The sequence below is a fragment of the Arvicola amphibius genome, chromosome 1, assembly GCF_903992535.2.
Source record: "Arvicola amphibius chromosome 1, mArvAmp1.2, whole genome shotgun sequence".
NCBI lineage: Eukaryota > Metazoa > Chordata > Mammalia > Rodentia > Cricetidae > Arvicola > Arvicola amphibius.
In genome coordinates, this window is record NC_052047.1 from 67,033,250 (window position 1) to 67,155,145 (window position 121,896).

The window sequence follows — 121,896 nt, forward strand, 5'->3', positions numbered from 1 at the left end:
CCTCACGCTTATTATTCTCCTACCTCAGGCTCTACACTCAAGAATATGTATTTTCTTTTAAAAAGCAGAATGGAGCCAGGTGGTGGCACACACCTTTAATCCCAGCACTCAGGAGGCAGAGGCAGGCAGATCTCTGTGAGTTGTGTCCAGCCTGGTCTACAGGTGAGTTCCAAGACAAGCACCAAAGTTACACAGAGAAACCATGTCTCAACTCCCTGATCCCCCCAAAAAAGAAAGAAAAAGGTAGATTCTAAAATTTAAAAAATGTACCTAAAATCAGCTGAGGGATGAAATGAGAAATAAAAAGACAAAAACACTAAGCTGATTGCCCACAAGCCAAAGATCAGTCATATGACCACTCAATTAGAACGTACTACTTTGAGTTAATTTGAAATGTAGATGGGAAGAAGATCTCCAAGTCTGGGGCTTTGGGCATCAGCATCGAGCTGTCTATGGCCACATGGGAAGCAAGAGGTAGGCTTACTGCGCTCTTACTCACCGTTGAAGGACAAATTGATGGCCTCTAGGTAGTTCCCTTGTGCTGAGGTAGAATTGTCTCCTTGAGGAAAGCCCCCTAAAGCAAAAATACAAAACAAGAAAAAGCATTTCATGAAAAATGAACTCTTAAAAACTAACAGGAAGGTGCCAGGTGGTGGTGGTGGCACATGCCTTTAATCCCAGGACTCAGGAGGCAGAGGTGGGTAGATAGCTAAATTTCAGGCCTCTTGGTCTACAGAGCGAACTCTAGGACAGCCAGGCCTACACAAAGAAACCCTGTCTAGAGACATCCCCCCCACCAAGAAAACTCCAAAAAACAAAAACAAACCAGGAAGGCATCTGGCTCACACTGTTAGGGACATTGTAGGAGCTGGCAGCATATATATGGAACAACTGGCTCCAACTGACCAGAAGCAGAAACTATCTACAGCAACACAAGGGAATGGAGCATGAGCTGCTTCTCTGTCTCCAGCCTCCATTCCCCACAGCACCTCCGACACATGGATGCAGTACCTGCCTGTTCCAGTCGCACCAACACTGGATACTGGATGAAGAGTTTTTTAATGGTCACAAGGAGCGATGTCCACTCTTCCCTCCTCTCATTCTGAGCCACCACTCTGAAAGGAACATGATCATGAAAGAGAAATCGAGCACCTATTACATACATGCTATCCCATTCATTACAAAGTTTCAAGGAGGGAGGAAAACGTGGTTCATAGTAAGTAATAAGCAGGGGATAAAGGGATAAACATGTCTACAATTCAAGGACTTAGGACTAAGGTAGGTAGACCCACAAGTTCAAGGCTAGGCTGGGAACATGGTAAGGTTCAGAAAAGCTAGGGTCAAAACAGCAAGCTAGTGTGGTGTCACAAGACTTTGATTCCAGCACTCTTGAGGCAGAAGCAGAAGGATCTCTGGGAGTTATGGGCCAACCTGGTCTACAGAGGGGGTTCTAGGCCAGCCAAGGCCACAGAGAAAGACCCTGTCTCAGATGAACACAGATGGCTCGTCAGATAAAGGTATCGGCCACAGACCCTGACACACTGTTCATAGTAGGGACCCACAGGGCAGAAAGAGGGAACAGACACTCACAAGTTGTCCTCTCACCTCCACAAATAGTGTTCCCCTGAGTATATCATATGCCATAAATAAATAAGTAAATTAGGGCTAGAGAGATGGCTCAGTGGTCAAGAGCACTGGCTAATTTCCAAGAGGACCCAGGTTCAATTCTAAACACCCACACGGCATCTCACAGCTCTCTGTAACTCCAGTTCCAGGGGATTTGACACACACACACAGACAAAACGGTTTTACTGAAACACCTGCATGGTTATGCAATGGCCTTTAATAACAGAGAAACTGGAGGCTTTAGAAGAGCTGGTACAGGGGCAACTAGATGCTCAGCATATTGAAGAACCACCCATCCCTCGGAATTCTCCTGTATTTGTTGTTAAAAAGAAATCTAGAAAATGGAGAATGGTGACAGATCTAAGAGTTTTTAATAAGGTGATCCAGCCAATGGGCTCTCTACAGTCTCGCATTCCTCTGCCTTCCCTATTACCTAAAGGATGGTCTCCTATAGCTATTGGTTTAAAAGATTGTCTATTCACTGTACCTTTACAAGAAAAAGACAGAAAAAATTGCTTTCATACATGGTTGTGAGCCACCATGTGGTTACTGGAAATGAAACTCAGGACCTCTGGAAGAGCAGCCAATGCTCTTATTGCTGAGCCATCTTTCCAGTCCCCACCCACAGGAATTTTAATTAGAAGGATTATCTTAGAATGGATCTTTTTACCACATAAACTGAGTAAAAAGTGAAAAACTTATGTGGAAAAGGTTTCTGAGTTAATTCTAAAAGGAAAATTGAGACTTTGTCAATAAGCAGAAATAGACCCAGCAAAAATTATATTACCTTTAAATAATGATGAAATTGAAAAATTGTGAGAAGGTGAACCCTGGCAAAGAGCTTGTAACAAATTTTTGGGAGAGATTAATAACTACCTCATAAGCAAGATAATTCAACTGGATTCGTCTTCACATTGTACGGGGGAGCCCTTACATTGTTTTTTTACTTTTTTAAGCCAGTGGCTGGCTGCTTTGCTTTATGGATCTTCAGGTTGAACCCCAATTTCTCTCTCTGAATTTTATTAATTGTGCTTGAGACATTAGATACTATTATAGATGGTTGTGAACCATCATATGGGTGCTGGGAATCGAACTCAGGACTTCTGGAAAAGCAGTCAGTGCTCTTAACCACTAAGCCATCACTCCAGCCCCGAGCCCTTACATTCTATTCTGATGCAAATAACTCAAGGAAGGCAGGTTACAAATCAGAAAATTTAAGTAAAGTGGAAATTAAAGTAAAGCCCTTATGATTCTGTCCAAAAGTCAGAATTATATGCTTTCCTTACAGGACTAAGGGATTCTAAAGAACCCCTAGTTACCAACTCACAATATGCAGAAAGAGTTGTTTTACATAATGAAACAGATGACTTTATACCAGATGGTAAAGAATTGACTTTATTATTTATTCAGTTACAAGATACAACCAGGAAGAGGCATCATCCCATATACATAACACACATCTGACCCCATACGAGTCTGCCAGGCCCTCTGGCACAAGATAATGCAGAAATCAATTATTGATTGGAGGCTGAAGGCCTCAGAATTTCATTAAAAAGAATCATAGAAACTTTTCTATCACATGGCAACAAGTCAAGGAAATTATAGGAAATTTTCTACTTGTTCTTTATACAACCAAACTCCACTACCTGCAGGAAGTAACCCAAAGGGTGCCCAAAGGGATGAAATCTGGCAAACAGATGTATTTCATTTTGTAGAATTTGGAAATTCTGAAATATATACATCACACCACTGATAACTATTCAGATTTTCAATGGGCAACTGCTTGGAGTTCAAAAAAGGCTGACTCAGTAACCACCCATTTGCTAAAGGTTATGGCCATCGTTGGGTATACTTAAAGACATAAAGACAGACAATGCTCCAGCACATGTCTCTAAGAAAATAAAGGTTTTTTTGCTTATTATAATACAAAGCAAATTACAGGTATACGGTACAATACTACAGGCCAGCCAGTTACAGAAACAGCAAGAAAACTAAAGGATATGTTAAATAAACAGAAAGGGATGATAAAGGCTCCCAGAAATAGACTATATAATTCCTTATTACTTTGAATTTTCAAAATGTTAATGAGATAGGAACAACAGCAGCATAGAGACATTGAATAGCAGAAAAAACTTCAAAATTGAATCAGCCAATATACTTTAACGATGCAGTGACCTCAGAATGGAAACCAGGATATGTGTTACACTGGGGAAGGGGTTTTGCTTTTGTTTCCACAGGAGAAGAAAAGCTATGAATACCATCAAAATTGATAAAGATTCGATTTGAACAAGAGACACCTCTTAATGAGAAGAGGTGATAATTTATTAAGCACCAATGCCATTTAATCTAAATTAACCTATAAAACTAACTAATGCTTTTCATTTGATCAGATACAACTTGCCAAAAGAGAATCTCCCCAAAATTAGGTTTTGTTTCTGTCTTTTCAGGAGAATAAAGGTATCCAGCTTAAGAATCTGAAGGCCACTAGACAAATGAGACATCTGAAGGAAAAGACCAGTCTTCCAGAAAAAAAAGTCCCAAGAAAAAGAGTAAATTGGCCAATATTATATCACATTTCCAACAGGATAAAATTTCATAAATCTTCCCAAATGTTTGTTTCTCTTATTCTCTATAGACATAGAATGCAAATGGTCTTTTTGTAATTCCAGTCCAATTAAAGATTAAAGCTGGCTTTGGAGTTGTAGCGTGGTTCTCTTCTTCTCTAAACACAAGCATGCTAGCTAAAGTAAAATCCAAAATCTCTGTCTCATGTCAGAAGAGACACCTGATATGACACAAAAGAGAAACAAATATTTAAGGACTATTATATTTCTACCACTCTAATAATCCTTTGGTTTTTATATTGACTCTTTAACAGCTTCCCTTAAGGTTTAAGATTTATAAGCTTTATATATTTTTTCTTAAGCTTGTTCTAAGATATTAATGGTCATATAGAGTATTAACTAATTTAAAAAAAGTTTCATCTACCTTTCTGAACATAATTTCAGGTTTGAGTTTCTATCAGTTTTCTGCAATAAGTCATGAACACACCTAACAGCAACCTTTAAGGTCTCCAAAAGTAGGATGGGGCCCCACAACGACGATTCCTCCAGGACTATGATAACACCACCAAGCTGAAAAACACCACCTAAAGATTGGCTTTGGACTACAAACTGCTCAGAACAATTTTGAGATGGCTAGCTGAGATGATCTAGCCTAACTGACTACTCTAGCCAGGATTTCTTAAGACAAGCCCTACACTTCCTCATTACACAGAGACTGGACAACAAATACAGCTACCTCTCCTAGGACTTGACAATTAACCCAAATTTTTCTTTTCAGGATCCCCTAAAGGTAGGTCAGTTGTTGTAGGAGGCCGCTTGTTTGTTCCTGGGTGCTCAGCCCTGAAATAACTACACAGAAACTGTATTAATTAAAACACTGCTTGGCCTATTAGCTCTAGCTTCTGATTGGCTAGCTCTTACATCTTAATTTAACCCATTTCTATTAATCTGTGTATTGTTATGAGACTGTGGCTTACTGACAAGGTTCCATCCAGCATCTGTCTCTGGTGCAGCTACATGGCTTCTCCTTGACTCCACCTTCTTTCTCCCAGCATTCAGTCTAGTGTCCCGTCTCCCCCAACCCCCGCCTAACTCTGTTCTGCCCTCCTATGATCAAAGCAGTTTCTTTATTCATTAGCCAATAAAAGCAAAACATAGACAGAAGGACTTCCCATACCAGTTGGTGGTTCTTGGTTTTTCAACAGGTTTATGGATATTTGTCATTGTTTAAGGTGGTTGGTTACAAGTTGTTATTGGTTACGGTCAGGAGAAAAGCTGAACAAAGGAATTTAGATTCAGGGTTCTTGTTTTGAAAAGAAAAAAGTGGGATGTACATATGATAGGATAAAAGGGTAGATTATTGAACCTACTCTGATCAGAAAAAAGGGAGGATATAGATATAAAATAAAAAGATAGATCATTGAATCTACTTTGAAAAAGCAGCTACTAGTTTTGAATTGGATTAAATTGGATAAAACTTTTATATATTGTATACAAATTTTGTATATTGATACAAATTTGAGATTGATTTTGTTAGAACATACTGTACATATATTTCTACTCTTGTTCAAGTACCTATACAATTCACTTAAAAATGTAATGCAAATTTCTGGTCCTTAAAAAGTATTATTACCAACTGTTTAGGATAATAAGGAAATTCAGATTAGCAGGTAATCACCTATTATAATCAAACTTGTCACATTAAGTATGTTTTCAAGGTCAAACAAATATATATTTTAGATAGACAGATCATCTTCAAACACTTCAGAGATCTATAGAATATAGTATTTAAGATGTTTTAATAACATAGGTTCTTTTTTTTTTTTTTAATGACAATGAGACATGTCTGCTCCTGGCAACACCAATCTACTTCAGAGAAGATAACGGGCATCAAAGAAACTCCACATGGAATTTACTTTCTTTGTGGCAAAAAGAGTTGTGGGAACTCCTTGAGCCAAAAGCTTTCTAGATACCAGTCCATTCTTGGCATGGTCTGGGATACTATAAGCTCAGACGAAAAGCATGCACAGCCCTGTTTATGTTGGATTTATGTACATGTATATAGCTATTATACTTATTGTATACAGTTTTCTTATATTAGTTATAGCATGTTTTTATTTTAGACAAAAAAAGGGTATATAGTGGTATATTGTTTCTGTTTTAATAAATAAAGTTTCCCTGAAGATCAGTGCAAAGCAGTCACACTAGTCAGCCATAAAGGCCAGGCAGTGGTGGCACACACCTTTAATCCCAGCAGCCACACTAGTCAGTCATAGAGGCCAGGTAGGTTGGTGGTGCACACCTTTAATCCAAGCACTAGAGAGGAATATAAAATGGGAGGAGATGAATCTCACTCTCAGTCTCAATCTGAGGATTCTTGGAGGCAGAATCTCCCATTTTCGGTCTGAGGTAGACATAAGAGCCAGTGGCTGGCTGCTTAGCTTTTCTGATCTTCAGGATGAATCCCAATATCTGTCTCTGGGTTTTGCTTTGTTTTGGTTTTTTCTTTTTTTTCTTTTTCTTTTCTTTTCTTTTTTTTTTTTTTTTTTTTTTTTTGAGACAGGGTTTCTCTATAGTGGTGGAGATTGTCCTGGAACTAGCTCTTGTAGACCAGGCTGGCCTCGAACTCAGAGATCCACCTGCTTCTGCCTTCCAAGTGCTGGGATTAAAGGCATGTGCTACCATCACCCAGCTGTCTCTGGACTTTTATTATTCTCGTTACATGCTGTAAATTTTATTAAATGACATTATGGTTTTATATAAAATGATCTTATTATGCATAGGATTAAAATGTTATAAGAGGTATAATTTAAGCTAAAATCTAGTCAAAAGTAGAGAAAATATGGCAAGATATTACCTGCAAATTCAGACAGTGGACATCCAGGGTTTTTAGTTACCTACTCACTTAGTATTACCTAGAATACTAAAATACTTTACAATTAAAAAATAATAATAATTTGGATGTGATGGTTCACAACAACAACCCCAGCACCTTGTAGGCAGAAACAAGGAATGCTACAAGTTCAAAACTAGCATGGTCTATACAGTGAGTTCCAGACTAACCAAAGCTGAATAGCGAGACTCTGTTCAATACAGCAAAAACAAATAAAAATTCTAAATACAATGTGGTATCCTCTATCACAGAATTTTAAAAATACAAGAATAAAAAACTGATGAAATCTAAAAAAAAGTTTTTTAAGTTAAGAAGAAACAACCAATAAAGACACAGCAAAGCACCAAAACATACTTGTAAAAGTCCTCATAGAATCTCCCTTTGTGATCCTGTTGAATTGAAGCTCGGTTTATTTCAGGAAATTCATCTGAAATACAGAAAATTCAAATCATATTGAAAATTGAATTGTACAGTGTTGCTGGACTCCACTTTTGGGTTGAAGATCCATATCATCAAAATGTAAGCCAGGAGTGGTGGCACATGCCTTTAATCCCAGCACTTGGGAGGCAGAGGCAGGTGGATCTCTGTGTTTGAGGCCAGCCTGGTCTACACAAAGAGTTCCAGGATAGCCAGAGCTACATAATGAGATCCTGTCTCAAAAAAAAAAAAAAAAAAAAAAAAAAAGGAAGTAAGTAAATAAACAAGTAAACGAAGCTAATTGTATATCTGTTATGAGGGTTTCAGGTGATGTCACAATCCAGCTATCTTATATATATTAAGATGTATTATTATTTTCCATTTTACTTGGTATCCCCCTAGCAAAGATGGGAAAGACAAAAAGTATAAAAGCAAAGAAGATGAAAATTAATTGTTTGAGAAGAAGGTGAGGGACCCAACAGAAAATAATTGGAAGAAACTGGGTATAGTGGTGTGGACTGGGTATAGTGGCATGTACTGGTATAGTGGCGTGTACTGGCAGTCTGGCTATTCAGGAGCCTCAGGCAGGAGGTTTGTTTTAAAACAGAAGTTCATGGCCAGCCTGAAAAATATAACAATACCCTGTCTATTAAGAAATGAAAAATTTAGCTGTCTTAATGATGCATACCTCCCAGCACTTGGGAGGCACAGGTAGAAGATCTCTGTGAGCTTAAGGCTAGCCTGGTTACATAGTGAGTCCCAGAACAGCCAGAATATAAGTCCCTCAAGGGTGACAAAAACTAAACAAAACAGAAGAAATAACAAACAAATAAGTAAATACAAATAAAAATTAAAAAGTGTGATCAGAATATAGTGCATGAAAAGTCTACCAAAATTGTTTAAATTCTCAAAAAATATATATAATATATATGAGAAAAATTTACTCACCAATAGATTTTGCATCATAAAAAGTTCTGGAAAACAGGACCACAGTCACTTCATGACTACAGTTCTTCTCCTAGGCATGAACACAGAAAAAGGAGGTACAAGTTTATTCCATTTCCTTCACTGTGAAGCAACCCATGCACACTAATATCCGCAATTCTACGAGGCTCAGTGGCTGAGCACTGTGAAGGAGACAGAACACTTGCTGCCAAAAGATTTGTTCTTGCCAGGCTGTGGTCCTTTAATCCCAGCACTCAGAGGCAGAGACAGGCTCTCTGAGTTCGAGGCCAGCCTGATCTACAGAGCGAGTTCCAGGATAGGCTCCAAAGCTACAAAAAGAAACCCTATCTCAAAAAAACAAAAACAAATAAACAACAACAGCAAAAGACTTGTTCTCAATTCTGGCTCTTAAGCTTCCCACTGTGCAATTTCAGGTAGGTTACTTTAAGTTCTAAGGATGTGCAAAAATGCTTGGAAGCTACAAAAAGGGTCCTGTCACCCAATTCTTTATTTGACATAAACCTGACCAACTGAATGTTAGAGCTTGATTATATCCCTATCCATTATTAAACAATTAACTGCAAGTTTAAGGGAAAATAACAGTGCCTACAGCGGTGGTTTAAAGAACCAAAGATGTTCCTACACATCACAGGATGAGGCCCAGAAGCTTTGGAGAGAGGAAGGAATGCAAGCCAAAATCACAAATTACCCTTTGGATGCTGATGGGAGCTAGTAAGAATAAACATTTCCATGAAGTCTTGAGATCAAACTCCTGGGAACAGAGTAATTACTGGTGAACATGACACGTAGCTTGTTTACTGAGCCAACGAACTTGTTTCAGTTCCGGCCAGACTCAACCTCATCTCTCCCAACCATCCTAACACAATTCAGCACTTGGCATAAAAGAACACAACTTAATGTACCATATGCCAACTTTCATTTCTCCTTGGATATATTGCAAGTGGATAGAAATTCCTGAGTACAAGTCAAAGTGCAGGAAGTGCACTGCTGGGGAAAAGCAGACGACTGGACTTCACATGCCCCAAAGCTAGCATCCTTATCCAACTTTGATGGACAGAAAGTGTCACAGAGACACTTTTTACAGAGAGCAGAGTCTCTCAACTCCTGTGGGAAGGAGACATAGACTATCATCATCTCCACTTTGCAGAAAAAAATAAAAACAAGGCTATCCATAACCAAAAAGCTAATTGGAACAGACCCCTAATTTTAAACTAATTTTGTTTTACTCCAAACTCTGTGGCATTAAATACTGTATATGTCAGGAAGATGTTTTTATTGGCAGAAAGGTCAAGTGAGCTATAGCCCTAGCTTCCTAAGACTTTAATTGTAAAAAGTTCGATTTATCTTCTTTGTTTCACTTTGGTTTTTGTTTTGCTTTGTTTTTTGAGACAGGATTTCTTGGTATAACAGCTCTGGCTGTCCTGAAACTAGCTCTGTAGACCAGGCTGACCTCAAACTCAGAGATCCGCCTGCCTCTGCCTCCCGAGTGCTAGGATTAAAGACGTGCGCCACCACCACCCGGCCCAAATTCATTCTTTTGCATATAAATATTTAGTTGTCTCAAAATGCATAGAGTATTTTTCCCCTCAAAATGAACTTCATTATCCTTGTCTAAAAGCACCAGACCACAGATGTATGATTAATACATGAACTTTTAATTTAATTATATTGATCTATATGTCTATTCTAATGCCAGTATCACATTAGCACTATTTTGCTGTCTACAGTGAGAAATCAAATTCTTTATTCTTTTACAAGGTTGTTTATTCTAAATTTCTTATAATTACATAGAAACTTGAGGATCAGATTTTTATTTCTATAAAAAATGTGTAAAGGAATTTGGCACAGACACACTGTGTTTTGCAAACTGCTCTGTACATATTTTATTTTGGTCTTGTCACTTTGAGACTAGGTCTGGCTATGCAGCCCAGGGTGGGATTTTCAACTTCTGCCTCCCAAATCCTGATATTACAGGCATGTAATCTCATTGTCTCACTGTCCTTTTAACCCTATTAAGACCAGACATGATGGGCCTTGCCTGTAATTCCAACTATTTGGGAAGCTGAGGCAGAAGAATTTGTAGTTCCAATATAGCTTTACCAAGATCCCAATCAAAAACATCAGGAAATCAATCTATCTATCTATCTATCTATCTATCTATCTATCTATCTATCTATCTACCTACCTACCTACCTACCTACCTACCTACCTACCTATCTATCTATCTAGTGTGTATGAGTGTTTTGCCTGCGTGTATGCACATGTACCATACATGTGGGTCCTGAGAACCAAAGCCAGCTCCTATGCAAACACAAGAAGTGCTCCTAAGCACTAAGATAGCTCTCCAGCCACTGATTTGGTTTTTTTGTTTTTTTTTGGGGGGGGGGGGGTTTGCCTTTATTTTTATTTTTATAGGTATTGGTATTTTGTCAGTATGAATGTCTGTGCATCACATGTGTGCTGAGTCTTTGCCAAAACACTGTATCAGATTCCCCAGGACTGGAATCACAGACAGTTGTAGGCTATCCCCATAGGGGCTGAGACTCAAATGCAGGGCTTCCGGAAGAGCAGCCAGTACCTTTAAACACTTAGCCATGTCTCTAGCCTCCTACCCCCTTTTTTTTTAAGATTCTTTTTTTACTTCTATTTATATGTGGGTGCCTAGAGTAGCAAAGGAAGCATCCATAATACTGATCTCAGGAAAAAGTTTCCAGTCTTTCACCACTGAGTACGATCTGTAAAGTCAGCTCTGTGTTTCCATAAATACTGTTTATTATGTTGAGGTGATTAGCATAACTTAAATCTCACGTCCACATTTCAGCTAAAGTAGCTCAAGATAAGGCAAATTAATAGAAAAAACTGCATTTAGAAAACTCAACATTCAGCCAGGTGGTAGCACACGCCTTTAATTCCAGCAATTGGGAGGCAGAGGCAGGTGGATCTGTGTGAGATCAAGGCCAGCCTGGTCTACAGAGATAGTTCCAAGTCAGTTGGGGCTATTAAACAGAGAAACCCTGTCTCAAAAAACTAAAAATCTAAAAACAAACAAACAAAAAACAAACAAAAGAAAAAGAAAACTCACATTCAGGAGCTAAGGAGAAAACTCAGTTTGTAAAGTGTTTGCCACATAAGCATGAGGACCTGAATTCAATCTACATACAGTGGCACACGCATTTAATCCCAGCACTCAGTAGGTAGAAGACAGATAGATCTCTGTGAGTTCGAGGCCAGCCTGGTATACAGAGCAAATTCCAGGACATCAAGAGGTACACAGAGAAACCCCGTCTCAAGAAATAAAAATAAAGAAAAAATAAAGAAAAACTGAAAAATCAAAAATCTAATGAGTGCTATCTACCTAGATTATAATGTGGAAAAATACATACCTTCCACTTAGTAAACAGGTCAGCAAGGAAACCATTCACAGCTTTCTCAAAGTACAGATCCCCTGAAACAAACGGGGAGAAAAGGGTGAGGATGTCATATTTTTCCTATTCTTTTTTGGCTTGAACTCTCTCTTCTAAATACAGTGAAGGAATCAGACCAAATAGGAAACAATGGGATCGGCTATATAAATATATATATGCAAACATGTACTTATGTATATATTTACATAAATATGTAAAAATATATACTTATTTATTTATATATACTTATTTATTTATATCTATATTTATATATGTATATTTTCATATATATATAAAGATAGTAAAAGTAGAGTACAAAAACTAGAGTACAAATGTGGTGGCACACGCCTTTAATCCCAGCACTGGAGGCAGAGACAGGCAGACCTCTGTGAGTTCAAGGCCAGCCTGGTCCACAGAGCAAGTTCTAGCCAGCCAGGGTTACATATTGAGACCCAGTCTCAAAAAAAAGGGGGGGGGAGAAAAAGGACAAAGTGAAAAATAAATGAAGGAGGGGGCTGCTTGCATACACTAGACAAACTAGACAAAACTCTACCATTGGGTTACATCCTTAATTCTATCAAGTTAAATTTAATTATGGAGGTTCAGTGCTTCATTAGCACAGAAAGTACAGTCAAATCTCATAATTACAGAGTCTCAGCTTCAAGGTAAACTCCAAAATTTTAAAAAGGAAGATGACTGGTTAATATGGTCTGTATTTAAGATAAGAAAACACCCTAAACTCCAAGTATGATGACTTTTATAGTCATGCTTGCCAAACCTAACGACCTGTGTTTGATTCCCCAGACCCTCCACAGGAGGAAGAAAACTGATCCTGAAAGTTGTATGTATGCACGCACGCGTGCTCTCTCCCTCTCTCTCTCCAAGTAATGAAAATTCAACAACAAAAAGATTTAGTAAACCCTAGGCATTCACTGTAGTTCCTCCTAGTTGATGCACAGCAAGCACTAATTTGCAATAAAAATTTGAAGTGTACAAATCATGAAACTGGCAGGGTAGTCACAGCATCAGCACCTCACAGTAGTTTTAGCATTCTCTGCTCATTATGTCATAATTCAACGACAATGACGCTGAAGCAAACTTGTTTTTCTGTGACTGATAGAGAACTAAGTGAAAGGTACCAAGTTGAGGGTAGTTAGTACATGCCTGCACATAGGAGGCTGGGGCAGAAAGATTGTGAATTTGAAGACAGTCTGGATTATAGATCAAGATCTTATGAAAGCATAGAAAGTAGAAAAAGAAATTGGTGGTACCTAATCATACTAGAAGTTAAGCTCTGAGAATTCAGGATTTTCATTAATACTTTACGGCACTTCCTGGAATTCATCTTCTGCTTCTGCATCTGTCTCTCCAGATATCTACACAGTTTATATAAATAAAATAGAGGAACTAGTAAGATGGCTCAGTGGATAAAAGCATTTGTTACCCAGAATCCATGCATGAAATCAAGAAAGAACAGACCCTCTACAAAACTGTCCTCTGACCTTCATCTGGGAATGTGGGCATACATGAACACACAAAATATTAATAAAAGAAAAATGTCTAAAAATAAATAAAATAGCAAAGAACTGTGCACGGCAGTACATTCTTGAAATCACAGCACTTTGGAGGTAGAAGGAGAATCAGTTCAAGATCATCCTTGGCTAGAGGGTCTCACTATCTAGCTCTGACTGGAATTTGCTATGTAGACCAGGCTGGTCTTGAACTCACAGAAATCAACATGCCTCTGCCTCCTGAGTGCTGGGATTAAGCGTGCACCCCCACCCCTAAACTGTATCTCTGTTAGGTAAAGGGCTTGTTTAGCATACACTGACTCTGGGTTTGATCTCCACAACACACATAAACTGGGCAGAGACATGAACACCTTTAATCACAGCACTTGGGGGACACAAGTAGGAGAATGGGAAGTTCAAGGCCATCCTCACCTATATGAGACCTTTTCTCAAAAAACAAACAATAATGAAAAGAACAATGAAAAATGATAGTAAAAGAGAACTAAAGAGGTTTGTCAAGAAAGCAGGACACATCTTCAGAGAACATCAAATGCCTACTATAAAATGAACAGACTTGGGGGAAACCAAAAAATTCTCTCCAGTGGCAGTTACAATCAGTACTTAGGGAACAGTACCATAAATATCAAAATCCCACATTTCACAGCTCATCTGAATAAATATGTAAACCATAGCCGACGTAGAACGGAACACCACCTGTAACAAATAAAAACATAATTGCATTAAAAAGCAAATGATTTATATACAATTTCAGTTCTACAGAATGAATAGGGTGTCAAAGTCTGCCACAATAGTAATACACCCAACATATTTGTCTATATTTAGTTATTACTATTTAGAGAGAGAGAATGTGTGGTATGTATGTATGTACCCATGTATGTGAACACACGTGGAGGTCGGAGAACGACTTGCAGAGTCAGTTCTCCCCTCCCACTATGTGGGTCCCAGGAACTCAAACTCAGGTTATCAGGGTTGGTGGTAAGCACCTTTACTCACTAAGCCATCTCAGGAGCCCAACATACTTAATTATGCACTTAAAAATAGTGTACATGCCAGGATGTGGTGCACACCTTTAATCCCAGCACTTAAGAGGCAGAGGCAAGCGGATCTCCAAGTTTGAAGCCAGCCTGGTCTACAAAACAAGTTCCAGGACAACCAGAGCTGTTATTCAAAGAAACTCTGTCTTGAAAAACAAAAAACAAACAAACAAACAAAAAAGTGCACACATATTGAAAGCTTAAAAGCTAACATCTACAAGTCCTATAACCTATAACAGTAACCTGCATACAAAATATTCTAGTCAATAGTGGCACAATGTTATAGGAATAACCAACTACCCCGGGGAGGGGCTTTTTGTTTCATTTAAGGACCACTACATGAGATAGAACCCATACCTGACATCACTAAAGTGGCCAAGATCCTGCAATTAAATATGTCATGGGCCTATGGAAAAAACTATTATTATTCTACTAAAGGAACACAGGAATAAAATGACTCTTGATGATACACTGCTATATCCACAATTAACAAGCTCACCAATTCTCATCAGAGATGCTTCTTGCAATAGATAGGCATTAACAGAGACCTACAACTAGACAATGTGCAAAGAGTGAGAGACTTTGGAGTAGTCTTAAATGGGATGCCTTCATCAGCCCCTTACCTTAGAGCTCAGGACCTATTTGGAAGGAGTGGAAAAGATTATAAGAGCCAGAGGTGGTGGATGATTCCAAGGAAATCGTGTCTTTCAGATACAACAGCACCGATACACACATGAACTCACAGAGATTGTAGCAACACAGAAGACCTGTAAAAGGTCTGTATAGGCTCAAGCAAGCCAGGATCCCAGAACTGAAAGGTAAAAGTGGACACGGTCCCACCCCTAACCAAGAAGTTATTTGCAATTGATATCTACTGGCAAAGGGAAAATCAGTTTCCTCCAATGGAGTTTAACAGGTATATCAACCATATTCCAGGGAAGGCCCCATGTCCAGCAGTAGTGGACCATGAACCAACACAAAACAAATTCTATATTTTGTGTGGGTGCTTTTTGTTTAGTTTTGTTTGGGCTTTTTTTTTTGTCTTATTGGTTTTTTCATCATTTTGATTTTCATTTTTGTTTTTGAGAGAGAGAAAGAATATAAAGTTGGCAGATAGGGAGGTGAGATGGTTTGGAAAGACTTAAGGGAGGCAGAGAAACCTGATCAAAATATAGTATATAATCTGTCTTGAAGCAAAACAAAATACATTACACAAAAAAATTTAAAATAAATTATTTATTTTTACTTGCACTGCTGTTTTGTCTACATGTTTGTCTGTGTGAAGATGTCAGATCTTGGAGTTACATACAGTTGCTAGCTGCCATGTGGGTGCTGGGAATTGAACCCAGGTACCCTAGAAGAACAGTCAGGATGCTCTTAACCACTGGGCCATCTTTCCAGCCCCATTATACAAAGTTTTAACAAAAATAACAATAAACAGAGCAAACTCTGATATGGTGGCTCATGCCTGTAATCCTGTAACTCAGGAAAGTGAGGCAGGAATACAGTCAGTTCAAAAACAACATGGGCCAAATAGCAAAATCCTGTGTAAAAAAAAAAATCAAACAAAACATTTATTACTTGGAGCAAATATTGGGGTTGGGGTTTTTATTAAAAGAATTCTCTTAATTATGAAGTGGTACTCAGTACCTTTTTTTTCCTTTTGGTTTTTTGAGACAGGGTTTCTCTGTGTAGCAGTCCTAGCTGTCTTAGAACTCGCTGTGTAGACCAGACATCTGCCTGCCTCTGCATCCCTAGTGCTGGGATTAAAGGAGTGCGCCCGGCAAAGTGGTACTTCTAAGAGCAAGCTTTACCTATGCGTTCTTTCACTTAGCTGACAGAATGCCCAGTGATGAACTACCTGTCCAGTATTCAAGAAGCTCTGATATCCAATATTGGACAAGACTGAGTGCGGGGAGGGGGGGCATGTGTTTACAATCCCAGCACTTGGAATGCGGGGACAGGACCGTTGGGAATTAAAGGTGATCTTGGGTACATAGCCAGCATGGGCTACATGAAACCCTACTTCAAAAAACCAGAAAAAGGGGCTGGAGAAACGATGCAGTAGTTAAAGCACTTGCTGCTCTTGCAGATGACCCAGGTCGAGTTCTCAGCGCCCACAGTTGCTCACAACTGTCTTCAGCTCCAGTTCTAGGAGAGCCAATGACCTCTCTGGTCTCCATGGCATGTACATGGTACACACATATGTATGTGGCAGGCAAAACACTCATACACTCAGAAATATGGCATAAGGAAACGAAACCAAAAAGGTCACTTTTCAACCTTACCCTGGTCTCTTCACTGATGTAGCCACACATGACCTTCTCATTCTTGACCCAGAGCTCACCAGCCTGTGCTCTGAAAGGAGATACACATACAAGTTATTGTTCCCACTCTCTTCAGGTGACCCGCTCGCTCACTGCCTCCTGTGTCTGTCATCTAGGTTCACATGCACTCAAATGTCTGATCTGTTATATCTCTCCAAAGAGAGCTCCATGAGCAAGTTATCTACCATAAGCAGCTTTCGGTGTCCTGAACAACAGGAATCCACAGAAAACATACAGGTCTAGAAAACTGGGCCTGTAGAGCACGGAGACCCTCAGAAATAATACACAAAATTACCTGAGTACAGATTTTATAGTTTTGACCAATCCTCAAAAAACAAGTGTCAATAACAACTGGCTTTTTTTTTTTCTGGTTTTTGGTTTTTTTCAAGGCAAGGTTTCTTAATGTAGCCCTGGCTGGCCTGTAACTCGCTCTGTAGACCAGGGTGTCCTGGAACTCACAGAGCTCCACCTGCCTCTGACTCTCAAGTGCTGGGATTAAAGGCGTGTGTCACCACACCCAGCAGTTCCTTTCTTCTGCTTTCATGGTTCCCCTTCCTAGTTTTATGATTTACAAATACACACTGAAATAGTTTCTGTGACTGAGAGAAACACTGTATTTGTCCTAAATTTAGCTTGTTTTGCTTTACAAAAAGTTATCTGAGTTCATGCATTTCCTGAAAAATGTCATGATTTTAACTCATTATTTTGTTTGGTTGGTTTGGTTTTTAGAGACAGGGTTTCTTTGTGTAGCCTTGGCTGTACTAGAAGTCACTCTGTAGACCAGGCTGGCCTTATTCTCACAGAAATCCACCTGCTTTTGCCTCCTACCTGTTTCTGCCTCCCAAGTGCTGAGATTAACGGCATGTGCCACCATCACTTGCCGATTTTATTTTTAGTGGTTTCATTAAAATCCCATTAGGCATGTATGCTATTTTCCTTATCCATTCATCTGCTGATAGACATATAAAATGACTCTATTTCTTAGCTACTGACGACAGCAACAATACAATTGGATATGCAAGTATATATGCAGTAGGGATTAAGAGTCCTTCAGATAGCAGGGTGACTGGTGGCACATGCCTTTAATCCCAGCACTTGGGAGGCAGAGGCAAGCAGATATCTCTGAGTTCAAAGCAAGTCTGGTCTACAGAGCAAGTTCCAAAAGAGCTAGGGCTGTTACACAGAGAAACCCTCTTGTTGCTCTTACAGAGGACCATGTAGTGGTTCACAACAATCCATATCTCATTCCCAAAAATTTGCACCAATGTGGTACACATGCACAAATGCAGGGAAAGCACTCACACACACAAACTAAACTTAAAAAACAATTTAAAAATAGCCAACTAATTAAAATAAATAAAATAAATGGTATATCCATACAGCAGAATGTCATGGAATCATTACAATATTGCTTACAATAAGGTGTAAATACACAAGAACTATATATAGCCAGCATAGACTACATGGTGAGTTCCAAGCTAATCTAGGCTACTGTGACACTCTGTATCCAAAAAAATAAAAATAAGAAAAATTCAAAAGTGGGAATGTAGATTTGTGGCAGAGTACTTTCCCAGCATGTGTGCAGCCATTCCCACCACAAACCAAATAAGACAGTAAAAGAAATGACAGCAGTAGGCAGGGGGTGTTTCAGGGCTGGAGCTGTGGCTCAGTAGAGGGGGTACGTGACTGGCTAGTACACATGAAGCCCTGGGTTCCAACTCTAGTACTGGAAAAAAACATGGGGGAGAGATTTGAAAAGTCTCTTTTACTAAGATACAGAAACCATTTTAAATACGGTGATAGTGAAGCAGTCCAGGTAGAAGAGCAAGGCATGAGAATACTGTGCTGGTTGTTCTACACCTGTAAACAAGTATCCTAATCTAGAAAACCGAAGGTGTGATAACATGTTAATATAAAACAGTTCCACTTCTAAATTATGTAATTCGCACCTCGTGTTACAGTAGTAATTCTGAAAGCAGCCAGGTGTGGGGCCAGCGCCTGTCTCCTAGCACTGGAGAAGCCAGAGCAGAAGGCTGGGGGCTAAAAGCCAGTGCTGACAACACCATGAAACTGAGGCCAGCCAGCCTGGCTACATGAAACCAGGTCCCAAAATTACAAAAAGCAAACTCGCAGAACAATGCTAAAACTGCCATCACGCACTTTGTACTTCTTCACTCGTACCGTGCAGGCTAGCATGTGCATGCAGGCTAGCATGCGCAACACTTGTGCCCTTCACTGCAGAGACCTTCGGGCCTCAAGCATCCTATTCAGCTGACTTCCTGCAGTAAAGTCCACTTCTGTGTACCATTCAGTAAGCTGAGGATGCCACGATACTCACCTGATGCCAGCAAATTCCACTTTCTGAGTGATATAGGCACAGGTGCTCACCTAAGGGAAGGAGAAAACGAAAGGACTCAACCCATCGGGCCACAGAAAGTCACACACAAGAGCTCCTCTTGGCTTTAAAATCTCCTCCAACAGCAAAGTGCTGGGCATGGTGGTGCACACCCTTATCCCAGCACTCAGGAGGTCGAGACAGGTGGATCTCAGTGAGTTTGAGGCCAGCTTAGTTCCAGGACAGAACACAGAGAAACTTTGTCTCGGGGGGGGGGGGGGGAATACTAAAGAGTTTCCAGTACAGGGTTACAATTCTGATGGAGTGGGCATTTTAAATGGAAGAGGTTCATTAAAAATAAGTAAGTGGGTCTGATGGTACACATCTTTGATCCCAACCCTCAGAAGGCAGTTCCGGGGTAACATGGTTTACAAAGCGGGATGAGGAGTGGGGATGGGGTTGCAAGAGTGCTCAGCACTCGTTGCTTTTACAGAGGACCCAGCACTCATAGGGCAGCTCAGTCTCTAACTCCTGTTCTAGAGGATCCACTATGCTCTTCTGACTGGTGGAAGTACTAGGCTTGCACATAGCCATACACACAAAAATAAAAAAGAAAATAGAAAAGGACATAGTCAAATATGTACAGTAACTACTTGTGGATGCTAGAATCAGAAGGTATTTGAATGGCTCTAAATTCATATGACAAACAAGGACAATCCGCGCCATGGAAAAGACAATATGCTGGTTTTTAAAAGACCGTATCTTACCAAGCTCTTCTTTAGCCGCCACATATCCCCACGGCCAATGTACTGATCCTTAAAAGTCAATTCCACTAGGTCAAGAGTCACATCCTAAAAGAGGATAATCACAGTTTTGTATTCCTTTGTCACACTTTATAGTCAAAATATGATATCCACACACTGTGGAAAAAAAGTACAAAAAAAGAAAACCTTTGGACGATCACTCAACAGCAGAACCTCACAGAATTCTCTGCAGCAAAGGCAACTCAACCACGCCCTTGTACAGCATATACTATGGCAGCAGCCCATGAAAAGGAGCCCCCGGGGACTACTCGTGTGCCTCAGTCCTGTTGCGGCTGTCTGACAAAGGGTGTTATTGCTTTGCTGTGAGCTGCTTCACATTGGTGGGCTCCAGCAGGCCTCTGCTTCCAACTACAGCTGCATGCGGCCATGCTCTTTTGGTTTAGTCTTGGAGGATGCCATTGGTCTGTCCGCTTTATTCCACTACAGAGTGCACATCATACCCTATGGATAATTATTTTGTCTATCAAGCATCAATTAATAAAGAAAAAATGCAAACCTGGACGTGGTGCTGCACACTTTAATCCCAGCAGAGTGGAAGCAGAGGCAGGCAGATCTATCTCTGTGAGTTCGAGGCCAGTCTGGTCTACACTGTGAGTTCCAGGTCGGCTTGGGCTACATAGTGAGACCCCGACTCAAACAAACAAACAAAAGAAACAAACTCAAAGCCAGGTACAGTGCTGTATCTTACACTCCCAGGAAGCTGAGGGAGGAGTGCTGGCAGGCCTAGGCCAGCCTGGGCTATATAGTAAGTTCTATGTCAGCTGAGCTAAACAACAGACTCTGTCTAAAAAAAGAAAATAAACATGAGGGGCTGAAAAGATGGCTCAGAGGAAGAGCACTGACTGCTCTTCCAGAAGACCCAGGTTCAACTCCCAGTACCCACATGGTGACTCACAACTATCTATAACTCCAGCTTCAGCGGAATCCAACATCCTTTCCTGGCCTCTCTGGCCATCAGACATACATGCAAGCAAACACTCAAATAGATAATAAAGATAAACAAATGTTTTTAAAAAATAATAAAACAATTTAAAAAGGAAAAAGAATGAAAGAATGGACAGAATATATAATTAAATTGAAAATTATAAATACATCCTTTTATATGAACCAAGACAAGCTTTTTTTTTTCCCGAGACAGGGTTTCTCTGTAGTTTTAGAGAACTCTCTTTGTAGACCAGGCTGGTCTTGAACTCACAGAGATCCACCTGTCTCTGCCCCCAAGTGTTGGGATTAAAGGCAGGCACCACCACCACCCAGCAAGACAAGCTTTAAAAAGTAAGGACTTAAATGCAGCCTACATACCATTCATGTTTAAATGACCTAGATATGACTTAACAATATAGCACTACACTTAACAACCTCATTTCCATCAACACCTAACCTTTGAGGATAGGTGTTAATCACTATAAAAAGATCACTATAAAAAGTCCAAAACAAAAACTTACTTTGGGGTCTACAACATTCACATAGACATCTTGGTAAGGTCTTAGCCGGAATACTTGAGTCACAGTCTGGTCCACACTGATAGTTTCTAAAACAGAAAAAAAAAAAAAATGGTTCAGTTAACACATTTTGATCATTTGCTTTGGCCTCTGCCTTCCAGGACATTAAATTTTAAGCAGTTCTCTACAGGTGAAACAAGCCCAAGCATTAACACTTGATTTAGAGTAATGAAAAGCACCGGTATCAGGGCCCTTTGTAATTCCAGCATTTGGAGGCTGAGGCAGGAGAACTGAAAAGCCTGACTGGGCTACTTCAGCAGTTCTTGCGTCAAAAAAGAGCTGGAGCTGGCCGGGCGGTGGTGGCGCACGCCTTTAATCCCAGCACTCGGGAGGCAGAGGCAGGCGGATCTCTGTGAGTTCGAGACCAGCCTGGTCTACAAGAGCTAGTTCTAGGACAGGCTCTAAAGCCGCAGAGAAACCCTGTCTCGAAAAAAACCAAAAAAACAAAACAAAACAAAAAAAAGAGCTGGAGCTGGAGAGATGGCTCAGTGGCTAACAGAAGCTGTTGCTCTTGCAGTGGACCTGAGCGGGGTCCACTCCCAGCACCTACATGGTGGCTCACAACCAAATGTAACCCCAGTTTCAGGGGATCCAGCAGCAAAGAGCATGGTACACATACATGCATACAGGTAGAACATCCATACACAAAGTAAAATAAGTCAATCAAAAAATTAGAAGAGAAAGGTGTAACTTGGTGGTTGCAAACACGCTCAGCACACAAGTCCCTGAGTTTGCTAGTGGAGGGAAGAGGAAGAAAATGAGAGAAAAAGGAGGAGAAATGAGAAAAGACAGGAGAGAAGGAGACGAACATTTAAGATCTTGCACGTGGGGGACTGGGGAGGTAGCTGTCAATAAAGTGCTCGCTCCACGGGCACGAGAACCTGGATCCTGATCTTAAGCACACACGTAAGATCCGAGCATGGCGGCACACACCTGAACGTTAGCAATGGGTTCAGAAACAAGTGGATCCCTGGAATTGTGGCCAGTTAGCTTAGCCAAAACAGAGCACTTTGGGCTCATCAAAAGATTGTCTTGCCAACATGGTGGTGTGTGCCTGCAATCCCAGCACTTAGAAAGCAAAGGCAGATGGATCTCTGTGAATTCAAGGTCAGTCTCTTCTACATAGTGAGTTCCGTGTTAGCAAATGTCACAAGGTGAGACCCTGTCTCAAAAATAAACCAAACCTCTAAAGCTGCAGAGAAACCCTGTCTCGAAAAAAAAAAAAAAAATAAACCAAGCAGGGGGGCTGGAGAGATGGCTCAGAGGTTAAGAGCATTGCCTGCTCTTCCAAAGGTCCTGAGTTCAATTCCCAGCAACCACATGGTGGCTCACAACCATCTGTAATGGGGTCTGGTCCCCTCTTCTGGCGTGCAGGCATACACACAGACAGAATATTGTATACGTAATAAAATAATATTTAAAAAAAAATAAACCAAGCAAAAAGACCATTGTAAAAAAAATTGACATGGCGATAGAAGACACGTGACATCCACCTCTACCCTCTGTATAATCAGGCATGAGTAAGCACACGTGCATGTACACACACACACACACACACACACACACACACACACGAGAAAAATTTTAGTACTTGGGACACTGAGACATGAGAATTGTCCTGAACTGGAAACCAGCCTGGATTACACAGTGAGTTTAAGGTCAGGCAGGGCACAGGAAAAAATGAGAAGTAGTGTTTTTGATTCCAGCACTCTGGAGGCAGAGGGCAGAGGATCAGAAATTCAAAGTCATTCTCGCTACACAGCAAGTTCAGCCTGGACCATGAGACCTTATCACCAAAAGACAAAAACATTTAAAAATGAAAGTTTTTTTTTTTTTTTTTTTTTTTTTTTTTTTAAATCTGAGCCAGGTATGATGGTACATGTCTTTAATCCCAGCAGTTTGGAGGCAGACAAGTAGACCTCAGCCTGGTCTACATAATGAAATCAAATCAACCAGGGCTTCTGTCTCAAAAAAAACAAACAAAAAAGTATCTGGAGGCTGGGCTGGGAATGTAACTCAGCAGCACGGAACTTGTTTAGTACGCACGAGGCCCTGGGTGGGGGTGGGAGGAGCAACCTAAGAAAAGTTCAAATCCCAGTGGCAGAAGTAAGCTACTCCATAGATTCTCAAAACAATACAAGCAATTGCCACTGCTGTTGGTTGTTCCTCAATTGACCTTATTTCTGAAGGCACTGCTGGCCTGGGGCAATGAACAGAAACAAACCCAGCTGGAACGGAGCTGAAAGCTTTCTCCTGGCTGACTAGCCGTCATGGTGGTGGAAGGATCACCAACTGCCTTACTCAGCTACAGAGTCTATATGCAACAACACAAACAGCCAGGCAGGATGAGTCCAATGGAACAATAGTAAAAGTCTGTTATAGAGTCAATCTGACACAATACAGTAGGAGGGAATTCATTTCTGCTACTGTAAACCTTGGCAAAAACCTATGGTTGCAGTTTTACTAAATGAATACAATGTGCCTTTCAAACTGGCTTCTTCCAAGTTATAACCGGGCCTAATCCTGCTTAGCTTCTAAGATCTGAAGGGACTGAGAACATCTGCAGATAGATGTTCAGCCATAGATTAAACCATCAGCCACAGATTCAGATTGCTTTCTAAATTACTATATTTTTATTTTATTTATTATTATCTTGATTTTGGAGACAGAGTCTCACTATGTAGTCCTAAACTGTCTTAGAACCTTACTCTGCAGCACAGGCTGGTCTTAACTCACAAGGATCTACCTGCCTCCATTGGAATTAAAAGCATACAGTACTGAAACTGGCTGAATAACTATGTGTACACCTATAGATTCGTGTTGCTACTAGCTTTGACCAGAGAAGCTTCTTTCTGCATTGGCCAGCAATGACTGGAATTCATAACTGGTCAAAGTACTGAGAATAAATGATTGCTGCATGCCCAGCCACAAGGCTCAGGGAAGATGCAACACAGAAGAAGGAGCCAGAGAAGTGGGAAGAACAGTGTAGGATGCTAACTTCTGGATATGACATGACAATTTCACTGTATAACTCACAGTAGCTATGATTACCTACACAAGATCGGGCCTGTCAACACCCTGTCATGAAAGGAGGAGAGGCTCATGAGGCCCCAGCCATCTCTGCAGATTTAAACACAGTCAACGGTTGAAGAGGGAAGAAAACACATTTTTTCCCAGTGGAGTAGCCATGGGTAAGGTGCCTATGCTCCTGTACATAAATCCTCCCCATGCTCATGTAAACAACCCTAATAAAACTCACTGGGTCACACACAAAGTCCTGAAAGCAGGGGAGCTACGCTGGAAGAGGACAAGATTATCAGATGTGAGAGATTATCTAATGTGAGAGACAAGAAAGGGTACTAAGGAATGTATAATAGAAATACGTGTGTGTGTGTGTGTGTGTGTCTGTGTGTGTCTGTGTGTGTGCGCATAAAGACTCAGGAAGAAGAAAACTGCATGCTCTTTCTCAAGCGGAACCTAGCCAATAATATATGTATATAAGTAAACAAATATACACGTGGCTACAGTAAACCAGGAAGAGAATAAGAAAGGTTGAATATCGGGGGTGAGGAAGAACTGGATGCAGGTGACAAACAGTTACAAAAGAGGATAGGAAGTTACTTGTTTTTCTAAGTTTAATTTGGCCACAGATCTTTTTGTTTTGTTTTAGTGATGGTGAAGCGCATAAAATATATTTGGTAATAAATGTGAAAAATTTAATGTGACATTCCCAGCTTTCCTCCCAAATGCCTATTTTAACTGTACAGATTTTGGATCTAGTTAATTCTGGTGTGTGATCATTTTTATTTATTTGCAAGTGGTTTTGGTTTGTTTTTTTGGTTGGTTGGTTTGGTTTTATTGAGACAGGGTTTCTCTGTGTAACAGTCTCGTTGTCCTAGAAACCACTTTGTACACCATGATGGTCTTGAACTAACAGAGATCCACCTGCCTCTCTGCCTCCAGAGTACTGGGATTAAAGGCCTTTGACACCACACATGGCTTTTCTTTCTTTCTTTTTGAAACAGAGATTCAAGGCCAGCACCATCACATGTTTTATACAGTTCCAGAGATGGATGGAAGCCAGGGCTCAGTGTATATTGGGCAGGCTGACTAACTGAGCTACATCGCTTGGCCCCTCCCCTTTCTTGAGGTCCCTAAAGTGCAGGCACAGTAAGCAAACTTCTAGGAGGAAACGTTTAGGGAAAAGAGCCTATTTATCACCCCATGCCTATGTACAAGTAGGTACACATATGATTAAAGTCAGATGCATCATACAAGAAGACAGAAAGCTACCCAGACTCTTCCCTTGGACCCACAAAAGCAAGACCCGGTTAGTGCTTGCAGTCCCGTGCTTGCTCAGGCTTTTGCAACTGACTTATCTACTCTCTACCTTCACTTTCTCTTTGAATAAAATCCCTTGCTCCTTTTTGATTTGCATGTAACTCTCTGATTCTTTGAAAAAAGACAGGAAGAATCTAGAAACACATAGACCAGAGAACACTGGCAACACACTCATCCCAGAAAACACTTAAATATTACTTAGAAAATTCACCATCAATTTTTTTTAGAGTTAAATATAAAACGTCCCATGTTCAAATTACCTTTTCCTCTGGCTCTAAATGTAGTTTCTTCAATGCCTGCAACATGCTAACAAATGAGATTCTTTGGCAATTTTCATCTGACTCGGTGTCTGGACGAGATTAAAGCTTAGTCAGCTATAAAGGTAAATGAAGACAGCAAACATACCAACTATTGCTCCTGGGGCAGTGTCTGAACATGCAGTCACTGACCCCCAAAAGCTTGATTTGTCTTCTTTTTTGCTAGAGGAAACTCAAATCTGCTAGGCACTTATTCCCTGAGATTTCCAAGAGAAGTTTCAAAGGTTTTTCAGGCAGTAACCATAAAATCTCAAAGAGAGGTAATATTTACCTTTCTGTAAATCTTCCTTAAGAGACTTGACTTGCAGAAGCAGAGGACTGGAAAAGAAAGCAACAAAGATGAGCAAGACTACAGGAGGTAAAGCTTGCCCTGCCTGCGACCAAAATGTGAGCTAATAATGGAGTATATATTGTAAGTTGGCCCACGCCTTTAATCCCAGCACTTGGGAAGCAGAGGCAGGTGGATCTCTGTAAGTTCCAGGCCAAGTTGGTCTACAAGAGCTAGTTCGAAGATAGGCACCAAAGCTACAGAGAAACCTTGTCTCGAAAAAAAAAAAAAAAAACAAACAAACAAACAAAAAAATACATTGTAAACTTGTGCCACAACCAGAGAAAACTTCCTTAGAAACAAAGATACTAGTACACTTGACCTGAAAGGAAATGAACAAAGGAACAAAAGACTTTCCAGAGTTGTTACAGCAACCCTATAAACAAAAATGGGCCACTTTAAAAAAAAAAAAAAACTGTTGTTGGGACTGAAGACATGGCTCAGCCATTTAGTAGCACCAGTTGCTCTTCCAGAGGATTCATGTTTGGTTTCTGGCTCCCACTTCAAGTGGCTCCCAACTGTCTGTAACTGCAGACCCAGGGCTCTTCATCTGAGGGTACTTGCACTCATATGCACAGACATACATTTAATTCTTTTTAAAAATTGCTTTTCTTTTTTCTTTCTTACTTGTTTTTGTTTTTTTGTAGCTTTGGAGCTTGTCCTGGAACTCCCTCTGTAGACCAGGCTCATAGAGATCTGCCTACCTCTGCCTCCCAAGTACTGGGATTAAAGGTGTGGACCGCCACCACCACTCAGCTAAAATTTTATTTTTTCGAGACAGTTTCTCTCTGTAGCCCTGGCTATCCTGGAACTCACTCTGTAGACCAGGCTAGCCATAAACTCAAGAGATCCACTGGTTCCATCTCCCAACTGCTGGAATTAAAACGTGTACCACCACACCTAACCATAATTTTTTTAAAAAAAATCTTTAAAAAAATATTTTTTTAAATTTTTCTATGTATATGAGTGTTTTACCCTGCACATAGGTCTGTGCACCACATTCATGCCTGGTGCCCTAAAACGCCAGAAGAAGGTATTAGATGCCCTGGGACTACAATTACAGATGGTTGTGGCATGCCACATGCTAGAAATCAAACTCCGGTCCTCTAGAAGAACAGTCAGTGCTCTTAACCACTGAGCCACTTCTTCAGTCCTAGACATGAGCTTTTTTTGCTCATTTGTTTTCAAGAAAGGGTTTCTCTGTTTGACAGCCCTTCCTCTCTTCGAACTCAGAGATCTGCCTGCCTCCGCTTCTGAGTTCTGGGATTAAAAGTGTACGCCACCACACCAGGCACATGAACATTTTTGTTTTGCTCTGAGATAGGATCTTACAGTGTAGCCCTGACCAGACTGAAACAGTATTTGAAAACAACTGGGTGCCTAGTTCCCTTAATCCTTTAATTGCTCACCTGTATTCATCATTGGGGTGAGCAATCTCCACAATGTCTCCAAGCTTGATGTGAGGAAACACTTTAGGGTTCACGACTAACTCATCATCTGAAAGACAATTTCGTGACTTTAAAAGCAAATGGGCTTAGTAGTTGACCACAGGCTTAGCACGTATGAGGTGTGGGGATGAATCTCTACCACCTACCTCTAAAAAAATAAAAGCATCAGAGAAAAACACATGGCATCCCCATCATGTTGGTGTTACTACCTGAATCTCACATTTGAACTCTGGCACTATTTTTACTTTCTTGACTGACACAGGTGTCTTAGGGCAGCATCAAACTCATCCTATAAGGTAGTTTTGAACCTTTCACCTTCCTGTCTCAGTGGTCCCAGACTGCCGGGACCACAGGGCAGGCTATACTACACCCGATGTTTATTTTTATTTTTGTTGTTATATTGAGGTTCCATTTGGATTTTTGTTTTCTGCGTTGTTGAACCTTTTTTTTGGGGGGGGGGCGGGGTTAAGCGTGTGTGTGTAGGCCAGAGGACAACTTGCAAATGTTGGTTCATTCCCTTCACCATATGGGGCCCGGGGATTGAACTCAGGTCAGTAGGTTTGGCAGCAGGTGCCCTTACCCACTGAGCCATCTCACCAGCCCCCATTTGTCCTGTTTGTTTTCCTATTTTATAAGGTCCTAAGGATGTAACTTAACCTAACTCACGCATAGGTAAGCAAGTGGTCTGCCTTTTCTCTGAGCATCCATTTTGAATCTAGTTTTAGAACTAAAGGATTTGCATAGGGCTACAGATGTAACTCAAGAGATAAAGTACTTATCTAGCATGCTTGAGAGCCTGGGTTCCATCCTCAGTTCAGAAGAAAAAAATAAGTAGAAAAGTTTTTTGCAAAGGTATCTAGGGCCACGACAGTAAATGACTGAGCTGGACAGAGTTCAGAGGCCTGTCTCCAAGCACATGTTTCTTACTGTTTCTATGGAAAAAGCGGCCCATGGTTCAGGGAATTAAACCTCTGGCATATCACTTTACTCTCTAAAATACTTGTGAATCTGTCATACACATGATGGAAACAGCCTAGGTCCCGCTTATATTTATGTAATATGCAAAGAATTCCCTTAAAAACACCGTCTTAAACCCTCACAATAAATCTTTTGGAGCTAACAAGAGCAAGGAAAAACCTGGGAGATAAACTGGCTTATCTAAAGATATAGCCAGTAAAATCTCATTACTAGTAATGAGTTCCTTCTGTCTAAATTAGGCTCGCCACCTCTTATATGTTATAAAACTTGAGCCATATAGTCTAGACTTCAAGTGTTAGTTCATATGGGGGTTCAAAACAACCTTTAAACTATAGAGGTTAGGGTAAGGGCATAGCTCAATAGAGTAAATGGTTAGCACGAGACCTTGGTTGCAATCCCAATCCTCAGCACACATAAATAAATAAACCCACCCACCCCAAAATAAGGGTAGACTACAAGTGTACTTGACAAAATTTAGCCTAGTAAAGGACTGATTGGGTTGATCTCAGTTTTTATTTAGAATGTTCCATTGACAATTTTAGATCCAATCTCTGTGAAGTCCCTAAGACGAACTTCCATTGTCTATGCTCCCTGAGCACACGGTTTGTTTGGGGTTTTTGTATTTGTTTGTTTTTTCGAGACAGGGTTTCTCTGTAGCTTTGGTGCCTGTCCTGGAAGTAGCTCTTGTAAACCAGGCTGGCCTTGAACTCATAGAGATCTGCCTGCCTCTGCCTCCTGTGTGCTGGGATTTAAAGCACACACCACTACATCTAGATCCTTTCTCTTTCATCTGAAACAGTTTGACCTCAAACTTTAAGCAGTCCTCCTGTCTCAACCTTGGAAAGATCTGTGTCAAAGTCAAAAGTCACTACAGCTAGCTAATCATTTCATAAAGTTAAGAACTCCTTTGGGACAAGAGATTTTACCATATTCACAATCTTTATATTTGATAGGTATACTGGTTAGAATTTTATTTGTATTCCTAGGTATATCACCAAGCTACATCTGTCTTGTATACACACACCCAAAATAAAAATAAACCAGACCTATATACCTACACAGTACACAGTACAGTGTGTGTGTGTGTGTGTACGCTGTATTTATATCATATACACTGTATTCTTGTTATTTCCTCCGCTGAAGGAATCTCTGTTGTTTATTCAATAGCCATCTATTCTTCACAAATGTTTAGGCCAATTTCAGAAATAGTGTGTTGCAACCCCACACGAGATTGATATGACTAAATATGAAGATTGCAATAATTTGACAACTAAAGGTTTTTAAACATGCAAGTACCGAATTAACTCCAAATTAACACGTAATGAACCAGGGTGTGTGGCAGCTTCCACACACCATCACTCAAGTTAGCCGGCCAGCTAGTCCAGCCTAATCGGCAAGCCCCAGAGCCATCAGGAAACTGTCTCAAAAATGAAGGTAAAGACAAAGAAATATATAAAAATACAAGGTGCAGGCATGATGGACATGCCTTTAATTCCAGTAGTTAGTAGGCAAAGATATCTCTGTAAGAGAGGATAGGATCTCTGTAACTTCAAGGCCAGCCTGATGGGCACAGTAAACCAACCAGTCAAGGCTAAAGAGTGAGACCCTGTATCTGGAAGAAAAAAAAAAAGCTAACAGCTCCTGAGAAACAATACTAAAGGTTGGCACCTATATCTCATAAACGCACATACACATGTGCATAAATAAATATTAAATGAAATTTAAAGTAAAAAAGACTCACTGAGGATTGGGGAGCTGCTCCTTGGTAGAGTGCTTGCTAGCATGCACAACGTATGGGTTCTTTGCCCAGAATCACATAAAACCAGGTAGGAACACATGCCTGAGATCCCAGCATTTGGTTATAGAGGAAGAAAGTTCAGAAATTCAAGATTATCTTCCAGTATATACTGATTTCAAAGCCAATATGGGCTATAAAACTGTGTATGAAAAATAAAGCTACCTCATTATGTCAGCAATACTGATTTCTGAAGTAAATAGCATTAAAAAAAAAATTAGAAAGATCCAGGTGGTGGTGGTGCATGCCTTTAATTCCAGCACTCAAGAGGCAGCGGCAGGCAGATCTCTAAATTGGAGGCCAGCCTTGTCTAAGGAGTGAGTTTTAGGACAGCCAGGATTGTTACTAGAATAACCCTGTCCCTGGGGCTGGAGAGATGAGAGGTTAGTGGCACTGGCTGCTCTTTGGCTCTCAACCATCTGTAATAAGACCTGGTGCCTTCTTCTGGCATGCAGGCAGACATGCAAGCAGAACACTGTATACATAAAAAAATAAATAAAATCTAGAAAGAAAAAAAAAGCCCTGTTCTAAAAGTATCTATGAGGCCTTGGGTTAATTCCTGGCATTGCACAGGAGAGAGGAGGAAAAAACAAGGGGAAACTAAGTCAGGTGTGGTAGAGCATTTCCACCCAGATACACACAGGAGGATAATGGGTTCAAGGCCAGCCTGGGCTACAAGGCAAGTTCCAGATGAGCCTGGGATACCCAGACCAAGATTCAAAATAAAACCAAACAAAACCCGAATGTGAATGCTTTTCAGAGTTCTTGTCGACTCTGGTGCAACCAATTCTACTGTTATGGCTTCACTCATTTACCTGCCCACCTCAATTGTGATATTCGTAATTGTTAAGGCATTGTATTGTACTGGGCACATCATAACTTCGACCAATTTACACAATCCCCAAAGACCAATCAATACTAACCACTGCCCCCAAAGCCCTTCTTGTGGATGACAAGTTTGTAGACCTTTGTAGTTCTCATTTTGTCTTGTGGCTTCTTCAGCTGTTCCAATCTTGGAGCAGGGAAGTCATCTTGCCTTCCTGCCATTGAAACACAAACAAAACAGCCAAATGTCAGGCTTCCTAAAATTGCTCTTTAATTTTAGGCCTTGAAGATACTGGTTATTGTTCAGCCGAGAGACATGCCAACCCTTAAACTAAATCAGTCCTCCAATTACCAAGGGAGAAGAACAAACAGAAGTGTGCTTTAGGAATTAAAGTGAATTGGGGCTGAGATCCGGTCAATCCTCTGAAAAAATCCTCTCTCTGCAGCACACCTAGCAGACACTTGTAGGGACAGGGGCATTGCCTAGTTTCTGTCTGCATTAGGAACACCAGAATACTACAGGGATATTAGGTTAGTCCATCACATCTGTAGAAAAACGTCAAAACGGGGGACTGGCCCAAGGTCACTCAAACTCTTAAGCACTCCCGTGATTCACGTTTCACTAACAATGTCCTGGGGAAGAGAGCAGAGAGAAGGCTGGGGTTTCTTTGCCGAACCTCTTTATGTGTACCAACTCTCAGCGGACCGATTTCATCGTTGTGGTAGCAGAAGCTTGGGGAGGGAAAGACTTATCCAAGGTCACAAGGGGGCTGAGGGAAGAGTCGGGCCTCGAACCTGGCTCGGAGCCCCCTACTTCAAACCCCTCAAGTCTCAGCCCGGGGCGGGCGCTCGACTCGCCCCCAGTTCCACAGCCCCTCCCCTCCTCGGGCCCGGCCCGAGGCCAGATCCTCGCCAGAGATTCCGGACCTCCTCAGGATATCCCACCTGAGCCCCCACAGCTCACGCAGCTTCCGCACCAGAGCTCTAGGCGCCCGCCAGCCAACACCGCCGAGGAGCGCTCACCTGAGCCCGCGCCGCTCCGGAGGCTCCGCCCCGAGTTCCCGCCCCTTGCCGCTCCCCGCTCCGCCGGGCCTGGCCGCTCTAGCCCAGCCGCCGCCTCGTCTCGGTGTCCTCGCCACTTCCTCCTCCGGGGCTTGGGAGTGGGGGCGTGGCGTCGAGTCTGACTTCATTCTCTGAGCTCCTGCTGGAGTTTCCCGCCTCAAGCTACAGTATTGTCTGCTTTGCAAAGGGAATTTGAAAACAGAGCCAGGACCTTCGTTTCAGACAGTGATCTCATAATACGGGAAACTCATGAGAGTCGACTCCTGTCTCGCTGAGCTGTTTTTCCTTGTGCTTGACAGTGTAAATAACTCATCCTGGGTTCAGAGGGCTATTGAAAAGCACAAAAGTCTCAGGGAGAAGCTGAATGTGGTGATGCACCCTGGTAACTCAGGTACTCTGGAGACAGAGGACTGACAGTTCCCTGTAGTTCAAGGCCAGCTTGGGCTATGCAGCAAGAAAACGGGGCTGTGTATAATTTATGAGAGTTAACTGATTTATTGTAAACTGTTAAGTATGATTGAGAAATACAAGTTAATAGTCAATCATGCAAAGTACAAATGTCACATTTACAGAAACAAGCTTGGAGGAAGAGACCAATCTATATTTCTTATTATATAGTCTTCTGTTGTCAAAATTAAGCCTAATGCAAGTAACTCAAAACAAGTTTAAAGTAAACTTAGTTTGACTAATATAAAATAATACTCAAAATCAGATTTATAAAAAAGCTGGTTATAAAATATTAAATGCTTGAGTAAAATGGGTTAAGTTTACAATAGGCTTGATTGGCAGGAAGTCCCCATGCCCAAGTAGTTCCCTTGGATGGGGCACAGATAATCAACCAGAGTAAGTGGCATCTTAGCCTCATTGTGGAACAAGGATGCATGGGAAATAAGACCTGTCAGAAGCCAGCTGCTTCTGCCTCCAGCTGCATATGGCTATGCAGGCCTGGCCAAACCAGAAGAAAAAAAAAACTTTCTTATGCAAAGATTAATTACTCCCTATGTCTCAGACGACAGGGGGACGGTTTCTCTTGCCCACTGGAGGACCTCAGAGCCTCCACCCACATCCTAAATGTCCCAGACTTCAGAGAGGCAAATAGCAATTACATTCTGCCCTTAATGTCTCCCAAATGGACATGTGAGGACACTGTGGAGAGGGGAACCTTGTGACACTGGCTTGAGACCTGCACGTTGGTTTAGTTGGCCATGCCCTCCACCCTGGCATTCTTCTTCCTCTTCATAAAGCTGATTCCAGGGTGCCCACCCTAACCACCCATGTCCTCTCACTACAGGAAGATGCCAGATCTCTGTCATCAAGCTCACAGCTTTGCAAAGTTATTAGACAGAACAAGCCATGTCTTTGACAGTTGGTTTTATATCTGTAGAGTCAACAAATGATTCTATCTGGTGACTTCCCACACCTGAAGGAGATTATCTCTGACCTGGGCTGGCCTGTGGTGCTTCAGGACAATGGAATAGAACGTTCCAGGGCCAGTGCCTGTAAGGAGTATACAGGCTTTGGAACTCATTTACTATGATTATCTTGCTTTACAAATTATATCTCTAAACCAATCTATTTTTAAATAAAATGTTAAGAAATTTCTTCTACCAGACAGTGGTGGCACACATCTTTAATCCCAGCACTTGGGAGGCAGAGGCAGGTAGACTTCTGTGAGTTCAAGACCAGCCTGGTCAGGCTGGAGAGATGGCTCAGAGGTTAAGAGCATTGCCTGCTCTTCCCAAAGGTCCTGACAATTCCCAGCAACCACATGGTGGCTCACAACCATCTGTAATGAGGCCTGCAGGAAGAATAGTGTATACATAATAAAAAAATAAATAAATATTTTTTAAAAAAAGACCAGCGTGGTCTACAGAGTGAGATCCAGTACAGACAGGACTAAACAACACAACAAAACCCCGTCCCAAAAACCAAACAACTGGGTGGTGGTGATGCACAGCTTTAATCGCAGCACTTGGGAGGCAGAGGCAGGCAGATCTCCGTGATTTTGAGGCCCACTTGGTCTACAAAGCGAGTTTCAGGACAGCCAGAACTGTTACACAAAAAAAACCCTGTCTCAAAAAAAAAAAAAAAAAAGGAAAACAGGAAAGAAAGAAAGATGCTTCTGCTTAGCACAAGACACAGGGACAAGATGAAAATTCCTTTTGGTTCCCTTTCACTCTGGTTCCTTCCCTTGATCACATCAGCCCTCCTTATTATACTCATGTGTAATGTATTACCCTGTCTTTTACATGTTTTACTGAATTTCACCCTATACCCAAGCGAAATGTTCCATGTAAGCTCTCCCGGTGACTTTCACCCTACAACAGCTCCATTTGTTCCAGACATAGCTACAAAAAGACCTTTCACACGACGTGGAGAAACTGGCTGAGAAGGAACTTCATCCTTTCATCCCGCTCCAATTATTATTCTTTACATTAGTCCTTTTTGACGCTCTGTAGTTCCCTGCTACTGCTGCTAGTTCATTTGGCACAGGAGTCCTGGCATGGGACCAATCCCTGTCACCCCGAATCAAGTCCACTCCCACTTAGTCTCACTGACCCACTCTGTCTCCCTTGCCTTGGCTCTTTCTCCCTCCTCAACCTTCCTTCCAGGGAAATCTCTCACTTTTACTCGGTAACCAAATCAAACTGTTTACAGCCCTATAACAATTCAGTTTCAAAAGTCTCATTAAGAATACAGGACGACAATCGTCGCATAATCCATCACAGCTGATCAAGTTAAACTCTCCTGCTAAGTGACAGGAGGACTGACCCTTCAATGCACCTATAAGTAACCCCCTCCAACAACAGGCTCCATCACAGACGATCAAGTAGAACTCTTCTCCTGCTAAGTGACAAGGGGACCCCCTCCCCCACTTCAGTGTGCCCATAACTACCCTCTCTGACAAAGACCCTCTTCAGCAAACAGCTCCTCTTTCTCTATAGCCTAGAGCTTTGAACGATAGTTTCCTGCTGAAAGACTACACCTCCCAGGGGCCATTGCGACAAGGGAACTACGGAACTGAGAAACAACAGGAGTGAATTTATAATAGGTGAGGTAGTCATTTATGGCCCTTTAAAAGTCGTAGCCTTCTTCCTGGGGTATCCTCTCATCTGTCTACATCAACTGGGCCGTTTTATTATTTTATTCTTTTATAGTATGAGGCGTTCTCTCATCCTCCCTCATAGCGTGGGACTTATGGCTCGTCCCTTCACGTGGGTGAGATTGTATTCCCCTAGCAATGAGTCCTCCAATAAACACGATCCTGCCTAGACAGACTTGCCTCTCTCTGCCTTTCCGTCTCCTTTAAGCCACCATTAGATATCTACCAGTGTGTGTGTGTGTGTGTGTGTGTGTGTGTGTGTGTGTGTGTGTGTGTGTGTTATTATAAACTTAAGACGATGGAATAGCTCTTGCTTGGAAGTGTCCACTCTGCAAGTCTCTACAAACTCAAACCCTAAAACATTCCTAGGTTTCTACGATCCTTTGGATGTTGATAGTCAATTCTGAGGATTGAACCCAGGGACTTCGGCATGCAAGGCCAGCGTTTGTCCCACAGAACTGGGGACTGAAAACTAAATCAGCAAATGCTAATCAAATACCATTGAAACTATTCCAATAATTACTGATAATAACTATAATGATTTTTATGCTAATTTAAATTATTTTTTATTGTTTTTATTGAGCTATACATTTTTCTCCGCTCCCCTTCCTTCCTGCCCCCCTCTGCTTCTACCCTCTCCCATGACCCCCATGCTCCCAATTTACTCAGGAGATCTTATCTTTTTTTAATATTTATTTATTTATTTATTTATTATGTATACAATATTCTCTGTATGTATGTCTGCAGGCCAGAAGAGGGCACCAGACCTCATTACAGATGGTTGTGAGCCAACATGTGGTTGTCAGGAATTGAACTCAGGACCTTTGGAAGAGCAGGCAATGCTCTTAACCACTGAGCCATCTCTCCAGCCGGAGATCTTATCTTTTTATCCTTCCTATGCAGATGCATGTATGTCTCTATTACGGTCCTCTTTGTTGTCTAGGTTGTCTGAGGTTGTGGACTGTAGGTTGGTTTTTTGTTTGTTTTATTTTTAGATTTATGTCTAGAAGCCACTTTTAAGTGAGTACATATTATATTTGTCTTTCTGTGTCTGGGTTACCTCACTCAATATAGTTTTTCCTAGATCCATTTATTTGCATTCAAATGTCCCTCAACCGAAGAATGGATAAAGAAAATGTGGTACATTTACACAGTGGAGTACTACACAGCAGTTAAAATTTTAATTTTAAAAAAGCTACCCACCAGGGAAGATATTACGTGGGTTGCTGAGCACCCTGACTTTCATCACAGGGACCCAAGAGATGCGGCGGCATGCATCTGTAATCTCAACTTGACTACTAATTGAGAACCACCCCCAAGCACAAAAATAAATAAATAAAACCCTTAAGGGCTTGCTAGCCTGAAGAACTCCATGCAGCAGAAACTGAAAGAGAGATCTTCCTTCACAAATGAAACGCACTCTGGCATGCATGCCAGTAATGTATGATTGATGAGGTTGTTCCCACACTAAGCACATCTAAATAAATAGCTACTGTGACTTCACAGACTTCTTTCTAAACTCCCCGTGGTATCACAACTAGACAGTAGACCCTAGTGACCTCACAGGTGAACAGTGAAAAGCTGAGGAGAAACTCAAAAGGGATGAAGTCCAACCTCATCCAGACCGATTTGGTACATTAAACCCAGGGCTGGCCCAAGCCCCTATTTACTGGGACATCCCTCTCTTTAAGGAAAAAGAATTAGCTGAGTTATGATCCCACTCTGTAGCCAGACTCATGGCAATGTTCCTGCCTCAGCTTCCCTCCAGCTTCTGTCTGGGATTGTAGGAACGAGTCACCATGCCCAGTGCACTTGCCTCTTGCTTCCTTCCATTCTTTTTTCTTTCTTTCTCTTATGGCTAGTGCCAAGGATGGGAGCCAGGGCCTCACACATCTGGCCAAAGCTGTCTATCTGCCGGCAACCTCAGCCCGGTCTCTGCTCTGTGCCACTCTCCAACCTCCTGCTTCATTCTGTTAACATTTTCTAACCAGAGCAAGTGTCTCAGGTCACCACGCTGCATGTGCCTTCGCACCATGGTGACTACTGATCAAAACAGCATCTTGGCCTCCAGTTCATTACAGCACTTTTTTTTAAGGTCTTTTTTCCAGTTTTAACACAAACTATAGATTTCCAATGTTTTTCAGAAAAATGTATAATTTTTCTTTTAAGCAAAAGCACTGTAAAAACAGTAGAGGACTTGGGAGTGGGCTTCTTATAGCACAATAAGTAAAGGTTCCCATGGCGGTATATACCGAATATCCCATCTCTGGAAGAGTTTGAGGCCAGTCTGACCTACATAGTCGGAGATTGGAAAAAAGGAAAAAGGAAAGGTGTTAGGAGAAGAGAAAAGCCAGGTGATGTGGTGGTGACAGTGGGATACATCTTTAATCCCAGCAATCGGGAGGCAGAGGCAGGCAAATGTCTGAGTTCGAGGCCAGCCTGGTTTACAGTGAGAGTTCCAGGACTGCCAAGGCTACAACAGTGAAACCCTCAAGAAACCAAAAACAGTCCAGCAGTGGTGGCACATGCTTTTAATCCCAGCAATTGGGAGTCAGAGGCAGGTGGATCTCTGTGAGTTCGAGGCCAGCCTGGTCTACAAGAGCTAGTTCCAGGACAGGCTCCAAAGCTACAGAGAAACCCTGTCTCAAAACAACAACAAACAACAACAACAAAACCCCAAAACAACACTTGATAGTTAATAGAGTTTAAGAGGTCACGTTAAAAGTAGAAGTTTGTAAGATAATAATACTTCCATGTGATTTAGGAGAGTGCAGAAAGCAGGCATGGTTGAGCCTATTATTCTACTATCCAAAAGGCTGAGACAGGAAGAGTTTGAAGCCAGCCTGATCCACAGAGCAAGTTTCAGACTAGAAAGTAAGATCCTGTCTCAAAAGAATTAAAAGTAAAACTAACCAAATAAGTACAATAAAAACAGAGCCTGAAACTAGAAGGGAGACCTTGACTCAAAACCACATGACGTTAATGAGGGATTGCTTATGGTTTCAGAGGGTAAGTCCTGGATTGTCATGGCAGGAAGAAGAGCAGCAGGCTGACAAGCATGGTGCTGGAGAAGTAGCTGAGAGGTCCTCAAGCCTGAGGGAGAGTGGGAGAGATGGGGGGTAGGGGGAAAAGAGAGAGAGAGCGTGCTGTGGAGCTAGTACAAGTTAATTGCAATGGTTTGGGCTTTTGAAACCTCAAAGTCAAGCCAACCCTCAAGGACACACCTCTTCAATAAGATCACATCTTTTTATATAATTTATTTAATTTTATTGTATGTGTATTGGTGTGAAGCTTTCAGATCCCCTGGAACTGGAGTTACAGACACTTGTGAGCTGCCATGTGGGTGCTGAGAATTGAACCTGGGTCCTCTGGAGGAGAAGCCAGTACTTTTAACCACTGAGCCATCAATCCAGCCCAAGATCACATCTTCTTAAAGCAGATGCAGAGATGCAGATGCAGAGTGGTTAGTTGTGGAATTAACCACTGAACAGAGCTTCTGGAGTCCTGCCGAAGAGATGGAGGAGCAACAACATGAGCAACAGGGTCAAGACCATGACATGGAAACCCACATAAAAGGCTGACCTGAACTAGTGGGAGCTCACTGACTCTGGACTGACAACCTACATAAGACCGACCTAGACCCCCTGAAAGCAGGTGACAATGAGTGGCTTGGGCAGTTTGTGGACCCTCTGGCAGTGGGACTGGGAGCCATTCCTAATGAATGAGCTGGCTTTTTGGAGCCCATCAGCCTACACAAGACAGGGAGGACCTTGGTCCTGCCTCAAAGTAGTAGTAATGTGACAGAATTCGTTGACTCTCCTTACCCTCTCTGAGGAGAAGATGGGTAGTGGGGTAAAGGGAAGTGAGGGGAGCAGGAGAGGAAGGAGAGGGAACTGGGATTAGTCTTTAAAAATTAATTATTTAAAAAAAAAGCTACAGAGAAACCCTGTCTCGAAAAAAAATTAATTAACTAGTTAACAAAATAAAATAAAAAAGATCACATCTTCTAATCCTTCCTTAACAGTTTAACTAACTTCAGAATGAATATTCAAATGTATGAACCTATAGGGTCATTCTCATTTCAACCACCACAGCCAGCTTCTACTACATAGAGTCTTTGTCAAAAGCAAAATAAATAAACAAACAATAATTAAAAGAAATATTTCATGATGAGAAAATATCATATTTAAAAACAAAGGTAGAATGAGTAATGGGATTGATTATGCAAAACCATACTGGATCTTGAGATAAAAGGAAAGGCCGGTAATGTTGAGTTTTACAGACTCTATTGTAACGTTGTGCAATTGCCTTTGAACATACTTAATAAGGATATTGTGAAATTTTAAAATTTTTACGCAGAATAGTAGTAGAGCACACCTTTAATCCAACACTGGGGAGGAGGCAGGTGGGTTTGAAGCCAACCTGGTCTACAGAGGAGTTCCAGGACAGCCAAGGCTACACAGAGAAACCATGTTTTGAAACAGACCCTCGCAGTTCAATTTACTTTAAGAAAATTTTTATTTTGTTATTTTTTATTTACATGTATGTGTGTTTTTATCTCTATATATGGGGGGGTCCCCACAGAGTCCAGAAATGGTCAAAGGTCATCAGATTCTCTGCATCTGGAGTTATAAGGTGTTGTAAGCTGCCACATTTAGGTTCGGCTAACCAAACTGTCCTGTAGACAGAAGTTTCTGTCCTACCCAGTCCCACAGCTGTTTCACAAAGAAACACACAGAGGCTTATATTAATTATAAAGTGTTTAGTCTATTAGCTCTTACAACTTAAATTAAACCATAATTTATGTTTAGCTATGTGATTTGGTACATTTTCTCGGTGAGTCATTCTCATCTTACTTCTGTGTCTGGCTTTGATTGCATCTCTACCTTCCTCTTCCCAGAATTCTCCTAATCTGGTCACCCTGCCTGTAATTCCTGCCTGGCTACTGGCCAATCAGCATTTTATTAAACTAATATGAGTGACAAATCTTCCCAGTGTGTAAGAGCATTATCCCTCAGCATTTCCCCTTCTTTCTTTTCAAAAGAAGAACTCTGAATCTAATCTCTTTTGTTTAGCTTTTTTCCTGACTATTATCCATAACAACTTGTAACTAACATTCTAAACAAAAACAAACTCTATAATCCATTTTTGGGGAATGTGGACATAGTTTTCTAGGCTACTTCCTGCTGATTGGGAGTGCTTATAATCTTATGGGGACCCAAAGAAAATTTAGGATTATGGTTAAATCATGACTGGAGTGTTCCATGAAGCTTGATCATCTCAACCAGCAGCCTTGAAGCTGCTCTGGGTACAGAACTCAGAAGAAACTGCAACAGAGGTGCTCTGAAACGTTGAGTCATCTGGGCCATCCATTCCCATTGGAGATTTTTCAGGGGGTCTTCCTCGACCAAACTTTATTTTTCTTGATCAAAAATAAATCCAAAAGGTCTCATTTCTTGTGGAAACAAAAGCAAAACTTCTTCTCCAAAATAACATATCTTTTGACTTAAATTTTGAAGTCAAGGCATTTTCAAAATATATAGGTTGGATTAATCCAGCAGCATTTATAATCAAATATCTTTTACCAGCTGTTGTTCCTTCCTCTGCAGTCAAACAATTGAAAGACAATACAGAAACACACAGTATCTAGACTGTCTGTATATTTTCCATCTTTACGTGGCTTCTTTAAACTCTATTTCTATTTTATTTTTAATTTTTCTTTTGAGACAGGGTTTCTCTGTGTATCTTAGACTGTCCTGGAACTCACTCTGTAGACCAGGCTGGCGTCAAACTCACTGAGATCTGCCTTCCTTTGCCTCCCAAATGCTGGGGTTAAAGGCCTATGCCACACTACTCTATTTCTTTTTTCTAAGGACTTTCTCTATCCTTTTTTCTCTCCTACGTGTATGTATATTTTTAAACACACTGTAAAGCATTTAGAGGGTTTTTTTTTTGTCTGAATTTGCCTTTACTGTATATCTCTGTCTTTTTCTGACTGCATGAGTCTTTAATCCGGTAAGCAATCTGGCTAGGATTAGAACTGCATCTTTGACGGCTAGTTTTGCTCCATTCCTTGACCTCCCTAGAGTCTAGCTTGATGACAGAGGCACTGCCAGGAGTTTCTAGGTTCATGCTGCCACCAAGAAGCATGCCACTGGTTGCTCATAAACACCATTTAAGTCTTTGGTGGCAGAGTTTCTTTCTTTCTTTTATTTTTTGGTTTTTTGAGACAGCTTTCTCTGTATCTTTGGAGCCTGTAGCTCCTGTAGACCAGGCTAGCCTCGAACTCACAGAGATCTGGCTCCTCTGCCTCCAAAGTGCTGGGATTAAAAGCGTGCACCACCACCACCCAGCTAAGTCTTTGGTGGCAGAGTTTCTTTCTTTCTTTCTTTTTTTAAAAGATTTATTTATTTGTTATATACAGCATGTTTTCCTGCACACCAGAAGAGGGCATCATATCTCATTACAGATGGTTATGAGCCACCATGTGGTTGTGGGGAATTGAACTCAGGACCTTTGGAAGAGCAGGCAATGCTCTTAACCTCTGAGCCATCTCTCCAGTCCCGGTGGCAGAGTTTCTTAAAAGAGTAGCATGGTTTTGCTGCTAATGCTGAGTCAGAAAGCCTTTCTTATAGCAAACAGAGCCCACCCAAGAAAATGTTGCTACCAAGAAGCTGCACTTAACTGTGCTCTTTTATGTCTAGAATCTCTTCTCAAGCTCTCTCAGGTTTTATGTGTATGTAATTGCTGAACATTGGGTGCCATTTCTAGATGGAAGTGTCTGTCCCACCAAGTCTTACAGCCGTTCAGTCCCAAAGAAACACACAGAGGCTTATATTAATTAGAAACTGTTTGGCCTATTATCTTAGGCTTATTATATTATATTATATTATATTATATTATTATATTATTATATTATATTAAGCTTACAACTTAAATTAACCCATAATTCTTATCTATGTTTAGCCACATGAGAAAAGGTATCTTTTCTCAGTGAGGCATTCTCATCTTGCTTCCTTTGCGTCTGGATGGTAACTGACTGTGCCTTTCCTTTTCCCAGAATTCTCCTAGGCTGGTTGTCCCACCTCTGCTTCCTGCCTATCTATTGGCCAATCAGTGTTTTATTAAACTAATAAGAGTGACAAATCTTTCCAGGCTACAAAAACATTATCCTGTAGCACTGTCCTCTGCAAGAGCACCAATCTTAACTGCTTAGTCATTTCTCCAGCCCCTTAAAAATGTTCCGAAGTGGATTTTTAGCTAATTAATCCTTTTTTGTTTGTTTGTTTTTGGGGCTTTTTTCCCCTCAGGCAGAGTTTCTCTGTGTAACGGTCCTGTCTATTCTGGAATTCCATTTGTAGACCAGGCTGGCCTGGAACCCACAAAGATCTGCCTGCCTCTGCTCTGACTCCTGGAGTGTTGGTATTAATTAAAGGCACAGGCAAGCACTGTCTGACTAGTTAATTAATCTTTACCTCAGTATATATTAGAAAATCAGTAGCTTACATGCAAACTTTATACATATATGAGCTGCATATGATTTCATTCAGCCCAAAGATAGTAGGGTTGACATATGAATTTGTGTATTTTCAAGCCTAATGCTGAGAAAAACCACTATCTCTGGCAAAATGCGTACTCACTGACTCAAAGCTATTTTTTAAAATTATTTTTTAATTATGTGCTTTTGTGTATGGGATGTTTGAGTTGTGTATGGAGGCCAGAAGCAGGGGCTCCTGCTTGAACTGAACTTGACTTACATGCTATTGGGAGTCTCCAAGCGAGGTTGCTAGGAACTGACCTGAAATCTACTAGGAAAGCAGAAATTGTCCTGTTTGAACACTGAATTTTTATCCAGCCTCTCACAGATCTCTTTTGTTTGTTCTTTGAGTTAGTCTCACTCTGTAGCTCTGACTGTTCTGGAGCTCACTTTGTGGACCAGGCAGGTGTGGAACTCATAGAGATAGACGCTCCTCCCTCTCCTGCAGTTAAAGGAGTGCACAGCCAAGCCTAGGCTCCCTCCATATAGCCTATTCAGAGAAAAGCTAATTACAATTTTCCCCAAAGCCTGCCAGGCTGATGAACTTTAGAAACTAACTATAAGTGTCTAATTCTAAATCATGTCTGTGATTTGGGGCAAACTTGATTATTCTATGCACATATTTAATCCTTACAACCCTTTTTTTCCAATTCTAATCTCTGCTGGATACTTCTTTAGGTGCTATGATACAGTGCTGAAGAAGACAGGAGAAGATGGGAAGGGATAGGCAACAAGGAAGAGATGAAATGCGGTACTTTCAATGCTTAAGTGGCAAAGAAATAAAAAGGACGTGTAACCAACTACTTTCCTGGGATATCATTTAGTTTTAGTAGCCAGTGTGATTAGAAGAGAATGGCGTGACCTAAACCACTGACTGAAGTAGTTATTAAAAGGTCTCATGATCTGCCAGGATGGTGGCAGTTGTCCATGGCACGGAAATGGATCTGACCATAGCATTGGTAACAGTTGGAGACAGGAACAGGGCCAAAGAGTGTCTTTTTCTTTCTTTTTCTTTTCTTTTTTCTTTTTTTTTTTTTTTTTTGGTTTCTCTTTAGCTTCGAAGCCTGTCCTGGAAACGCGCTCTGTAGACCAGGCCAGAGATCCTCCTGCTTCTGCCTTTCAAGGGCTGGGATTAAATGCCTGTGTAACACCTGCCAGGCTGTGTGTGTTTCTCTTTAAGAGCCAGTGCGATGGGGGCGGGCCTGAGTGTGTCGTGGGCTAGCAGGGGGCGGAGGTATGGGCTGGGAAGAGCGGCCCTCCCGAGTGCGCGCGCGCCGTGCGGGGGCGGGATTAAGATCCGTCCGCATGGCTGGCTGTGGCCCCGGATGAGGAAGTGCGGTGGGGAGGGGGGGCTGTAGGAGCGGTGGAGGCCGGAGCGCCCTCGGGCCTCGGCTCCAGAAGATCTGGTAGAGTTGGCGTCGGCGGGGACAGCGGGGACCGAGGCAGCCGAGGCCAAGGTGGCAGCATGAGCACGGGCCGCGGAGCAGGCCACAGGGTAAGAGGCCCAGGCGGCCCCACAACGCCATGGGGGTCCTCCCTCGGCCGGTGCTGACTAAGGGGGTCCTGGCCCCCAGCCTCTCGGGGCGCTGAAGGGCACCAAAGCTGCGTTGTTAGTGACAGAAACACCCACAGACATCGAGGAGATCAGGCAGCACGTCACTGGGAGAAAACAGCTTCTCGGAGTCCTGGCTCCAGGGGAAAGAGGCTCCTTTTCAACTTCCATCTGCAGGGGACCCCCCCAACTTCTCTTCTTGGAGAGGATGGCGCCCCTCTTCTGCATACGCCTTTCCTCGGGTCAGGTCTGTTTGTCCGCGAAGGGAGACCCGTTTATGGTGGTAAAGGGAATTCTTTATTCTAAGGATTTAAGGGATTATCCCTAAACGACCCCCACTTTTGGCAGCGTCTTCCAAGTGAAGTAGATTCTCAACTTCCCCAAAAGGTGACAGAGGTATCCTTCTCTTTTTTGCAAAAAAAGGAAAAAACAAAGCAAAACAAAAGATTTGTTTTCTCTCCATTTTTCACCTTCTCCAGATAAAGAGAGGAAGGCCCAGAATTTATGTTATTGCAAGTCCGCCTCTCTCGCCTTCCCCCTGTCACGTCCAGCAAGGGAGCTTTGCTTTTTGTGTTTTTATTAGGTCTTCTAGTGCTTCTCTTCCTCTTTTGGAGTGTGATATTTGCAAGTTTGTGTCTCCCACTTACCATCTTGACCTTGACTCTTGGCCTGGCAGTGGCAGCCCCCCTCTAACCTGGTACTTTTTTTCTCTCTCTAAATTGGCATGAGGTGCCCAGTGAACTTTTGGTCAGTTGTAATATTGGTTGGTGAAGAAAGCAAAGTCATGCTCAAAGAAGCAGGTGTTTGCATGACTCTATCCTCCATACGTTTCACCCACTCTTTCCACCGAAAAGGCTTTTCCCACAATCCTGTGATAAAGGATCTCTCTTTTCCTTTTAGATCCTACTGTACTCGACTCCCTAAGTTAAGAAAGAGAGCCTTAGTGAAAATCAGAAGGAAAAAAAAAGATTAAATTTTGTTGTTTTTCAAAACAGGGTTTTTCTGTGTAACAGCCCTGACTGTCTTCAAACTCTTTGTAGACCAGGCTGGCCTCAGACTCAGAAGATCCACCTGTCTCTGCCTCCTGAGTTCTGGGATTTAAATGTGTGACTAATATTTGGAAACAGATCATTATTGTTTGAGATCAAGTCTCAGTATAGCCCAGTGTGTACCCTAGACTGACCTTCAACCCCTGACCCTTGATAGTTCTTCTGTCTCACTCTCCAGAATGCTGCTGTTTGAGATATGTTCCATCATGTGCCTCATTTTGTTTTGAGACAGGGTCTCATGTAGCTCAGACTGGCCCCATTTGCTATATAGCCAAGCTTCTGACTCTCCTGTCTCCGTCTCTCCACTAAAATTCTTAAGAGGGAGGGAAGCTTGATGTCACAAGGCAGACTTTGTTGTCCACCAAATCTTTCTAGGTCTGCTTTCCTACTCCCTTCACTTGCTTTTGTGACAGAAAAAAAAAAAAAAAAGCTTCCTTTTCTCTACATATCCTTTGCAGCCTCTGGTGATCCTAAGGGAAATAAGACTGGCCTTTCCCAGTATGGGAATGGTTTCTTTCCCCATTCCCTTGGATAAGTCTATGAAAACTTTTCCTACGTGGTCTCATCAGTAGACATAAGGACATTTTCAGTTTTATGCCCTCTGTTGAAAGATGGATCCCCTCCCCGCCCATGTTAGTTAAAAGGGAAAGGGCAGAAGTGCCTGAGGCCTCTGAGGCTCCCTGCACTGTTCATGTTTCAGTTTGTGTTGAGAGCTTGTGTAGTGGTTCATTGTTAGAGACAGGGTCTTGCTGTGGAGCTCTAGCTGGCCTCACTCACCATTTATCCAAGTCTGTCCTTGAACTCTCAGCCCTCCTCTTGCCTCAGCCTCTTGCTAGGTGTGTGGCCTCAGGTGTGAGCCATTAAAGTTTCTTCTTTTTCTGTTCCTCAAGAAGAGGCCTCTTCTCCAAATTCTCTCATGGAAGAACTGACTACGGGTGTCTGAATGTCCCTTACAGAGGGACTGGCTACAGGATCTGAATCTTTGGAAAAGGTGAAAAGGGTACTAGGAACTTCTGAGGGCCTGATCATTCTTGAATTGTTCCTTGCCACAAGCATGACAATGCCCAGTGTTCCTTACTTCCATCCTTCTTTCCTTTATTTTTTTTTCTGAGACAGTTTTCTCTGTATAGCCCTGGAATTCCCTCTGTAGACCAGGCTGGCCTCAAACTCACAGAGATCTGTCTGCCTCTGCTTCTCCCAAGTGCTGGGATTAAAGGTGTGCGCCACCACGCCCAACTATGTGCCCACTGTTCTTAATAGCTTCTTTTACATTTGAACTAAAGAGAAGGGATTATTGGGGCACATAGTTTTCTGTTCTGCTTTCTTTGAATAATTTGTTTGATTTTTTTTTCCTCCTGTGTTTTTGCTTTGTTGCTGTCAAGTTTTACATCCAAAACTATTATTTGGGAAAAGTTGAATTAATCGATCAGAAATGTTGTCACTGTAGGATTTTTGGCATTGCAAAATATCCTAATGAGACAGTTTTGATTTTGCCATCTTTTTTTGTGTGTGTTGGGGAGTAGGGCACAAACTTCCAGATTACCTGAAGGCACACTGAAGAAAAGCTTTCTGTCTTTTTTGGTACGGAAAGTGTTCTTAAATTGCCTTAAATGCCCATGAGTACCTACTGAAGTCATTAGTTTGAGCCCTGTTCTCCTGTTGATATCTGTTGTAGTGTGTGTGCTGAAACAAAAGAGAAGTTTTCCTTTTCATAGTGGGCTTTTCTTGTGATTATTTTGGCATGTTCATTTGCATGGAAAAAACAAGTCCAGGAAAGCTCATTCACAATGAAGATGTTCCAGGCTGTGCAGCTAGTGAGTACAGTCTCTTGCCTGGAGAGATTGAACTATTCCCTCCAGAGCTTTGCGTTTGAAACAGATAAGAGGTCAATTATTATAATATCTTTTCCCCATCTTCTTTTTGTTTTGTTTTTCGAGACAGTGTTTTTCTTTGTAACCTTGGCTGTGCTGGAACTCACTGTAGACCAGGCTGGCCTCAAACTCAGAGATTCACCAGCCTCTGCCTCTCAAGTGCTAGAATTAAAGGCGTGTGCCTGACCTCTTTCTCCCTTCCTTCCTTCCTTCCTTCCTTCCTTCCTTCCTTATTCCTTTAACAAACTTGTGTTGTTTTTTGTTTGAGACAGGGTCTCCTAGTATAGTCTACTGTGTAGCCCTGGCTGACCTGGAATTTGTGTTTTCCTGGTATTGGGGTAGTAGGTTTGTGTTAGGAACTTCATCTTTTATTGGAAATATTTTACTTTATACTTTGTACAAACATTAGTCACCTTACAAATACTAAGATAAATCTGTTCCCTAAGAAACCTAATACTTATTTGTACAGATGGCGAGGGCCATTTTTTTTAGGATTTATTTATTTGTTTGTTTGTTTATTTATTTATTTTTGTTTTTCGAGACAGGGTTTCTCTGTAGCTTTGGAGCCCGTTCTGGAACTAGCTCTTGTAGACCAGGCTGCCCTCGAACTCACAGAGATCTGCCTGCCTCTGCCTCCCGAGTGCTGGTATTAAAGGCGTGCGCCACCACCACCCGGCTAAGATTTATTTTTAAATTTCATTTTAATCTATCTATCTATCTATCTATCTATCTATCTATCTATCTATCTATCTATCTAATTTTTCAAGGCAACATTTCTTTGTATAGTTTTGACTGTCTTGGAACTCACTCTGTTGACCAGTTTGGCCTCGAACTCACAGAGATCCACCTGCCTCTGCCTCCCAAATACTGGGATTAATGGTGTGTGCTACCATCTCCCAGCTTTAAATTTATGTATGTGAGTGTTTTGCTTGAATAAGTATATATCTGTGTACCAAGTGTGTGCTTGGTACCTGCAGAGACCAGAAGAGGGCATCACATTCCCAGAGCCAGAATTATAGACAGTTGTGAGCTGACATGTGGGTGTTGGGAATCAAACCAGGTCCTCTGGAAGAGCAACAAGTACTCTTAATCATTAAGCCATCTGTCCAGCCCAGTAACAGTCATTCTTAAGTTAATAGGTTAATTCTCACTTAAGCCTTAAACTAGATAATGACCTGGTATCCTTCCCCAATAGCTAGGTTAAAAAGATGTTGTGTGCTTGAGTGTTTTACCTGCAATGTCCACAGGCACCAGAAGAGAACGTTAGATACCCGTAACTAGAGTTAGCAGAAGGTAGCTGCTATGTAGGTACTGAGAACCAAACCTGGGTCCTTTGCAAGATCAGACAATGCTCTGAACCATCTTTCCAGCCTTTAGAACTTTTTCTTTTACTTGCTTATTTATCTGTCTGTCTGTCTGTTTATAATGGAGACCATGTCTCACTGTGTACCCCTGTAGCTTGTAACTCTCTGTGTAGACCACATTAGCCTCAAACTCATCCATTTTGTCTCTGCTTCTCTATATTGTGCTGGTTCCCTTGGAAGGTGGTTGTGAACTGAACTCAGGTTCTCTGTGAGAATAGCAAGTGCCCTTAACCACTGAGCCGTCAGCTCTCCAGTCCCAAAACAATTGTATTATCCCAGAAAGAAACTGCTCATTCCCTGTCACTTTGTGATGGCAGCACTCTTATCCCTAAGCAGCTACTAATACTTCATAGATTTTCCTATGCATGATTTTCATATAAATAGAGTCTCACAATTCCTGGTTTTTCTGACAGGTTTCTTACATTTTTAGCATAGCTTTTTCAAAGTCTGTCAATTTTTTTTTTTTCGAGACAGGGTTTGTCCTTAGCTTTGGCGCCTGTCCTGGAACTAGCTCCTGTAGACCAGGCTGGCCACAAATTCACAAAGATCCACCTGCCTCTGCCTCCCGATTGCTGGGATTAAAGGCGTGTACCACCACCGCCTGGCAAGTCTGTCCATTTTGTAATCTCCTGGTACTTTGTTCCCTTTTCTGACTTAATAGTCCCTTGTATAACTAGGTAATATTTTGTTTATCTATTTATCAGTGGTCATTTGTATTTTTTTCTGTTTGTTGTCCACTGTGAATGTTTGTATCCAGGTTTTTGTTGACATGTTTGCTATGATATACCTAAGAGTGGGCTTTTTGAATCAAGTAGTAAGTAACTATGATCAAAGGAAGTTTGTTGGGGGTTTTTGTTTGTTTTTGTGTTATTGTTGCATTTTTTTTCTCAGTGCTAGGGATTGGACACCCCCATTTTTTATTATTTATTTGTGTTTGTGTGTATATGTGTATATGCATGTGTACCCTCAGAGGCCAGAAAAGGAATTGATCCCCTGGAGCTGAGTTAGAGGAGGCTCTGATGTGCTCGACATGGTAGCTGGGAACCTAACTGTGGCCCTGTGGAGGAGCAGTGCTCAGTCTGAACTGTGGAGTCATGTTTTCATCCTTCCACCCAGGACCTTCCGTGTTAGGCAAGCACTTCACTGAGCTGCAGCCCCAGCCCAAGGAGACAGAACTGGGTTTCCTCAGCAGAGAGGCTTCAAGGAAAAGTGAAGTCATCGAGGAAATGAAACACTAGGAAGAGAGTTATGGATTAGTGTTTGAGAACACCCATATCTCCCTGGTAGGCAGGGGAGAACGAGGTCTTGCACACAAGGTGGCAGAGACCTAAGGAGTCTGTGTGCATCCGTAAACTTGGTTTTCTTTAGATGGAAAGTGCCTGTGGTTCCCAGGTTGACCACAAACTCACAGTCCTGCTTGCTCAGGTGATGCAATTGCAGGTGTGTTCCTTCCCACAGGGAGATGAGATACACTTGCTTTTTTTTATATTTGTGTATGTGTATGTATGATGTGTATGAATGTGGGCCTGTGTTCACCACAGTGGGTGTGGTGTAGAGGCCAGAGGACAACTTTTGGGTGGATGGGTCTCTCCTTCACTTTGTGAGTTTCAGGGATTGCATTCAGGTCAGCAGGCTTGAAAGGCAAGCAGGTTAACTGCTGAGCCATCTTGGTGACCCATCCTTACAGTATTTTTTCCTGTACTTACCTAGTTTGTGTGCAGTGTGATAACTAGGAAGAGGAATCCAAACAAAGTTCAAATTGAGTATTTTCTACTTCTTTTTGGCACCAGATAGCAACTCCAGTTTATTTTTGCTAACTCCCACATATACAAATGACCTAAAATCTGAAGTGCCTTCAGAAATGTCCAGTAGCTAGACAAGAAAGATTCTGACTCTAAAAGTGATAAATTAGTCTCAATACTGCTTTTTTTTAAGACATACTTTTTATTTTTAGTTGTTTATTATTTATTTATTTTATTTGGTTTTTCGAGGAAGGGTTTCTCTGTAGATTTAGAGCCTGTCCTGGAACTAGCTTTTGTAGATCAGACTGGCCTTGAACTCACAGAGATCTGCCTGCCTCTGCCTTCCGGGTGCTGGGATTAAAGGCGTGCGCCACCACCACCTGGCTTAGTTGTTGATATTTTTATTTTATATGTGTGTGTTGAGTATTTACATGTACCATCTATATGCAAGTGACTCTAGAGGCTGGAAGATAGTGTCAGATCCCTTGGAACTAGGTTTATATGTGGTTGTGAGGCACCACATGGGTCCTGGGAACTGAACACAGGTCCTCTGCAAGAGCAGCAAGTGCTCTTAACTGCTGAGCCATTGTTCTAACCCCACAGCACTGTTTCTAAATGGAAAATCTATGGTTTTTATTACATGACAGTGGATCTCTCCTGGGTAATTTGGGGCTTTTTTTTTCCTTGTATGTTTTTTGAAACCAGTTTTCCCTGAGTGTGTCTCAGGCTGGTCTTGAATCCTAAATTCTCCTAGCTTCAGCCTCCTAAGTGCTAGGATTACTACAGTGCTATTCATTTTTTTTTTTTTTAAAGTTAATGTCTATGCGTGTGTGGCCCTGAATTAGTTCATGAGCACCACAGGCATTCAGGTGCCCTCAGAGGCCAGAGGGTGTTAGATCCCCTGCAGCTAGAGTTACAGATGGTTGTATGCTCCCTGATATAGGTGCTGAAATCCCTGTCCTTTGCAAGAGCAGCAAGTGCTTATCACCAGAGCCATCTCTCCAGCCCTCAGTTTAGGCAGTTCTGTTTTTTGGGGGGTTTTGTTTGTTTTTTTTGTTGTTTTTTTTTGTTGTTGTTGTTGTTTGGTTTTTTGAGACAGGATTTCTCTGGAGCTTTGGAGCCTGTCCTGGAACTAGCTCTTGTAGACCAGATTGGCCTCGAACTCATAGAGATCTGCATACCTCTGCCTCCCGAGTGCTGGGATTAAAGGCATGTGCCACCTCCGCCTGGCGGCAATTTATTTATTTATTTACTTTTGAGACAGGGTTTCACTATACGGCTCTAACTGACCTAGAACTTGCTGTGCACACCTGGATGTTCTCAAACTCACAAAGTTCTGTCTTCCTCTAACTCCCAAGTGTTGGTATTAAAGGTGTGTGCTACCTCTCCCATCCAAAAGCAGATATTCCCTACATTTTGTTTACTTAAGTGTTTAATTTTTTTTTTGGGGGGGAGGGGGTTTCGAGACAGGGTTTCTCTGTAGCTTTGGAGCCTTTCCTGGAACTAGCTTTTGTAGACCAGGTTGGCCTCGAACACACAGAGATCTGCCTGCCTCTGCCTCCCAAGTGCTGGGATTAAAGGCGTGCGCCACCACCACCCGGCATTAAGTGCTTAATTTTTATATGTTTTACCTCTTCTGTCTTATACCACATATGTGCAATGTCCTTGGAATCCAGAAGAGGGTGTTGGGTCTCCTGGTACTGGTATTCCAGATGATAGTAAACAACCCTGTGAGTGGTGGGAACTGAACCCAGGACCCCTGGAAGAGGCAGCTCGAGCTCTGAACCACTGAGCCATAGCTCTAATTCCTGGCCCAAGAATTTTAGAAAACCTTTTTTGTTGTTGTTGTTCTGTTTATTTTTTTTTTTTACAGAGGGTTTCTCTGTGTAGCTCTGACTGTCCTGGAACTCCCTTTGTAGACCAGAGTGGCCTTGAACTCACAAAAATCCTCCTGTCTCTGCCCCAGGAGTACTGGGATTAAAGTCATGTGACACCATCACCCAGTCAGAAAACCTTTTTAACTCTTTGTTTAAAAATTTTTAGTTTAAACCATACCTTTAAACCCAGCATTCAAGATCAAGAGGCTTACGTGGGATCTCTAGCTTTGGGTCAGCCTATTCAGCTAGGTAACTGTTTGCTCTCTATAGTTCCTACTCTTTAAATTGGGGACAATTTCTTAAGCTATTTCTCTTTTGTTTAGGTTAGAAGCATCAAGAATTAACATAGAGGAAGTAGGAGAAATGGCTCAGTCATTAAGAGCACTGGCTGCTCTTCCAGAGGACCCAGGTTCAATTCTCAGCCTCTGCATGGCAGCTAACAACTGTCTGTAACATCAGCTCCAGGGGATCTGATGCTGTCATGCAGATATACATGCAGGCAAAACACCAATGCATATGAAATAAAAAGAAATAAATCAGCTGAGCAGTGGTGGCGCACGCCTTTAATCCCAGCACTTGGGAGGCAGAGGCAGGTGGATCTCAATGAGTTTGAGGTCAGCCTGGTCTACAAAGGGAGTTCCAGGACAGCCAAGGATACACAGAGAAACCCTATCTAAAAAACAAAAACAAAACAAAACAAAAAACCCAAAAACAACAACAACAAAAGAATTAGCTAATCCCAGCACTTGAGAGGTAGAGGCAAGCAGACTTCTGTGAATTCGAGGCCAGCCTGCTCTATAGAATGAGTTCCAGGACAGCCAAGGCAATACAGAGAAACCCTGTCTCAATAAACCAAAAAAGAACAAGAGGAAGAGGAAGAAGAAGAAGAAGAAGAACAAGAAGAAGAAAAAGAAGAAGAAAAAGAAGAAGAAAGAATTAGCATGTAACGACACAGTGTGCGTTCTCTGTGCTCTCCCCATCTTCCTCCATCTCCCTCCCCCTTATCTTCCTCTATCTTCCTTCCCATGCTCTCCCCATCTTCCTCTGTCCCACCCCTCTCTCTGCTCTCCCCATCTTCCTCTGTCCCACCCCTTTTCTCTGCTCTCCACATCTTCTATTCCCACCCCTTTTCTCTGCTCTCCCCATCTTCTATTCCCACCCCTTTTCTCTGCTCTCCCCATCTTCTATTCCCACCTTCTTTCTGTGCTTTCCCTATCTTCCTCCATCCCAGCCCCCACATTGAATTTAAGGCTTCATGCATGCTAGGCAAGTGCTCTACCACTGAGCTATATTTTCATCCCTCTTGTACTGCAAAATACTTAGGTGAAATATTTCAGCAAATAGCCTGTTTCTAGAATTCAGTACAAGAAATTAAACCACCAACACAGTGAGAGTCCTCCTCTTCTTTTGTAGTATATCATATTAGGCTTGTCATTTTCCACCTCCTCGGGTGTGGTGTTAAGATCTATAACAAGAAGGTGATACTGGCTCAGTTTAGCTCACAGGGTTGTTCTGTGAATTAAATGGGTGGTTGCTATAAAAACTCTTGGAAAAACTCAAGCAGCTGAATAAAAATCAAAAAGGATTCTGCTAAAGGAGTTGTGTTAGTTAGGATCTTGTGCTTGTCTGGGTAGATTTCAAGTATGTAAAGGAATGGAATTGCATTTTCCAGTATCTGTCTTCAAAGAAGAAAGGTAAATATATTAAAACTTTCAATATCCTTCAGCATATTCATTCACCAAAAATTTATTGATAGTAGGACCTGAATTTGATCCCTGGAACCTACATAAAAATGCCAGATGTCACCTGGGTGGTGGTATCTCATGCCTTTAATTGCAACACTGTAGAGACAGAGATGTACCGAGCCTTTCTCTGTCCTACCAGCCAGCTCCCAAATAACAACATGGAGACTTATTAATTGTGAAAGCTTGGCCTTAGTTTAGGTTTGTTTTTAACTAGCTCTCATTACTTAAATTAGCCCATTTCTAATTATCTATGTTCTGTCTCAATGTTCTGTTACTTACTGCCCATCTTACTTTCTCCATGTCTCATGTCTCTCAAATGCCTAGATTCCTCCTTTCTCTCTGCCTGGAAGTCCCATTTATACCTCCTGCCTATCTATTGGCTGTTTATTTTTTTATTACACCAATCATAGCAATATACTTTTACACAGTGTACAAATATCCCACAACACAGAAGCAGGTGGACCTCTGAGTTTGAAGCAAGCCTGGTTTATAGAATGAGTTCTAGAACAGCCAGGACTACACAGTGAAACCCTGTCTCAAAATAAGTAAGGGGGGGGAAAAGCCAGGCATCATTCCTGAACAGGACAGGGAGAGATAAAGATTGATAGCCTACTGGCTATCAATCTAGCCTCATTGGCGAGCTCTGGGCCAGTGAGAGACTGTCTCAAAGGAGGTGGATAGTATTCCTGAGAATGACATTGAAAATTGTCCTGTACACATACCTGTACACACACCAACACATACGTGTAAATAAACAAATCCCTAAAACCTTCCTGAGGAATGGCTATATGTCAAGTGCTACTCTGGGATATATCAGTGAACAAGGTGTGTAAGGTTCATGCCTTGAAATCAGCTAGAGAAGCACCTTTATTTTCTAGTTGGTGTCAGGACTGGTTTTAGAAGCACATTCATATCTTACTGTGTTTGCTCAATTTTTTTTTTCTGAATTAAAAAAATTCTTTGAGCCAGGCAGTGGTGGTGCATGCCTTTAATCCCAGCATTCAAAAGGCAGAGGCAGGTAAATCTATGTGAAATTGAGGCCAGAAAAGAGCGAGTTTCAGGACAGGCTCCAAAGCTACACAGAGAAACCCAGTCTTGAAAAACCAAAGGGGGGAAAAGTCTTCTTTGAAAGAATTATCTATTTATTTTTTTTGAGAAAGGGTCTCTCTGTTGAGCCCTGTCTGGCATGCAACTCACTCTGTAGACCAGGCTGTCCTCAAACTCACAGAGCGAGCCTGTCTCTGCCTCCTGAGTAGTGGGATTCAAGGCATGTGCCACCAGACCTGGCTGTTACTTAGTATGTGTATTTGTGTATTTATATGTCTGTGCAGATGAACATAGCTTCCTAAAGATGCTGGAGGGGTCCAACTGCCTTAGAGCTTGAGGTACTGATAGTTTTGAACTGTTCAGCCTGGATGCAGACTCACGTGGGAACCAAATCCATGTCATCTGCAGGAACAGTATACACTTTTAACCACTTAGCCATTTTGCTAGCCCACCTTCCCCCACCCATATTCTTGAGATGGCTCAATGTTAGCCCAGGATAGCCTCGAACTCACTCTGTAGTTGAGGCTGTTCTTGCACTCTGTCAATCCTATCTCAGCCTCCTGGATAATAGGATCACAAGTGTGAGCCCCAGCACCCAGTGGTAATGGTTAGTTTTGGTGGCGTTGGGGCTGAACTCAAGCTTTATATACCCTGAATATGTGCGCTACCACTAAGCTACATTATGTGCTTCTCATTAAACAGAATATTCACAGAGCAGTATTTCAGTTAAGGTCAATGACCTACTGAAGATTAAGAGGTGTGTTTTCTACCAATTCATTGGACATTTTGGTATCCAAGAATGCTGGCATTTGAAGTTGAATTTGTTTAAACTTTTCTTGTTTTTCTTTTTTAGATTTATTTATTTATTACGTATACAACATTCCTTCCATGTATGTTTGTATGCCAGAAGAGGGCACCAGATCTCATTACAGATGGTTGTGAGCCACCATGTGGTTGCTGGGAATTGAACTCAGGACCTCTGGAAGAGCAGTCAGTGCACTTAACCTCTGAGCCATCTCTCCAGCTCTTGTTTTGTTTTTTTTTGAGACAGGATTTCTCTGTGTAACAGTTCTGGCTGTCCCAGAACTCACTTTGTAGACCAAGTCTATCTGCCTGCCTCTGTCTCCTGAGTGCTGGGATTTGCCTGGCTATTTTCCACATTAACCTTTGTGAACTGACACAGTTCTTTTACCTGTCAAGGTTTTAAACTTGTATCCCTTCCTTTGGTTTGTGTCAGGGTAAGCCATTGATGTAAAAGACTTGACTCCGTAATCTCCGACGCCCTAATGCTGTCATCTGGAGTAGAGACTCAGCCAATTCTACTTGATTCCTCCATGCCTGCTGTGGTACAGGAATTATACTCTGAACTCTCAGTAAGTGTCTCCAAAGAGCTTCATGCTGAGAAGCAGCCAAGTATGATCCCCGTTGTAAAACCTGGAGCCTCAAGCGCTCATGTAAGTCAGAGTAGGGCATCACCCCTGGAGCTACAGAGGACTCATGCAGAAGGCTGTTGTGAAGAAACCTTTGAGACCTTGGATTATGGGGGCAAGACTGGGTGGTGCGGACTAGTGGACCCTACAGCAAGAGGGCCTATAACTTTTGAGCTCTTGGATAGGGAAGGGAGAACCAAGAGCATGGAGCCAAAGGTCTTCAGAGAGCAAGGAGACCAGGCCGAATTTTTCAGAGACCCCTGTGAGGGAGCAAAGGAAGAGCCATGCCAACATTCCACAGCTACTAAAGAAAAGGTCTGCCCCAGTCAGGTAAGCAAGAGTCTGGATGCAGAGAGGTTGAGTGTGGGTGACAACACTGTAGAGCAGTGCTGCTCATGAGAAGTTACAGGTGCTGACAGGTAGCCTTCGACCCAGCCTTCAAACAGTTTAAAAAAATAGGGATTTTTTTTGTTGTTTTTTGAGACAGGGTTTTTCTGCCCAGTCACCACTGCCCAGCGATTTTTGGTATTTTTTTGATGTAAGTCACTGCTGTGCTCTCACTATTGTATGAATTATTGAATCTCTAAAAAAGTGCATTTCTTTTTTTAAAATTTATTTTGGTTTATTTGCATTGGTGTTTTTCTTGCATGTATGTCTATGTGAGGGTGTCAGATCTTGGAGTTGCAGACAGTTGTTAGCTGCTTGTGGGTGCTGGAAATTGAGCCTGGTTTCTCTGGGAGAATAGTCATTACTCTTAACTGCTGAGCCGTCTCTCCGGCTCCTCAAAATAATGTATTTGTACCCCTGATGTTAGATAATTATGTGTCAGGGCTGGGGAGATGCTTCATTGGTAAAGCCTCTCCCATGCAAAGTTCAGGTCTCCAACACTCACCTAAAAGAGCCAAGTATACAGTAGCAGAGAGGGCAGCTCCTTGGAGTGCGTTAGCTAGCCAGCAGAGCTAAATCTGTGAGCTCTAGGTTCAGCAAAAGCAAGGTTTACAGGGCAGTGATGGCAGCACACACCTTCAGTCCCAGCACAGGGGAGGCAGAAGCAGGTGAATCTTTGTGAGTTCATGGTCTACAGAGTGAGTTCTAAAACAGGTGGGGCTACACAGAGAAACCTGTCTCAAAAAGACCAAAATAAACGTTGCCTAGCTGTGGTGGCACATGTCTATTATCCCAGGAGGCAGAGGCAGATGGATCTCTTGAGTTCAAAGCTAGTCCATTTTACATAGTGAGTTCCATGATACCAAATGTCACAAAGTGAGATCCTGTCTCAAAAATAAAACAAACAAAAAGACCATTGCAAAAAAATTAAGAGATAGAAGACACCTGACATAAACCTCTAGCTTCTATACATGCAGGCATGGGTAAGCACACATACATATACACACACTACACCAACACAACACATGCACAGACAGAGAAAGATTTTATTATTTGGGACATTGTGATACGAGGATTGTCCCAAGTTGGAAACTAGCCTGGATTACACAGTGAGTTTAAGGTCAGGCTGGGCACAGGAAAAAAAAAAGAGGAGTAAGTTGTATATATAGTAAGTAAGTTGTAGATGGAAGTTTTTGTTCTGCCTGGTCCCAGAGCTGTTATACCCAAAGAAACACACAGAAATTTACATTAATTATAAACTGTTTAGCCTATTAGCTCAGGATTATTATTAACTAGCTCTTATAACTTAAATTATTCTTGTCTGTGTTTAGCCATGTGGTTTGGTACCCTTTTTCAGTGAGGCATTCTCATCTTGCTTCCTCTGTATCTGGTGATCACGTCTCTGCCTTTTCCCAGAATACTAGTCTGGTTGCCCTGTCTACACTTCCGGTCTGGCTATTGGCCAATCAGTGTGTTATTAAACTAATAAGAGTGACAAATCTTTCCAGTGTACAAGGGCATTATCCCACAACAGTGCCTTTGATTCCAGCACACTCGAGGTGGAGGATGGAGGATCAGAAATTCAAACTCATTGAGATTCGCCTGCCTCTGTCTCAGCCTCTCAAGTGCCGAGATTAAAGGTGTTCACCACGCCATCACTGCTTAGCTGTTTTTGTTTTAGTTTTTGAGACAAGGTTTCTCTGTATCCCTGACTGTCCTGGAACTCAACTCTGGAGTCCAGACTGTCCTCAAATTCAGAGATCTGTCGGCCTCGGCCTCCTCAGTGCTGAACCAGTTGTTTTTTTGTTTTGTTTTGTTTGTTTTTTTTTTTTTTTAATTTTAGCTTGTTTGGTTTTGTTTTTGTGACAAGGTAGCTCAGACTGCCTTTTAAATACAAGATAATCCTCCTGCCTCTACTTCCTGAGTATCAGGACTAGAAGAGTGCAGTACCATGCCTGTACTTCTTATGTAACTATAGTTCTAGGGGCTCCTGTGCTGTCCTCTGGACTCTTTGGGTACCAGACATGGCATGCATGCACTCACACACACACTTTTTGAGCTAGAGTCTTACTATGTAGCCTTACCTGACTGGCTTTGAAATAATTCTTAGCTGAAGTTGTAGATACTTGCAAATTAATTCATTTGGGGGAAGTAGAATTCTCATGTCGTTCAGTACATGGGAACGGTCCGAGTTATTGATTTAAATGTCCCTTGTCTTAGCTTACTACTGCAGTGAAGAGACACCATGATTAAGGCAATTTTATTTTTTTAATTTAATTTTTTTTTTTTTTTTTTTGAGACAGGGTTTCTCTGTAGCTTTGGAGCCTGTCCTGGAACTAGCTCTTGTAGACCAGGCTGCCTTGAACTCACAGAGATCCGCCTGCCTCTGCCTCCTGAGTGCTGGGATTAAAGGCGTGCGCCACTACCATTCAGAAATCCAAGAAACCTTAAAAGAAAGTGTTTAGTTGGGGTCTTGGTTACAGTTTCATAGGGTGAGTCTGGGCATTTTGGCAGGTAGCATGGCAGCAGCCAGGCAGGCAGGCCTAGTACTTGAGCAGTAGCTGAGAGCTTACATCTGATCCACAAGCATGGGGCAGAGGGATAACTGGGAATTATGTGGGCTTTTGAAACCTCAAAACCTATCCCTTAGGGGCATTCCTCCTCCACAAGACCACACCTCCTAATCCTTCCCAGATATTTCTGCCAACTAAGGAACAAGCAATTGCTGGGGGCCAGTCTCATTCAAATCACCACACTGTTCATATATTTATCAATTTATGTACTTCTGTATGTCTCAGCTTCTTGGTTTGTCTCTTTGTTGAGGCAAATTCCTTTTTGTAGCCCAGGCTGGTCCTTTAACTCCTCATGTAGCCAAGGTTGACTGTGTCCATCATTCCAAAAGAAATACTTCAAGAAAACAGACTTAACAGTTTTAGGCTGGAAGTTCAGTTCAGTGGCTGAGCCCTTGACTGGCTAGCATGCAGGAGGTGCAGTTGCATCCCCTAGTGTTGCAAAATCAAACACAAAACACCTACAGTTTGAGCAGGTCACTTAGTATTAGCTTAATGGTCTCAGTGGTAGAGTATGTAGCCCTCCTGGGTTTGGTCTTCAGCACAACAGTAAACAAAACATAGAATTGGGATCTATAGAATTGCTGCTAAGAGCTGGGCAGTGATGGCACACACCTTTCATCCCAGGACTTGGGAAGCAGAGGCAGGCAGATCTCAGTGAGTTTGAGGCTAGCCTGGTCTACAGAGTGAGTTCCATGGCAGCCAAGGCTGATACACAGAGAAACCCTGTCTTGAAAAAAAAAAAAAGTATTGCTGCCAAGAAAAGACACTTCATCTAATCGTCTGATTGACAGAACTGTCTTATCTGGATCCAGAAGAATTATGCTCTGTTTTGCTGGTGAGGCTACACTAGGGTTGTACACTTTCCTCCATGTCATGTGCACTAATGCTCTCATGGACAAGAATTCACGTGAGTGGCAGAACCTGAAAACATACTGTTGGAAGCTAGGTTGTTGTGTGTATAACTTAAGAAACTTATGAAAGAAAAGTCAGGATTATTTTGGTTTTGTTTTTGGTTTTTTTCCCCTAAATCTCTTAGGAGATTTGAGAAGAGCCTTCAAGCATTTGGATGGCTATCCAACAGAAGTGAACCTGCTGGGCACAGTTAGACTCATTGGACGGCATGGGGTAGCAGTAGTTGCTAAGAATTCTCAGGTCATGGCAGTCTGAACACTGCAGCGCTCTGAGACAAAGAAACATGCTGTTTACACAGCATTCAGGCTTATGGAACCAGACATCCTCAAAGTAATAACCCTTTTTAAAGATAATTTATTCAATCTTATGTGCATTGGTGTGAAGGTGCCATATCAGATCCCCTGAAACTGGAGTTACAGACAGGTGCGAGCTGCCATGTGGCTGCTGGGAATTGAATCCCTGTCTTCTCAAAGAGCAGCTTTAACTCTTAACCACTAAGCCATCTCTCCGCCCCCGTACTAACCCTTAATAGACTGGCAGACTACCACATAGTTGAAAGCTGTAGCTAGGCTTGGTGGTAGTCCGATTATTTGAGAGGATGAGGGAGGAAAATTGCTATCTGTTAAAGAACAGCCTGGACTACATAGTGAATATCATGTCAGATAGAGCTATATAGTAAGACCCTAACTTGAAAAAAGCAAAAACAAACGAGATAAATTAAGAGAACATACTTTCAATATATAATTTATAAATACCTTGCCTTGTACAAAGAGGATTCTTTGTTTTGTTTTTTGAAACAGGGTCTCTATGTAGTAGTGCATATTCTGGAGCTTGCTCTGTAGACCAGGCTGGCCTTCAACTCACAGAAATCATTCTGCCTCTGCCTCCCAAGTGCTGGGATTAAAGGTGTGAGCCACCATACGTAGAGAATTTTTTTAACTGAATTAAGAACAAAACTCAGCCTGTCAGTGGTGGTGCACATCTTTAATTCCAGCACTCTGGAGGCAGAAGCATGTGAATCTCTGTGTGTTCGAGACCAGCCTGGTCTACAAGAGCTAGTTCAGGACATCTAGGATTGTTACACAGAAAAACCCTGTCTCGAAAAACAAACCAACTTGGACTTGTAGTGCATACCTTTAATTCTAGCATTCCTCTCAAAAGTTAACAATTTAAATACTTCAGTAGCCAGATAAATCTTTGAATCCTTAGACGATACATACATCACCCTGAGTTCAGTTTCCCAGGCATGATGATCCATGTCTGTAATCCCAACATTATAGAGGGAGAGAAATAATGATCCAGGAGCTCAAGAGGAGCTTCAGGTACACAGCAAGACCAGGCCAGCCTGGGCTAGATGACACCTGGTGTCAGAAGAAACACGAGAACGTAAATTAGAAACACCTGAGTGTGAACTAACAAAAAATAATTCTCTGTTGCTTTAGAGTTGTGTCAGAAGGTATAAAATCTTGAACTAGTAATTTTGTTTCTTTGTTGAGGAATACTTCATTTTTGGAAAAGAATTTTTTAAAAAATTATTGTTTTGAGATTATAATCTAACTACATGTTTTTCTTCCCTTTCCTACATCTTCATTCTTCTATATACCCTCTCTTCTCTCCTGAAGCAGAACACATCAGAACGTATCAGATGGGGAGATGTGACTCAAATAATCTGGCCCAGCCTCTCAAAGGCTGTTGGCTGAAGGAGGTTCCCCATCACTCTCCTTCAAATTTATGATGCTTACTTTTTATATTGTTACTGCGTGCATATATGTAAATACATTTATGTTCCTAAATATAGCCTGCTAAGTCTGTATAGTGTTACTTGTATGTGTGTTTTCAGGGCTGACACTGGACAACCGGTTGGTGTGCTCTTCCCTGAGGATGACCGCCTTTCCTGCTCCCAGCTTTTCTCAGTGCCTTGTCTCGGTGCAGTAGATGAGGGAAAGCCCATGAGACCTAAATAAGCCATTACACAGATTTTTTTAAAAATTTATGTGTATGAATATTTTGCCTGTGTGTATGTATGTGCACGATGTGTGTGCCAGGTGCCTGTGGAGGGCAGAAGAGGGCTTCACATCCTGAAACTGGAGCTACTGATAGTTGTGAACCACCATTTGGGTGCTGGGAGCTGAACCCAGGTCCTCTGCAAGAGCAACAAATGCTCTTGACCACTGAACTATCTGTCCAGTACCATGATCTTTCTTTTTCTTTTCTTGCTTGTAATTTTTGCCTTTTTTCACTTATTTGGAGTTTTTTGAGGTATGGTTTGTGTAGCCTTGCCTGTTCTGGAACTCTCTCTACAGACCAGGCTGGCCTCAACGCAAAGGTTTACCTGTCTCTACCTCACAAGTGCTGATATTAGAGACATGTGCCCCGCTGCCCAGCATATAAAAGGATTTCTTGTTGGAAATAAATTTTCAGTGACTTAAAAGTGGAAACTCTAGGCAGCAGGAGAAGTATCTCCGTCCATATATGCTTGCTTACTATGTAAGCATGAGGACCTGAGTTTGATCCCCAACACTCATAAGAAGCCAAAGCTGATGGCACACTTGTAATTTGGAGGGTCTCTGGGGCTCTCACTGACCAGCCTAACCAATCCTTATCACTGAGAGACTGCCCCAAAAAAGGTGAGGGCTGGTTGAGATGACTCTGAAGGTAAAGTGTTTAGTGTACAAGCCAGAAGACCTGAGTTTGATACCCAGAACCCATAGAAAGATGAGAACCAACTCCACAAAATTGTCCCCCGACCTTCAGGTGTGCACAGAGGCACATGCCCTCCCTACCATCACACACACAATAATAATAAAGGAAAGAAAGAAAATTGAGGTGGATGGCTTGTGAGGAACACCATCAAAGACCAACATCTGGCCTCAACCTGTGCGCATACAAACCCATAAGTGCGTACATACACAATGGAGAAATGTTTTTTATAAAGGTGGAGGGGCAGAATTGATGTTGATAGGCTGTTCTTAGGTCTGCAGGGCACTGTTGTCCCTAGTTTGCTGTGGCTCTGATCTCATGCAGCAGAGCAGTATGTAAAGCATGTTGCTGAGGTGTGAAAGCTTTCTGTGACTTCACAATCGGTGCCTCACTTAAAGCTGCAGTTTTTCTGAATTGAGATACAGAGGAAAACTGTAAAAGTTCCTCTCTCCCTATCCATCTGGTGATAAATCTTTTCTTTCATTAGAGTGTTGGCACTTAAAATCAGGGCCAGTTAGGCACTGTACCAACCAGCTGCGTCTCCAGCACTATTTGTCTTTCCCAGAAAAAGTCTCAACTCAGTAGCCCAGAGGCTGGACTCTTAACATCTGCGCTTCTTCCGCCTCAGCCTCTACAGAGCTGAGATTACAAATATGGGCCACCAGAGCCACATCCAGGAGTATTCTTGCTTGCTTTCTTTATTCCTTCCTTCTTTCCTTCCTTCCTCTATCCTTCTTTCTTTTAGCTTTCCTTTTATTTTTATTGAGCTGTATATTATTCTCTGTTCCCCTCCCTTCCTCTCTCCTCCCCTTCTGCCCTCTCCCATGATCCCCACGCTCCCAATTTACTCAGGCAATCTTTAACTTTACTTTTTCAAGACAGTGTTTCTTCGTGTAGACCAGGCCAGCCTCGAACTCAGAGATTTGCCTGCCTCTGCATCCTGAGTGCTGGGATTAAAGGCATGCGTCACAGTGCATATCATATGCTTTGTTATCTTTGAGTCTGGGTTTGATTTGCAGCACCCATGTGGTCACAACCATCTGTAACTGCAGTTCCAGGGGAATCTGACACCCTCTTCTGACCTCTGCAGGTACCAGGCACACATGTATTGTACATTTGTTCAAGCAAAGCATTCATACACATAAAATAAATTAAAAACATGAACAAAAACTGGGGACTGAAGAGTTGTCTCAGTGGTTCTAACCACTCTTAGTACTGGCTGTTCTTTAGAGGTCCCTAGTTCAATTTCCAGCACCCACAGGTAGCTTGTAACTTGTTTTTTCAATTCTGGGAGATCCGATGCCTTCTCTGGCCTCCAAGGGCACTGCATGCAGGCCAATAGGCAAAGCACTCATGTATAAAAAGAAAATACATTTTAAATCAAAAGTCTTTTTAAATTTTAAAGTAATTTGATTTACATAAAATGAAAAGGTAGAACAAAATTTGAAGCCTCAATTTATTTGGTTGAGATTTTTTTTTTTTTTTTTGACCAGGTTTGACAGTATCGTCTTGCTGGCCTAGAACTTGCTATGTAGACCATACTGGCTTTGAATTTAGAGGTTTCTGTGCCTCTGCAGAGCTGGCATTAACCTCCCAGTTTGTTTGTTTTTCAAGACAGGGTTTCTCTGTAGCTTTGGTGCCTGTCCTGGAACTAGCTCTTGTAGACCAGGCTGGCCTGCCTCTGCCTCCTGAGTGCTGGGATTAAAGGCCTGCGCCACCACTGCTCAATCTTAACCAGTTTATTTGCCAGTGTCTTATAGCTGCAGTTCCTGAGATCCGGCTGGCTCCTCTTCCTCCTGTCCTTGTTCTCTCCAGCCCCCTCATTAAAGTTAACTTTTCAGAGCTGCTGTGTGAGCTGCATACCTGAGCAAAGGAGCACAGAGAACCCTTGGAAGGAGGAAAGGGGCACTGGCCTTCCCTCTGCCACCCATGCTTCTGTCCTGGACCTGCTTAAGCTGGCACTGCACCAAGTGCGCCTGTACCCTCATTTTATTTCTTATTCTCAGAAGGCACTCAGGAGCTGATGCATAACTGCGGTCCCACCACTCAAGAGGCTGAGGCAGGAGGATTATAGCTGTTTGAGTCTGACCCAGGTTAAATGGTGACCCCCTACCTCCAAAATCTAAAACAAACAAAAAAAGCAAGCATTAATAAGCTTTTGTTTGCATCTGTTTCAAGTTCAAATTCTAGAGAAGTAATACATTTTACTTATTAACCTGAATTTGAGCTTTCCTTCCTATCTCAATGCCTGTGACTGTTGGCAGTTTTCCTGGAGTCACATTGAGCTCTGAAGTAATAACTGATGTCTGTGAACTCAGGTACTTGTGCATCATCCATTGACTGTTGGACTTTCTTGTTGCAGGATGTCCTCCTGATGCAATCCAACAAAGAACCTGTATGTGCAGAGTTCCCTGGAGATCTGTTAAAGAAAAAAGGTATGATACTTCTTTTTGTTTGTTTGTTTGTTTTTTGAGACAAGGTCTTTTTATGTAGTCCTGGCTGGCCTGGGACTCATAGATATCCACCTGCCTCTGCCTCCAGAATGCTTGGATTAAAGGCATGCACCATCACACCTGTGAAGATTTTTTTTTTTATACGATTCACTTACTATTTATGTGTGTGTTAGCTTAAGGAAGTGTATAACACTTGTGTAGAAGCCATTGGAGGCCAAAAGAGGCTGTCAAGTCCACTGGAACTAGGGCCACACGTGGGTACTGGATACTCAATCGGGGACTGTTGCAAGAACAGTAAGCACTCTTAATAGCTGAGTGATGTTTCCAGCCCCCAAATTGGAGTTTATTAAGAAAAGGTTTAGTTGTCTTCTTTTGGGTGATATACTCTTAATGGGTTATCTGGGTATCATTTTTACCAGGTTGGGTTTTCTTTTGTTGTTGTGTCCAGGTTGGGAGAGGGTGAGTGGAGAAAGAAATAGAAGACAAGAGTAAGGATAGGAACTGGTCTGCACGCCCCTCTGAGGAGTGCTGGGAGACTGCGGCCCTGTGCTGACACAGGCCTGCTGAGGACGCGTGGAGGCTTGTGCTCTTTCTTCCATTCTAATCTTGTGGTTCTGCGATGAGGTGGGACCTGACATCTGACACGCAGAATATGTGGGTGACCTCTGGGGTCTGCAGCTAGGGCAAGCTCAGCCTCTGGGCCTATAATTTTCTGGTCTTTTCACAGTAGAAACTTGGACTCAGTTGGTCTGCAGGCACAGCTTCTTTTTTAGGACAGGGTTTCTGTTGTAGCCCGAGCTGTCCTAGAACTTGCTCTGTAGATTAGGCTGTCCTCAAACTCACAGAGCTCTGTGCACCTAGGCATGTCTTCATTTCAGGACTTTTTGTTCACATTTTCCCCACCTCCAGCCCTGCCCATCTTTTGTGAGGGTCTCACTTGGTAGTCGTGACTGTCCAGGAACTCTTCGTGTAGACCTCTCCAGACCCAAGTAAGACCCGATTTCCCAAGATTTCCATAGCCTCTGAGAACCTGCCCTTGGTTGGGCTAGTGTTCCAACATAGAAACCTGCTGGGGACATTTCAGACAAATCATAACAGTAGGGAGACTGATGCGAAGTATCTTTGGAGGGGGAAAGAAGTAGTTGAGTGGCTGTATCACAAGAGAGTCTGTCCTGTCAGATTCATTTACACTGGTGCCTTCCATGTCTGCTAATCTGAGCAGTGTTTATTTGTTAAAACAGGTTCTAGGTAGTCTTGGCTGATTTTGAACTTGTATGTGTAAATCAGGCTGACCTAAAACTCACAGAGAGCCTCCTGCCTTAGCATCCTGAGTACTGGAATTAAAGGCATGAGAAAACTGGCCCAGCTCTTTGCTTACTTGTTTTGTGTTTGAGGCAGTTTTCATGTATTCCAGGGCATCCTTGATCCTGTTGTCTGTAGTCAGGTGGAGCCTTGAACTCCTAATATTTTGCCTCTGCTCACATACTAGAATAACAGGTATGTACCATTGCACCCAGTTTAAATTCTTTTTTTTAATTTATTATGTATACGATATTCTGTCTGTGTGTGTGCCTGAAGGCCAGAAGAGGGCACCAGAGCTCATTACAGATGGTTGTGAGCCACCATGTGGTTGCTGGGAGTTGAACTCAGGACCTTTGGAAGAGCAGACAATGCTCTTAACCGTTGAGCCATCTCTCCAGCCCCAGTTAAATTGTTAAGAGTTCATGATTTTTGTTGTTCTGTTTTTTGAGACAGGGTTTCTCTGTGTAGCTCTGGCTGTGCTTGTTCTGTAACTTGCTCTGTAGTCCAGACTGGCCTCAAACTCAAAGAGATCCACCTGCCTCTGTTTCTCCAGTGTTGGCATTAAAGTCATGCTCCATCACAACCCCCACTCTCACTCATTGATTAAAAAGAAAAAAAAACTTGAATATTTCTGTTTAATAGAAAATTTACTCTATGTTTTTGTCCTCTTTTATTTTTATTGGATTTTTGAGACAGGGAGACAGAGTTTCTCTGTAACAACCTAGCTGTCTTTAGAACTCACTTTGTATACCAGACTGGCCATGAACTCAGAGATCTGCCTGCCTTTGCCTCCTGAGTGCTGGGATTAAAGATGTGCACCACCACCACCTGGCTTTTATTTTTTAATTGGAAGGGGTGCAGTAGCATGCTGTAGTGCATGTGTGGGGTCAGAGGATAATTTTTTTTTACCATGTGAGTCTTGGAGATTGAACTCATGTAAGCTTTAGGGAAAGAGTCTTTTGTTGGTGGGTCTTTCACTGGCTCCCTTGTCCTCCTGCAATTTACATTTTTAATTTCTATTTATTCATTTATATTTTGGTTTTTCAAGACAGGGTTTCCCTGTGTAACAGCTATGGCTGTCCTGGAACTCACTTTGTAGACCAGGCTGGTCTCGAACTTACTGACATCAGCCTGTCTCTGCCTCCTGAATGCTGGTATTAAAGACATGTGCCACTATGGCCGCCCGGCAGTACCCACTTCTAAAGTAATCTTATAACCAGCTCTTATGGTCTCCTGTCAACTAGTATCTTAGGTTCTAAATTTGCTTATAGTGTACATAAGTAGGTATTTACCATATGTGGTCTTTTGTGACTGAATTTTCCTACTTTGCTTAAATGTTTGTTGATTTTTCTTTTATGATTTTTGAGATAAAGTCTCAGTCCAGTTTTCATTGCTACCAACAATATAGAAGGGTTTATAATTTATCTTAAATTGGTTGTTTTCTGTTTGAGTTTGAGATGTGGAGGGACTTTTTTTGTTTTGTTTTGTTTTTTGAGACAGGGTATCTCTGGCTGTCCTGGAACACATTCTGTAGACCAGGCTGGCCTCGAACTCACAGAGATCCCTCCTGCTTCTGCTTCCCTGGGAACCAAACCCTTTTTCTTTTTTTTTCTTTTTCAGATTTATTTATTATGTATACAGTGTTCTGCCTGCATGTGTCCTTGCAGACCAGAAGAGGGCACCAGATCTCATCACTGGTAGTTGTGAGCCACCATGTGGCTGCTGGGAATTGAACTAAGAACCTCTGGAAGAACAGTCAGTGCTCTTAACACTGAGCTATCAGAGAGGGTTTCTTAATTCTAGCAGAAGTAACATCTCAGTGTAGCTCCCCCTCCCTTTTTTTTGGCCTAGTGTACATAAGCAGGTTGCAGGCTACCCAGGGCTATGTAGCAAGACCCTGCCTCAGTTTTTTTAAAATTCTGTTTGTTTCTTATGTGTGGGTGGATGGGTGTACCGTGGTGTGCAAGTGGAAGCCAGAGGACAGCCTGCTCTTGTTCTCTCCTTCCACAATGTAAATACCAGGGATTGAATTCTGGTCCTCAGGCTTGGTGGCAAGTGCCTTAACATGCTGAGCTATCTTATTGGCTTCTAGACCGCTTTATGTTGATCAGACTAGCCTTGAATTTGTAGTGTTTCTCCTGCCTGCATCTCCTCTGAGTACTGGACTTATAGGCACATGCCCTATTCCTGGCCCATTTTAGTTTTTGTATTCTCTAATGACCAATGATATTGTGGGTTTTGTTGGATTGGGTTTGTTTTTTTGTTTGTTTGTTTGTTTGTTTTTTAACTGTGAATGAGTGTTTTGCCTACATTTATGCCTGGTGCCAGAGAATCCAGAAGACAGGTTAAGATTCCCTGGACTTAGAGTTAGTTGTGAGCTGCCTTTTGGTGTGGGAAACTGAACCTGGGTCCTCTTCAGGAACAGCCAATGAGTGCTCTTAACTGCTGAGTCATCTCTGGCATTTTTATGTATTTATTTTCCAATTACATATCTTTGCTAGGATGCTTTTTTGGGGGTTGACGATTCAAGATAGGATTTCTCTGTGTAGCCCTGGCTGTCCTGGAACTTGCTCCGTAGACAATGCTGTCCACGAACTTACAGAGATCCACCTGCCTCTGCCTCCTGAGTGCTGGAATTAAAGGTGTTTACTACCACTGACTGGTGAATGCTTATTTCTTGAATTGGTGCTGAGCTACGTTAGATTCACAGAGAAGTTGAGCCTGTTCTACAGTGCATGTGTGCACGGATAGTGTGATAGTGTGGCGGTCTGAATGATATTGGCCCTATAGGGGCTCGTGTATTTAAACGCTTGGTTCCTAGTTAGGGGAACTGTTTGGGAAGGATTAGGAGGTGTAACTTTAATGGAAGAGTTATGTCACCGAAGATGGACTTTAAGGTTTCAAAAACCCAGGCCCTTCCCAGTTAGCTCAGTCTCTCTCTGCCTCCTACTAGTAGATAGGGATGTACGGTCTCAGCTACTACTCCAGCACCATGCCCGCCTGCCTGCCTGCTGCCATGTTCCCAGCCATTATGTTTATGGGCTCACCCTCTGAAGCTGTAAGCCACAATAAACTCTCTTCTATATTTGTTGCCTTGATTGTGGTATCTCATCACAGCAATAGTAAAGTAACTAAGATAATTTTGATAATTAATTTTATGGGATTTAGAATCACCATGGAAACAAATATGGGGATATCCATGAAGCATTATCTAAATTATACTAACTGAAGCAGGAAACCCACTCTACTTGTGGTTACTACCATTCTTGGGATAGAGTCCACATCTTAATGAAAAGGAGAATGTGCAGAACCGAGTACAAGCACTTACCATTCACTGCTTCTTGACTGGATTCAGTTTGAGCAGCCACCTCCACTTTTCCCACCACACGTTTCCTTCCCACTATGGTGGAACTGGGCACTCATTCCTTTCTTCCTTCCTTCTTTAAGTTGTCTGTGCCAGGCGTTTGTCACAGCAGCAAGACGAGGTTATTAATTCAGATCTTGAGGTAATATACTATGTTTTTAGTCGTTAAAAGGCAGTATCAATAAATGATTATTAACCCTTTATTCAGATTACTGTACTAAATAACTTTTTCTGTTCGAGGATCCCATTTGATCCTCATGTCATTTTAGGATTCTCCAGTTTGTGACAATGTTGGTGTTTGATGTCATTTTAGGATTCTCCAGTTTGTGACAATGTTGGTGTTTGGGGGTATATTGTAGACTGTGGATGTAGAAGTGAAAGAGCCCATCAGTAATATCAACAGTCACCTTCAGGAGGTGCTGTGTTACTCAATTATAGTCTCAGTCTGGAGACTGAGGCAGGAGGATTATGAACCTATATTGTTTGTTGTTGTTTTTCACTTTCCGAGACAGGGTTTCTCAGTGGCTATGGAGCCTGTCCTGGAACTCTCTCTGTAGACCAGGCTGGTCTCAAACTCACAGAGATCCGCCTGCCTCTGCCTGCCAAGTGCTGGGATTAAAGGGCATGAGCCACTACTATCTGGCATTTTTTTTGTTTTGTTTTGTTTGTTTTTTGAGAACATAAAGTGTAATTTTTTATTACATCGTATCAAAGAGGACACATGCTGTCAACATGCATTAGTGTTTGTTGGTTTTGGACCACTGCACAGTTATTCTCCTTTTTCACGCTTTAAACTCTTTTAAAAAAATAGAGATGGGGGGCTGGAGAGATGGCTCAGCGGTTAAGAGCACTGACTGCTCTTCCACAGGTCCTGAGTTCAATTCCCAGCAACCACATGGTGGCTCACAACCATCTGTAATGGGGTCTGGTGCCTTATTCTGGCCTACAGGCAGGATAGTGTAAAATAAATAAATCTTAAAAAAAAATAAAGATTGTTCAGTGGTTAGGAGAACTGGCTAATCTGCAGAGGACCCAGGTGTAGTTCCCAGAACCTACACAGTGGCTGATAACCATCTATAACTCCAGTTCTAGAGGATTCCATGCTTTCTGCTGGCCTTCTTGGGCACAAACGTGTACTTATGTATATACATTCAGGCAAAACACTCACATACGCAAAATAAACAAACAAATAAATGCTAAAAAATTGTCTTAAATTCTGCTTTAAAGTCTTGTGAAATGTTGAAATGTATGTGCATAAAAACAAATCACCTTAATGGGTCAGAGTATTGTTTTCTATTTAGCTGTGTACAAACCGCTTTCCCCATGCACCTTTTGCCATTACTACTTGAAAATCGCTGCTCCCCCGCCCCTTCCTAAGATTCTTGATAAAGTGGAGAATGGATGTGCTTCAGCAAATCTGAACTTCATTGCCTCACACAGAGGAAAACTACATCAGGTTGGGGGTGGATGAAGAATTTCTCATTGTTCCTGGATAGTAAGAGGGTATAGCTACTTTGATGCTAAACATATGATTTAATGATTTGTATAGCATCCCATAGAAAGATGAAATAAAATCATGAGGAGTGCTCAGGCTGAGACATTTATGAGTAGATTATTGTTTCGGATGATATGAAATTGGATTATTCCACAATACTTAGTACTGCTTGGGGAATTGGAGGTAGCCATTGTTAGTAATTGATATTTATGCTAAACATCTGGTACATTTTTATCCATCCATCCTAGAGGTCTTGGGGTGTCGTTTAATGGCAGAGCTAATTGTGTGTGCAATTCTGGGTTCGATTGTTAATACCCAGTTAACAAACACCAAGTTTTCCCTGTAGCCCATACTCCTAATGTTTTTAAATGGTGTTCTACACTTAGATACCATTTTAACTGTCTCATGTCCCGTTAGATAAAGAATCAAAGAGAAAAGACAGGCAGTTCTCCTAATACTGCAAGTACTGTACAGGCAGTGTTTGTGTGTGATAGTTAATTTCCATACAGCACTGAGGTGAGTGTATTTACCATGCTTTCTACAAAAGAAACTGAGGCTCAGAGAAGGACGCACGCTGGAGTTGCGGAGCTTCATAGTTCTGGCCGGCCTTGAATTTGTGCTGGCTTCCTGGCTCCCTCCTGCTGGCATCACAGGAGTGCCTGTCATTGTGTTCACATTCCGCACAAAAGGTGGGTTTTGTTGCTTGTTCCCTTGCTTTCTCACTTTCATAATGGCAGTCTTCACACTAACTTAGAACTGAAAGGAATGAACTAAACTTCCGTGTTCCTGTTACTCAGCTTCAGTAATGATCAGCCCAACCTTACAGAAAGGGAACTGGTTGTTTATTCTTTTCTTTTCTTTTCTTTTTCGTTATTTGTTTTTCTAGACAGGGTTTCTCTGTAGCTGACTATCCCAGAACTCAAGAGATCCACCTGCCTCTGCCTCACGAGTGCTAGGATTAAAGGCGTGTGCCACCACCATCTGGTTCAGCAAGGCAATTATTATAAGTCATTGGATTTAGGACCATTCAGCTTGTAGATTAACCTTAAATAAAGTTCTCCACATAACTGTTCTTTTTCTTTTTTCTTACTTGTTTTTGGTCATGCTGGGGATTGAACCTGTGATTTCACTAATGCTAGGCATGAGCTCGACCACTGAGCTGCAATCCCAGCTCCGACTGTTCCTTTTCAAAGAGCAATTTTATCTATAATATATCTAATTTCAGGTAATAAAATGATCATTGAATGAAAAGATTGTTGGAATTACAGTTTACTAGAGCGAGCTAGCTAGCTAGATAAGTAGTTTTATAATACCTAGCTCCTTGTGCTTGCTAGGCAAGTACTCTACCATGGAGCTTTAGTCCTAGCCCTCTGTTCAGCCTTTTTTTCCCCTCCTGTTTTTTTAGACAGGGTTTCTCTCTGTATCCTGGCTGTCCTAGGGAACTTGCTCTGTAGACCAGGCTGGCCTCGAACTCACAGAGATCCACCTGCCTCTGCCTCCCAAGTGCTGGGATTAAAGGTGTGTGCTGTAAAATTTTATTTTGTGTGCATTATTTTATGTGCATGCATGTCTGTGTGAGGGCATTAGATCCCCTAGAACTGGACTTACATACAGATGTGAGTTGTCATGTGGGTACTGGGGATTGAACCTGGGTCCTCTGGAAGAGCAGACAATGTTCTTAACCACTGAGCTGTCTCTCCAGCCCTCTTTCAGTTTTTTGTTTGCTTGTTTTTGTGGTGCCTGGGCTGACGTGGAACACACGTTGTGGCTCTTGACATTCAGTGGTCTTGCTGACCTGCCTCAGCCCCTAACTAGCTGGTGTTGCAAATTTGAACTACAAGGGCCTGCTAGTGGTGTTTTAAAATGGCAGCTTTTTTTTTTTTTTTTTTTTTTTTGGTTTTTCGAGACAGGGTTTCTCTGTAGCTTTGGAGCCTGTCCTGGAACTAGCTCTTGTAGACCAGGCTGGCCTCGAACTCACAGAGATCCGCCTGCCTCTGCCTCCCGAGTGTTGGGATTAAAGGCGTGCGCCACCGCCGCCTGGCCGGCAACTTTTTTTTAAAATAGTTTTTCAACACAGGGTTTCTCTGTGTAGCTCTGTATCAGAACTCACCCTGCAGACCAGGCTGACCTTGAACTTGCAGAGATCTGCCTGAAAATGGTGTTTGTAAGACTGAATGAATCATGCTCACATTTTCTGTTACTCAGTTATATAGTATCATCTGTGATACCAAGTAACATGTTGAGAACAGTGTTTTTTATTTTTCCAAAATTGGCTGCTTTTGGGGGACTCATTTTTATAGTTTGCAAAGAAGCAAAACGCTGGTATGGCTTACTGAGCTTTTTGATTATCTTTTCTGAGTTGAGTTTTCTGTTGTTGCTGTTGATGCATGATGAAATTTACTTTAGCTGGGACAGCTTTTTTATTTTTATTTTTCAAATTACATCTGATTTGAGTTTCTCTTCTGTAAAAGGAAATGTACACAGTACAACTGGACCTCTGCCAGAACCCATTGAAAACATACAAGGTATGCAAACCAGTGGTACTCTGGGATGATAATGACTGTGAGTCAGCATCCGTCAGCTGGGTGCAGTGAGCACCAGGAGTGGATAAAATCATGACCCCCGCCTTATGCTTTAGTTACCCTAGAACCTTCAGTCTCGTGGACCCTGAATTAATAAAGTGCTCTTAAAGAAAACCATGTGGAACATTACTAATTGTCTTTTTTGATTGTCATCACCAGGGATCTGTGCTGTTTCCACAATGAACAAAGGAAAGAAAGAGTTGTGTAACTTAAACCTTGTTTGTAAAGCAGATGACAGTCACCAACGGATTTTCAACCACTGTAGGGAAAACCCCGGTTCTGCACAGGACAGTTCCACCACTGCAGGGAGTGAAGAGTCTATAAAACCCGCCGAAGAAAATTCTAAAATTTTATATCTTACATCATATTCATCTGGCCCAAAATCCTTAGAAAAACGTGCGTTTGAAAGCAATGCTTTGGTAAAGGAATCTGCTGAAAAAATAAAAGAGGTTGATCAAAGCAAGAACTTCTCTTGTGGAGAAGAAAGAAAGGAAGAGAACCAGAGGTCCAGCAGTGAGAGAGGGGGTCTCCTTGTCAGTGCCACAGAACAAGAGCAGACTCTGGGACCCAGTAACCACAGCAACTACTGCACTCAGGCAAGTTCCTGTGCAGAGATCTGTAGTTCTATGCCTAATTCTTTTACTGAAGCCACAGAAATAATGTTTAAAAAGAACGATCTGAAAAAGACTTTAAACTTTCAAGGTAATTTGGTAAACTCTGAGGACCATAGAAAAACTGTCACTGATGTGAACCATCCTGAGAGACACTCTGAGGAAAGCGGGTTTCCCTTGTTGGTGCACGCTGAAGAACCAGAACAAAACCCAGTAAACTCCAGTGCACTGAGTGAAAAGATTTACAGTAAAGACTCTAAGTCTGTAGTCAGCGCCCAGAGAAATCTGGGTGACTCTCTGCCAACTAAAGCAGCATGCAGTGAATTTCTGTCTGGAAGAAAATCCCCTCAGAGTTTGATACCAGCAGATCCACTAAGTTCTGAACATAATGAGATATCAAAACCCAAGAAAAGTCCTGCAAAATTACCACCATGTCCAGAGTTTGTTTGCAGACCTGCTTCAGAAAAGCATGTGCAGGACTCACTTGACAACATTGCCCGTTTAGATGAACCAATCACTGCCTGTGAGATACGTGAACTTTCTTGTAACAGTGAACTGGTTGAACACAAACTAGAACATGAATGTGTTTTAAATCAACAAGTGTCCCTTAATTCTCAAGAGCATGTAACATTACCAACTGACTCTCTGCTAAATCTAAACAGAGAGATGCCTTCAGCAACATGCAGAGATGCTCAACAGAGCTGTCATTCTCTCAAGAACGGAGCAAATCTTACCACCAATACTCAAACCATTCCTGCTGAGACAAACTTGGAAGTCACATCTGCACAAGGTGACAGAACTTGTGAGGCCTCTTCCTGCAGCCACACCGTGAATCTCACAATAAGCCCAGAAGGGCAGAAAGAAATGACTGATTCAGGTATCAAAGATCTATACTCCCCGTTCCTCTCAAGTGTGAAAGAAACAGCTGGCTTTTCCTTTGTCACAGAATGTCAAAATGTTCAGTCTCAGGATATCTCCAGCTGTCAATGCATAACAAGAAATGCGTCTAAAGAGAACATGTGCTCTGCTTGTGCTGCTCTTGGACCCGGAAAAGATACCCTGAAAGCCAGCAACTGTAAAGTAAACTGTGGAAATGCACGGCATTCTAGCAGGCACTGCTTCCAAAGATCAGAAGACTTGGTGGAAAATAGCACCTTTTTGGAGAGTGAACCTGCTGGGCAGAAGACTCAGAGCAGCGTTCTAGGAGGCAAGGTTAGAAGTGAAATGGCAACAGGTGTGGCAGGTAGTAGAGTTTTGTTGAACACAACCACTCCCGCCTCCAGCCATGTGGAACGCAGTGAGGAAGTCCTGGGTGGAAGGAAGCAGGGTAGACACAGATGCACTGCAGTTTACAGCCACAGCACCTCTCCTTGTGATACACAGAAGCCGAGCCAATCTACAAACATTCCAAGTCCTGACACACTAGCGGACCAGTCTCTGAATGTTATTTCATCTCATTTTAAAGCCATGTACCAAGCAGCTCAAAGTCTTGACCAAAAAGCAGGTGAAGTCTCTGACTGTCAGAGAAACCAAAATAGTCCAGACAAATGCAGAAGTGAAGGTAAGCCAGCTCAGGAAGGACTAAGTGGTGACCCCCGAAAAACTGTCCCTGAGGTCAGCCACAAGGAAAAGGATTTGCTAGTCAGTTCAGGCAGTGAAAACCCTGTGATTTGTGGTAGTTTAGAGAAAAGCGATTCCAAAGGAGCCTTTGAAAATATCCCTGGCTCGGAAGCACTGGTATACAGTGTGCTAGATGTGGTATGTCCTGACTGCACAGGTGAGCCTGCAGAGGCTGTGCTGGACGCATCTAGTCCAGCTGGTCATTCTACAAGGCGAGATAGACTGGCATACCATGAGTCCTTAAGGACCACCGCACCTCTTCGAGGAGAACTGAATGTTGTGTTTATAGGAACAACTGACCAGGACTCGGGACTCTCGAGTGCTGCTGCTTCTACAGTAGACTGCCCTGAAATACTGAAATCACGTGAAGAAACAATATGCGGATTTCTAAAAGACTATGAAATGGAGGAGTGTCCAGACTCTGCCACGGATCATGAAGTAGAATGTATTACCAATCAAGAGCCAAATGTAAGAGCGCTGGATAAAGGAGGTGTGTCTTTAAATTATATTCATTGTGAGAATCAAGGGAAAGGAAAATCTGTGATAGAAGGACTGAGAATAGAAGCAAATTCTGAGTTTGGTGAGAAGAAAACCTTTGGATTATCCTCAAAAGACTCCAAATCTTCTAGGTGCCGAGGTTCTATTGAGATGGCACAGTCCCATCTTTCTTCTCAAAAACATTCACCAGCTGGTGTTCTTGGTGAAAAGCCTAAATTGAAGCATCTCTTTAAGCCCAAAGATGGTGAAATCCTTCATGAAAATATCAAGAATTGCACAGTCCAGTCTGACATGAAAGAAGGAATACCAGCGAATATAGGTAACGCTAGTGAAGGAGATGGCACGCATGTCAGTGTAGACACCAGTGTTTGCAAAGCTTGTCATTCGCATGAGAATTCCATAGATAAGTGTTTGCCTTTGATAATGGTAACAGCAATTAAACAGAATAAAGAAGAAACTGAAGAACATCAGAAGGAGCCACTGGGTCACTTACCTGTTGGGGAGGGGTCCGAGGAGACCATTACCAGAGACAGTCGTGTTAATTTTCCTAAGAGTTATAAGACCCATTTGAAATGCCAGAGTGTGCAAGATGTTGCTAAAAGCCCACAAATCCAGAGAGTTGAGCGTGCTGTGCCAAAGGACGAAAATCCGTATCAAAAGGGTACACATGCACTGCTGGAACAACACGCGTCAATGAACATGCTGTCAGATGAGATGCAAAGTAAGAAACCTGTGACTGTCCAGAGTGAGTCCATCATAATGGAAGAAGTCACCCTAAGAAAGCCAACCAAGAAAAAAATGGCTAGACAGCTTCAGAGGTTGGAAGACCTAAAAGAAGAAAGCTTATGTCACCTGTTAAAGAAAGACACCTTATGCACAGGTCCTCGGCTTCCTGGTACTTCTTGGAAAAAACGGGATCCTAGCGCTGCTAGAGGTGGTCAGATCCATGGTGCCTTTGTGACTCTGTCACATCAGCAAAGATTGCTTCCCGTAAAGAAGCAACCTCATCGGACATGTAAGAGAATTTCCTGCCCAGAGCTAGTCACTGTGCAGAGAAAAATAACTAAAGTTAGAAATTCTGATTGTGGAAAGAGTTCCTCTAATCCCATTCCCACAAAAATACACAGACTTCTCAGCCCGTGTGCCGTGCCTGCCGCACCATTGGAACCTGAAGCAGTACCTAGCAAGAGCTTGTGTAGCCACATACCAAAGCCAAAGGCTACTCTGTGCCATCCCTTGAGCCCGAGTTGTAGGAAGCCTACCAAAGAATCAGCCTTACTAAACAAGCTGTCTGTCCTTGCCTCCAAACTGGTTCTGGCTACAAAGCCCCAGAAACTCAGATATCAGCGGTATTCCTCTTCCCTTGTTCCTTTGGCTAAAAGCTACAAGCGCCTCAGATATAAAAAGCTCCTAGATGGATTTTCATATAACGCAATGCAGCTGGACCCATGTTTGGCAGCTACTGGACGGGATAGGAGGTCTAACAGTAAGCCCTTGGCACTTTATTCTCTTGAAGCTGTCAAAATGAGCTTCATAGATCTGAGCAACAAGATGCCATCACTGCTGTTTGGTACCAAAATCTTCCCATTTTCCTTCCATGTGAAATCAGCATCCAGTTGCATGGTTGAGTCCTCCAGGACTTTTCCTGAGCACTGTGCTCCGTCGAGGCTTGCCTTAGCAGAGACCTCCCAGTGCTCATCTCCACCTCCCAAGTGGACCTTTTCTTTCTTCATGTCCCACGGTTGCCCTGGGATGGCTACATTCAGGGAAGATACTGGCCTCTGTCGTCAGACACACACTCAGGCTCCTCCGCAGACTGCAGCTCCTCTCCAAGACTATGGAGGCACTGCCGTAGTCCAGACCGGAGCAGACTGCTCAGTCCTTGGCCTTCACACACTTCTAGCACTTTGTTCACCGGGATGTTACCGAATCTGGACAAAAAGACGGAGCTTCACCAATCACATGCCTGCCATGCAGAGGCTCTTCTTGACCCAGTTTACACAGGGCTTAAAAGGGTTAAGGTCTCCAGCCTCTCTAGCAGACAAGGTCTTCTGCTCTCTGCCCTACTCATTGGGCCGAGTGTTGTCCATTTGGAGCCAGCATGGACCCTCCTATACCTTCCAATTGCCCGCTCTTCATTCCACTCACAGCAAGCAGCAGGAGAGCCTGAGCATCTTGAGCAGGTAAGAGCTCGTCATCTCTTCTTTCAGCGTATTCCATGTTTGTCTCCTGCCGATGGGAAAAGGAGAGGCGGCAGGTGCTGGAAATGCAGGGCTGTCTGCTAGGGGCTTCCTATGTTTACGCTTGTTTACCTTGAGAGAGTGGAACAGTAATTCTTGGCTACAGAGCCCCTAATTTGCCCATAGCATCGTCTGGTATCTTGCACTATTTTTCCAGTTTTGCTCCTCGTGCCATAATCTTTTTTTCCCCCCTTGAGACAGTGTCTGTATGTAACTGCTGTTGTGGAACTCACTATATAGACCAGTCTGGTCTGCCCTGCCTCTCATGTGCTGGGATTAAATTTATATACCACAGTGCCCAGTGTATGCCACCATCTTCCATTGTTGTTTATTTGTGGCACTGTCTCAGGCTGGCCTGGAACTCAAGAACATCTTGGATTGCAAGTATGAGCCGTCATGCTTCAGGGGTTCACATTCCATGCCCTGGGATGCTTTGGGAACTTAAAATTTATAGTGAAGTGGACAGAAGTTCTTACGGTTTCACTGTTGGAGTTAAGGAGAACAATTTGATGATTATTATTGAATCTTCTAAATGAAAATAGGAGAGGACTGGACCAGGGTGTAGCTTAGTGGTAGAATTTTTTTTGTTGTTGTTAGTATAAGACCCTAGGTTCAGTCCAGCTTAGAGAGAAAAGGGGGTAGGAACTTAAGGTTTAAAATTTCCTGTTATTAGAGTTTCTAGGAGATGAGAGTATAGCTTATGTGGAGTACATGCTTAGCATGAGTTAAGATGCTGGTTCAACCCCCTACATGAAAACAGCCTTCAAAGAATTGTCTTAGATAAATTTTTCTACTGAAATTCTTTAGATGAATAGAAACTGTCCTTATTAATTATCTCTTGCCGTTGCTACAGTTGAATTTTTTTTTTTATTTGTTTATCCATTTACTTTTGGTTTTTCTAGACAGGGTTTCTCTGTGTAGCCCAGGCTGTCCTGGAACTCACTTTGTAGGCCAGGCTGACCTCGAACTCACAGAGATCCGCCTGTGTCTGCCTCCCAAATGCTGGGATTAAAGGTCTATGCTATCACTGCCCAGCTACATTTGAAATTTTTAGCAGTAATGTTTCAGATCAAATCAAACCCATCCAAAACCTGGTATTTCAAAGCCAAGCTGCTGAGGCAAGAAGATTATAAGACCAGTTCAAGACCAGTTTGGGCTAAGGAGTTAGCTGTTGTCTCAAAAACACGTTAAAGCAGCAGTTACAAGGATTCCAATTTGGTTTCTCTCAACTCCAGTCCTGTAACTCCAGTTATCAAGGATATAGCTAACACCTTTGTCTGGCTTCTGTAGGCACTGCATACATTTGATTCACATACATACATGTAGGCAAACACCCATATATGTAAATCAATCTTTTCTTTTTCTTTTCTTCTCCCTCCCCCTCTCCTCCTCTCTCTCCCACTCTCACTCTCTCTCCCTCCCTCCCTCCCTCCCCTGCTCTGTCTGTCTTTCTTTCTTTCTTTCTTTCTTTCTTTCTTTCTTTCTTTCTTTCTTTCTTTCTTTCTTTCTTTTTCTGTTTTTCAAGGCAGGTTTTCTATAGCACTGGCTGTCTTGAAACTCATTCTCTATAGACCAGGCTGGCCCAGAACTCACAGAGGTCCACCTGCCTCTGCCTCTCAAGTGTTAGGACTAAATGTGTGCACCACTACAACTAGTTATGTAAAATTATTAAATTCATAAATAGATAGACAGATGGATGGACGGACAGACAGAAGGACGGATGGGGTACCTCCTGGCAAGATGGTCCAGTGAGGAAACCACCAAGTCTGACAACCTGAGTTGGATTCCTGGAACCCCCATAGTGAAGGAGAAAAATGAGAAGTTGTCCTTTGGCCTTCACACACATGTCATAATATACACATAGTGAGCTCACAAATACATAGAAAATAAACATTCTCAAAAAAATTTTTAAATAATGCTGGGCTGTGGTGCACACCTTTAATCCCAGCACTTGGGAGGCAGAGATAGGTGAATCTTTATAAATTTGAGGCCAGCCAGGTCTACAAATGAGTTTCAGGACAGCCAGGGCTACACAGAGGGAACCAAAAACCAAAATAAATAAACTAAAAAAGTATCAGATTGTTTCACTTGGTGGCATGCTGCTTGTATTGTTTAATATTTTGGTCTGCCGCTAGTATGTAAGTTGTCATTAATTGCTCTGTGCCACAGATCTGTGGAACACAGCTTTAATCTGTGTTGTATCCCCTCCATCCCCACTCTTTCTCTTTCTTTCTGGTAGCTAATGATGACCTCTGCCTTACTACAGCAGCCCCAACTCCGGATCCTCCACCCTCCCAAGTGCTGGGGTCCAGCCCTGACCACCCTTCACTGTTCGTTCTTTACATACTGTGTTGTCTTCAGGATGTGAGCCTTCGCTCCTTTTCCCTTCCAGAACGCTTTCTACTTCCTAAGACAGTTTTCCTCCTCACTTTCTATATGTGGAGTTTTACACATATGTAACCAAGAACTTGGGATGTTGTTTTATTTCAGGTGGAAGGTATTTCAGGTGGGTAGTGTTGCTATGGACTCTACTCACTGACTCCAAAAGTGACTTAAAATCATATGCCTAAGCTCACTTAATTTTGCTTTGTTTTGTTTTTTGAGACAGGATTTCTCTATAGCTTTGGAGCCTGTTTTGGAACTCACTTTGTAGACCAGGCTGTCCTTGAACTCACAGAGATCCTCCTGTCTCTGTCTCTCAAGTGCTGGGATTAAAGGCATGTGCCACGACCACCCAGTTTTTTTTTTATTGTTTTATTAAACTTATTTATGAGCTGCATGTGGTGGCACATGCTTTTAATCCCAGCACTGGGGAGGCAAAAGCAGTCAGATGAGTGAGTTCAAGGCCAGCAGCGTGGTCTACAGAGTGAGTTCCAGGACAGCCAAGGCTACACAGAGACACCTTGTCTCAAAAAAAACAAAATAAACAGAGATGATAGATGGACCACTTTTCCTTCCTGAAAAAGCAAAGCAACAAAACATTTCACTTATTGCCGGCAAAATAAATTAATAGCCCTGAAAACAATACTTAAATCAGTTTAATTTCCATAAAGTATTTTCCCTCCCACTGTGTGTGTGTGTGTGTGTGTGAGAGAGAGAGAGAGAGAGAGAGAGAGAGAGAGAGAGAGAGAGAGTGTCAGAGAGAGAGAGAGAGAGAGTCAGAGGACAGTTTTGGTGTGGTCTCGCTTTCTACCTTTGTGTGTGTTCCAGAAATCAGCTAGGCTGTCACGTGCATTGTCGAGCAGTAAGCGCTGCTACCTGCTAAGCCACCTTGTCTGCCCTGGTTTTCTATTTTGTTGAGACAGAGTCACCTGTTATTTAGACTGGCTTCAAACTCAGTATCTTACAAGGCATGACCTTATAATATTTTTCCTTGTATAGATACTTCGTTGTTGTATTTGGTTTTATGTCTAATTTTTAGAAACATTTGTTGTATGTGTGCGTGTATGTACGTACATGTGTCGTGATGTAATGTGGAGGTTAACAAAGTTTTAGGGAGTCCATTCTTCCACTCTGTGAGCCAGAGTTTGAGCTCAGGCAGTCAGGCTTGGCAGCAGCCCTTCTAAGTATGGACCAACTTATGATTCCTTATGTGTGAAATTGTAAAGAATTTTTTTTTTTTTTTTTTTTTTTTTAAAAAAAACGCTTAGACTTTTTTTTTTTTTTTTTTTTTTTTTTTTTGGTTTTTCGAGACAGGGTTTCCCTGTAGTTTCTAGAGCCTGTCCTGGAACTAGCTCTTGTAGACCAGGCTGGCCTCGAACTCAGAGATCCGCCTGCCTCTGCCTCCCGAGTGCTGGGATTAAAGGCGCGCGCCACCACCGCCCGGCTTAGACTTTTTTTAAAATTTTATTTATTATAGTGTTCTGTCTACATGTTTGCCTGAATGCCAGAAGAGGGCACCAGATCTCATTACAGATGGTTGTAAGGCACCATGTGGTTGCTGGGAGTTGAACTCATGACCTCTGGAAGAGCAGTCAATGCTTTTAACCTCTGAGCCATCTCTCCAGCCCTGTAAAGAATCTTAACATGTGTATTTACCAACTTAATTAAAAGGTTTAAGTCCCAAAGTCATTCTTGCTCCTGTCCTTTCTTTTATGGTCCTCTACTTTTCTTGATACTTTCTCCAGTTAAATTAGGAAGCACTCTCCTGTTAGCCTTCTCCTGCCCAAGGCCAAGCACGTGAGCGTGGTTCTTGTTTCTTGGCTGCACCGTGTTCCAGAGCCTCAGGTAGCATCAAAACCTTTGCTGTTGCCCCACTCGCATAACCTGCTGCTTTGTGCTTGTGCTTTTTACTTCAGCCACAACACCATACCAAATGTGCCTCTTCCAGGCATGGGAGCTGTCCACAGCACCAACAGCAGTCACCTGAGGTAAGCCTTGGCACACCGGCTTCAAGTGTGGATGGGTATGTGAGAAAGGTCAGGGAGAAAACATTTATTCTAGTGTTCTTAGATCGCATGGGTCAGGCATGTCACGACTCTTAACCTCTTGTCTCATTAATCTTAGTATTCATAGGTCTCAGATTAAACACTTCTGAGATTCAGTTGTATTTTATATCACATAACAAGGAATAGGGTTGTATAATTAGCACCATTTATTTAGCACAAAATTCAGTAGCCAGTTTACTAGTATCTCAAGCTGTTCCAAGTCCTGCCGCTTCACCAGCCTCAGTCCTGGTCCCTGAACGGGGCTGGTCTCATCTGAGCAGCGTTCATTTGTCTGTTCACTGACTCTCTCCTCTCCAGTCTCCACTCAGTTACACATTTCTTTATAAAACTGCTCTAACCCCTGGAAAGGACTGACCACATTCTCGTAACTTTGCACATGTGTAGAGCCAGGTTGTGTCTGGAAGTAACTAGAAAGCAGGTGGCTCAGAAATAACGTAGGCTGGTGACAGACTTCTCAGTAGGTTCGTTGCCTGCCTTGCGAGCGTGAGAACCTGAGTTTCGTCCCCAGAACCCGCATCAGTAGCCTGCGAGGTGGCACACACTGGTGATTCTAGCAGGGAGAGACAGGCAGGTCCTGAGGCTCACTGGCCAGCCAACCTAGGCCACTTGGTTATCTTTAGGCTAATGAGAGACTCCATCTCGAACACAAGATGGATGGGACAGCCGAGGAAAGACATTGTCTTAAAGCTTTTTCTTGGCCTCCACACACACAAGGACATGCACATGTACAGAAAAACTAAGTAGAAATGCTGGAAGGAGAAAGCACGCCTTACAGATTTTATCGTCATTCTGTCTCCATGGTGCTAGGCTGGAGCCTGTGTTCCCTGCCTTGGTGCCAAAGGCTTGCCTGGTGACAGAACCAGCTGTCAGCAAGCTCCTGCTCTCAGCCTCTGAGTTCCAGGTACCTGGGTTTGATGAGCTGGGTGACGTGTCAGCGGCATGCCCCCGACCACAGAGCAGCCCTGCAGAACAGAAAGAGGTAAGTGCAAAGTACCAGGGTCTTGGGTGGCGGTGGCTTTGGGATTTCCATTGTTAACTCCCATCACAGGGTCGGTGTAGACTTGACTCTGGCCTTGGCTCAGTAGCTGGAAGTTCTAAGGTAGGAATTTTCCTGCTTGGCCTGTAAAGGAGACGGTGAGTTTATGGGGTTGTTACCTTCATTTCAGTTTCTTTTCCAAGATGTGGGGTCTTAACTGTTTTCTCCTCACTGCCTTTCAACTTCTGAATTCAAGTTGTCCTCCTGCTCCACCAGGCGGGAGCAGGTTATCTTAGTCTGTATTTTTTCCAGACCCTCTTTTCTCAGCGACAGCTATGGAGAGACTTGGCCCTAAGAGTCACTTTGTGCATTGAAGATGAGTAAATGATAGTGTCCTGTAGTTCATAGCATCACCTGTCTCCGCTGATTGAGGACTTTGATTTGATTATCTCATTCAGAACTGTTCAACTCTGTGTATAGTAACTGAAAACGCCCAGAGGAGGAAGGGGAAGTTTGTCATTCGCTACTTTTCAGGCTTATCTGTAAAGTGAGGAAGCAATGTTTTGAATATAAGGGCTTTATTTTAAAATGACTTAACATTTTGCCTATTTTTATTTTAACCCTTAAAAACAGGCTGAGCCAGAGAAGAGACCAAAGAAAGTCTCACAGATTCGCATCCGGAAAACCATTCCTAAACCAGATCCCAACCTTACCCCAATGGGCCTGCCTCGGCCCAAAAGGTGAGCTTTTTTAATGCAAAGTGGGTTCACTGTCTTGGAAAATTGCCAAGCAAAGCATACTTGTCCTTAAAGTGATCACGTAATCCGAGCTATGTTTTTACTTCTAGGAATTTATGCCAAAGAATTCATTGATTATATGGTTAAATGTTTAAGTGCAAGATATTTTAATACAGTGATCATTTTTATTGTTCTTATGGTAGGTATTGTATGTACATAATCATAGCTTTAATTTCAGTAAGAATTCAACCATTGAGAGACCAAAGCAGGAGGAATAGCTTTGGGTACAAAGTCAACCTGAGCTACAGTGTAAGGTCCTCTCTCAAAATAAGCAAAAGAAAGGTGCTGGAGTTCCATGATAAGACTCTGTCTAAAAAGAAGACAACAACAAACCCACATACAAACCAGAAAAAACAATCTATTTTTAAAAATTTTTTTAGGCTTATTGATTTAATTGGTATGTGTATGTATGTATGTGAACCACTTGTGTGCCTAGAGCCCTTGAAGGTCAGAAAATAGCATTGATCTGTGACTGGAATTATGTATAGTTTATGGGCTATCGTATTCGTATGGCTGTTGGGAACCAACCCAGGTCCTGTGTAAGACAAGTGTTTTTAACCTGAGCCTTATCTCTAGTTCCCCAATATACTTTTTTGTTTTATTTTGTCTTTTGAAACAGGGTTCTCTGTGTAACAGCTTGGCTGTCCTGGAACCTGTTTTGTAGACCAGGCCGGCCTCAAACTCACAGGGATCAGCCTGGCTCTGCCTCCTGAGTACTAGAATTAAAGGTGTGCCCCACCATGCCCAGCCCCTGAATATACTTTATATTGGGTATTTTAAGTTGGGCATTGTGGTGCCCTCCTGTGATCCCAACAGTTGGGAGATGGTAAAGGAGGAAAAAGAGTTCAAGATCATCCTCAAAGTTCTCCAAACCTCAGTTCTTATGCCCCGAGTTCCAGGGAATTTTTCATTGGTTCCCTTAAGTAACTTAAATTAATTAACCTTCGGAGCTTCTGATAGTTTTATCTGTTGGCCAAGGACGTACCCCAGTGGGAATAGTGCTTGCTAAAGTCTCAGGACCTGCCTGACTGGTCTTCCTATACAGCCCAGGTTGGCCTTGAATCCGTAATTCTTCTGTCTTAGCCTCCAAATGCTGATATTACAGATATATGTAATATCTTATGCTTATTTTGGGGGGTGGGGGGTGGAATGGGGCTTGAGACTTGTTTTCTCTGTGTAACAGCCCTAGCTGTCCTGGAACTTGCTCTGTAGAGCAGACTGGCCTCAAACTCACAGCTTTCTGTGTAACACGAACGGGGCCTGCTTGTTGTGGGGGGTTTGTCTCACCCGGACCCCCACAACTGTTTAGCCCCAAAGAAAATCACACATAGGTCTCCATAAATTATAAGCTGATTGGCCCATTAACTCTAGCCTCTCACTGGCTAACTCTCACATCTTGATTAATCCATTTTTTTGATCTATGTTAGCCATGTGGCTCAGTACCTTTTTTAGTTGTCAGGTCACATCCTGTTGCTTTGGTGGTCTGGGCAGGAGTGGGAGGAATCAGCTTTCTCCTTTTCCAGAATTCTCCTGTTCTCATTGCTTCATTTCTACTTCCTGTCCGGTTTTACCGCCTATACTTCCTGCCTGGCCAATCAGCGTTTATTTAAAACATGATTGACAGAATACAGACAATTCTCCCGCACCATTTCTGAGTGTTGGGATTAAAGATTTGCGCCACCACCGCCCGGCACTATCACCTTCTTTATTAACTACCCTCTTGTGCTGCCTTGAGAAACGCTTGTGTGTCTCAGGTGCCCCACATTAAGTGGTGTTCACTATGAGAATGGCTTAACTTCTTTTACTGTGTGCCTGATATGAAAGCCTTGTTGATAGAGATAAGTAATTGGGAACAGAAATGATACACTAGCCTGTCTTCATTGTTGTTGTTATTAATTTTGTATTTGTATATAGAGTAATGTGACTCATCATGGCATGGTTATTTGTTTCTTTATACTTCCGTTAGCATTCATTCCCCTCCAGTACCCCCTCTTGTACCCAGCTGGCTCCCTGCTCCCCCAGGAAGCCCTCCTTCTGACTATTATTTCATTACTCACATTCCTCACAGTCTCATCCTCTCTCAGCATCTCCTTTTTAGTTTTATGGCCCTCATTTGTAATGTGACGTGTGTGTTCTGCATTCAAGGGAAAGTCTGGTATTGTCTTTGACAGTCTGGCTTATTTTGCGTAATGAATTCCAGTTACGTATGTTTTTTCTTTAGTCGGCTTTTTTTTCTTTAGATCGCCAGCTCATAGAAAAACAACATAAAGACTTAATATTAATTATAAAAGCTAGGCCTATAGCTTAGGCTTGTTTCTAACTAGTTTTTGTTGTTGTTGGTTGGTTGGTTGGTTGGTTGGTTGGTTGGTTGGTTGGTTGGTTGGTTAGTTTTTTAGAGACAGGGTTTCCCTGTAGTTTTGAAGCTTGCCCTGGAACTAGCTCTTGTAGACTAGGCTGGCCTCGAACTCACAGAGATGTGCCTGCCTCTGCCTCCCGAGTGCTGGGATTAAAGGCGGGCACCACCACCGCCCAGCCCCTAACTAGTTTTTAAAACTTAAATTAACCCATATTTTTTAATCTGTGTTCTTTTACATGGTTTGGTTACCTTTACTCTGTACTGCTCATCTTGCATCCTCTGCATCTGGCTTGTGACCCTGCCTTTCTTCCTCTCCAAGTCCTCTCTGTCCCCAGATGTCCCACCTAACCTCTTCCTGCCTAGCTTTTGGCCATTCAGCTTTTTATTAAACCAGTCACAGTGACACGTCTTCACATTGTAAAGGAATATTCAGCAACATTTTTTAAATAAATGCATAATTTTATTTTTCTTTGCAAACAAAAGTCCTTTTTGTGTGTGTATATAGCATATTCTCTTTATTATGTTAATGGACGTATAGGCTAGTTATTGCTTAGCTGTTCCGAATAACGCACAAGTGAACATGGATGCACAGATGTTTCTGGTGTCACTTAGACACATGTAGGTATATATCTGAAAATTCTATAGTAGGATGTATGGCATTTCTTTTTCTTTCTTTTTTTTTTTAAAGATTTATTTATTTTTTATGTGCATTGCCTGCATGTATATTTGTGTGAGGGCGCCAGAGTCCCTAGAACTGGAGTTACAGACAGTGTTGATCTTTCGTATGGGTACTGGGAATTAAGCGTAGGTCCTCTGGAAGAGCAGCCAGTGCTTTTAACTGCTGAGCCATCTTTTCAACCCTGACATATGGCATATCTATTTCAGTGTTTTAGAAAACCTCCACACTGATTTCCATGTTGGCTACAGAAGTTGGCGCTTTGACCAGCAGTGCATAAGTATTTTTTAAAGATTTATTATTTTTAATTATGTGTGTGTACATGCACACATGAGCGCAAGTATATATACAAAAGCCAGAGGGTTCTGATCCCACCGCAGCTGTAGTTAATAGCTATGGGTACTGGGAACTGAATTTTGGTCCTCTATAAGAAGAGCAAATGCTCCTAACTGATGAGCCCTATCTCTAGCTCCTGTTGTGTTTATCTTAATTCCTCACATTCTCACTTTCTGCTTCCCCGTGTCTCTGTCACCTGTGGATAATTTATTTTCAGTTGTTTTTTTCTGTAGCGAGCAATGAAACCTGGAACACCCGATTCTGTGTTACCCCCTCGGTACAGTTTGCGCGCCACTGTACCTTACACGAGTCGGGCAAGGGCCTGGAGATTGAAAGAACACACAAGAGACCTGGGTCATTCGAAAGGAGATTAACCTTGGGGAAATCCTTATATACCTCTCTGCTGCACCAGGATTTCTGCCCAGGCAGGTTGGAAATTACCACACCAATGATGGAGACAACAATGCCCTACAGCTAATCACCAGGCGGGGCAGAGGGAGCACAGGAACAAACAAAATGCTTTAGTTAGCTGACCAGAAACTGTCCTCAAGATGCACCCCAGGAACAGGGGTAGGCCCCGGGCCCTACAGAAACCAGGTTCTGTCAACTGCGTGTATGACAGCATATTTTGTATTGGCATAAAGTGTTTTCTTGTGCGGATGCCCCAGGAGATGTAATCTTAGTGTTCTCTCCCTGCTTGGCCGCCACTCACACTTTTTACCCTAATAAATAATGCCACTCCCTCACCTCCTGTCTACCATAATCACACTTATTATTTGGGTCTTTGAGAAAGCCCTTTTTTCTCCCATGCCATTTCTATGGAAGATTGTGGACTCCAGGCGATTCTTCTGATATGAGTCCTTTTATAGTTTGAATTTTGTAGCTCCAGCTGTCTGACTCAGTGTCCCCTGCCAAATTGAGCAAGGACACTGGCAACCACTAACACTACTCAGGAAACGTACAGGCAATTACCAGGGTACCCAAACCTATTAGGCATGTCCAGCCTAGCATCTTTGGCCGTTCTGGGAGCAAGTGGGCCAGGTTGGTCGTGTGAACATTCAAGAAAGTTATTGATCTCTATATGGTGGGGATCCCTTTTCCACAAATCTCCTGTCCTTGGCAGTCTAGAAGGAGCAGCTATTTAGCTGATATGAGCCAAGTAGAATTCAGTGGCTCTTGAGTGTTAGGCGGGAGTGTCATGGTAGTATCAGGAATGGCTTTGAGTTCTTTGCTTATATTACTTTGGACCAGCAGACAGTCCAAATGTCCTTCTGTCCAGTGTGGAGTGGCTGTTGCCTTTTTGTTATCTTGTGAGAGGTGGATAACTGCCTAGGCAGGTAGACTGGGACACCCTTTGTTATGTCTTCTTGAGGAATTAATCATTTTACTAATTTGTAGTATTCTTTATCTCTTCTGATTCATTTTGGTTTTTGATCCACTTTATCAGACATCAAATTAACTATATCAACTTCTTTTTACTTGCTTGATACATTGTATTTCCACTTTTTTATTGGTTTTTTTGTTTTGTTTTGTTTTATTTTTCAAGACAGTATTTCTCTGTGCGGCCTAGCTATCCTTGAACTTACTCTGTTGACCAGGTTGGCCTTGAACACACAGATTCGTCTACCTCTCAAATTCTGGGATTAAAAGTGTGCGTCACCACAGCTAGGCATATTTCTGCCCTTAAAATTTTATTTTGTTTTATCTGTATGGATGTTTTGTCTTAAGTGTGTTTGTGCACTGTTTGTGTGCTTGTTGCCCATGGAGGCCAGAAGAGGATGTAGGATCTCCTAGGACCATGTTGAGCTAGGAATCAAACCTAGGTCCTCTGCGCCAGCAGCCAGTGCTCTTATCCACTGAGCAATTTGTCCAGCCCCTTGGCTTTATATTTTTGACACCTTGACTATGATGTATTAATATGATAATATGTTGCAGAGAGATTCTTCTCTGGTTGTGCTTATTTGGGGTTCTAATTGCCTCTTGCATTTGAATCTCTCTTTAAATTAGGAAAAATAATTCTATATTTTAATGAGCCTCTGTATACTTATGTTGTTAACAGTAGACTCCAAACTTCTGGCTCTCAAAATCCTTTTGCCCCTCTTTCACAGTGTTCCCGAGCCTTAGGTGCAGGAGTTCTGTTTTAGATGTATCTCTTGGGTTTTGGTGCTCCATGGTCAGTTGTTTTATGCATTTAAACCAGATACGTTTTTCTGTAATGGTCTGTCTGTTGCAAAAAGAAGTTTCATTGGTGACTAAGAGCTACACTTACCCATGAGTATAAGGGTATTTAGGGTGCAGTAGGCTGACTGAGAAGCCAAGGACAATGGCGCTGGGCTTTGATTCTTCTGCATCGGCGGGCTCTGTGGGAGCCTTCTCAGCTTGGTTGATCACCTTCCTGGACCTGGGGGGAGTTGGGAGGACCTTGGTCTTAACATAGAGTAGGGAACCCCGATGGCTCCTTGGCCTGGAGAGGGAGGGAGGGGGGATATGGGTGGAGGGGAGGGGAGGGAAGGGGGAGGAGGCGGGGAGGAGATGGAAATTTTTAAATATATAAAAATAAACCATAAAAAAAAGAACTGTGCTGCTTGCTGAGCGGCGGTGTTGCACGCCTTTAATCCCAGCACTCAGGAGGCAGAGGCAGGCGGATCTCTGTGATTCAAGGCCAGCCTGGTCAACAGAGTGAGTTCCAGGATAGGCTCCAAAGCTACAGAGAAACCCTGTCTCAAAAAAAAAGAAAAAAGAAAAAAAAAAACAAACCTTTAAAAAAAACTGTGCTGGTCAGTGGAGTACTAGCACTACACAGCAGAAAAAATAACAACATCTTGAATTTTGCAAGCAAATGGATGGAGCTAGGAAACATCATTTTGAGTGAGGTAACCCAGACCCAGAAAGACAATTATCACATGTACTCACTCATAGGTGGTTTTTAAACAGAAAGCAAAGAAAGCCAGCCTACAAACCACAATCTCAGAGAACTTAGACAACAATGAGGACCCTAAGAGAGACATACATGAATCTAATCTACATGGGAAGTAGAAAAAGAGAAGATCTCAGTAAATTAGGAACATGGGGACCTTGGGAGAGGGTTGAAAGGAGGGGGGAGGCAGGGAGAAGAGCAGAGAAAAATGTAGAGCTCAATAAAAATCAATTTCGAAAAAAGAAAAAAGGAAAAAAGACCAGTGCTGCTTAGTTACAGTGGCAGACGCTGCCCTCTGTGCCTGGGAAGCTAGGTGTCCAGCACCAAGCATGGTCTCCGTCTTCTTAGCAGGCTTTAAGTCCAATTAGACAGCTGTTGGTTACCACCAAGATGTGAGTGCCACTGTCTCTCCCTTAGGGCTATCTTGCCATGCTGCAAGTTATTGTGGGTGACAGGCAGTTGGCTGTGACTGGTGGTTCCTTCCTTCCCTTGGAAGCTTACAAAGCACCTGTGGTACTATAAAAGCTAGTCCTAGGGCCTTTCAGGTCAGATCCAGCTTGGATCATCTGAGTTCTGTGTCTGCAGTGCATGGTGTCTTCAGTAATAGAACCTTAAGGTCAAACTCTGGGAAGCAGACAAGAACAGTGGCAATACCCATATTGTTTTGGGACTTTCTTGACCTCTCCTGCTCAACAGCTCATAAGAGGGTTTCTTAATCCTATTTCTAGTCTTGGTTTTGAGTTTTCATTTTTTTAGGCAGGATCTTCGTTCCTTTAACTTATTCTGTAACACAAACAGGCCTTTAACTTATGACTCTCCTACCTCAGTCTTCTACAAGAACTGGGGTTACAGACCTGTGGCATTGGGACTAACTGAAAGGTACAGGTTTTTGCTTTGGTTTGGTTTTGGTTTTGTTTAAAGATAGTATTTCTCTGTATAGCCCTGTCTGTCTTGGAACTCAATCTGTAGACCAGGCTGGCCTCAAACTCACAGAGATCCTCCTGCCTCTGCCTCCCTAGTGCTGGAATTAAAGTCAAACACCACCATTTCACAGCTGAACAATACAGTTTTTAATAAATTTTTACCTTAAGATTCTTTTGGGTGTGGCTGGAGAGATGGCGTTGACCGAGAGCAATGGCTACTCTTCCAGATGGCCTAGGTTTCTTTCCCAGTCCCCACATGGTAATTCACAACCATCCATAGCTCCAGTTGCAGAGGCTCTGGTGCCCTCTTCTAACCTCTGTGAGTACCAAGCAGACACATAGTGCACATACAAACATTTGGGTAAAACACACAAAAAATAAAATGAATAAATCAAATAAATAAAATGTTTGTCGGGGGAGATTCTTTTGGGCTTTCAGATGGCAATCTTTTTTTTCCTTAAGATTTATTTATTTATTTATGTGAGTGGTGTATCTGCGTGTATGACTATGCCAGAAGAAGGCATCAGATCCCTCTATAGATGGCATGTGGTTGCTGAGAATTGAACTCAGGACCTCTGGAAGAGCAATCAGTGCTCTTAACTGCTGAGCCATCTCTGCTCCCTGAGATGGGATCTCTTATAGAGCACCTTGTCCTCAAAGTAGCTATATACATTTAAAACTGTGGTCCATGTTGCCAGAGTACCCTTCCTAAACTAGAAACTAGACAGATTTCTTATCGGAGTCAGTTTGGTTATGACCAAATTAGTACACATGGGCTCACATGTATATCAAATCATGTAGTATCTTACATTTATTTATTTGGTTTTTTGAGACAGTTTCACTGTGTAGCCCTGGCTGATGTACAGTTTGTTATATAGACCTGGCTGGCCTCAAACTTAGAGATCCATCTACCTCTGATGGAATTAAAGGTGTATGCTACCGCCACCTAGGTGATCTTAAATTTTTCAAAACAATTTTTCTAGATTCTTTTAAATCTTCATCTCTGCATCACATACTTACCTAGAGTCCATAGAGGTCATAAGAGAGCATTGTGTCCCTAGAATTGGAATAATTGATGGTTGTGAAAGACCATGAGGGTGCTGGAGAGATAGCTGGCTCAGTAAAGAGCACTGGTTTTTCTTATAGAGAACCTTTGTAGGGCCCAATTCCCAGCATCCCTGTGGCAGCTCACAGCCATTTGTGCCTGTTGCCTGGGGAGGCCAGAAGAGGTGGGGGTCAGATCCCCTGGAGTTCCAGACAGTTGTGAGTTGCCAGTGGCCTGGGAGTGGGAACCAGGTTCTCTGCTAGAGAAGCCAGTGCTTTTATTTTAACCATTGAGCCAACTCTTCAGCCCCCATTTTTAATTTTTTTTGTTTGTTTTGTCTTTCGAGACAGGATTACTCTGTGTAACAGGCCTGGCTGTCCTTGAACTCACTCTGTAGACCAGGCTGGCCCCCAACTCAAAGAATTCCTCCTGCCTCTGCTTCCCGAGTGCTGGGATAAAAATGGCATGCGCCAACACTTCCCCACTCCGTTTTTAACTTTTAGGGGAACCTCCATACTATTTTTAAGGATACTGGAAAGAACAAATAAGAACCCTTGATACGATACTCTTCTAGGGACCCCATATTTGTTCCAGCACCCATGTCAAAGTGTCTGATGCCTTATATCATACACTCACACAGGCACACAAATGTTCACCTGAATAAAAATGTTTAATATCTTAGCAGATAAACGCACATGATACTTAGAGCAGTGCACATGCCCACTTGTCGTCAGACTCAAGGGAGGTGGTAAAGAGTTGCCTGATTTCCATTTTCTGGATTGGTGGTACTCTGTGTGTGTGTGTGTGTGTGTGTTTTGTCTTGTTTTTCCACACATGTTGGTTATTTCTTTGACTTCAGCTTTCTAGGACATTGATATTACAAACACTCCTGTGTCAAGTTTGTGGAGTTTTTTATTCAATTTTCAAATGTTAGGGTTTTTTCTTTCTCTTTTCTTTTTGCTCTTGGAGTTTGTGCATCTTATGGAAGTTATTGACAGGTGCTCCTGTTCTTTAGCTTGTCTCTGCTCTGCTGGCTCTTTGTTGCACGGAACTGTTGATCACATTGTTCTCGTGTACTCTTGTTACCTGTTTGTCTGCAGTCATACATTCAGAAACATGCTTAGCCAATTCAATGGCATGAGACGTTTCCCTGGGGCCTCTTAGAGTTTCTGAGTTCCAGTCTAGTGCTGACCTATATTCCTGTCTAGAGTCTTCCAGGTGAGGAGAGACCAGTTTTACCGTTTTACACCTGGAGTCAGTTTTTTCGGTACCACTTAAAGAGAGTTTGCTTTCTGCACTCTGTGTCCTTGTCAACTGTGTTGAAATCATTTGACTGTAATAGGTGTGTGAATTATTTATTTCTGTATTCTCCTCTGCTTTATTGTCTTTATACCAATACCTTGTTGTTTTGGTTACTCCAGATTTCTTAGCGTTTTTTGTTTGCTTGTTTTTGAGACAGGGTCTTGTCATGTAGTTCTAGTTGGCTTGAAACTCATATCCCAGCCTAGCCTCAAACTTGGTGCAATCTTGCTTCAGCTGTGATTATAAGCATGCGATATCATGCCTGGACTTATGCATTGTGTTTTAAAGTTCAGTATTGAAACCGGGCATGTTGGGGCGTGTACATTTAATCCCGGCAGAGGCAGGTGGTTCTCTGTATATTTGAGGCCCACCTGGCCTACATAGTGAGCTCCAAATCAGCCAGAACTACAAAGTGACAGCTTGTCTTGAGAAACCAAAAAAAAAAAAAAAAAAAGAAAGAAAAAGAATCATATAAATAAATAAAATTTAAGTTAGATATTGTAATGCCTTCAGCTTTGTTTTTGTTTGTTTCTTTCTTTTGCCATGCTGGGGATGGAAGCCAGGGACTTACATATGCTAGGCAAGTATCATACCACAAAGCAATACCTTTCGCTTTGTTTTTGTTGTTTGTATTTTATATTCATTTTATTTGTATGTTTGTCTTATCTGTGTCAATCTATCTATCTGTGTGTGTGTCTTGTCTATCTGTGTTTGTATATGTGTGTGTGTCTCTTTGTAAGAGGTGAGGTTGTGGGCATGGGGTGTCCTGTCATTCTCTGCTTTTTTCATTTGGGACAGGATATTTTCTTGAACCTGGGACTCATGGAACCAGCCCCAGCCCCACTTGTCTCAGGGCCAGCGCTCAGCCCCTTACATGACTGCTAGGATCCGCAGTCTGCCCCTCGTGGCTGAGGGCAGGTGCTCTAAACCGGAGCCGGCCCACCAGCTCCTTTCCCCTCAAGATCATTTTGTCACATCGTCATCTCCTCTCATGGGTCTGTGCGGAGAATGAAGACAAGTCAACGGCATTTTAAAATGACTTCATTAATTACAAAGAGGGCTTAGCAAAATCAGTGATATCATTAATATGTTGAAATAAAATTTGTCAAGAAGGGCTGATTTGAAAGACTTTATGGACATTTCTCATGTGTCAGTTGTATAAATTAAAGATTGAGACATTGATTGCCCCAAAACTGTCTTCTTCTATAAATGTGGAAAGTCCCTGAATGAGGGTATAAGGTTACTCTGTAGGTATTGAGTGGCAATTTGATTTAGCTCTTTGGATTTTTACTTTAGTATCATGTATTGGTTTGAGTACAGTCAGGATATAGGAACTATATGACATTTTAACATAATACAGAATTTCAAACTATAATAGGACAGTAAATGTAATGAGGCTTCCAAAGGGTGTGCTCAGACTGAGGAACAAAGGAGGACATACTTGGGAGGGCCACTAACTCCCCGTGGTTGACATTGAGACTGTGGTGACGAAGCTACGGCCGTAACCCATTGGGTGACTGGAGCACAGAGGCCACATCAGACAAATAGGAAAGAACCACACAGACAGGTTGTAGCTGTGATTCAAGAGCTGGAGTCTGTGGTGCTTATTACAGAAGGGCTACAGAAAACCCTGGACAGGTATCTTTGAGACCTGGAGGACCTTCTCTGCGTGGTAGGGCTATTATGTTACCAAAGGGCTCTTTGCTCTGGCCACATAGTTAAGGTATAGATGTTCAGGGGGTGTTCAGGTGACTTCCAATCATCCCCATATATGTGTGTCACTAATGGGCTCATGGCAGAACAAAGGAAAGCACTCAGAACCAGGTGAGATGCACCCTCATCCTGTGGTGTTCTGCTAGCGCCATACAGCAGATCCTGGTGCTCAAATTTTGAACTTAGGCCGGGCGGTGGTGGTGCACGCCTTTAATCCCAGCACTCAGGAGGCAGAGGCAGGCGGATCTCTGTGAGTTCGAGACCAGCCTGGTCTACAAGAGCTAGCTCCAGGACAGGCTCTAAAGCTGCAGAGAAACCCTGTCTCGAAAAATCAAAAAAAAAAAAAAAAAATTTGAACTTAGGCAAAATATTTTGATAAGGAGCCCATTTCAGGCAACAATAAAGCATTGACACATTTTCTTTTCCAAGAGGTATTTTTTTTTTTTAAATGGGGATGCGGTTGTGATGCCTTGGAGGTTAATTGTGTTACTGATCTCACAGAGACCCCAAGTTTGTTTCTCAGATTCCATGTGAGGTGAGTCACAACCACCTGTGTTGCTCCAGCTCCAGGGGACCTGACGCCCTCTTCTGGCTTCTATGTACACCTGTACTCATAAACAGACATACACACACTTAAATAAATCTTCTTAAAAGTATAATGAACTGGTTGTGGTGATGCACGCTGGTAGGGTTTGCTGAAGGCAAGAGGATCACGAGTTCGAGGCCAGCCTGGGCTACACATTAAAAAAAAAGGTGTATTGAAATAAATAAATAAATAAAAGATTTGAAGAGACCTGGAGAGATGAGACAGCAGTTAAAAGCTCAATATGTTCTTTCAAAGGACCCAGGTTCAGGTCTTGACACCCATACGGCAGCTCTCAAACTTTAGCTCCCCTCCAGGGGACCCGACACTTTTATCCTCCCTGGACACTGGGCACCAGGTAGTGCACACATAGGCATGCAGGACAAATACCATATACATAAAATAAGTTATCTTTAAAACAAAATTATTAAAAAGATTTGAATAAATCAAAATATTATGTGTTATGATGCAATGGTTGTATAAAAAATAAAGTAGTAATAACCAAGAAAAAAGTTTGTTTTGTTTTTTTGAGACAGGATCTCTCTATGTAGCCCTGGCTGTCCTGGAATTTCTCTGTAGACCATGCTGTTCTTGAACTCACAGAGACCCATCTGCCTCTGCCCCCTGAGTGCTGGGATTAAAAGCATTTGCCATCACATCCAGCTAAGAGTGCTAGTCTCAGAAATTTAAAATATTAAGTCTCTGGCTGGTGAGAGGTTAAGAGCACTGACTGCTCCTTCAGAGATCCTTAGTTCAATTTTCAGCAGCCTCATGGTAGTTCGCAACCATCTATTATGGGATCTGGTGCCCTCTTCTGTCATGCAGGCATATATGCAGGCAAAACAATGTACATAATAAATAAATAAATCTTCAAAAGAAAAGTCTTAAAAATTAACCAGAACATAAATCATAAATTGCTAAAACAATAGAAAACCTGAAAATGAATGCTAGTACATAGTGAGACTTAGTGTTTGGTGAAGATGGTGGAAAGCCAGGCTCTTAGAGTAAGTCTCTTGGGATGGCAGCCATCTTAAGGACAATAAAGCTGTTTCTGTATGTCTTTATCTCAAACATATTCTCTTCTAATCAGATCTTAGTGTAAACAAAGCAACCTAAGAACATTTGAAGAAACTGTAGGAAATTTCAGTTGGAACGGGCTAACTATAATAGAAATTTGTGAGTCATAAAAGACTGAAAAATATACTGCATAAAAATAAAGAAGCTCGCCGGGCGGAGGTGGCGCACGCCTTTAATCCCAGCACTCAGGAGGCAGAGGCAGGCGGATCTCTGTGAGTTCGAGACCAGCCTGGTCTACAAGAGCTAGTTCCAGGACAGGCTCCAAAGCTACAGAGAAACCCTGTCTCGAAAAAAAAAAAAAAAAATAAAGAAGCTCTAGAACCAAACCATACCTGTAACCCTAGCACTTAAGAGGTGGAGACGGCAGGATCAGGAAAAACTAGCCTTTGCTACATGGGAAATTTGGATCAGCCTAGGCTACATGAGACCCTATCTCAACAAAATGAAAGAAAGTATTAAAGTAGGTTGTGGTGGCACAGGTTTGTAATCCCAGCACTCAGGAAGATGTGGCAGGGTAGTGAATTGTAGCAAACTTGTACTGCACATTTGAGATATCCCAAAAAAGCAGGAAAAGCCAGCAAGGGGACTCACTGAGTAAAGGGGCTCGCTTTTCAAGTTTATGATCTGTATTCAATCCCTAGAGCCTGTCACCTTGTTGATTTAGCATAGAAACAGTAAAGGAGACCCTGCATCACAAAGGAGGTTTAAGAGCTGAGTTTAGAGTTGCATGCCTTTAATCCCAGAACTCAGGAGTCAGGGCCAGTTGCATCTCTTGTGAGTTTTAGGCTTGTCTGCTCTATATTGTGAGTTCCGTGTCGGCCAAAGCAACACAGTAAAACCCTGTTTCACAAACAAAGCAAAAATAAACATCACAGTATAAGAGCCTGGTAGTGGCGGTGCACGCCTTTAATCCTAGCTCTCAGGAGGCAGAGGCAGGTGATGAATCTCTTGAGTTCAAGGCCAGCCTGGTCTACAGACAGGACAGCTAGAGCTACAGAGAGAAACCCTGTTTTGGAAAACCAAATAAATAAATAAAAGGTCTTTAACAGAAAGAGAGAACCAACTCCCCAAATGGTCTCTATCCTTCCTACTAGCACCATGGCATATATGTGTGTACATACACTCTAAATAATACACTTTATATGTGCATGAGTGTGTGTAGCTGTGTCCCTCTTTGTTTATTGGGGCTGGTGACATGGCTCAGCAATGCTCTTGCAAAGGACCCAAGTTCAGTCCCCAGCACCCATACGGTGGCTCACAGCCATCTGTTACTCCAATTTCAGGGGTTTGATATTTTTTCTGACTTCCTCAGGCTCCTGCATGCATATTGTACATATACATTTAAACAGAAATGCACACAGAAAATGTAAACATTTGCATATTTTAAAGTTACTACTTTAGAGAAACCAAATGTCAGCCAAGTACAGTGACGTGGTTATAGTTTGTCCTGCTCTAGGAGCTAAGGCATGTGGGTTATATCAGTTCAGGAGTTGAAGGCCAGCTTGGGCAACATAGTGAGAGCCCAGCTCAAATAAGGAAATAATGTGTGCCATTATCAAATAACAGTGGCAGAACTGGTAGATTGCTCAGACCAAATAGTTGATACAGGACACAGGGTACAAAAGGAATCCCACATTTTTCCTACATATACTTAAAAATGGAGAGAACAATACCAAAGTTTGAGCATATCTGTGAAGCAGAGCACTAGAGATAGATGCACACTGGACTTAGGAAGTCCTGTGCTACAAGGCTTACATGGGAAGAACTAATTATTGCTAAGCCAGCAGAGGAAACATGAAAGAAATGAAAACCGAGTTGCATAAACAAATGCAACATAAAATAAATTGCACATAGTTGGGCATGGTAGCACATGCCTTTAATCCCAGCAGCCTTTGTGGGATCACTGAGTTCAAGGCCAGCTTGCTGGGTCTACATAGTGCGTTCCAGGACTAACTAGTGAGATCTCTCATAAAAGAGGAAAAAAAAATAGTAGATGTGAACCAAAAATAAACATATATTTCTCCCTCCCCAATGACCACGACAACATTAAAGAACATTAACCTCTCGAAACCGTGACAGTGAGCAAAAGGGGAGGAACTCTGAGGAGGTCAGCCATTTTTGTGGATTGGCAGCCTGGATCCATGCTACCAGGAAGGGCTGGCAACCCTAAGCTGAGGTTCTGGTTTACAGGGTCCCAGGTTGGTTGTTTAGTGCCTTTGCCTAGAGCACTGGCAGAAGAGTGAACAGCCCCCCTCACTCTGCACCTGCCAAGTGATGAGGAGCTCCTGGGGCCCCGAGCTGCAGCCTGGGCCTGGGCAACCATGGAACTGCGTCTCAGTCACTAAGGGTGATGACAAGGTCTGTAAATCTGTCCTTCGTGAAGGCCTGTGTGGCGGTACTGCTTCTGCGGCTCCTGTTCTACGCTTACATTTGCAGGATGACATTGTATAACCATTCTTTTTTTAACATTTATTTATATGTTTGGATGCTTTTCTTGCATATATCTGTGTATATATGCACGCCTGGTATCCAAAGAGGTCATAAGGGAGTGTTGGGTGCCCTAGAACTGGATTTATGTATGGTTGTACATTATCATGGAGGTTCTGGGAATCAGACCTGAGTCCTCTGCAAGAGCAGCAAGTGCTCGGAGCTGCTGGTGGTCATGAAAATGAGGTCAAGTGGCTTGGGCTGTACTGGCGATGCTTGCCCACCCACAGCTAAGAGCATTTGGATCTGGAAATTAATGAAGAGGATGTGTATTAAGTGTGACAGTGTCCTCAGCCCCATCCACGGGATATCCATGTAAGGAGGTTTAGCCTCTGCCAGCTTTGATAACACAATAAAGCTCTATCAGGTGGACTTCACTGGCTAGCACCTGGTATCCTACATTAATAACTGTACAGTGTGTTTAATGCCAGTGTCTCCTAGGAAACAAACAAGGGTAGCATGCATTGCTTCTGGCTTCAGCTGGAAAAATATCAGGGTAGCATGTTGTGGGGGTTCTGCCCCAGCACCATTTGGTGTCATCTAACCAGGGCCCTAACAATAGCTTGTGGGGATCTATCATCTAAGTGTCGGAGGTGGATTCCAGTTCAGATCTGCACCATCTCTGATAGTCTACCTGTATCAACCTGTTTCCCAAGATGTCAGCTGTGTAGCCTAGAACCCACGAGAGCTAGCATTCAGCGTTAATGATGGGGATGTAGCCTCAGGAAATACCAGTAGCCAGAATTCTGGCTGGGACTTCCAAAAAAATCGGTAAGTTGTGGTTTGACAAAAAATGCCCCAAGACTTTGCCAACTCCTGAGAGGACCTGAGAAAGCACCCTTGACTTTCATTTAACTTAACTCATTTCTGTTGAGACTTCAGAAAAGGTGTGGAGCCACACAGCCATTTTCTGTTTTCTGCCCTTGACACAGGACCTGGGTAAAATCATAGAACACAGTACATAGTAATACCACAGGTTCTCTGCAACAGGGGATGGTGTTGTGTTTTGGGAGTGAATGCAGTGTTCATTCATTCATTCTTTCTTTTTTTTTTTTTTTTTTTTTTTTTTGGTTTTACGAGACAGGTTTTCTCCGTAGCTTTGGAGCCTGTCCTGGAACTAGCTCTTATAGACCAGGCTGGTCTCGAACTCTCATTCATTTTTGAAACGCTTTCTCTGTGTGGTAGCTCAAAATGTCTTGGAACTCTTTGTAGACCAGGTTGGCCTCGAACTCTCAGAGATCCACCTGCCTCTCTGCCTCTTGATTACTAGGATTAAAGGCGTAAGCCACCACGCCCCCGCTGAATGTAGTATTTATAATTGTGATCTATGTGTGGGAGGAGGTCTGTATGTGTGCCACATCTCAGTTCATAAGCACATTCAGTTTTGTTTTGTTTTTATAGTTATATTGTAAATTGTCTATAAGTCCTGCTTCCCCAAATTGTAGCTAATTCTTGCATTTAAGATATTTCAAAGTTGAATAAATTTTCTCCCCATAATGTCCATTTATTTAGAATAAAGGGATGTCTCTTCATTCCCTTAGGGATACAAAATATATGTGGGCTGGATGTTTTGGTGCATGCTTATAATCCTACCATTTCTATGGTAGAGATCAGAGGAGATAGGGATTTGAAACCAGTCTAGGCAATGTACCAAATTCAAGGCCAGGCTGGGCTGTATGAATCACTCTCAAAAAATTAACTGGGGGCTGGAAAACTGGCTTAGTGGTTAGAGCAGTGGCTGCTCTGCCAGAGGGCCCAGGTTGCATTCTCCGCATCCACATGGTTGCTTACATCCGTGATTCCAGTTCCAGAGTACCTGGTACCTTCTTCTGGGTTCCATGGGCATACATATCAGGTACATCCACATACACTCGGGCATACACATAAAATTATAAATGCAGAATTAAATATTAAAAAACAAATGAAAAAAGAAATGACTTCCTTCCCGAGTGCAGTGCCCCAGTGGGTAAAGTGCTTGCCATGCATGCCTGACAACTTGGTGTTGACTCTGGAACCCTGGGTAGGACAGAAGAGAAAACTGACACACAAAGTTGTTCTCTGACGTCCAGGTGCATGAAGTGAGCCACTCCTGCTCTTACATACATGTTACACATACACAACAATTACAGCTTAATTAAAAGACACGAACCTTGCACTGAAGAGATGGCTCAGCAGTTAAGAGCACTGGCTGTTTTTCCAGAGGTTCCAAGTTCAAATCCCAGTAACCACCATGGTGGCTCACAACATCTGTAATGAATGAGATCTGATGCCCTCTTCTGACCTGCAGGCAGAATACTGTATACATAATAAATAATAAATCTTAAAAAAAAGGCATGATCCTCTAAAGGGAGAATTGTCACTGGCCGTGAGCTATACTTTTTTAGAAAGGATATAAGCCTATTCTTCAGCAAGGGGCAACAGACAATAGCTGTGTCTCTCAAGATGACTACAGTATAGCCATGTACTACATATCTATGGTATTACATTATCACAGTATAGAAATCATGACCTGAACGGTAGTGGCACACACCTTTAATCCTAGCAATCAGGAGGCAGGGGTAAGCGGATCTCAGTGAGTTCAAGACCAACCTGTTCTACAAAGTGGGTTTCAGGACAGTCAGGACATGCTACGCGGAGAAACCCTGTCTTGAAACACCAAAACAAAATAAAAAACAAAAATCAATCATGACCTTAAAGGTTGGGCAGACAGCTGAGGTGGTTAGCAACCTTCCTAATGCCATCACAGCCACAGAGTCATTTCATTGCTACTTCATAGCTGTCATTTTGCTACTGTTATGAATCATAACCTGTGAAGGAATAGTTCCATACACGCCCCCAAAGGGGTTGTGTACTACAGGTTGAGAGCCACTGATGTATCACATCTCCCCAGATTATTTGCAGATCTGCAAGTCTATGACCCTTGCAGGGGTATCGTGATGCCAAACCAACCACTTTATGCCAACAAGAAGAAATCTTGCCAACATCACATTGACAAATCTGTTTTAGCAACAATTATAAACAAACATTTTTAAGTTTAAAGCAGCTGGGCAGACTGACATTGTGCCTGTAATTCATGCTCTTGGGAGGACTGAGGTAGGGGTTTGTGAATTTAAGGATAGCCTGGTATTACATTATCACAGTATAGAAATTATGATCTGTATGGTGGTGGCGCATGCCTTTAATCCCAGAAATCAGGAGGCAGAGGGAGGTGGATCTCTGTTAGTTCAAGGTCAGCCTGGTCTACAGAGCAAGTGTGAGGACAGGCTTCAAAGCTACAGAAAAACCCTGTCTGAGGGTGGGGGGAGGAGAGTTAAAGGGTGTTAACTTTTGTTAACAACTTACAGCAAAGTAAACAAAAGAAAGGGAAACTTCTACCTCCAGAATCACAGAATCACAGGCAGCAGTCGCATCTGAAAAGACCTCAGATAGGAACCAACTGGAATGCATTAATCATTTGAGGCAACAAAAATGGACCAAAGCATGAACAGTGCAGCGGTGAGGAACCAGGCAGATTTCAGATGGCGCTAGCTATGTAAAATGGTTTCTTCATATGCTGGATAGAGTTGAGCCCAGACTCATGCATGCTAGGCATGTTCAATCTCAGCAACATGCTTTTCTGACTCCTATGTTCAGTGTTCATGCTGTAGGAGGGTTTGTTTGTTGCAGTTTTGACAAAGTTAGGGCCATGTGCGACTCCATGGATGGTCTGCTACTAAGCTACACCCTGCTCTTCTCGGGTTTGGTCTCTGTTTTATTCTGAAAGGCTTTGTTCAATGTTTTCTGCTGTTCACTCATTGTGTTTTATTCTGTTTAATCTATTATTCATCTTTGGGGGGGTTTTGTTTGTTTGTTTTGTCTGAGAAAGGATTTCTCTGTATAACCCTGGGTATCCTAGAACTAACTTTGTAAATCAGGCTGGCCTTGAACTCACAGAGATCCACCTGCCTCTGTCTCCTGAGAGCTGGGATTAAAGGTGTGCACCACCTCGACTGTCTGGGAGTTTTGTTTCTTATTACTATCTATAGTTTTAGAAAATTCACATTTAGAAAATTCAGACTCAGGACTAGGCCCTGGGGTTGATTTCTAGTGTGTTATAGCTCATAGCGGAAAGGTATCCTTGCGGTCAGGAGCCAAGGAATACTACAGAGTCACACTACACAACAAACCTCACACAAGAGATTTATTAGGAAAGATGCGAGGGTGGATGCCTCTCTTCTCAGGAAAGAAGCACCAAAGAACTGAGCGGGAGGCAAGCTTTATGTAGGCATTGGGGCAGGGTGGCCTGGGATTGGTGAACTTTTGTGATCTGATCTTGGGGCAAGCTCAAGGAATAGTGGTATTTTCTGGCCTGATCTTGTGCTTTTCTTTTTTTTTTCTCTCTGCAGGGCAGAACTTGGCTGCCTGTGTCTCAAAGGGCCAGAAATGGCCTTTATGGCTGTTATAGCAATATTGGGGTGGGCCTGTCCACTCACACATAGAGAGACTTACGTTCCCTCCCCTCACTCCACCCCCCCCCCTTTTTTTTTTTTTACTATTGATAAAAATAATCATGGGTTGGGAAAGACACTATCTTTAGATTACTTCCTGTTGTGTGGAAGCATCAGAGTCCTTGGGGTAAGCTTGGTTTCACCCACAGGGTATAATTGGGAGTTATAGGACTTGACTCCATAGTTGGGGGCCAGTAATCCTGTAATAGCAACTGATTAAAAGTCTGGTTAGAAAATTTTTGGACCTGTTGAAGAAATCTAGAGAAGTTTTCTTGGGTGTTTTGTTTCATTTTGTTTTGTTTTTTGAGGCCATCTGGAGTTGCCCAATCTTGGTGTTTCCTATACCTGACCGGTTGACAAAGTAGCAGCATCCCCCCTGAGGAAGAGACGAAGACCACCTCTCTCTGCTCTTAGTAAATCTCAGCCTTGCAGTTTTGTAGCACTGTGGAGGCCAGTGAATCTGTTTGGCCCTAGAGGGTAAGGATGGTCTGAGCCCCCCGTTGAAGATCCTTGATGAGCTGAGAATCAGGAGCTAAGGAAGCAGTCCTGCTGCTCCAGCAGTTATACCCAGGACTGCGAGAAAGGGTGGGACCTGAGTCCTTCGTTTGTCATGCCATATCCTACCAACATGGTGATGGCAACCGATGGGCATTCTTCACCAGGTACCACCCCAGTTTTGGAAAAAGGAACATTAAGGTACCAAATCCCGGACCACTCAACGTGTAGGCGGTGGTAAACTTGAGTGTCGCAGAGAATCAAGGTGTGAACGTTTGGACATAGTGGTTGGGGGTTAGGGTAGTATTGTAGTCTGGAATCCAGTGTGCCCATAAAGTGTGTTCCTTGAGGAGCAGTACCAAAGAGAAGGATGTGGGAGAGGTAAGGAGTGATAGGCTAATAGGCTAATGGGCAAGACCACAATTGGTGGTCATGAATTTGACCTGGGATGAACTAACAACCAACATCCTTCAAAGTAGCCAGGCAGTGTTATTCAGTGAGTGATATATAAAGGTCAAGATCTGAAACAAGAGATGGGCCTCAGAGAGGCGGAGACATTAGGGAGGTAAGAACTGTGTCAAATTACACTCAGTGAACTGAGTTAAATGATCCTCGGTTAAGGAGTGTTTATACAATAATCTTAAAGGGGGCTGGAGAGGTGGCTCAGTAGTTATAAACACTGGCTGTTTTCCCAGAGGTTGTGAGTTCAATTCCCACCAAGCACATGGTGGCTCACAACCATCTTTAATGAGATCTGATGCCCTCTCTGGCTTATAGGCATACATGCAGGCAGAACTCTATATCCATAATAAATAAATCTTAAAAAAAAATAGTCTTAAAAGATTTCTTGAGAGTAGACACAGAGAAATTGTAAGGATAGATTTTCAAGGGTGGAAAGTTGAAAACCTTAGAGCCTTTAAGAGATCTTTGGAAATGTACAACAGAGCGAGTTTTCCACTCATTTCTCTGTACAGTGGCAGAAGTTGTATCACATGAGAAAATTCTGAGCTCTCGTCATCAAAGCAGCCACAGAAAGTAGCATTAACGGTGATGGCTGGTGGCTGGCAGAAGCAGAGAAAGCAAAAATAAAACCAATAAACACAGAAAAAGCAAGTTCACATATTTAAACAGACCAGTCAGAAACAAAGTATGGTAGCTACCATCATTCCTACATTTGACCAAGCCTGACCAATTTCTGTCTCGGCTCCCCTGTTTATAATGAAACTTATGGACATGCCAGAAAGCATAAGTCTATTTGCACACAGAAAACAGACAAAACTTTCCAAACGACCAGAATTAGGTGGGCAGACTACGTCTTGCCTTTTGCCCTGAACTTGGAATGAAAGGGTTTTGTGATTGGATGAGAAGGAAATGATGTTTGGCTATAGAGGGATCTGGGGTGTCCTCTATGCTGGGATCCACCTGCGAGACTGTTAGGGTAAAGGTGTGTCAGGTTGTGTGGTTTGGAGGAGAAAGAGGAAGGGGATGGCTGGTGAGCTTGGGGCCTAGCGGATAAAGGCTCCCACTTCGGCTAGGAGGTCCCTTCCTAACTAGGGGCTAGGACAGGGTGGTCCCACTAGGAAGGATACCCTAAAGATGCAGCTAGGTTTGTTGAGGCTGCTAAGGCTGCTCCCCAACAATAAAGGAACACAGAGAGGTGGGTCTCCAAAACTCCATCAGGACCAAAATATGGCCCCAGTTTCCAAGAAAGCAGGAGCTGTAGTATCGTGATGACTACCCAAGGCTCCCTGTCAGAGAGAGTGGTGGGTAGGCCATGGGCGCCCCCTGCCCCACTCAGGAGGTCGTCTGGAAGGTGATCTGGGGCTTAGTCAGGATAGTTGTAAGGGTTTGAACAGATTCAGGCCCAGTGACCCTTCTGATTGAAGCAGGGATTCTGAGGTTCTCATGCTTTGGGAGCCTGGGCAGCGGCTGTGGCGGGTTGAAAGGCCTTAGCTAGCTAGTATCAGATCTTTTAGTTTTTAAGTCATTTTCTTTTTCTCTTTTCTTTTTTTTCCAGTGGTACACCTTGGAGGCCACAGCTAAAACTTCTACCTGCAGTGTTAGGGCTCCCTCTCTAGACATTTTAAGTTTGGCCTTAATGTCAGGGAACTCTGGGAGAAGTAACACTTTAAGTGTAGTCTTATGGAGACAGACCTGGAGGCAAGTTGTCTGGACTTTGTTCTAGCCTGGTCCCAGATTTACCTGCGCTCTTTAGGGAGGTTGTGGTGAGAATCATGTAAATGTCATCAAAGGTGAAGTTGGGAAATATATTGGAATTCTTTAATAAAGGTAGAAGAGGGCTGGAGAGATGGCTCAGTGGTTAAGAGCACTGACTTCTCTTCCAGAGGACCGGGTTCAATTCCTAGCACCCACATGGAAGCTCATAACTGTCTGAAGATCCAGTTCTAGGGGATCTGACAGTTCACACCAATGTACATAAAATTAAAAAGTTAAATAAAACCATAAAAAGGGCTGGGCGGTGGTGGCGCACGCCTTTAATCCCAGCACTCGGGAGGCAGAGGCAGGCGGATCTCTGTGAGTTCGAGACCAGCCTGGTCTACAAGAGCTAGTTCCAGGACAGGCTCTAAAGCTGCAGAGAAACCCTGTCTCGAAAAGCCAAAAAAAAAAAAAAAAAAAAAAAAAAAACCATAAAAAGGTGGAAGAATTAGTGGTATAGGGCCTTAATCCTTTTCTATTTTGAGAGTGTTTGCTTAATGGGTAGGAGACATGTACCCTGTCCAGGCCATTCACCCCCACAGCCTCCTGCAAAGGAAGAACTTTGGCTGGTTTAGACTGGGTATAGGGAGGTAAAAGGGGTCCCATAGCGGAGTGATTAGCAGTTAACTAGGAGCTACCAGTAGGCTGAAAGTAGGCACCAGGAAGGGTTGAGTTGGGCAGCCTGTCACTGAGAAGGGAGGAAAGGAAACCGGGGCACTGAAGAGAAGACAGCAGGAAGGGGAGCAGTAGCCTGATGGGCCTAACGAAACCGCAGCATTGCAGCTCTAAGGATAGGGACACAGGGCTAGATGAAGTGGGCTAACCATAACTTTAAAAACATGGCTAGCGGTACCTCTGCCTCCAAAAGGAGCAGAGGGGCACCCGATGCCCCGCAGTCACTCCACGGTCTCAGGGAAGCTTTCACACCTGTCAGATTGCACACCAGTTGTCACTAGTGGATGGGGTGCTGAGTTGTGAGTAAGCTGGAAAGTGAGTCTGTTAGGGGTGGACCTCACATGACGGGTAGGTTCCCAGTACAGCCCGGACCCCAAGGGGAGCGCAGGCACCAGGAGCACCCATCCGAGTAAGTATTAGTTACAGCTCCGAGGGAAGTATCCCGGCAGTTAGGAGCCCAGGAATGCCAGTCACCCCTCACATCAGACCTCACACGAGAGTCACCGGGAAAGACGCAGGATGGAAGCTGCCTCTTCTCAGGAGAGAACTGAGTGGAGGGCAGGCTTTCCGTAGGGTTTCGGGGGTTGGAAGCAGAGTTTCCAGGGTGGCTTGGGATTGGCAGTATTTTGTGGCCTGATCTTGGGCTTCTTTTCTCTGCAGAACAGAGCTTGGATGCCAACCCTTACGGTCCTTAGAGTAGTCTAGGGTTGGGGCCTGGCTAATTGCAGTCCTTGAGATTTACCGCTAGCACAGAATATAAGAATAAATGGAAGAGGAAAAGAGACCTAACTCATCTAGTATTTGGAAAAGTAAAATCCTAACCAGCATCAACTAAAAGAAAGAACACTGTCCTGCTTTTTGTTTTATTTGAGAGCCAGGGTTTCATTATGTACCTCTGACTGGCCTTGAACTTGCTATGTAAATCAAACTGGCCCCAAACTCACAGAGATTTGCCTGCCTCTCTGCCTTCCAAGTGCTGGGACTAAAGGTTTATGCCACCATGACTGGCTACATTAGATTCTTATTATAATCTGATAAATTGGGTAAAGATAGATGAAGATAGAGGGGTTGCTTAGGCTCTGGGTTTACGCATCAAGGCTTAATTTTGTGCACACCTCTAATCCCAGCACAAAGAGGTGGGTAGGAGAATCAAAAGTTGAGGTCTTTCTTAGGCACATAAGAAGTTAAAGGCTGGGCTGGATAGATGGCTCAGAGGTTAAGAGCATTGCCTGCTCTTCCAAAGGTCCTGAGTTCAATTCCCAGCAACCACATGGTGGCTCACAACCATCTGTAATGGGGTCTGGTGCCCTCTTCTGGCCTGCAGACATGAACACAGAATATTGTATACATAATAGATAGATAGATAGATAGATAGATAGATAGATAGATAGATAGACAGACAGACAGACAGACAGACAGATAGATAGATAAAAGAAGTTAAAGGCTGAGCCGGGCGGTGGTGGCACATGCCTTTAATCCCAGCACTCAGGAGGCAGAGGCAGGCAGATCTCTGAGTTTGAGGCCAGCCTGGTCTACAAGAGCTAGTTCCAGGACAGGCTCCAAAGCTACAGATAAACCCTGGCTCAAAAAACAAAAACAAAATAAAACAAAAGGTAGTTAAAGGCTGGCCTAGGCTGAAGATCCTAAATAAGTAAATAGAAAAAAATGGTAATTTTTAGAATCATCTATAAATAGAAAAACCTCTGGTGATTATTGAGGGGGTTGAAGGAAGACTTGATGTTGCCAAGACAGTGCACTATCTGGGATCAGTTTCAGATTCACTGTAATCTGTCAAAGGACTAACAGCTTTTCCCCCCTAGAAATTGACAGCTAGGTTGTAAAATTCCTTATGGGAAAAAAATCACCAAGAATAGTTAAAACATCTGGTCAGTGGTAACAAATGCCTTTAATCCCAGTACTTGGGAGGCAGAGGTAGGCAAGTCTTTTGAGTTCAAGGCCAGCCTGGTCTACAGAGCAAATTCCAGGACAGTCAGAGTTGTTACACAGAGAAATCCTGTCTCAAAATACCTAATAAAATAAAATAAAAAAATAGTTAAAGCAGTCTTGAAGAAGAACCAGAATAGACGCTTAACACTGATTAATTTTAAACGTATTACATATGTAGTTCACTTGGGTTAGGAAAATGGCTTGGTGGAGAAGATTGTATGCTGTTCAAGCATGAGGCCCTGAGTTTAATAACAAACACTCAACTAAATAAAACTTGGATGTGACTACACATGATTGTGACCCCACAGTTGGGGGTGGAGTCACTGGATAGCTGTACAGCCTACCCAGAATTTCCTGTTCAGAGAAAGAGCTTGACTTTATTTTTTTTCTCTTAATTATGTGTGTAAGTGTTTAGCCTTCATGTTTGTATGTGCACCATATGCATTCAGGGTCTGCACAGAACAGAAGAGGGCATTAGATCCCTAGGAACTGAAGTTAGAGACAATTGTGAGCCATCATGTGGGTGCTGGAATTGGAACTCGGGTCCTGGAAGAACAACAAGTGCTCTTAATGACTGGTCGTTTCTTTCTCCCTGAGAGACCTTGTCTGAAAGGAATAAGGTGAACAGAAATAGAGGAAGAGACTCAATTTGTCCTCCTCTAGTTTCTGCATGCACAGGTATGAATTTATACCCATGGAGTCTGTGTACAAATAACACACACACCAAAAATAAACAGTTAAATTTAAAATAGTTGAAATGGCCAAGCATGGTGTTGGCACATGCCTATCTTCCCAGCAGAGTTTAAAGGCAGCTTGGACTTTAAGGTGGGATTTTCTTTGAAAAAACAAATGCAATTTAATGTCATGCTCTTCAGATTTTACTATAAAAATAAACAAAATTGCCGGGCGATGGTGGCACACACTTTAATCCCAGCACTCAGGAGGCAGAGGCAGGCGGATCTCTGTGAGATGGAGGCCAGCCTGGTCTACAAAAGCTAGTTCCAGGACAGGCTCCAGAGCATCACAGAAACTCTGTCTCAAAAAATCAAAACCAAAGCCGGGCGGTGGTGGCGCACGCCTTTAATCCCAGCACTCAGGAGGCAGAGGCAGGCGGATCTCTTGAAGTTCGAGACCAGCCTGGTCTACAAGAGCTAGCTCCAGGACAGGCTCTAAAGCTGCAGAGAAACCCTGTCTCGAAAAAAAAACAAAAAAACAAAAAAAAATCAAAACCAAAACAAAATACAAAATTAGATGAAGCTACAATAATCAATAGAGTATGGTAGTATCCTAAGGGTAGCTTTCTGAGGTGATGAGACAGAAGCCAGAATTAACTTCTAAAATGGATTGATCTCTACAAAAGCATCATGGCCATTCAGTGGGGAAGTGAATCTTTCTAACAAGTGGTGCTGGTTGTTATGTATAAAATTTGATTTTCACGTGTAAAAGTTAATCAGAATAAAAACCAAAGATCTAATTGTAAGTATAACAACAATAAAAACAGGCAAATACAGTTACCAGTCTGCATGAATCTGGAGTAGGCTATGGGCTTTGCATACGTTGAATTTCAGGAAAGTTAGCCTTTCTTTCTCTCCCATCAAATGCTACAATCAAGAAAGTAAATATCATGTGGCTGGCATGGTGACACATGCCAGTGATCCAGTGTTTGCAAGGCTTTTAGGAGGGCTTTGTGTGAGGCTAGCCTTAGCTTTATAGCCAGACCTGGTTGATTGGTTGGTTGGTAGGAAAGTGGATGATAAGAATTGGATGGCTAGGGGCTGGAGAGATGGCTCAGAGGTTATGAGCATTGCCTGCTCTTCCAAAGGTCCTGAGTTCAATTCCCAGCAACCACATGGTGGCTCACAACCAACTGTAAAGGGGTCTGGTGCCCTCTTCTGGCCTGCAGGCATACACACAGACAGAATATTGTTATACATAATAAAATAAGTTAAAAAAAAAAAAAGATCTGGGAGACATTTAAAAAAAAAGAATTGGATGGCTGGAAGGAAAGCAGGTGCTAAGAATTAGGTGGATGGATGGTTGGATGGATGGATTTGTGGGTGGGTAAGTAGATTGGTGGATGGTTGATAGAAAATTAAAAGACTACAATCTTGGAGAAAAAAGATGCAAAATGTACATTTAGTTTAAGGAATCTAAGTAAGGACTATTACCCAAAATATACAGCTCCTCCCTCTCCCTGCCCAGTGGTGCTGGAACCAAACCCAAGCCCTTAGCGCATGAGCAGGCAATGCCCATTCCTCTTTGTTTTTATCCTCAGGCCATAAAGAACTCGAAACTCAGTAAGAAAATGAACATCCCAATTAAAAAATGGGCAAAATTCCTGAACTGACATGGTGTCAAAGAAGAAACCAATAGGAATACACTCCTGTGGTGTGTCATTGGGGAGTTGCACCTTACAGTAAGGACAAATGCAGAACTAATGCTAGCCTGGCCCCAGAGCAGCAGGAACTTGACTGCGTTGCTGGGTAGCATGTAGTGTCTTCAGAACTAAACAGACTAACCACACATTACAGCAGTCATAGTCCAGAGATTTTTGTCCACAGTTGGGAAGGTATATACCACAAAACTTCACAGACATTTACATCTGTTTTATTTATAACTGTCCAAACCTAGATATAAGAAGCATGTACTTTATTTAGTAGGGACTGGATAAGCTGGTACGTCCAGACAATAGAGTATTTAAATCATTGCTAAAAAGACATTACTGATCAGGGTGGTGGTGGTGGTGGCACACACCTTTAATCCCAGTAGAGGCAGAGGCAGGTGGATCTCTGAGTTCCAGGACAGCCAGGACTGTTACACAGAGAAACCCTGTCTCAAAAATAAAACAAAACAAAAAGATATGACTCTCTAGTGCTTATGCTTTTAATTCCAGCAGTAGGTTGATGTAATCAAAAGCTTGAAGCTAGCCAGGTGGTAGTGAAGCCTTTAATACCAACACTATCTCCACAAATAAGAGCACACTTACATTTGTGTGTAGGCCCTGGGAGGGACTCTCATCACCGTACAAATAGAAAGGAAATCAGCTGGTGGAGTGGCATGCTCCTGTAGTTCATCCCCTTCAGAGGTGAAGGTTCAAAGGGGTTTAGGGTCACGCTGGGCAACAGAACACACCCTTGTTTCCAAGGAAAATATAACTGAAAAACTATTCTACATGTATTTATTTTGTGTATAGGCACACATGTGCTATGGCATGCGTCTGAAATCAGAAGGCCATCTCTGAGCCATTTCACCTGTTAAAAATAAAATGTATGCCGGGCAGTGGTGGCACACGCCTTTAATCCCAGCACTCAAGAGGCAGGCACATAGTCTGTGAGTTTGAGGCCAGGCTGGTTTACAGAGTGAGTTCTAGGACAGTCAGCTAAACAGAAACCCTGTCTCAAAAAAAAAAAAAAAAAAAAAAAAAAAAATTCTTAAGGGCTGGAGAATTGACCAGTTGTTAAAAGCTCTGGCTGGGCTTGCAAATGACTTGGCTTCCATTCTCAGCACCCATGTGGTGGCTCACAACTATAGCTCCACTTCCAGGGGATTCATCTTGTCTGCTCAGGCACCAAACAGGCATAGATGTACATGCAGGCAAAACCCCACATATTTTATTTTTTCTTTTTTTTTTTCTTTTTTTTGTTTTTTCTTTTTTTTGTTTTTCGAGACAGGGTTTCTCTGTAGCTTTTTTAAAGCCTGTCCTGGAACTAGCTCTTGTAGACCAGGCTGGCCTCGAACTCACAGAGATCCGCCTGCCTCTGCCTCCCAAGTGCTGGGATTAAAGGCGTGCGCCGCCACCACCCAGCCATAAAATAATTTTTTAAATAATAGAATAAAAGTAAACCTAGCAAAAGTTTATTGTGTTCATTAAATTCTTGCCAGCCACTAAAGCTTATAATTTCCAAGCCATGAATAAGAATATTAAAAAACCGGATGGCCAAGTCAGTGTTAGAGCTCAGCACTGCTGCTGAAGAGACAGCTGGGTCCAGGCTCTTGTTTGTAACCCCAGCACTTCCGGAGGAGGAAGTGCTTCAACCCAAAATGAGCCAGAGAAAGCAGTCAGTTAGTGCGCACAGCCTGGGTGAAACTGTAGCCGCCTACTTGCCCTACAAGCTGTGGCCTGCCTTCCGGCTGCAGCTCTGGCAACAAGGAATGGAATGAACAGGGTTTGACTTTTCAACTTAAATCAATGTATAAGTGAAAGCAGGTGTGAAGAATTCTTTTTTCTCTTTGCAGGTTAAAGAAGAAAGAGTTCAGTTTAGAAGAAATATATACAAACAAGAATTACAAGTCTCCTCCTGCGAACAGGTAACTCCTGTGGCCGGGCTAAGGGAGGTGCTAGAATGATTGACACCTCTCATCTTCTGCACTTAGGCGGTTCTATTTAGCTCTGCCCGGTGTTGGTTGGGGTTTTGTTGTGAGGTACTCTTGTTGTGCAGGCTTGGCTAGTGTAAAATTCACAGATCTACCTGCCTCTGCCTTGGGAGAATTCTGGGATCAAAGGTGCCCCCAATTCTGGCCCAGTATTGGACTTTAGAAATAGCTACAATGAGGGTTCAGGTTCCAAATCCCTGATCTGGGTCAGTGACATGATAGAAAAGAAGTCTTTGTGGGCTTTGGTCTCATAGATGTGTTTACCTTATGTCTGTGTTTGCTGAATACACTGACTAGCTTCGTCTGCACTGCTAATTACTGACTGTTTCAACCACGATTTCAAGCCCAAATACAGACAAATGTCACTTGGCCACCTTGGGATCAAAATTCAGTTTGAAGCAGTGAGAGTTATGAATTGACTCTTATCTGGGATAAAGGAAGAGAGTCCTGGCATTTACCCCAGTATTTGTGCATGGGCTCTGCCTACAGGACATTCATTTTTAGGAGACTTCATTGCAGGATTGCGAGGGATGGGAAAGAACTGAAAGTGTTCATTACGGGTGTCTCCACTCAACTTTGGTCCATTTTTATTACGAAATATAATGCATGCTGTTGAAAGTGAATCAGACAGTATTGTATTCAATGAAAAGAAGTTTCGGGGTCTTTGACGGGTAAGAGGAGCCCCACGTGCGACAGTGTGTGCTGTTTGCTGCTGTGGAGATATATACCATCAGTTAGCAAATTCTAGGCCCACTCAAAGCCTGTCCCCAAATCAAGTGACCCTCCTTCAGCCTCCCTAATAGTTGGGATTATAGACTTGCATCCCCACACCTGACTTTCCTTTTTGTTGTTGTTGTTGGCTGGTTGGTTGGTTGGTTGGTTGGTTGGTTTTGAAACAGGGTTTCTCTGTGTAGCCCTGAGTGTCCTGGAACTGGCTCTGTAGACCAGGCTGGCTTCGAACTCAGAGATTTACCTGCCTCTGCCCCTCCTGAGTACTGGGATCAAAAAAGTGCAACTCCACGGCCCAACCTAACTTTTTTTTTTTTAAAGACCATGCTGAAAGCTGGGTGGTACTAGCCGCACACCTTCAATCCCAGCACTAAGGAGGCACAGGCAGGTTGATCTCTGAGTTTAAGGCTAACTTGGTCTATAGAGCCAGTTCTAGGACATCCAGGCCTACACAGAGAAACCCTGTCTTTAAAAAACTAAAACAAACAAACAAACAAACAAAAACCATGTTGGGGTTGTATTCCAGACCCTCATGCGTCCTAGACAAAGACTCTATATCCCAGCCACTAGTTACTGTTTTATTTTATTTGTTTATTTATTTTTGTTTTTTTTTTCTTTTGAGACAATGTTTTTCTGTAGCTTTGGCACCTGTCTTGGAACTAGCTCTTGTAGACCAGGCTGGCCTTAGACTCACAGAGATCCATCTGTCTCTGCCTCCCGAGTGCTGGGATTAAAGGTGTGTGCTGCCACTGCCCGGCATTTTATTATTTTTATGGCTTGTGGGCTAATAGCTTTGTTCACAAAAGGAAAACTCAAAACAATTTTGTGATAGAGAACCACATGGCTCGCAGAGACTGTCTAGAACCTGGTATGGTAGATTAGCACGCCTATAATTCAGACACTTGGGAAGCAGAAGTCAGGGGGGTCAGGAAATTAGGTCATCCTTAGCTACGCAGGGAGTTTGAGGCCAGCCTGGGCTGTGACAAAAGGTTTGCTGTTTGCCTGGTGTCAACTACTGTATTACTTAAATGTGTCTGCATATTAACTTTGGAGAACATACACAAAACCAGCGGTTAATGGTGTTATACATACTGGAGTGAGGAGCTGGCCTGAATTGTCCTGTATACCCTTCTCTCTGAACTTTTTTTCACCTTGTGCACATATTTATAAGACTTATATTTTCTCCTATGCATGGAAATAGCTGCTGGCCACAGGAAACAGTTGAGTTGGGAGTCAGCACAGGCAGCTTTTGGTTGGCGTGGTGACCAGCTGGGCTCTGTGAGTTCCCTCTGGTGATTCTGAGTTGTGCTCTATCCTCAGGTGTTTAGAGACCATCTTCGAGGAACCCAAAGAACGAAATGGCACACTGGTCTCTGTCAGCCAGCAGAAAAGGAAGCGTGTTCTGGAATTCCAGGATTTTACCCTGCCCCGAAAGAGACGCGCTCGAGGAAAAGTGAAGCTGGTGGGCAGCTTCACGAGGGCCCAGAAGGCGGCTCTGCAGACTCGAGAGCTGGATGCCCTTTTGATCCAGAAGCTGCTGGAACTGGAGACTTTCTTTGCCAAGGAGGAGGAGCTGGAGCAGGCAGCGAGCTGCTGAGAACACCGCAGCCGCGTCTCCATTCCGGATCTTTTCAGACCTCCCTGGAAGAGGTTCCCAGATTTTGCCCTATGCCCAAACCACTCAACGATGCCCAGTCCGTGAATTTTTACTTATTTCAAGGTGCAGGCTTTTTAGAAGCTGGTGAAGAAGGGTCCTCTAATTCTACTGCTGAGTATAGAGCCTCAGGAATGCTCCCTTTCTCCTGGGAATGGTCCTGAATGACATCAGGCCACCCCTTCCTGTCTCTCCCATCACAGGTGGAAGAAACCACACATCCTAAGCAACACTAGGAATCTAAGGACTTGGTGTTTGTGCGTCCACATGGAAGTTCCTCTGTTTATGGTGCTGCTCGACCAAGACGTAGAAACCCGGTCTGGGGGGCACTTGGCCACCTGGCCTGTGTTCCCACCAGCTCTTTTCAGTGATTGAGAAGGATGAACTGGTGTGTATCCTGATCTCTGTCTGCCCAGGATCTTTAGACTGAGAGAATGTGTGTGTTTGTGTGTTTGTGGCTTTGCCCCATCTTTTCTCCCATCTGTGAGTGTGGGTCACTAGTGCCAGAGGAGCCCATCCAGGCCCCAACGTAAGTTGCACTTTTTTAATGTAGTGTTGATAATTTTCATTTTTTTTCTTTTTTGTTTTTGTGTTATTGCTGCATGTTTGGGGTCTCTAAATGTGATTTTAAAACACTTTGTAAGACATTAAGGAGAAAGGCAATACATGTCTTAAGAGAATATGTGACAGGCATTTGATCAGCACATGGATGGGGGAGTGTCCCCATTTATGTTTCAGGCAGCCCCTCCCTATCTCCAATTTCTCATGTAGCTCATTCGAGGAAACTCATTTCATCCTCCTCCTCCGTCCTGCCCACTTTGTACACATAGCTGTTTAGTGGCTTATGTAAAAGCAGAGCTCTCAAAAAGATTAAGGTTGAGTGTGGTTTTCTGTGAAATGTTGGTATATGGCAAAGTTGGGACAGTGGTGACAGAGGCTGGCCCGGAGCATTTGCAGCTGCTTGAGTGCCTGCTTCAGGAGTAGGAGAGAGCTGATAGATAGATGAGACCCAGTGATCCATTCCTCCAGCAAGACCCCAACATCCCAGAGCCAGTTGCCTCTGAGAGAGCCTCACATAGTCTGGTCCTTTGCCAAACCTACTGGAAATGGTTTATAGTAGCACAGTTTTCCAGTTTGTACCCAAGGAGTCTGCAGGCAGTAAGCTGCCTTGTATGGGCAGCAGCCCCAGAGTCTCCTTCCCACTGTGCCCTCACCATGCTCTACGAGGCTCGCCTTGTGTTTTCTCATTCCAGGATCTCCCACTCTTTCTGTCTACCCCAGAGTTCATGTACAGGTAGTTAGCATTCCTTGCCTGATGAGTAGATGTCTCATTCCAGCCACTGGGTGCCGGTCACCTCTTGCCATGCTCCTAGCTTGGTCCAGGGACGTTTTTCTGTCTGTAGAGAAGAGGGTGTGGTGCTGTGCTGAATGTTAGCCACTGCTTCTAGAATTCCTTCATTCCCTGGCTGGGGAGAAAGGGTGCAGGCCTGCAGTCTTCACGTGCCTACCCTTTGTAGGTTGATGGGCTGGGCCACACTGAAACAGAAAAATAGACATGAGCAGAGGGAAAATGTACCATGACCTTCACCACCTCAGCCGTTAAACAGGTTAGCACACAGCTGCTTGTCTATGGAGTCTTTGAAGGTCATGACCCCTTGGATGAGAAGAATGTGGGCTAGTGTGCACGCTGGCCCTCGGTGATGTGTGCAGATAGATCCCTGTCTTAGCCATGTTGCCCAGACCATACAGATGTGGTTTGTGTTCACCCCAACGCCTCCCTTCCTGGGGCAGGATTCTTAGGTACTCTGTGCTTCTGAACTCTGTCATGTGACTGCAGGGAGTGGAGTGGGCTACACATTGTGCCACAAGTACATCTAAGACACTGTACATTAGACAGCTTGCAAGCTAGCAGGCAGTAAACAACCATTGACCAATTTTACCACCAGGGTCACTAGGGCATCCAGATCACCCACCCAGAAGACAAAAGCTGAGGTGTGCACAACTGTGGCACCAGCAGCATGACAGAGCTTCCGAATTTGCCTGTGACAGGGCAAGTTGCACTGGCCTGGACTGTTGGCAGGACTGGAGAGACACAGCTCCACCCTGGTCCTGGGCACGTAGGAGGGAAACTTCAGTTCTCGGCCTTCCCTTGGCAAAGGCTCTTCTACTTCAGAGCTAAGAGAAGTTGACTCATTGCGTCGCTCCCCACTAGGCCGCCCCAGTCCTATCGTCCAGGTTCACACAGCCAGCCAGTCTTGGGACCTGAGCATGATGGGAGGAAACTGGTGGTTGGGATGTCACCAGCCCGAACTACAGATCTGTGCTCTACTGGGAGTTGGTAGGATTTCTGAGGGTGGGGAGCTCCCACCCCAAGTGATAGAAATTGCCATTAAGCACAACTTAGTAGCGTTCACCTCCAGAAGGTAAGGTTAGAGAGACCTCAGCTCCAACCAGGTTTCAGCCCATTTCCATTGCTGTGCTTCGGTTTCTAGCTGTAGCAGCCTCCTTCCCTCCCATTAGTGCCTCTCTTCTTCTTCTCTCCCTGTTCTCTGTTCAGTCTTTCCCCTCCATTCGTCTAGATGTACCTCATCACCTGTGAAAGCAGATTGTGTCTGTCTTTCCTGCTGCCCTTGCTGGAAGAGCCGACTGCGAGGGAGGCGCAGTAGAAAGACATGTAGCTTTTGCCTTACTCGAGCCTTGAAGAGCTCAGAAACTCATGCTGTGAATCCTAAACTTTGTGCTCCTCCAAGAGCTGTGAAAATCATGACATTTTTTTTTTCACATTTTGCCTGAAAGGGTCTTTTGTGAGGGCTCCAGAGCCAACCTGAGGTCAATTCTAGATCCCACTCCGTGGGCATCCTTCCCCTGGGGCATATCCTCTGCCCACCAGGTGAAGAACAGCAGCAAGTCTGCAGGACTGTGGCAGCAGGTCCAGGGCTGCAGTGCAGCCAAGTGGACACAGCCCTTGGTCTCCCAGGCTGGCCAGGGCTCCACCTCCTCTGTACCATGAGCATTAAGATCTGTACAAGACAACTTAGGTCGTGATGCTTTCCTCCTGCCCCTGGGGGAGGGGAGTATGCAGCTGGTGCTTTCTTTAGTCCCCTTGTTTTATTTCTACAGCTTTCCCCTGGTATCATGAAAAGGGCATTTTTTAATGACCACATTATGGGTGGCTGTATCCAAAGTATAAAGAATTGGCCAGAGCCGGGCGGTGGTGGCGCACGCCTTTAATCCCAGCACTCGGGAGGCAGAGGCAGGCGGATCTCTGTGAGTTCGAGGCCAGCCTGGTCTACAAGAGCTAGTTCCAGGACAGGCTCTAAAAAAGCTACAGAGAAACCCTGTCTCGAAAAACCAAAAAAAACAAACAAACAAAGAATTGGCCAGAGGTGTGGAATGACCTCCCCTGGATTCCTGTCAGGAGAGGGCTGCTTTCCTGAACTGAACTTCTGTATAGAACTGGCTAGGAAGGGAGACTTAGTTTTGTTCAAATCACAATTAATATTCCCTTTTAGCACATGTTGAGCAGCAAAAGCTGTCTTGATTGTGAAGCTGGGGTCCTCATATAGCCACCATCCAGCACAGCGAGCTGAGTTCGAGGCTTGTTCTGTCCCTACAAGACTCTGGTGTTGAATTTGATTTGAATTCTCAACAAGAGGCCCCCTTGAGCTGGTATCTAAATAAGTTGCTGTCTCATGTGTTCCTCTGTTATCATGACTAATAGTTGAGTGAAATGTGTCCATCTTTGGTAATGTTGGTATACATGATGCCCCTGCAGTTCCTTTTCTGTTCTATAGTTTGTGACTCTAAATGCCCACTGTTACATGAATTAATTTATGAAATAAATTTTTCTTGAAAACCTTTCAGATAATTGTCAAGGTTATTTTGTTCTTAGGACTTGGTAGTAGATTCAGATTCTTGTCCGTAATGATCTAAAGGTTAGATTGTTGTTTTAATTTGACATTCTAGAACCTTGTATCAAACATCATCCATTTCAGAGTGGCCATCCTTTCCCCAAACCTACCCCCTATTCAGCACATGTTTGGAGATCTACTTTGGGTAGCTTCCAGAGGCTCACAGAGCTTAGTGAAGTGGCCAGTCATCCCTTCCCCA

The 121,896-nt window shown here is 42.8% G+C and overlaps 2 protein-coding genes across 9 annotated transcripts in view; one reads left to right on the forward strand and one right to left on the reverse strand.

The window, feature by feature from the left end:
* Positions 1-32,503, reverse strand: part of Depdc5 (DEP domain containing 5, GATOR1 subcomplex subunit) — a 115,056-nt gene extending 82,553 nt beyond the window's left edge. For 4 of the 6 annotated variants that reach the window (XM_038325323.1, XM_038325309.1, XM_038325317.1 and 1 more), the window contains exons 1-14: positions 32,402-32,493; positions 31,555-31,671; positions 27,820-27,907; positions 26,354-26,400; positions 21,368-21,453; positions 19,866-19,949; positions 19,102-19,151; positions 16,725-16,794; positions 14,017-14,095; positions 11,850-11,911; positions 8,449-8,518; positions 7,438-7,510; positions 1,012-1,115; positions 500-574 (exon numbers count right to left, since the gene is read on the reverse strand). In XM_038325323.1, coding sequence (XP_038181251.1) covers positions 500-574; positions 1,012-1,115; positions 7,438-7,510; positions 8,449-8,518; positions 11,850-11,911; positions 14,017-14,095; positions 16,725-16,794; positions 19,102-19,151; positions 19,866-19,949; positions 21,368-21,453; positions 26,354-26,400; positions 27,820-27,907; positions 31,555-31,612 — 946 coding nt within the window. In that variant the 5' untranslated portion in view covers positions 31,613-31,671; positions 32,402-32,493. Of the gene's footprint in view, positions 1-499; positions 575-1,011; positions 1,116-7,437; positions 7,511-8,448; positions 8,519-11,849; positions 11,912-14,016; positions 14,096-16,724; positions 16,795-19,101; positions 19,152-19,865; positions 19,950-21,367; positions 21,454-26,353; positions 26,401-27,819; positions 27,908-31,554; positions 31,672-32,401 lie in introns of all 6 variants that reach the window. The other 2 variants (XM_038325299.1, XM_038325291.1) reach the window with 2 other exon arrangements.
* A 12,000-nt stretch (positions 32,504-44,503) lies between these two features.
* Positions 44,504-118,896, forward strand: Prr14l (proline rich 14 like). Of its 3 annotated transcripts, XM_038348211.1 has the most exons (10): positions 44,504-44,653; positions 56,643-56,778; positions 65,770-65,842; positions 74,493-74,546; positions 74,763-79,515; positions 83,871-83,942; positions 84,828-84,999; positions 85,630-85,736; positions 115,266-115,337; positions 117,453-118,896. In XM_038348211.1, the coding sequence occupies exons 2-10, from the start codon at positions 56,692-56,694 to the stop codon at positions 117,727-117,729; spliced, it is 5,667 nt and encodes a 1,888-aa protein (XP_038204139.1). In that variant the 5' UTR covers positions 44,504-44,653; positions 56,643-56,691; the 3' UTR covers positions 117,730-118,896. The 3 variants fall into 3 exon arrangements, with proteins under 3 accessions (XP_038204139.1, XP_038204155.1, XP_038204147.1); XM_038348227.1 differs by lacking the exons at positions 115,266-115,337; positions 117,453-118,896 and adding an exon at positions 96,147-96,465; XM_038348219.1 differs by lacking the exons at positions 115,266-115,337; positions 117,453-118,896 and adding an exon at positions 95,908-96,123.
* The last annotated feature ends 3,000 nt before the right edge of the window (positions 118,897-121,896 follow it).

What these genes read in the sequence shown, in the direction of transcription:
- Prr14l (XM_038348211.1), top strand. Translation starts at nt 56,692, where the DNA reads ATGCTGTCATCTGGAGTAGAGACTCAGCCAATTCTACTTGATTCCTCC. An exon ending in ACCCATTGAAAACATACAAG is followed by an intron (nt 74,547 to 74,762) that starts GTATGCAAACCA and finishes TGTCATCACCAG; the next exon opens with GGATCTGTGCTGTTTCCACA. An exon ending in AGCCTGAGCATCTTGAGCAG is followed by an intron (nt 79,516 to 83,870) that starts GTAAGAGCTCGT and finishes TTTTTACTTCAG; the next exon opens with CCACAACACCATACCAAATG.